Below are 144,179 nucleotides of genomic sequence, written 5' to 3'. Positions count from 1 at the left end.
CCTATTACTTGGGATACTCAGATGTGGTGGAAGGAAGACTCCTTGTCACTCCCACTGGGTAGACTTGGATCTGGATTTTGGTTGTCATCTCCTTTCAAAGTTTGGGGCTGTTTGGTTCCATGGCTTAAAATCTAGATCTAGGTTTAGACTGTTACCAGAACCAGGTGTGTTGAGGGCAGTAGAAATATATTTCTCTCTCAAGTGTACATGATCTGCAAAAGGAAATGGTGTTCCATAAAATGACCCTTAAAATAAAGCCATAGTCCCTTATTTTTCACGTGGCTTTCTCTTATTTCCATCCAACAAAGGTGGTCACCCTGCTGAGGTTGCTTAATATAGCAGTGGTGGACTGGGGTCTTCTGGGGTGGGGGCCAGGTAGCAGAATATGGGACAGATTTTTAATCCACAATAATCTCCTTCTCCCAGCCTCCTCCCTATGCAGATTTTAAGGACAGTCCAGAGTCATCAAAACAGCCTGCGACCCACAGCTCTGGCGTGGGAAATTCCTTAGCAAAGCTTATCCTTGTGAGCAGAGCAGAGTGAATATAATGGAGTTTTCCACGTGGGCACCCCCATTATTACAGAATCCGAGCCCTCACAAACATTTGAGAGTTTATCCTCTCAACAACCCTGTGAAGGCGAAAGGTGCTACAGATGGGCACAAGGAGACTAAATGACTTGCCCAAAGGAATTCCGTGGAATTGGTGGAAACTGAATGTAGGTCTCCTGAATCCTAGTCTAGCCTCTTCAACACAAGACCACTCTTTCTTTGAGATGAATCTTCTTGGCTTATCTCTAGGCAAACTTGCAACAACTCTACTGCAAAGGCCCATAAAAGAAGGAAAAGGTAACAGATTTTTGGGCAGACATTATTTTCCCACTAGCATGGCTCAATGTTAATCAAACTACCCATTTGCTCTTCAGACTGGAGCTAAAGCTCAGTGGTGCAGGAATGATCCTACAGCCTTGGTAGCCTGACATTTAGTTTGATCTAGTTTTATAAGGGAATTTGAAGCTGAGGAAAGGTCAACCCAAACTAAATACAATCTTCAATAAACATGAGTGTTTTATTTTGACTACAAAGGCAATGAGGTAGATAAAATACACCAGATTTGCTGTGTCTGTTGCTCTAGCGAATGCTAACCTACAGTAGTAGAGTAATTCTGTAATTCCTGTGATTAGAGTCCATCTACTCCAGCTCAGATCCCAAATTGGTGGTTTGGCATAGATGAAGCCTTTGTCCCAATACTGACAACAGAGTAACAATACTCTACTTAAAATCAGGGAGTCACAGTTTCTGATCTGCTCACTAGTTTGTAAAATACATGAACACTTTATTTTTCTACTTCAGCTGAATGCAACTGCTTTGTCTGGACCTACTCCTGCTCCACTGAGGTCATTGGCAAAACTCCCACTGGCTTTGGCCTGCTGAAAATAAATGTATTCTAGTTCGTGGGCAAAATTCTTCTCACAGAGCTGCCTGTTGGTGGTCTACAGTCAGGTGACCTTGTTCTGTGGTTCCCTTCAGTTCTCACAAACTAAGTGGGGTCAGGCCCATACAGACCTTTGAGGGGTAACATTGCAAAGAATAACTTGCGTGAGGAATGAAGTTGTGGTTGTGATTCAATAGGTTGTATTTCTCCGAGTCATGACCAAAATAACCCCAAGAATTATATTAGAGAGCTCTGTGCTGCCAGCAGGTGCAGTCTGTCAAATGAAACATAATGCCAAGATCTTGAACATTTCTGACCCCATAACAGTATTATAAGCAACATGAGGTCATTAGTATTATAAGCAACATTAAGCATGTGAAAGCTGAGGACAAAGCGGTCTTCCCTAAATTTCAGCCACACTACCCCAAAAAAGAGAAAACTAATAAAACCTAAACAATTAGTCCCTAGCCCAAGTAGTTTTTACCAAGAGGCAGAGACTCCATGAAGCCCCCTGGGGACTTCACTGTTGCTAATGACTTTACGTGGGAGGCACTCCAATACCACAGTCATGGGCAGCAATATAAAATCCTGAGATATAGATAAAAGGGATGTCAAGTAATTACATTCACCTACCTTGATTTCCCCAGTTTCATTTATATACAGTATTATTCAGCACATTCTTCCTTAAACAGTTGTGTATGGTGTTAGAGTGCATCCATCATAACGGGCAATAATTCAATTATATGCTTTCCACCCAAAGAGTGAACTAGAACATGACAATAATTTGGAATTAAAAGGGGAGCATTTTAACTAAATTGTGTACTCTCGTTTCTCTGGGCTTACTCTCTTCATCACTGAGTTCTTTCTCATAATATTTCATAGTGGATTAAGTCTTGCCAAAGTGATGTATTCTCAGAAATACCTGGATATTCAGATGAAGTGAGCTGTAGCTCATGAAAGCTCATGCTCAAATGAATTAGTTAGTCTCTAAGGTGCCACAAGTCCTCCTTTTCTTTTTGCGGATACAGACTAACATGGCTGCTACTCTGAAACCAGATTCTGAATGTTTCACTAGTTTAACGGGATGGTGTTGAAGTCTGGGGAGTAAGCTTTTCTGAACCTATGTAGCCTGAAGTTTTAACCTGTTGAGGTCTTCATGCCCTAATCAATTAAATGAGATGGGAAATGGGAGAAAAGCAAATTACATATTGTACAACCTGACCAAGAATTACTTTGCAAAATATTAACAATGAAAAGTGTGTAAAGAATTTCACCAAACCACGTTTACTTTCTTCCTGTGACACTTCACGTAAATCCCCAGGATTGCCAGAGTATTTACATCATTGTTTGCAGTGCAGTTGTAGCCATGTTGGTCCCAGGCTATCAGAGAGACAAGGTGGGTGAAGTAATATCTTTTGTGGGACCCACTTCTGTTGGTGGAAAAAAGCCTCAAAAGCTCATCTCTCTCACCAACAGAAGTTGGTTCAATATTACCTCACCCACCTTGTCTCTCTTGTAGAATTTACAGTAACATATTTTGTCCCCTTTCTTTCTGGGAGTACTGGCTTCTATTCCAAACTCTATCACTCATGTTGTGACATTGGAGGTGGGACAGTTGGCCTTTTGGAGGAGTAAAATGACTTTTACCTTCCTATCATGGTGGTTAGAGAGAACTGTTGTTTAAAAAACACCTTGAAAGCCTCCAATCCATGTTTTATCATCAAAGTACTGTGTATACCAGAAAACACAAATCTCTTAAAGCAAACCATCTGAACAATTTTTTTCCAGTGATTTTATACACACAGTGAGACTTTTCCCCTCATCTGTGGTCAGTTTGGTCCAACCAAGCTGTAGTGTTCTGTCACAGCTTCTGTATGATTGGATTAAGATTTTAGAGACATACCAGTCTATCTAGGCACCGACTCCATGGGTGCTCTGGGGCTGGAGCAAAAGATAGTGGGTGCTCAGCACGCACCAGCCACAGCTTTCAGCCGTGCTGCTGATCAGCAGTTTGGTGGCTCGGGGAGGGACCTGTGGGGAGGGAAGAAAGCAGTGAGCAGGGGGCTCGTGGGAGCCTCAGGGAGGAGGTGGAGTGAGGGCAGGGCCTTGGGAGAAGGGGCAGAGGGAGGGTGGGGCCTTTGGTGGAGTCGGTATGGAGCACCCCCAGAGAAAAATGATAGTGAGCACTTCTGCCAGCATAGATCAACTTTCTCAAACTTGAGTGCCTAAAGTGAGACATTTCAATCCGTAATTTAGGCACCTAAACAAGTGACCAACTTTCAAAGGTCCTGTGCACCCACAACACCCTGTACTGAGGTGCCCAGATATGGATTTATATGTCTCACTTCAGGCACCTGGGTTTGAAAACTTTGCCCAGGCTGCTCTCAAACGGAGTATTATATTTATTGTTTAATACTTCTATTAACATGGCTCCCAGAATCCTCAGTAGATTCTTGTGCCCTGTGCTGCACAGAGCCTCAAGGAATTTACACTCTAATACCGCATTAGTGACTGTTGGCCATCTCTCCAATGGAGGGTTGTGGCTCTTATGCATGAACGCTGGGCAGTGCTACTTTACCGCATATATTGTACACTTCAGCCAGAAGGTGTAAATCTATTAATTAGAACAGCAGAAAGATGAATGAATTAAAAAGGGCTCCCTGTGAACTCAAGCCTTGATTCACTTCCAGTCCCTGCCATCCAAACTCTGGCATTCACACAGCCCCAACCATAAAGGCAAGTTCTCTCCATTGGTGCCTTTAATTCCAAATTGTATGGATGAGGTTTTGGAAATTCATGAGGTTTGTCACATTATGTCTGTTCCATCACCATTAGTCACACACAGTTGGTTTTTCTCCCAGTATGTAAAAAAAACAGACTTTAACGCACGCACAAAACAACCCTGAGTTTCATTTGCTCCTAACAAAATGAGGTTGAAATAAACATAATCTGAAGAGTGGAATTCTTCCTGAGCACATTCTATGATGAATCAGGGCTTCCTACATTTACTCTGGAGTCATCTTGTCCCCCTCTTGCTTTCCAATCACCTCTTGCTAATAGTGTTTGTTGTCAGATGTCTTCTTGAATGTCCATATCTCTCTTTTTAAAATAAAAAAAAAAACCCAGTGAACACCCATTGATACAGACAGCATCTTTCCCTATGGCTAAATTACATAGGAAGCACTGGTGAAAGCTCCAGAGTGCAGTATGCTTGACAGGAATTCTTCACACAATATTGTAGCAGACAAACATGCAAGGAGAACAACAGACTGTTACTGCGTTCAGAGAAAGCTTGATTTAAAAAGCGTGGGTGGGGACTGACAAATTATACACCAGGGCTGGGAGTAACGATAAACTATCTTGATCAAATACACTCAGTGTTATCGGAATATGGAATGAGTCCTTTTGCGGAGGGTGTATATTTTTATTTTTAAAGCTCTGTTATTTTGCTGTTCTTTGCTTGCATCTGTTAAATGCTGGAATGTCTGCAGGGATGTTTTGAAAAGCTGCACAATGTCAATTAAATTTGCCGAGCAGTATATCTTTTTGGAGTACGTGTGACCTTTTCTGTTTGTCATTTCCTGGGCACCACACCAAGTGATCCTCTTAGGATGCTAGCTTTGTGGAGCAGGCCCTGAGCAGCAGGGCTGCAGGAACTGCAGGTTTCTGGGATCGCTGCCAACCTCCAGATAATTGCCATCAGCAGGAAAGAGCTAGAAAAGCTTGTCTGAGTCCATCTTTTACAGATTGACCCCTTTCTGCCACTGTGGAATCACAATCAGAGAGAAACACATCTCCAAAAAAAGAGACAGAGAGGGAGAGAGAAGGGAGAAAAACAATGATTATGGCAGGAAAGCTACATCTGATCCAAACAAGGGTGCCTGGGAGGTTATATGTTCTGCTTCAGCCTCACCAATAATTTTAGCATCACCTGTGTTAAGACAGACAAACCTGAGAATGAAGATTTAACGTTTGGCTCTAATAATGAATTTCTATAAAACCCGAGCCAAAGCTCTAAGAGAGGGGAGTTTTAAGTACCTGTTACTTCCCGACAGATGGATTAAATAAAATCTTAACATAGATGTCAGACGCTGGGTTGGGAGAATGGGGAGGGGTTACGTGGCAGGAGGTCTGGTGGGCAATAGAGGGAGAACTTCAGGGATCAGAGAGAGCCCCACTCCTGATTTTATAGGAGTGCTGAATGTGCAAGACTAAGGGATAGGGTGAGCACCCGTCCCTTATTTTAAGGGGCCATCCCTTATTTCATTGATTCCCCCCCCCTCTTTATTTAAAGATGTATTAAAACCAATGATAAGTACTATTTTTAAATTTAAACGGAAGCTTATGCACAAACCACTGGGATTGCCCATGTTTGCATTATTCTTGTCCAAGCTTTAATACAAGCTGTGTGGATTTTAATATCTCTACCATGATTTTAAATGACTGGGCCAGTTTTTCCACTGAAATCCATGGACATACATCGTGGATGGATTTGTGCATGAAATTTTAAAATAAGATGATCCAGGTTTTTAAATAATGGTTTATAAAATGTGCAACTGAAGCTGATTAATACAGCATCACATTGTTTAACAGAATCTTAAGATTTCTGCAGCCCACACTACATATGATGTAGAATCAAAATAGCCATGAGATTACTTGCATTCATAAAGCCCTACCATAAGTAACCACACACAATGCATTGAGTTTGTGATATAATTCACAAAAGTATCTCTCTTTCACTGCAATATCTAGGTATTAGCACAAGGGAATAGGATGTAATCCAAACCCTACTGATTTAAACAGGAGTTTGAAGTCAATAGAGAATGTGCTTTGGTTAAGGCCCATAGTTCCTTCTGCTGAGAAAATACTGCACTAAACAATAAATTTTTCAGACACTAAAGCATAATATTCCAATGTTCTACTTTTGGAGATCTTTTGGATGACACTCCACTGCACAATTTTCCTCCCCATGTGAGAGGATAAGAATAAAGACCATATGACAGATGTTAGTCTTATTGCTTAATGCACTTCTGGAAGATGCTCAGATACTGCAGTGATGAGCATGGTATAAAAACCTATCTAGAATAAAATGATGAAAAATATTGTAATGGGCTTCCCCTCCCCATTAGTCCAGAGAAGAGCAACACAAATTATTAGAGGTCTGGAAAACATGACCTATGAGGGAAGATTGAAAAAATTGGGTTTGTTTAGTCTTTAAAAGAGAAGACTGAGAGGGAACATGGTAACAGTTTTCAAATATGTACAAGGTTATCACAAGGAGGGAGAAGAATTGTTCTTCTTAACCGCTGAGGATAGGACAAGAAGCAATGGGCTTAAATTGCAGCAAGGGAGGTTTAAGATGGACATTATTATGGAAAATATTCTTAACTGTCAGAGTGGTTAACCACTGGAATAAACTGCCCAGGGAGGTTGTGGAGTCTCCATCATCGGAAATTTTTAAGAGCAGGTTAGACAAACACCCATCAGGGATGATCTAAATGAGGGGTGGCCAACCTGAGCCTGAGAAGGAGCCAGAATTTACCAATGTACATTGCCAATGGTTGGGCCCTTAATAAAGTGCATTAATTCTTTTGCTAATTTGCCTTCTACCACTGCAGTAAAAGGAGACAGAACTTGAAAGGGCCAGTCACTCAGAAGGATATGAAGGGAGTCCAGGATGTTTAGAAGAATATGAAAGGATTCAGGGGTTGGTTCTGACCAGCAACAGAAGTGGCTTCCTCTGGTTCTCACTCAACCGAGGACAGTCATTGTAACAATCAGTGAGACATACTGAGCACAGCAATGAAGTGCTATGGGTGTTGGCACCTGATGTTGAAGACCAATTAAGTCACCAAAAATGTATGCTGCAGATCCCCGCATTTTATGCCCCCAAACGGAGACTTCTCCCAAACCATCGGGCTGTGAACATGCATCTCTTGAATATTTTATATTTTGGTTCAGTATCTAAAGTGAAATATTATGAAACTAGCTACTCAGTCATACATTAAGAATAATTGTAAAACACTCATAAGGCACCAAAATAAAGCCAGATGGATTTAAAGATCATTCTGTCTGTCTCTCATCTAGTGAGGATTTTATACCAAGCTCATTGGCATGGTATCTGATCCCTTAATGTGCTGTTCCATATTTTCCATATTTGGTGTGATCTCAGTAGTAATCTGAAATATACATTCATATGGGACATACACACTACCATATACACATACATGGGGATAGCATGATCTAGTGGATCAGGCACTGGGTTAGGGGCCAGGATACCTGGGTTTAATTTCCAGTTCTGCTGTTGACCTACTCTGTGACCTTGGGCAAGTCAGTTCCCCTCTCTGCTTCTCCCAGCCCTTGTCTTGTCTATTTAGACTAATCTCTCTGGAGCAGAGACTGTTTTTACTACATGCATGTAGAGCATCCAGCTAGTGCCCCATACCAGCTGGGGTCTCAAGGCACTATTGTAATACAACTAATGGTTCCCACCCTAGTTCTCAGCACACAGTGATGTTTAAATGCTAGCTGTGAGGTTTCATTTGGGAGGTGGTCACCTTGAACAACTAAGGACATTTTACATGAATATCAAAGCTCTCATCCTGAAATATTCCAAAGCAATATACAGACTTTAGACCAGACTGTGCAACATGAGCACTGATGAACACTTCCTCCTGAACTTAATCTCGTGGACTCCAATGAGGTTACTTGCAGAGTAAACGCTCACCAACATGAATGAGGACTACAGAAATAAGGCTGTTTTTGAGTCATAGTGATCCCACTAGAAGAGGGCATGGGATAACTGGGTTACATGCATACAGTAAGGTTTGAGTGAGTGGAGGTTAAAGGTAGACTGCTATGCAGATAGGAGTTCCTGTCTCTCCTCCTGCTTTCATTCTAGGAGGTAGAGAATTGAACTACTGGAATCGAAGCAGCCTATTGGATCAATTAAGCTGCAAAATGGACAAACAAAAGAAATAAGTATCAGATCAGTTGAGTAACATGGTTATTGCAATTCAAGGTAGACAATAATATTTACAATAATTGACGCTACCCACATGGCCTCATGTATTCTGCAGGAAGCTGGATATAAATCCAAGGCCTACTGGAAAGAATGGTTGGAACATTTTTCCCCATCAGATCATGTTGGTTTGTTGAAAGCACAATGTTTTGAGAAGAGCTGTCATTTTCAGTGTATCTTCTGATGGAAGCCAAACAGGTTTCCTGTGAGTTCAACATTTGGAGGCAATTTATGAAGGAACAGTCCCTTTACAATCAAACTCTGAAATATACTCCAAATACCATTCCCACAGCATGTAGCTTTGGACAAGCATATTAGACAGTAAAAGGAAGCACGGCCCAAGGACGAATGTCCAGATCCTCAAAGGAATGTAGGCACTTAATTCCTATGGAAATCAAATTAGGCACTGTCAAGGTTTCTTCCCCACTCTGAATTCTAGGGTACAGATGTGGGGACCTTCATGAAAGACCCCCAAGATTATTCTTACCAGCTTAGGTTAAAAACTTCCCCAAGGTAAAACTTTGCCTTGTCCTTGCACAGTAGGCTGCCACCACCAAGCGTGTTAAATAAAGAACAGGGAAAGAGACCACTTGGAGACGTCTTCCCCCAAAATATCCCCACCAAGCCCTACACCCCCTTTCTTGGGGAAGGCTTGATAATAATCCTCACCAATTTGTACAGGTGAACACAGACCCAAACCCTTGGATCTTAAGAACAATGAAAAATCAGTCAGGTTCTTAAAAGAAGAATTTTAATTAAAGAAAAGGTAAAAGAATCACCTCTGTAAAATCAGGATGTTAAATACTTGACAGGGTAACCAGATTCAAAACATAGAGAATCCCTCTAGGCAAAACCTTAAGTTACAAAAAGACACAAAAACAGGAATACACATTCCCTCCAGCACAGCTTATTTTACAAGCCATTAAACAAAAGAAAAGCTAACGCATTTTCTAGCTAGATTACTTACTAACTTTACAGGAGTTGTAAGGCTTGCGTTCCTGATCTGTTCCCGTCCAAAGCATCACACAAACATCCCAAACCCTTTGTTCCCCCACTCCAGATTTGAAAGAATCTTGTCCCTCATTGGCCATTTTGGGTCAGGTGACAGTGGGGTTACCTTAGCTTCTTAACCCTTTACAGGTGAAAGGATTTTGCCTCTGGCCAGGAGGGATTTTATAGCACTGTATACAGAAAGGTGGTTACCCTTCCCTTTATATTTATGACAGCCACCTAAATACCTTTGAGGATTGGGGCCTAGGTCCTCACAAAGAGCTTGATTCTGCTCCCATTGACTTCTATAGTGCAGGATCAGGAATTGCATCTAGTACAAACTCACAGCACTTCTGGTTTTAGTTCTCTTCTACAATGCATTTCTAACTGCTCCTGGTCAAGCACACCTTTCAGAAGACTTGACCCTTAAGCCACAGCTTCCTCGAACACAAGGCCTGTTTTGCTAGCTATCCTGTATATACGCTTATGGGGATTTCAGGCAACGTACCTGAGGGCTGGATTGGGGCCTCCTTCTTTCAGTTGTATGTTATTGTGATATATTTGCTAATTTTGCTTCACTATTTTTACAGTCAGCACTTTACAGCTGCAGGAGGCAGGTTTCCATAAGGAAGAGAGCCCAACACAATGGCTCCTATCTTTTTGAAAAGTGGAACAAAATCCAGCATATTTCATTAAAAAGAAACCCTAGACTTTATGTATTCAGCACATTGCATGGAACAATTTCAGAGCTTTGGGTCACGAATGACTTATTTCCATTAAAAATAATGGTGTTATTCCTGGCAACGTGAGCTCGTGTGATTTCTCTTGCAAGCAAAGATCTGCCTATACATATAAAACAGCCTCCCCAATTTCAAGAGAACAGACAATGAAGAAGAGACACGGCTGATCTCTAACTTCTAAGCAATGCCGGCAATTTGCTTTTGCACTTTACACCACTGAGATTTCTATTGTTGTTTTAGTTCTATTGAGTTCAGGATTAAATTGAAGGAAGCAATTTTGAAACTTGGCCTTGGGGGCCTCCGAGGCGAGGTTGTGGGGAGAACAGCTCATGAATAGACTGCAGGCTGGGGTCTGCCGGGAAATGCACACCTGCCACAGAAAAGCATGATTAGCCTTACTTCAGCAAGGCTCATTTACAACAGGCCTATGAGCCCTTCCTCACCCACTTCTTATGAGGACTTAACTTGCCAGAAGGTGGAAGCTGCCACTGCTTGGTGCACTGTGTCTGGGTATTGACTATTTTTTTAAAATAAACCTGAGTTTTAAATCTTCCTGGAGCGTAAGACTGACAAAGTCAGTTATAACTGGAGTTATACCAGTGATGACTCTAACCCACTGTCTTTAGCAAGGTTCAAAACAGTCCACAACTGAGATGGGAGTGTAGCATTTGGCTTTTTGCCCAGTCAAGAAGACACACTAAAAGGTCACACTCCTCCCCCCCAGAATTCTTGCTCAGGGGAAAAGGAGAAAAAAAATTCCTTTCTGCAAGGTTAATTGATTACAAGGTGAAGTTTAGCAAAGGATTGTCCCTTTTCCCTAATTCTTCCCTGTCCTCAAACATTGGCTTGAGAACTCTAGGAATCGGAATCACAAATGAAATGCTGCTGTGGCTGTGTTGAATTGGAACACACTGGCTGTAGCATGCTATTCACAACCCTAGTATCGTCAACAAGCCTAGAATAAGGGTGTGACGGCTAGGAGTGCTGGTAGAAGACTGGTTTTTATTTCCTAGCTCCAACAATATGACAAGGATCTGTATCCTTAATAAGGGCCTTGGCATTCAGAAGTGCTGAGTGCTCACCCGCTCTCATGGATGTCAGAGAGCGATGCTGAGTGTTCAACACTTCTGAAAAATCAGGTCATGTACGTAGGTGCCTAAATATGGACTCAGGAGCCTAATTTCAGGGTCCCCTTTTCACCCCATTTTTACTTGGACAGAAAACCTGATCCGCTGTCTCAAACTGTTAAATCAGTCCTTGACCACATGTCAACAGTTGAGAATGTTTTATGAGGGCAGTTCACGTATAGCTTTAAATTTGAAATAAGCATGAGTTAAATCATCTGCAACTCATAAAAACTACCTTTCCTATTTAGCTTTAGAATGTAATGACCACTTATTATAAATAATACAGCAGCACTGAGAGACTTCGGTCAGGACCAGGGCCCCATTGTGCCAGGTGCTGTACGCACACAACTTCAACCACCATCAAAACCTCCACAAGAGTTATTTCCTTAAGGGCCCGACAACGCCTCATCCTGCAAGAAACCGCTCCCAGCCCCACTCTGATCAGCCGTACATAAATTTTCATAGACTTCAAGTATCATCCTGTCTGCAGAATGATTAACATGTGTCAAGGCCTAGTTCTATAACCTAGCAAAGCTTCCTGTCCTATGAAGGGAGAGAGGGAAAAAGAGAAATGGAAAGTACATCATATCAAGATACTCCCTCTCAGGATCATGTTAAAATTTATAGATAAAAACTCAGGATTAAATGAGGCCAAATCAGCAGTTTTGGACTCCTCTAAGTAGAAAGACTTTAGCTGTCTGACTTCTACTTGGCCGGCTTTCCAGGCCTGCAATTCACAGCTGCAGTGAAGCAAAGCAGGTCCAATAACACCATTTGTTTTCAACTAAAAAAAAAAAAAAGATATATAAATGGATTGTAGAAGAAGGGACCATTAGCAGACATTTAGTCTGACCATAGCGAGAAGTGCGGATGGTTCAGGGGAACAGAGCCAACTTGGCGTTTATATAAGCTATCTTGCATCTCCTTCCCCTCCCACCACCCCAGGCCGGCACTCAGATTGATTAAGAGGTCAAATAAAGGCTGCCTCAGTGCAAGTGTGTGCATGATATATAACAAAAACGTCCATCTCACAGTAAAGGCTTTCTAAACAGTATAAAAGACAAATCGATTTCTAAACTAATTCTGGGCCTGTTTAAGTCTTTTCTTCCTGGAAATTCTACATGACAAATATTTAGAGAAGTGATTGAAGAAATCCAGACTCAGTAGTGGAAGGCGTGTGGGAGAAAGGGAAGGGTGTTAGTTAAAGCAGGTGAAAAATATTATATACATATCTTAGTTATTTGATGGACAAAGCAAACATCCTTCTGCCAGCTAGTGGAAGAATGTCAAATTTTAGAGGTATGCTGTCATCCAGGGACTTGGTTTCATGTCTGTCACATCAAAACCATGACAAATGGCTTTTTTACAATATGAGAAAAAACGAAGGCCATTTTTAGAATGTCTTCCTACTCAATATCTGTCCATATGTCTGACTATTTCCCACTCTATCCCTTTATCTCGTGTGACTAGTACTGTGGGGTTAAATCCTGACTATACTGAAGTCAGCCCAGGGGTGAAAGTAAGGGGCTACGGGCCCTTTAACGTCGCTGCCCTTTTTGCGCCCCCGCCAGGTCCCTACCAGCAGGATTGCTAATGGGGGGGCCGAAAAGGGTGCAGTGATGACCCGGCTGGGGGGCACAAAAAGGGCAGTGATGTTAAAAAGCTGCCGCAGCAGCGTTTTAATATCGCTGCCTCTTTTGCCCACCCCCCCCTCTGCCCGCGGCCACTGATGGGGTGGGGGGAAAGAAGTAGCTGCCCCGGGGCCACAATTTAAAAGGGCCTGGGGCTCCAGCTGCCTCTGCCGCTACCACGGCTGCACCGGCTGGAGCCACGGGTGACCCCCAGCCCCACCCCTTCCGCCCAAGGCCTCGCCCCTTTCGGGGGGCCAGAGCGGCCCCGTACCGGTAAAATCTGCATTTTACTTTCACTCCTGAGTCAGTCGCAAAACTTTTGTGACCTTTGGTATATAAGCCTCATCATGACTGCAGTAATGCAGGCTGACTGAACTCCTCCCTATGATGCATGGCTGAGCTAGTTATAATTCTCAGTTATCCCAGGGACCGTAGGGATGAATGCATTTAAGACACATATTACTGGAGCATGTAAAGATGAATGGCTCATATAAGGTCTGCAGGGTCGGGCCTTATCACATGAGCAATCTTATCGTGACACTGGCAAACCAGGTGCTAGCTCGTGCCAAGGTCCCCATGTCTCAAATGACTAATGACAAAAACATAGCTGGAATCTGTCTCGGTCACCTGTGTGTTGGTATTGTTAAAATAAGTATTGGGAGGATAAGAATGTTTCGTGTTTACACTTTATTGAATGCCTGTGAGTTGCTGCCTGCATTAATCTCACTTATAATATCTGTACCCCGTATTGTAAGATCATTGAGAAGTTGTACTGTAAGCCTCTGTGACTGTGTAATTCACCACACAAGAGAGAGACATTAACTAATGTGAAGTGCTGTTCTCTAACAGAAGGTGCTTTGTCGTGCCCAACAGGGAAGGTCAGATGGACTGTTGTGGAACATTATAGAGGACAAAAGGTGTTTGTTGTTTTTCCCTCCCCTCCATGAAGATGAGTCATGCAAGTAGATTCCTCATGTGCTGTGGGCTGAGAACTCAGCTGACATGGGAGGAGGGGAAATAAAAACCTCTAACAAGAAGGAACTAGATCTCTATGCTGCTTGGACTCTGGTGGTCAAGATTTTCTAGGCCTAAGCCTGGGTTAGACCTAAAGGACAGTAAGAGCTTTCTTATTTTTGAAGCTTCTATTACCTTTTGAAACTTAAGATTGTAACTAATTTGTGTTTCTATGTTTACCTTGTAAACAACTCATTTCCTTTTCCTATTGAATAAATCTTTATATAGTTTATTATAGCATTGGCTATAAGTGTTGTCTGTGGTGTAAAATCTAAGGGACAACGGACTGGGAATAAGTGGCTGATCCTTTGGACAGGGCTGGCCCTAGGCACTAGCAAAACAAGCAGGTGCTTGGGGCCATGCCGCCCCTAGAAACATGCCCCCACTGCCTCAGCTTGCCTCCACTCTGCCTCCGTCTGCTCCCCTGAGCACGCTGCCGCCGCCACTCCACTTCTCTCCCCTCCCTCCCAGGCTTGCCGCACGCAAAACAGGTGTTTCGCGCAGCAAGCCTGGGAGGGAGGGAGGAGAAGCCGAGTGGCGGCGCACTCAGGGGAGGGAGCAGTGGTGGAGCGGAGGTGAGCTGGGGTGGGGAGTGGTTCCTCCACCCCCCCGTTATTTCCTGCACCCCCGCCACCCTTGCTCACCTCCGCTTCACCTGCCCCCCTGAACGCGCTGCCTCTCCCTCGCCTGAGAGGGAGGGGGGAGAAGCGGAGCAGCGGCATGTTCAGGGAAGCAGGCGGAGCGGAGGTGAGCTGGGAGAGTTGTGGGGGGGAAGCTGCAGGAAGCAATGGGGTGGGGAAATGTGGCATGCCTGGGGGAGGAGGCGGTGCCGGGGATTTGGGGAAGGGGTTTGGAAGGGGCAGAGCTGGGTGGGGAAGCATGAAAAAAAAGCAGGGGCGGCCAAAAACTTTTTTGCTTGGGGCGGCAAAAATCCTTGAGCCAACCCTGCCTTTGGGACTGGATGTAACCTGAATATTGCTGTGATTGTCGGTTTGAGGGACTGTCACAAAGGTATGCTTTCTTGGGTGGTGAGATAGTCCCCTTGGGTACTCCAATATGTTTGTGACTTCACATTAAGACTGGTATAGTTCCTGAGGAGTTCACACTTAATTACGGGTGCGTGAAATCGAAGTATAGAACGCACAACCAATTTGGGGTTTGTGCCCTGCTTTTTAACCGTCTGCCCTGAGGTTGATACTCACACTCTTGAGTCACTGCAGGTGCCTCAACGCTTATGATTTGCACTTTGAATAACACCAACAGCACGCAAGGTGTTTCAAGACAAATAGTATGACAAAGTGGGATTTGTAAGGGGATTGTGCTTTATGGGTGTATGGTGCTCGGGGGCGAGCCTACTATATGAATCAAGCTTATTTTTCTATGTTAACATTGGGTCGTCACTAATCCTCGGTTTACAGTATACTTGTGATTAAATTGCACTCAACTCGGTTACCATTTGACACTGCCTCCATGTTTTGATTTGTTCATGTGTTTAACAGAAAGGGATGCATTAAGGATGCAATATCACATTGATACAGATACACATGTGCTGCCAAAAGATAGACACACTTAATAAGGCCCATTGGTACAGAGAGAAAGTAAAAAGCTGAAGTTGACCAGCTGGTCAAATGAGCTGTGACTGAGTGAATGCAAACACCTGCTGACTGGTTTAACAGTATGAGCACCATACAAGAGGGGAGAAAAAATGAGAGATCTTCCTTGTAGGAAAAAATAAGGTGGTCATGTCTAGATTTCAAAATGCAAGAGTATTTTCAGTTTTGGAGATAAAGCCAAGGGTTTTGGCAGGTTCATCTTGCTACAGAAAGTTAAATGTTCTGCACCATCAGCTCCAAGGCAATTGTTTCTGGTAATGAGAGGTCTCACAGAACGTTTGTGGTGGAAAATTGGTCAAGGTAATAACAGACTATGAAACTGTGAAAGCCATATTAAACAAAACAACATGAAAAAGCAATAGCTGAACTTCAGCAAAGGACTGTGAAATTGTGAAAGAATCAATTAAATGTGAAAGGAGTTTCTTATACAGAAATATTTTTAAGAGTAGTTATAAAACGGTAAGAGTAAGGAGGTGCAGGAAGAGAAGTTTGAAGTAAATATGCTTTAAATACTACCTATTTCCAAACCCAAAATTTGACCAGTCAATTCAAACAAGAAATTCAAAATGATCCAACCTTACTAAATCTGGAGAGAGTAACCTCAGATGGGTGGCCAAAAGAACAAGACCAGATATCTAAGAATAAATATGCAGATGAAACTACTACATAATAATGGTACAATGTGTCAAAATATCACATAGTATGAGGTCAGAAATGCTCCAGAGTTCCCACCTGGTTATTGACAAATTTAAGAATACAGCCAGACATAGTCAATTCTGCCCAGGCTTCAATGAACACCAAGAAGAAAATAGTAATCTATTCTGGGAAACAGAATCCAAAAGAACCACTGAAACTTCCTTAGATTCCTGATAGCCCATGATCTAAGGCTAGCAAAGATCTATTTGAATTAAATGGGAAAGATTACTTCTTAGTAGTATGGTTACATTTTTTCAAAAATATTTAAATTATACCCAACATATTAAGCGACTATGGAATAAAACAATGCAAATTGCAGTTTGCTTGGCTTGGGATAATCCAATCAAATGGGTTAGCAGAATACTCAGTGCAAATAGCAAAGAACTTGATATTAAAAAGACCTGGTAAATTCAAGGGATTTACATTTAATATTGAGACTTTCTCAACAAAAAATAATGCTTTTCGCGGACCACCAGTTTAGAGACTTATAGACTGAAGGACAAACCTTAGTACCAACATCTAATAGCTTCTTGAGATGACAGTTAAAGAAACCTTAACCAGTTAAAGACAATTAATGCTGAAGTAGTTACATAGCTACAGAACTACACTTGAGAAAACTAGAACAGAAGAAATACTATGACGAGGATACCAAATAGCAAGTAGTTGGCAACCACCCAAGGCAACACCCTACATCATCCTGACTGAGCTCATGTGCTATAGCCATCACTGAGGGTTAATTATACTGGAGAAACAGAAGACATCTAAATAAAATCAAGGAGGATGGTGCTGTCACATTCTGGGGTGCAATCCAGATCACTGAGGGGTTGTGTCACCACGTGTCCTGTAACCTTGGATGCCTTAAATGCTCTGCTGCTGTGACTCTCAGCCTGTACACCCACAGCCAGCAGACAAGCGTGCATAAGTGTCTGTGTGTTTTAGCAGCTCTGGCTCAGCATTCTGATTCCAGCAATCTGCTTGTTACACCCCAGCCATATTCTGGTTATCCACCATCTTTGGTTACAGCTGACAAGATGACCCCAGCACCACACAGTCCTGAATTTTCCCCAAACCATGTGCTCTCCAAAGTTCAGCCCTTTCCTGGTTCATTTGGGGGAATAATAAGGTTCATTTGCTCCTCTGAAGAGACAGACTGCACAGTTTATCACTTTAACTGGAGTTAACAGTACCGTCCATTCAAACAGCACTGGGTTTATTTAGATTAAAAGTAAAACCAGATTATTAACAAAAGGAGATAGGATTTTAAATGAGGCCAAGTAAAAAAAAATAAATGAGAGATGATTACATGCAAATAAAAGTGAAAAACATACATCTGAAAGTCTAAAACTTAAGCTAGAAAGGTACGGCTTTGGTTTAAGAGGTTTTTATCCCCCTTTGTCCAGCATGGCTGACTGTCTCTCAGTCAGGACCTAGCACAGAAGTACAGGGTGCTGGTTCTCCTTGTTTTCCTAGGTGAAAGATAACATGGGGTTCTTTGCTTCTCTCTTTTCTAGTCCAATGAATCTTTTGAAGATGCACCCCCCCAGTAAAGTTCATTTAAGCTGTGAGGAAGAAGACATGGAGTCTGGTGGCAAAGGATGTTCCATGCTGATTTCTTCCCCTGCTGGAGTTTGCTATAATGCAAAAAATCAATTTCTTCCTGTCCTCTCCAACGTAAATGAATGGCCACTTGACATGTGGTTGCTAATAGACTCTGATGATGCCTGTGTGGAATCACTGGCTTGTCCTTTGTCTGTGAGAAAACTGTTTATTCACTTCCCAGACTTGTCTGGTAAACACATTTTAGTTCAACATTTCCTTCATATTTGCATGGTCCCATCCATACATCAGGCAAGAATATTCATGATCAGTATGGTGTTAGTTTTCCATTGATACAGTTTTTGACATTAATGAATTGGGGTACGCTGAACTGGTCAGGCCAGCTGAAACTCACAACCAGATACCAGTGAGCCCCTTGCTCAATTGCACAGAGGCAGTTTGGGTCACAGGCACCTGTCTGAGGCCATCAAGAATGCTACAGTCCCTTGCAGATCCTATTCCCTCTTTCCTCATCCTCCACATTTTCTATGCAGCTCAAACGCTTGTCTCTTTTACAACAGAAGTTGGTCCAATAAAAGATATTACCTCACCAACCTTGTCTCTCTATCCTGGGAGCAACATGGCTGCAACACCATTGAAAACCCCTTGACAGAGCAAGCTCTGTTCCTTAACCCAATATAATTTTTAAGGGCTGGTCAAAATTTTTCCATTGAAAACTGTTTTTTTCATGAAAATTTGAGTTTGACTACGGAAAAGTATCTGTTTTCCCATGAAAAGTTTTAATATTTTGTTGCAAAACTGAAATGTTTTGCTGAAATAAAAAACAACCCACAAGTTTTCCATGGAAAATGTTGACAAAAATGAAAAATATCCTTTTTGTTGAAATGTTCTGGTCAGCGTTAGTAATTTTCAGTCCCTGTTCATGCTTGATTCCAGGCTGTCATACACAGGGGTGTGTGGGGGGGAATTACATTTGTACAGTAGACTTTTTATTAGTGGGCTTACTTGAGAAGAAAAGTTCTACTCAACACACGTAAGGATAACAGTTTCATGCTCACATTAGTAAGTGGCCGAATCAGGAAAACAACCCAGAAATCCTGGCTCCCAGTTCCTTGACCTAACCATGAGCCTACTATCTTTAAACAGTTTAACCATCGATCTCATGACGGACTGTTCTAGGAATATAAAAAGGCAGGTAGCATTGCTGATTTGTGGCCGTCAGTGATTTCCCCCACATCTTCTTTTTCTCTAAAATCTAACCCTTTTGACAAGGCATTTTTAAGCTGCACCTTGAGAAACACTGGTTGGTTGTCCAAGGGAAACTGCTGCCACTGAGAGACAATGCCATTCTCATTGGACACACCCTAAGGTTTGATTTACATGCAGTCAGTACTCTGGGCATATGGGCAGGTTGAGGCTGTCAGTGGTGGATAGAGTCATGTGAAACCTTAATTCATGTTCCATCAGGAGAAGCAAATTATCACTGATAAATAGAAGCTCAGACCTCTGGCTTGATGAAGCCTCCAGTTATTGTACTCCCAATTCCTCCTCCCCCACTCAGTTAAAATCATGACACATGCAAGCAATTACGTCTGTCATCCCGCAGATAATGAATCTGTTATAACAAAAGAGGAGGGCTACTGTCCCTGCTTGTAAACATGGGCCAAGGTTATTGTATAAAACAGTAAAGCCACCCTGTTGCTGATGTCCATCATTTATTTCTTGCCTAATAAATACTTTAATTACATTTAATAAATAATGTATCCAGGCTCACTGAAGTGGTAATTTTTTAAATTAATAATTAACTTCATGCAAAAGGTTTTATTGCAAGTACTACTAAAGGAAATTTCTGCCTTTAATCTGAAGTGATTATTCATTATGTGCAGTAAAGGCTCCATTTGCATATTATTAGTGAAGTAACCTTTAGCCTTCCCGGCAACAATAAAGATACATCTTAATGTTGCCATGCATTAATACTCTTGGTTAGCCTTCCAAAACTAAAGTGATGATAAACAATATATAATAAAGTCTTTGTTTATGGCCTTCTACCAGCTGGTTTTTTTGATATCCCAAATATACAGCAATGACAAAATGTCCAGTAAATGGATTCCAGCAAGTTGTTAAAAAGGTGTTGCCTGCAGATGGTTAGTTGACGGGAAACAGTAAATGTGGAGCTGGTTAATTCCCTTGAGATCTGAGTAGTCAAATAATCTCCATAAGATTAAAAAAAAACAAACCCTCCACTTAACAGTTTGTGATGAACTGTACTGCTCTGAATATGGTTGTCATCCTCGTCAGTTGCACAAAACCACCATTGAGAGTTATCTACATTCCTGAACACAGAGTTCTTACTTCACATTGAAGCACTTATCTTCTTTGGGACCTTATAATCTTCAGTGTATTTACCTTGGGAGGTTGGGCAGTGCTATTTTCCCCATTTCACACATGGGTAACTGAGGCATAGAGAAAGTACAGGTAACATTTTCAAAAGCACCAAGTGACTTCCTAGCTTAATGTCAGCCTGCCCACTTCCTAGGTATTGTACTGATTTAACTATTTTGGTTAGGGGTGTGATTTCTTTTAATTAAAATAGGTAAAAAGGGGTGAAAGTAACTTAAAGGACTTACTGGTAAGCTGGAGTCTTGAGCAGGGGGCGTGGCCTCAACTGGAAGAGGCGGCCATTAAATACCCAGGTCCTTTAAATCAAGATTTAAAGGCCCAGGGGCTTGGGCTGCGGCTGGGAGCCCTGGGGCCTTTAAATCACCCCTGGAGCTACCAGCTGCAGAGGTGGCTGGGAGCCCTGGGGCTCAGGGGCGATTTAAAGAGTGGCAGGGCCCGGGCTCTGACTGCCACTACTGCTGTGGAGCTCTGGGCCCTTTAAATCGCCAATGGAGCCCTGCCACCGCTACTCTGGGGCTCCGGCAGCTGTGCTCGGGCGACGATTTAAAAGGCCCGGGGCTCCCCACAGTGGCTGGAGCCCCTGGCCCTTTAAATCACCACCGGAACCCTGCCACCATTACCCCGGGGCTCTGGCAGCGGGGCTCAGGAGGTGATTTAAAGGGCCCGGGGCTCCCCGCAGCAGCCGGAGCCCCGGGCCCTTTAAATCACCGCTGGAGTCCTGCTACCACTACCCCAGGGCTCCGACAGCGGGGCTCAGGAGGCGATTTAAAGGGCCCGGGGCTCCAGCCCCTGCAGGGAGCCCCGGACCCTTTAAATCGCCAGCCTGGGCAAGCCGGTCTGGTCCGGCACTGCGTACTGACTCTTGCTGGTATGCCGCACCGTACCATACTGGCTTACTTTCATCTCTGTCGGTAACTCAGTACAATTCCCAGTGGGGGTTCTCACTAAGAGAAGGGGAATAAACTATGTTGGTATAAGACGCTCTTATACGAGTATAATTGCATCCTGACCAAGGGATTTGTACTGGTTTAACTATACCAAGATAGTTAAAGTGGTACAATTTGGCATGTGTAGAGAAGCCCTCAGACTCCTAAGTGCCTAAATCACTTTTGAAAATGTTACATTAAGTGATTTGCTTGCTCTTCAGTTTACCTTGATCTACTGATGTGTATGAAAACAACAACTGCCTTATCCACTAACTTGTGTTAGTTAGCTTACACATGTAAGAAAGCACCTTGTTTCCTAATGGGGACACGGTCAGTGTCTCTTGTGCACTATGTTTTGTCCCAGATTTTGAGATTCCCAGAGAACAAACCAAATACCATTACTTTGTATTACTCGTATACGATGTGACACATGCACCCCTGCCCACCCCAATTTAGACCTATTCTCATTTATAGCAGTAACTCGCCACGTGCTGCAGTGATGTAACAAATATCAGACATATCAAATTCTCTCTCTGCCATGCTTTGTTACTAGAATGAACCCACGCTTTTATAGAACCAGTCTCCTTTCCCCATATGCCACCGTTCGACATGCATTCACATATCAGAGACCTTTGGTTCACCTTTGAATCACTCCTGTTCTTTTCACTGTCGCAATCAGTTCAATCCTACATAGAGTGTAGAGTGCTGACATTTTCAAGCAGCCCAGTGTTTCTTGCAGCCATTGAAGGATCCTTTCAAACACTTAGAATCCTAGATGCCCTTATTTTCCTTAATCAGCTAGCAGCAGTGAGAAAAAAATAACTGAATTAAAAAAATAATCTCACCACAAAATTTGCTGTTTCAAACTAATCCCCCCCACTCCCATTATACTGATGCGACAAGATCTCCAAATGCAAATAACATAAACCTGAACACAACTCCACTGACTCGCTCTAAGGCAAATAAATTTAATTCACTCAGCTTCTCATCATCATACAGGCCCTTTAGGGCTAATCATCTGTGTTAACTTTCTCTGGGGTCCTTCTAATGTCTAAGTGCTGCTGACTATTTTGTAGCCAATATACGTGTGGCGAGAGAACAAATTGCCCCACAGTGGGTTTCCTTTCTACAACAGTGGTTTCTCTATTAAAGTGAAAAGATTCCGGTTTATAGTGGCATTGGTTTAAGACTTGGATGGGAGGTTATGCAGCTGACTCTAATGGCTTCATTCAGCAGTTTGTAGACAGGTTTTTTCCCTTGGAAAAACTGTACAGTTTCTGTGCACCCAAATAAACTTTTATGCCCATTTAAAGGCCACAGTGAGCCCTATGGTTTTAAGTAGAGGACAATTTTTTCAAGTTACTAACTTTTAATAGGTAACCAGCTTGCTTTTGCAAGTGTCTTATAAATATAATTTTAATAGCAGGGCTTGGATACTGGTTATCTAAAAGGCACATTCCAGTTGGGTATTTTTAGTTCTATTTAAAGAGGATGGCTGTTCTTGTGGCTCAGAGTCTGAATGGACACTCAGGAGATCTGCATTCAAATCCTGGCTCTGCCTTAGATTTCCTGTGTAAAATGGTGATACTAATACTTTTCCTGTGCTGCCTACCAAGATTGTAATCTCTTTGAGGCATGGACTGTCTGACATGGTATATGTACAGCACCCAGCATCATCTGGCCCCTAGAAACTCTCAGCTTTCCACCTATGCTTTCCCACTGTGTCCCATCCCCACTGGATTTCATCTTCGGTTTTCTCTTCTACCCACATTATTCCTTCAGTGACCTTATCCTCTTTTATGGCTCAGCTACCATGTCAAGGCAGAGATTTCCAAAACCTACCCCTCTTCCTCTGGCCATTCCCACGTCATTCAATCCCACATTGACAATTGCCACTTGGACAGCTGTCCGTGGAAAAATCTGGCCACCCGTTTAACACAGTAGGGCAAAACCAGAACTTCCCACATTCCCACCGAACTCTCCCCTCACCTCTCCATCATGACAAATAACTCCACTACCCTCCCAGTCCCCAGGCCTGTAGTTGGGCCCGGCCCTTAGTTACCCCTCACCATGCATGCTGTGTTCTTACGTTGTCAAAACTGCCAATACTTTCTGTGAAGGCAGTGGATTCTATTACACACCATTAAGGGCCTCCTCACTCTATGTTCTTCCTTCCCTGGTGAATGAATGGCAAAAACAGACCAAGTGGTTTTTTGTTTTTTTGTTTTTCTGAAGACCACAAGCTTTGAAGAACTTGTGGCTACTGGCACCCATACGTGCCCCACTAATTATAGCCCAAACCACCTCCTTCCTAGAGTTACTGGTTATTTAAAAGGATTACAAAAAAAAAAAAAAGATGATGTATGCCGGGTGAAAGGGTGGGCGAACAAGATGGAGAGCAAGGGTTTGGCTCAAACCCAGATCAAGCACTGACCCCATGGTGAAGGACAATTGTTAGAACTAGCAAAATTCTCCCCCGTGCTGTCTCATCCATCTGCACGTCTTTTATCTCTTTTCCCCTTCCCCCATCCAGATGATGCAAGTGCTTCTGCAGATGCTACTCTAAGCTTTTTATAGCTTCAGGCACAGAGGGCCAGCTTTGGCATTAATTTATTGCAGAGCTTGTAAAATGGAAAAAAAAAGTTTAATAGTTGTATTTTCCACCCATTACATTCAGCTTATTTTAGTACAGAGCAATGGCAAAGATGACTGGAAAAGGGAATGGCAAGGAGGGCTGCATGGCACCATCCATAATGCTTAGGGCGGAGGAATATATTTTGCTAATCCTTCCAGGAAATTTAAACAGGAATACTTTGGAAATAAAGGCATCAGGCTCTTTTGAGAGCAAGTCACTGATATTTTGGCTCATTTTGGTTCCCTCAATGGCATTCGCCATCCTTGGATGGTTGCATCAGTTATGTCCTGTCTTGATCCTTTCTGGCTCCTTCCTGATTGATTTTATCTAAATTATTCACTTATTCATTAGTATTTTTTGTTTCCCTTTACTTTTTGTTTCTTTACTTAAAATTCTCTCTTGCTTTGATATGTGTTCCCCAAGGCTGTTGAAAAAGAAGAGAGGTGAAAATTGAAACGTTCAGATGATACTACACTGAGACACCCACTGAGGACAAAGAAAGGGACCTAGAGAGGTTAGAAGCACTATTTTGCAAATAGCCTAATTACATGCACAAATAGGTATTATGCATACTGTATTTTCTGCATTCAAACAACCACTGTATACTTTCAGCCAGAATGATCTTTACAGTAAAAGAAGAAACAAGCAAGTATGAACAAAAGCATGCCTCCATAAGAGAGTAAGGTATGTGCATCCTCCCTCTTTCACTCTGCACTCAAACAAATACAGAATGGCTCCTTTTGGTATATAGGTGGGATTTGAAGGTGCAGGACACAGAAAACAAGGCATAACAATCACATAGCTAAATACATGGCAACATGCAGATGTGGGGTTCCAGTGCACACCCCATTTGTTGTGAGTGCAGCTTAATCAGGTGTATATAAAAATTGAGCCCTTTGAGTCTCTGAAAAGTCCCATTTAGCATCATTAGCACGTGAACTCTTTGGGGTAAAACATGGCAAATCACTGCTCTGTACTGTTTTCTACCTGAAATCTGACTGGAAATACACATTGAGTCTACGTATTTGCTGTCAGACCAGAAGGAAATTTCCCTTAGGTAGCATTTTCTCCCCTTACTGTGTTCCTCCATATCTCTTGAGTAATTAACTTATCCCACTGCCGAGAGGGCAGACTTCTGCACCCATGGCCCATATACTGAAGTCACTTCTTTGATACATGGGTCAGGGTATGTTGGCGATTACAACATTAAACTATCACCTCTGGGACCTCAGGTCCTCATTGGTATGAATTATGTTCACTCCATAAGAGAAAAGAGTGTAAATCTTCCAATCACATGCAGCTATTTTGGTAGCCTGAAGGTGGAAGACCACAAAAAGGGAGAGTAAACCAGTTTGTGTCCCCTGTGGAAGGGGATCAAGGCTGAGAGAAGGGAAAGATGAGCTCGAGGGAATAGAATATTAATATATAATACAATAAATATTGACAGGAATCTTGTCTTTGACCCTGCTGCTGATTCATTTTACCCACTCAGGTCAACTCACTATGTCATGCTCTGGTGGCCCCCTGGCCCTTCCATCACCTGCTCTTGGATGCACTGATTCTCATGTTTCTTAGCAATTAAGCTGTCCAGCCAAATTATGAAGTCTATCCCCACTTCCAGGAGGTAAACAACATGTCCAACAAAACCCATACCCAGCAACCTCACACTGGATCCTCACACAATCTTTTCACCTTGTTAGGCTCTAGCTCTTCATTCAGCCCCCTTCTGGGCTCAGCAGCAGTCCATTTGCCTTGCTGTTGCCGTGCAATAGAAAGGGACTTCCTTCCCACTCTGGACCCCTAAGCAAGTGCAAGCATCAACTCCCTACCATGGTTTGCAATCCAATGCTACTTCCATCTACAAACGCCCTTCCTCATGGCTACTTAATACACCATTGTAGCAGGGCTGCAGGTCCTGTCTCTCTCTCTCACCTCTCCAGTTTCCTATGAACAGGAGAGCTCAGCCAGCCCTGCTCCAGAGCTTAGGACTCTCTGGAGAGACCTCCTTCAGGTTCTCTTTAGCCCAGCATCACCTGCAGTTCTGTTGACCTGTCTCACTGAGCAGGTTGTCTTTTATAGGAAGGGTCACCCCCCAAGTTACCCTCTTGTGTTGCCTGGGCCCCTGACCCAGTTCACCTGCTCAAGCCCAAACCTAGTATCTACTGATCTGGCTTGAGTTTGAACGGAGTGTTTAGAGATGAATGTGTCCATAGGGCGCCTCGATCAAATTACTCTTAGGCGCCTTTGAAAATCCTAGACTAAGTGAGTTAAGCACCCAAATCCCACTGAATATCAATGAGTGCTGAATGCCTACCTCACCTGGGCCTCTTTGAAAATCCCAGCTCCTGTATATTCAGATGCTTGAAATTTCTATCTGTAAAGGAATAGCTTGGTGTTACAAGATTCTAAGCTACCTCCATTTCCACTGATTTCACTGCTGGTATGGGTTATTGCATCAATTTATGGAAAAAGGTAGCAGTGAGAGGCGTCGGCATCACAGTGTACATTGAAGTCCACTCCTCTGTCTAGTGGCATAGAGTTGACATTGATAGCTAACATTGCTGCAAAACACAAGAGATCTTTCTTAACAATTGCAGCAAATAGCAGTTATATAATTACATTAGCATATTTCTGTATAGAAATTATTTTCCAAGTAACCATCCCATTTGGAGAGGCCAGCAATGACTAAATTCAGCCTGTTGCATAGAACATAACAGTTCCAAAGTAGTGGATTTTAAACTTTAGAAGAGTGATGTTATTTCAAACCATTGGCAATTTTTTCCTCTTCTCAACCCCCCCACATTTTTGTAGCTATTCACCTCTCTCAATTTTAATGTAGACCATTCTTTAGAAACCAATTGCAGCCTTTAAAACAGGGGTGGGCAAACTTTTTGGCCCAAGGGCCACATCTGGGTGGGGAAATTGTATGCAGGGTCATGAATGTTGGTCTGGAGCAGGGGGTTGGGGTGCAGGAATGGTTTGGGGTGCAGGCTCCGGCCCGGCACTGCTTACCTTGAGTGGCTCCAGGGTAGCAGCGGAGAGCAGCGGGGATGAGGCAGGCTCTTTGCGTGCCCTGTCCCCGGGCCACTCCCGGAAGTGGCCAGCATGTCCGGTAGTGGCTCTTGGGGGTGGGGTGGGGCAGGTGGCTCCACCGCACGCTGCCCTCACCTGTGGGTACCAACCCCGAAGCTCCCATTGCCTGCAGTTCCCCATTCCCAGCCAATGGGAGCTGTTGGGGGCGGTGCCTGCAGGCAAGGGCAGTGAACGGAGCCCTCTGCCACCCCTCTGCCCCCCAAGGGGCCACAGGGACGTGGTGCTGGCTGCTTCCGGGAGCGGTGCAGGGCAGAGCAGGCAGGGAGCCTGTCTTAGCCCCACTGTACCAGGGGCTGGCAATCCTGCAGGCTGGATTGAAAGCCCTGATGGGTCAGATCCAGCCCACGGGCCATAGTTTGCCCTCCCCTGCTTTAAAAGAGTCATCTGTTTCCAGTGGACTCTCAATCTCAGTCACTGGTCTGACTGTTTTCAGTCACTGCTCTTTCAACTGTTTTTCTATTCTCTTAATAAAATCGCCTTAGTTAGCAATGCCACTAACTAGAGGAAGGCCTTCATAAATCTCTCTGCCCCTCAATTCTCTTCTCACCCTTCCTTTTATCCATAATGACACACATTATTGCAGACTTCCAACACTCACTCATTCAAAATGAGCTGATATAATGCTCCCTTGATAGAATTTGGTAAAGTGGGGAGGAGGAGAGGCATGAAGGATGGTTCCATCAATGGCTATTAGCCAGGATGGGCAGGGATGGTGTCCCTAGTCTATGTTTGCCAGAAGCTGGGAATGGGTCAGAGGGGATGGATCACTTGATGATTACCTGTTCTGTTCATCCCCACTGGGGCACCTGGCATTGGCCACTGTCGGAAGACAGGATCCTGGGCTAGATGGACCTTTGGTCTGACCCAGTATGGCCATTCTTATGTTCTTATGCATGTACACAGGGGCAGAGGAAATAGAATTGACCTCAAAAGAGCAATACATACTTCGTACTTACAATGTGCTTTCCAGGCACAGATCTATTCATGGCAAGAAAGAATGCTGAAAAAGTGACTTTACATTAGTGAGTTTGTCACCTACTGCTGCCTTATACACTGTCACTAGAGCTAGCTGGGAAGTTTTTGATGAAAGGTTTTTCCATTGAAAAATGCAAATTCATCAAAACTGATACTTTTCGCAGGAAAGCATTGGTTTGGATGAATTTCCTATTTTGGAAAAAAAAAAAACCCTGAAAAAAATGTTTTGAAATTGTCAACATTTTCCCAAAAGTAATAGTCGTTTTTTGGCGGGGTATGAAATGACTTTTTTTTTTAAAATTTAAGTTAAATAATAGTAAAAAATTTTTAAAAAACTGAAAATGTTGACATAGAAATGAAACATTTAAAATTATCAAACTGAAAGGTTTTGAATAACCCAAACTAATTTTTGCTTTTTAAACAGAGTTTTGGTTTGTGAAAATTTGAGATTTCAAATTTGCATCCCAATTTGCAATAGAAAAAAAATTCCTGCCCAGCTGTATCTGTGTTAAGTCTGACAACGTAATATAAATTGAAATCATGTTCCAAGTATATCACCAGGATCTGATTTCCTGCATCCAGAGACAAGGGCTGGATGGAGACACAAACAAGCAGTGTTTTAGTGACCTACTAAAGCTACCTTTTTATAACAGCATAACATACAGACATGAGAACACAATTTAGAGCCAATAGCTCAAGCATTCTAATTCCAGTCATAATACTGACACTCTGAATGTCCCTGTGTAAATCACCGACAGTACTAACCCCAGGCATTCAAGAGTCCCATGCATGATAATCATGAAATTGGCTTAAAAATTATGAGAGCTTTTTTGGCTTCTTTTAATTTGCTTTCTGGTTTCTGAGCTAATAGGGTGTACTCAGGTCACATTTTCAAGCTTTTGTCCATAACTGTGAGGGTTAGAAACTTATTTTTACTTTGGATAATGAAAGCTGAGATTTTACATATTCACATGACTCTAGAAGCTGGAGCTTTACAAAAACCACCAAATAGCGTGAGACTTACAATAAAATCATGAGACTGGCAACGTGGAATCACTTCATTGTCTAAAGTTGAACACTCCAGAAACTGAATCATGCTATATTAGAAGGAAGTTCTGGAAAATCTGACCCTCCGTTTCCCCACTGGGTTCCTGAGGCTTGCTTGAGAACTATACACAATTTTAGTAAAGCACTATGAAGGAGATCTTGTGTAAGTGTAAAAGAATGGGGCTTACTTGCATGGACTGAAAGGCAGGGTTGTATTCTTAAGTCTGCCTAAGACACTGTGACCATGGCCCGGGGAATCTGCCAGGAAACTCATAGAACTGGATGAAACTTTTCAGCTGAAACTGTTTTTCAGAAAAAAAAAAATGCAGATTCTGTGACACTAAAAGAGATTTTAAATGTGTGTTGGTTTTGCTGTTTGTTTCAAAAACAAACAAAAAAACAAAAAATCCAAAATATAGACATGCTTCATTGCCACATTTTTGAATTGGAACATTTTGATCTTCCTGTTCAAAAGGTCTTTTCGTTTCAATTTTTTTTTTCCAGCTTCATTAAAAACCCCCCAAAACTAACACTCAAAATCAAAACAGAGCATTTTGTTTCAGGCCAAATAAATTTGTTTCAGTTTGACCCAAAACTATTTTTAGTTTTCAATTCACTAAAAATTCTGAAAAATTTCAGTTTCATTTTGACCCCAAACTATTATTTTTAATTTTTTGGAATTGCTAGAGAACCAAAAAATCCATTATTCGCCCAGCCCTGCTTGGGCCAGTGCAGGGCGTCATTGGCACTTGATAGAGGCTATGTCTGCACTACAAACTAGGGAGTGATAATCCTGCTCCTGTACACGTACCCATACAAGTATCAATAGCAGTGTAGCTGTGGTTGCATGCATAGCAGCAGCAGAGGTATGGCTTAGCCGTGCTGAGTATGTACCCACCAGTTTCAGGTGGTTTCAAGCTTGTAATGTACACATAGCCATCGATGTTCCATAATCCACAGAATGAGGACATGATTCCCTATGGATCCTCAGACTTCATGGGATTGCAAATTCATGATCCCAGCTGTGTGTATGCATGTGGTGGGTTTCCCCACGTGCAGAAGGGGAAGAGAACATGGAAATCCACTTCAAAAGATACCATTACCTTCTTTAGAGTTATTGACAATTCAGAAGAACGGAACCAGGAACACTTATGAATCAATGTTCTAACAGAAGTTGCAAGACAGGGTGGGGGAATCTGTTCTAAATATGAATCGGATGAGAGAAGAGAATAAGCAACTCATTCCACATTCTTTGTGTGCAAAGAAAAATTTTGTTCTCACAGTGGATTTCAAATGGGGGGAATCATTGTCCAACAGAGTGTTTCTAGTGGGGTCCCACAGAGATCTGTTCTTGGCCCAGTTCTATTCAAATATCTTTATATTTTCTTCTAGATCATTGGAAAATTTTACTAGCAGTGACTTTACCAATGACAAAAATTCATGGAGTGGGAAATAATGATGGGAACAAATCAATACAGAGCCATCTGGATCATTTGGTGAGGGGGGCTCATTTGAACAAACACACATGTTTTAAACCCAGCAAAATGCAAGGTCAGACATCTAGGAACAAAGAATGTATGCCATGCTTACAAGATGGTGTATTGTATTCTGGAATGTAATGAGACTGAAAAGGATGTAGGCGTTGTCAAGGTTCTTTCCCCACTCTGAACGCTAGGGTACAGATGTGGGGACCTGCATGAAAACCTCCTAAGCTTACTTTTACCAGCTTAGGTTAAAACTTCCCCAAGGTACAAACTATTTTACCTTTTGCCCTTGGACTTTTGCTGCCACCACCAAACATCTAACCGGTTTTATTTTATTAGGAAAGAGCCCATTTGGAAATGTCTTTCCCCCAAAAATCCTCACTAAAACCTTGCACTCCCCTTCCTGGGGAAGGTTTGATAAAAATCCTCACCAATTTGCGTAGTGACCACAGACGCAAACCCTTGGATCTTAAGAACAATGAAAAAGCAACCAGTTTCTTAAAAGAAGAATATTAATAGAAGTGAAAAGAATCACCTCTGTAAAATCAGGCTGGTAAATACCTTACAGGGTAATTAGATTCAAAACATAGAGAATCCCTCTAGGCAAAACCTTAAGTGACAAAAAGTCACAAACACAGGAATCTCCATTCCCTCCAGCACAGCGTATTTTACCAGCCATTAAACCAAACAGAAAATAATGCATCTCTAGCTAGATTACCTACTAAGTTTTAAGACTCCATTCCTGTTCTGTCTCCGGCAAAAGCATCACACAGACAGACCCAGACCCTTTGTTTCTCCCCACCTCCAGCTTTGAAAGTATCTTGTCTCCTCATTGGTCATTGTGGTCAGGTGCCAGCGAGGTTATCCTAGCTTCTTAACCCTTTACAGGTGAAAGGGTTTTTCCTCTGGCCAGGAGGGATTTTAAAGGTGTTTACCCTTCCCTTTCTATTTATGACAGGAGTAATGGTAGGTAACAATTGAACATGTGCTCTCAGGGCAATGCTGTATAAGCAGAGAAATATCAGGTAGGAGTAGAGAAGTGGTATTACCTCTGTACATGCCAGCAGCGAAACCATTACTGAACTACTATGTCCTATTCTGGTGCCAACAACTTCAAATACGATGTTGACAAATTGGAAAGGATTCAGAGAAGAGTGTTACAAGAATGATTTGAGCTCTGGAAAACATGCCTTCTAATGAGAGACTTAAGAATTTCAATCTATTTTGTTTATCCAAGAGAAGGTTAAGAGGTGACTTGATTATGGTCTACTAATGCCGTGGTTGGGAAATTATTTCTGATATTAGAGAAGGCATAACATTATCCAGTGATTGGAGGCTGAAGCTAAACAAATACAGAGTAGAAAAAAGGTGCAATGTTTTTGTTAACAGTGAGGAACAATTCACCATTGGAACATGATGGGTTCTCCATTTCTTGCAGTCTTTCAATCAAGACCAGACATCTTTGTAAAATATATGCTGTAGTTCAAACAGAATTTATGGGCTCAGTGCAGAAATTACTGGGTGAAGTTCTATGTCCTGTGTTTTACAGGAGGGCTGACTAGATAATCATAATGGTCTCTTCAGGCCTTAAAAATCTATGCTGAAATTTACAGAATTTCTTCATGAATTCTTTTGCCCTTAGTAGGGATCCTTCCCCAAATGCCAGGCTCCGAAAGTGCTATTTAAGAACACTACACTGTTAGATATTCTGCACGATCAGAACATATAATATCAGAGGCTTCAGTGTCTGGCATTGCTACTTCTGCTAGTCAACATGCACACATTTGTCCCATCAGTCTTTAGCCCTTCAACCTCACCAGACCTTTGTCTTTAGAAGCAATAATATGGAAGACACTCCTCCTCCTGCTCCACTGAGCTCTGTGATAAAAAACCCTATCTCCGCTCACCCGAGAGGACAGAATGAGCATTAGAAGTGAGGCAAGATAATTAGGACATGCTCTGGTGTTCAAGGCAGCCTGTAAAAAGACCCTCAATTCTGATACAGAGCAACAACAACACTGTGTTAATCCATGCTGACTCATCCCTAAGGAAGCTATTCACACTGCTTTATAAAATTGCATTGACAAAAGCCACACATGACCTTAAGCGAGATCATCATTGTATCCAGATCATTAGGGATATAAATGCCATGGTGAAACAAGTGATTGCTTGTGAGCATCAGGTTGCTGTAATTGTGTAAAGCTGGAAACAGATATAAAATGAATAGTAATAATAAAATAAAGGCCCCAATCTCACAGGTGGATTTGCCATTGTGTACTCCTGAGTCCCTGCAATGAACTGTGGGAAGTACATTGAAGTACCTGGAGTTTCACAGGTGTAAATCTGATGTAACTAAAAGCAGTATGTGACCCATAGACAGTTTGAGTTGTCGTCTATTTTCACATGAGTTAAATGAGCGTAAAACCCTAATATCAAAAAAGGGATGCCTTTGTACTGCTTCTTACCCAAGTCAATACACTATGCAATCTCACATGAATGCAGTATGTAAAATATATGCTACCTTTATAGAATTCACATATGCATTTTCTTTTTCCACATAGGATAATGGAACTGAAGGAAAATTGGCTTTTGGGGGTATTTATCTGATGGCAGAATTTGTATTTGGAGGAAAATTGGCTCTGTGGTTTCTGTGACAGAAAAGCAAAGCAGAGATAGGAAAGATAAAGAGTGCTGTATATAAATTATCCCCATTTTACAGACTAGGAAATGGAGACAGAGAGGGTTTGGGTCTAGCTTACCATAACACAGCAAATCCTTAGCAGAGCCAGGATAAGAACTCAGGACTCTGTGGCTCCTAATCCCAGACTCAGATCATGAGAGCTCACTGCCGCCCATTAGGCTGATCAGCCTGTTTCCCTGAGGTGCTGGTATCCACTTAAGAGCAATCACTCATGCTAGTTTAGGGTTTCCACAATCACTTAGGCCTGCTGCCTTCCTGGGAACTTCCATTCCAATCAGTGTGATGGGAATGAGGTCAGGTGACTTGCTAAGGAAGAATGCTTGGGGAACAAGGGAAGAATTTAGATAAGCCATAGCGCAGAGAGGGCTCTCTTTGGAGAACAGTTCTATGGTTCATTTAGGGGGGCAGGAGGAAAGGAAGGTGAAGCCTAAAAATTACCTTCCCCACACAAGAGAAAAAAATAGTCACTTCTCAAAGCAAACGAGACTAAGGTTGGGAAAGAGCTCCTTTCCTTAACTTCACATTAGCTACTATACCGGAGGAGTGGGAGTAGAAAATGTTATACCTATCTTTAGATAAGGGGCTAGGAATGATTCTGGGAGTCACAGACCAGGTAAGCCTTACTGCAGTACTGGAAAAACTGGTTGAAATAATCGTTAAAAACAGAACTGCGAAATACCCACATGACCACGATATGAGAGACACAAATCGCTTATAGCTTCTGCAAAGGATAATCCTGCCCCTCTAATCTGCTAGAAGTTTCTGAATGTGTCAATAAATAATGGATAAAGGAAACTGCATGTAAAATATTGATAGCACTTTGAAAGATTCTACTGATTTGAAAGAGATTCTCTGTACTTAAAAAGAAGAAAATCACTGGGAACAACAATATTTCTAGAAAAGGAATTCACTTTTTCACTGTGACCAGTGAAAGTAGTTATAGGGTGAGAACTAAAATAACATCATGGATTAGAAATTGGCGAAAACAAAAAGTAGAAAAGAATGGACAGTTGTCAAATATGACAAAAGATTAACAGCAGGATGACACAAATTTCCATGCAAGAGCCAGTGTTGTTTAATATGTTCATTATTTGGAAAAGTGAAGTGGTAATATTTGCAAATAAGAAAATTATTTAGGTTACTCAAGACTAGAATAGACTGTTAGGAGCTTCAGAAGGACTTACCATAGCTGGGCAAATGGATCACATGATGGAAAGATAAAATTCTGTGTTGACAAATGTAAAGTAATGCACAAGGGAAGCAAATCATTTGAACTACCTCCCTACTTTGCTGAGTTGCAAATTAGCTATCACCAGTCATGAAGGAGACCTGGGTATCACTGCATTAAAGCTCAGTGAAAACATCTGCTCAACATGCAGCAGCACTGGGGGGAAGGTGGAGGAAGCAATCAATATGTTAGGAGGTATAAAGAGAGGAATAGGAAAAAAAAACCCAAAAATATTATATTACCATTATGCACATTGATGGTACACTCTCATGTGGAACACTATGTTCAGTTTGGATCAATCTGTCTCAGAAAGCAGATACATGAGCTCTCTTTTCCCCAGGCAGCTCTACACCCCTCATTTTGAAACTCTTCCTATTTGTTGTGGTTTTGACTTCCTGTGGTGGGCTGAACTTTTGCATCGATAGAGAAGGTCAGCACCACAAAACTAGCATAGAGAGCCTTTGGGGGCTTGCGTGCCTTGGATGACTGTGTACCCAAAAGGCTGTTTATCATTGCACTTTAGACACAGTCAACTTCCCCCCCCCCACCAAGATTGTGCAAATAAATTATCTATCAGCACTTGCAGAAAACTGTGGTGCAAGACTGTTTCCTATTTTGCAGCAACTAGAAAATGATCTACGTAACAGAGTCAAGTAATTAGGATTATTTTAGGTCACTCATATCCATAAAACTACAGGTGACTGTCATCTGTGTTCAGCACTGCTAAATTCTAGAGTTATATTCCAATCCTGATACAAGGTGTTTCCCACACATAGCTCTTCACAAGGTTAATAGGAGAGATGAACATAAATCTAAATTCTGTTCAGATGAAAAAATACCTTTTCATCTGGGGACAAAATATACCACTGCCCTGATGCTTTATGATGATGTTAGTGCATTCTGTCCTCCTTAATTCCAATATTTTACCGTCTTTTGGTACAGTTCTTCACAGAGGAGCTTTCATTTAGAGTTACACGCTGTGGTCCCAGTTTTATAGCTTCTTAAACATGCATAATTTATATTCAACAGTCCAAAAAATGACACACTCCCTTATAAATAATTTGTTTTATTTTAGTTGGGTATTATCCTGGTAAAATATGTTATCTCCCTGGGGAGCACAATGTACTACAGTAGTGAACTTTGTCTATACAACAGTAGCTTTTTAAAGTCTGTTTTGCAGATGGTTATGTTCACAGCTAATATTGTGCAAGAATGTGTGTCATGGGGTGCTACATATTCATGTGTTACTTTATGAATTCAGAATTTGGGACTGGGGATCACTCAACCTGAAGGGACTTGCATTAAGTTGCAGAACTAGTGTCTAAAGCCAGGACTAGCTTTCATGGAGTCCTATATTAAGGATTGCCTGTGGCAACCCAGCTGACCCCTTACCTATAACCCCCAAACCCTGCCCCACTTGCCTTTTTTCACCGCCTGTGCTCCTACCTCAGCGTATGTCTTCACTGCAAAGTTAACCCAAATGATTGGCACCTGGGGCTGAGCACCAAGGTTGGCCTAACCCAGGTGTGAGTGGGTCAATCAAAATGTTCCATTTAGATTTCAAACCTTATTTTCATATTTTTTACATTTTATATTTTTACTGTACTTTAACTTACATTTTGAAGCAAAAACTCATTTCTACCTGAAAACCTTTACTTTTTCGTGTCAAAAAAGTTGAAACAGGAAGTTTTGACAATTTTTTTTTTTTGGTAAAAACAGGAAATTCACAGAAACGGACCCTTTCCCCAAAATGCTTTTGTGTTTGACAACTTAGCATTTTCTGACCAATAAAAAGTTTAATTGCAAAATTCCTGACCAGCTTTACTTAACTTAATTTCCTAATGGCAAAAATTGGAGGGGGCATCCAGTACAAAAATTACTCCCCTCCCTGCCCTTTAGGCACCTGTGAAGTCACATCAGATCCATGAGATTCCTCAGCCTACACCTAATTGTGCAGACTTGATTTTGCTCTGTACAAAGTCAGCTGCAAGGGAGATCATCAGGGTCCTACACTGCACTTATCTGGGGAGGCTGGGAAAGCTTTCTCATGGGCCTGTGAGAACATTTTGACAGGAGAGGAGCTTGAGATTTTCTGGCCAGCCCCTAGATTTTTCTCTTCACTCTGTGCTCTGTAGGCAGGATCCTGGGGCATAAAGTCCCCAAAGTGCACTTTTACATGTTGTAACCTACTACTAACAATGGGAACCAATCATCCGTTAAGCTGCAAACATGCGGCATCAGTAGCAGAACCCAGAACATTTGCTCCAAAAACACAGTCCCATACCTCTGGAACAAAAGGAAGATCTCATTTAGCTACCCTAGTATAAGGGCTGATAATGCACACTGAGCAGGTCTAGTTCTATGCAGCAGGGGGCAGTGGTGAGGGATAGGCTATGTATCATAAGGCACTTAGGTCCAGCCCTGAATATCAATAGATATCATGGAGCCCTGCTGGGGAATGGAGTCAGGCCACAGCAGTTTATGTAGCAGTTTTCCAAAGTGGATGTTTAATATGGTTAGTTTATAACCTTTGGGACAGAAAGCAGTGCAGGAATAGAAACACTCTACAATACTGCACTATGTAACCAAACGGCTGCTTCCTTAAGCCCCTATGAGACAGCTCCAGCTCCAGCAGATCTCATCCAGCATCTGTGAAATCACCACCTGCTGAGGCTGGAGCCCAGGAGTGGAGTGGGAAAAGGGCTTTGTGATTTAAGGGGAACTGAAATCAAGACCGGAAATGTTCATTTCAATGAGTTATGGGCCGGATGTCCTGCTGCTGTTTAGTGCATCTGGCATAGAAAAATATCCATTTTTTAAAAAAAATATTCATAAATGACTTGAAATGTATTCTACTCCATATGCCTTCACTAATCCTTCAAGCCAACCAGCCCTCCCTCGAGAAAGAGAGGACTTTGCTCATATGTTGGGTAGTGGATATTTTTAAGGCTGGTACTAAAATAAAAGCTAAATAACTAATGGTTGATTAAAAGTTTATCTGCACTGATTATATTGGAACATATTATGCCACCCTTGCTAAAATTATTTGTATTACAGGAGTGCCTAGAGGCCTCCAGTGAAATCAGAGCCCCATTGTGCTAGATGCTGTACATACACAGATGAGAAGACATTCCCTGCCCCAAAGACCTTATGGTCTAAATACATAAGGCAAATAAAGGAGTGCTATAAATGTTAAGTGAGATTTGCAAAGGAACAACAGCAGTTAGGCACCCAAATCCTATTGAAAAATCAATGGAAGTTTGGTACCTAACTCTTCTTTGTGCCTTTCAAAAGTTCACCTTTGTCTTTGAGCTGTATTGTATGGGTCTTATCCTGCTCTCCCTTACTCCGCTGGAAATCAGGAGTTGCTTCTGTGAAGTCAAGGAGGTGAAAATGGATTGAGTGCAGAATTTATATCTCATGTAAAATATAGATTGCAATGGATAGACGTGTACATATGCACTATATATTGTGATGGGGGAGTCACCGATTGAATATAGTCCTACAGGCAGGGTTGGCCTTACCATGGGGCGAACTGAGGCGTTGCCTCAGGTGCCAGACTGTGGGGAGCGCCACTAAGACCCAGTGTGTAGAAAATTGTGTCTGCTGCTGGTGCATCTGTATTCTCTCTGCTCTAGATGCACAGAGAGGGTGGAGTGCTGTGCTGGAGGAAGGAGGGCACAAGAGACATAACAGGCGGGCTGGAGAAAAGGTGAGAGGGAATAACAGAAAGCAGCAGGAGCTGCAGGGAGAGAGAGAGGAGGAGGAGCCTCTTATGTACCTCTCTAGCACCCCCAAGGCCTGGACTGATTAACCCCAGCTTCTCAGGGAGCTTCCTGTTTCCTGCTGCTTCCCTGAACCCACCTGAGGAGAACAGGCAGTCAACTGAAGTGGTAGGAGCCAGTTAGGCCCTTAAGACGCTGGTATCTTCCCTCACTCAGGCCCTGTTACCAGCCTGCTTATTTGTCCCCTTCAACTGAGTGTTGAGAGCCACTATAGCTGGCATAGAACAGCAGTCATGAGTGAAAGAAGAAAATGCCCCTCTGGGCCAGCATTCAGAAAAAGAAAGAAAGCAAAGGAAGCTTTGCTATTTAAACAGGAAGGAGCTCTCCTGAGATACAGAGACACAAATGTTCACGGTGAGCCTTCCGGTCCCAGTGAAGATGTGAGTGGTGAGGAGATGCCTGATCTTCCAGTTAGTCAGAGTGCAGGTGACCTGGCAGCTACTGCAGCATCCGTATCTCCATCTCAAATGGATGTAACCATGCACATTCCTGAAGAAAAGTGTAGATCTGAGAAGAGTGTGGTGGAGGTGCAAGAAACAGCTGCTGTGAGTTTAGTTCCTTAAGTCTAGATGATCCAGGACTGTGGACCCACTTGACCAGTAGCCTGAAGGACTTCCTTGGCCACATGGGCCACAGTAAGTGAAAAACTTCATGTTCCCCAAAGACAATGAAAATAGAAGTTTCTATCCAACACATTACTGGCATGAAATCCCGAATGGTGACAAAGTGGAGAGGCCATGGCTTATGTACTCAAAAACCCAGAATGCTGCATACGGTTTTTGTTGCAAACTCTTCCAGTCTAATGTTCCAGCCACACTGGGTTCTACAGGAACAAAGGTCTGGAAAATCTGGCTAGAAATCTGGCAGGCCATGAGAAGGCAGCAAATCACCAGAGAGCATTCCATAGACAGAAAGAGCTTGAGATGAGACTAAGGTTAAAGGCCACCATAGATGATCAGCATCAAGAGAAGATTGCATCAGGGTTTCTTTACTGGCAAAATGTTCTGAAAAGGCTCATTGCCATTGTGAGAATGCTGGCTACCCAAATCCTAGCACTGCGTGACACTTCAGATCAGCTGTATGTGCCAAACAATGGAAACTTCCTTAAAATTGTGGAGCTGATGGCCGAGTTTGATGCTGTACTCCAGGAGCATCTAAGAAGAGTCACCACCCAAGAAATGTACACACACCACTACCTTGGAAAAACAATTCAAAATGAGATCATACCATTACTGGCAACAAAAGTCAAACAGAAGATTGTGGCAGATCTGAAGTCAGCAAGATATTACTCTGTTATTCTGGACTGCACACCTGACATCAGCCATACGGAACAAATGACTTTAATGGTGCGTTTTGTTACAACAACAGAACCTAGTGAAAATGTCCCTGCGATGGTTACTGTCAGAGAGCATTTTCTAGAATTTATTGACATTGATGATACTACAGGAGCTGGTATGACAAATGTGCTCCTTAAAAAGCTGGAAGATACGTGAATTGCGAAAGCTGAAATGAGAGGTCAGGGCTACAATAATGGTGCCAACATGAGAGGAAAGAACAGAGGATTGCAGACACGGATCCGAGAGTTAGACCCGTGAGCGGTTTTTGTCCCATGCAGTTCTCATTCATTGAACTTGGTGGTCAGTGATGCAGCATCAGCTTCTGGTGAGGCTGCTGAATTTTTTTATATAATTCAAAGCATCTATGTATTTCTCTCTGCATCAACTCATCGATGGCAAATTTTGAAGCAACATCTGGGAACATCCTCTCTGACACTGAAACCACTGAGTGCCACACGATGGGAAAGTCGAGTGGAGGCAATAAAGCCTATCAAACACCAAATTGGGAAGATAGATGATGCCATAGTTGCCATTATGGAGGATAATGCTATGACAGGAACTGTTCATGGGAGAACAGTGGCAGAGGGAAATGGAATCACCAGAAACATACATAACTTAAAATTTCTGTGTGGGTTAGTGTTGTGGCATGACATACTGTTTGAAATAAATGTTACAAGCAAGGGAATCCAAGGTGTTGACCTTGATATATCTGGAGCAATGGAATAACTGGACAAAGCAAAGTCATACCTAAGGTCTTACCAATCAGACGAGGGATTTCAAAATGTTTTGAAGAGTGCACAGAAGTTGGCAGAGGAACTTCACCCTGAAGCTATTTTCCCACCCATTCAAGAATATTTTCCTACCCATTCAAGTCACTGAAGAAGACAACATTTTGATTACGAGGCATGGGATAATCCCATAAGAGACCCCAAACAACAATTCAAAGTTGAATTCTTTAACCGGGTGCCAGATTGTGCAATACAGTCAGTTGAAGAACATTTCATGCAGCTCAAGGAACACAGCAGTATATCTGGGATGTTGTATGATATTCCAAAACTCTTGACTATACCTGAAGAAGACCTACACCAGCAATTCAGGGCACGAGAGACAGTGTGGACACATGATGACATGTGCGATATTGATGCGAGTGATTTAGGTGATGAACTGAAAGCCCTGTCAAGATACATTTCAGCAGGATCAACTCCAAAGGCTATTCTGGAATATATGTGCACAAATAAGATGACCACCCTCTTTCCAAATGCTTTCATTGCTCTGCACATACTTCTAACACTTCCTGTAACAGTTGCCAGTGGAGAACGCAGCTTCTCCTCGCTGAAGTTAATAAAAACACATCTACGCTCCACAATGACATGGGAGAGGCTGGTCGGCCTTGCAACCATCTCAATAGATCATGAGCTGGCCTAGACTGTGGACCGTCAGGAAGCAGTTCAAATCTTTGCAACCAAGAAGGCACAGAAAGCACCACTTTGGTTATACAAACAGATAAAAATGCCATTGTTTACTATGCAGACAAAACAAGTTACATTTGCTGTTCAGGCGTTTAAAAGTTAAGTGTTACTTAAAAATTTTGAACAAGGCATTTTAAGTTGTTAGTTCTCCTGTATTTGGGTGGGTAGCAGAGCAGTACCATGAGAGGAGTAGAATAGGAAGAAGGCAGAATTGAGACCTTTCCAAGTTTTGGCCCAAGTGAGGGGGCATGGGGGCATCATTTGAGCTCCCCGCCTCAGGTGCCAAAATGTTGTGGGCCGGCCCTGCCTACAGGTTCTTTTTCTTAGCATGTGAGTGTTATTTAGCCTCAATAAATGTTGCACTGTTGTTAGTTTTATGATGTTCCTTCTGATTGGGGAAGCTGCGGCAAATAGCAAGGGAGTTTGTTCTTTGCTTTAATTTCTCTAACTAGAGTCAACTTTTGATGCAGATTTTTTCCATGGGAACCAAGCATTGGTGCTTGGGTTGAGGTTCCTGAATGAGGGGATTACATGTTTGCTATTTCTGTCCTGGTGTATAGAGTTAAAAAAAATTCTACCAAGTTGCACTAAGACTATACCTAAACTCTGCATTATTCCTGATTTCTGCTACCACTCATCAGACAATATATTAGCAATCCTCCCATCAGCACTGAGTTGACCTTGCTGGTAGCTTCCCAAAAGGATATTCTATCCGTGCGGTTTCTGGAAGTTAGCTTTGCCATAAGCTCCACCCCACCCCCATACCCTTGTTAGCAAATGCCATGTACTTTCACATAAGGAAAGTTCCAATATTTTACAGGGATTTTTGAGTGTTGGCATAAGAACTCTTGGCTCCTTTTTATGCTTAAATTGAGAATATGTACACTGTGACCACTAAAATCAGATTACCGTCAAGCAAGTGAAATACGAAGATGAAGCTACCAGGCTAGCATCCCTCTCCATTCTCTGTTCATTTCTCTTTAGTCCCATATGTTTTTCATCAGCCATTCCTACATACCCTTCTCAGGACACTCTGTCCTCCTGCAGTATCTCTCACCTTTCCCCAGACACAAAAGGGCCAAATTCTTCTCTAAGTTACACTCGTGCAACTGTACCAAAGTTAATGGAACTACTCCAGATTTACACCAATATTGCTGAAATCACAACTTGGCACCAATGCTCTTTCCCAAATCCTTAATGTGTTTGCTTTAGAACTTCTTGACAATCTCACGTGTTCTCCTAGAGTCTGGTTTCCTAACTAAAGCTCTTTTTAAAAATCCTAGCAGCCTATCAATAAACTAGAAAGCAGTTGTGTTTGCCAGGGATTTGGGAGCCTTTGGGGAAAACATTTGCAGTTTTGGGCAATTGTACAGGTCCAGCCACTGTCTCATGTTGCTAAGTAAAAGTAAAAAAACAAAACAAAAAAAAACCCTCTTTCCATCCTGTCTATAAATCTAACTCGAGATGATTAACACTAAAAAGGAAAGTCTAAAACGAAGCACTTGAGCACAAAGACAGGGAATTAGATAAATTCTCCCCACTCCTACTTTACTTATTTTCTCAATATAAAACATCTACTTAGAATTAGTTCATTGTCTGTGCATTTTAGTTCATGATAGTAGTTCTTCTGATGTATTCTGCATATTAACCTTTCATGTTTTCACTGTCTCCTGTACAATTTAAATATATGAATTTTTTAGTTTTCCTTCCAGACATGTCATCTATACATACCCACTGTTTTAAAGAGCTGCTCCCACTAACTGCAACAGAGCTATCTTTCAAATAGTTTCAATTGCCCGTGCAAACAACCAGCTTTCAGGAAGGACATGACAACACAACACAAGGACTGTAAAACTGCTCATAAAACATTAGGGTACTGAAAAGAATCTAGTCATTTTTAAATATGGTGCAGAATTCTAGCATAAGTCTGCTTGGTACGATACCAGCACAAGCCTTAATTATTCAGACTATTTACACCAGGGGTCTCAAAATCAATTTACCTTTGGGCCAGTACCAGTCCTCTAATCCTCCCAGCGGGCCAATAATGTCATTCATGCTGCCCAGAACCTACCCCGCACCTGCCTAAGGCTCTGGGAGGGAGTTTGGGTGGGGGAGGAGGTCTGGGGTAGGGAGTTGAGGTGCAGGCTCTGGGAGGGAGTTTGGGTGCAGAAGGGGTGAGAGGTTGGGCTCTGGGAGGGAGTTTGGGTGGGGGAGGAGGTCTGGGGTGCAGGGTCTGGGTAGAGTTTGAGTGCTGGGTGCAGGCTCTGGGCTGGGGCAGGAGGTGGCGGTGCAGGGGGTGGGGGTGCAGGCTCTGGGATGGAGTTTGGGGGCAGGAGAGGGTGTGTGGGAAGGGGGGGTGCAGGCTCTGGGAGAGGGTTGGGGGTGCGGTGCTTACCTGGGGCCCCCAGCCACCGCCCCCACAGCTTCCCATTGACTACTGGGGAGCTCGGGGCGGGGGCAGCATGCGGATGCACAGCCTCGCCCCGGGGCCGCAGTGAGGGGCTGGCAGACACGTGGAGCAAGCAGGCAGACTCCACTCAGCTCTGCTGAGCTGCCAGGGCCCTGGGCCATTGTAAATCGCCTGGGAGGGGGTGAGTGCCCAGGGGCAGCAGGTGGGGCCAAGGGAGAGACCTGGCCCCACAACTGCTGGAGCCCTGCGGGCCACACTGGGGAGGTTCACGGGCCGCAGATGGCCCATGAGTTTGAGACCCCTGATATACAGTGACATGAGAAAACAAACAGGTATATTGAAATCAATATATTGCCATTTATTTCCTTCAGACTAAAATTGTGAAACCCTTTCCAATTATGGTTGAAAGAGGTTTGAATAGCTCTGGGAATTGGAAATGTGATGGGGAACTTTTCATCTCCAGAATACTGTATGAATCTGTGACACCTGCCATCTGCTTATCCAACATACTAGGGCTTGACACAGGGACCTACAGTGCTAAAAGTCTGAGCAGCTTCAGCTTGAGCTAAAGAGTGAAGGGACTCTCTTGAAGGGACTATAACAAACTCATATCCTTTTCAGATCAGGCACAGGGTGGGACTTGTAACACACTCACCGGTGGGTCATAAATCCAATCTAGCTTGGTACCTAGTATAGGGGAGTTACCATCCAATCAACTCCTCGGTAATCTGTGTGAATTGACTTTGGTCATCTTAATCTAGGTCCCAGAAAATCTGTGTCATTTGAACTAGGATGGGAATGGCCGGTGTTTAGGCTAAGGTTTGGACTTGACCGATGAGATCACCTGACCTCATCAAATTTCTTCCATCTTGGGCTGAATGCAACATCCATACTGGAAATAGAAAATAGGCCTCTCTCCTTTCCGGATGCAGCCTGGAACCAGTCCGTCTCCCCCAGAAAGGACCACCATACTTGGCACTAATTGACACCTTTGCTGGTAGTCCCAGTGGAAAGGCCAGACTTGAATGAAGACTGGATTTGTCACTAACTCCTGGAGGTGGCTGCTCTTGGTCTAGGTTGCAGTTAATTTCGGGGAGAAAATTACACTCTTGTCTGTGCTTCTCTTACTTCAGGGAGAAATAGATGACTTTAGTTTCCAAACTCAGCAATACATTTATCTTAAATTTAAGAAATAATATAGCTTAAAAGAAAATTCATTATGAATGTAACTTACTGATGGTTTGCAGTAATTAGTGCACATGATGGACTGAGCAAATAGACAGAAAGAAGTGTTTTCTGCCACCACCACTGCAGAAGCTATCCTGGACTTTCATGTAATGTCAAGGTACATAACATTCAGTAGCTGAATGGGAACTGCATTCTGTTTTCTGCCTTTCAGGAAGTGGAATACATCTTGTAGTACAGTCCACTATCTTGGGGAACTTCAAATAGGATCCATTGTCTTTCACCTCGGAGACCCTGGTTAAAATCTAACTCAGACCTCTGATCCTGCAATTGGATCTTCACCTTCATCTGGCTGAAGCCCTGTCGACGTCAATGGGGCTATATTTGGTTCAGGGCTCTGTGCTAGAAACCCAGCACCTCTTTGGAGCTCTATTGAGTTTAATAGGGCTAGCAGCTCTGATTGTAGGACTGGTCAGTAAAGCTCTTGGGAAATGATCCTACAGAACCAAAATATTGGAGAATTACTGCAGATATTTTAAATTTGATTACCAAAAAAATAACCAGTCATTTCATTTATTAATTCTTTAATGAATCCTCTAGCAAACAGGAGCAGCAAATGGAGGAGTTTTTTGAGGGGCTTCTCCAGGTGAAGGAGGAGCGACTACATGACCGTTGGGGTGAATTTGTTGTCTGCTGGTTAGTTTGTTGTGTGTTTGCTTGTTTTAAGTTTATAGTGTGGTCTGTTTTGGGGCCTGTGTGCTAAGCCAAGAAGCCTGCTAGGCTAGACTGAGAGTTTACTAATGAGGCTCTAGCCTACTACCATCCTTTAATCCCTAATCCTTAAAGATCCCTTCGGGGTGGGACTAACTCAAGGAGAACTGGGGTTTAAAAAGTCAGCTCTTAAACAACCAGAGAAGTTAGAGAACCGAGGTGTTTTGCGAGGGAGTTTAGAGAGGAAGTGTGAGAGCCAGATACATCCAACAAACATACTGTAAACTAACGCCACACAAAACAAACAAACAGTAAGCCTCACTAAGAGAGTAAAAATAATGCAGGCAGTAGACCAGCAGCAGAGTGGGGCTATCCAGTTTATAGCATTAAATGCAGCATGTACAATAACCTGCCTTGTGTGCAGGTGGCGTATGTGTGCATTCAGTGCAAGCTACTCGTAGCCCTCAGAAACTGAGGTTTTTGAGACCAGACAGGCTAAACCAGAGGAGCTAAGGAAGGCAGAGTGGTACATAGATCAGACTTTCAGGGACACAGGACAGCCGTCCCAGGCTCAGTCTCACAACCTCTGTGCTGTTAAGGAGAATGAAAATCTTGAGTAAGGAGAACATCAAGTTAGAGCAGAGAGAAACAATCCCATGTTGGGACCCTCCTTCCAGATGATGTTATGGTATCTATCCTCTCATGCTGAGAATACCCCGCCTGGGGAGGGGACCCCAGTTATCAGGAAGAGACAGGTTATAGTAATGGGGAATTCAACTGTTAGAAATATAGATAGCTGGGTTTGTGATGACTAGAATAACCACATGGCAAATTGCCTACTGAGTGTGAAGGTTGCAGACCTCTTGAGACATCTAGATAGACTCATGGGCAATGCTGGGGAGAAGCTGATGGTCATGGTACATGTAGGTACCAAGTGACATAGGGAAAGGTAGGAGAGAAGTCTTGGAGGCCAAATTTAGGCTGTTAGGTAAGAGATTAAAGTCTGGAACCTCCATGGTAGCATTCTCTGAAATGCTTCCAGTTCCACGTGCAGAGCCAGTTTGGGAGAACTGCAGTGGATGGATGAGACAAAGGTGTAGGGAGGAAATGTTTAGATGTATTAGGAACTGGGGAACCTTCTGGAAAAGGAGCATGGAGGAAGGGTGGACTTCACCTAAACCGAAACAGAACCAGATTTCAGGCATGTAATATTAAAAAGGTCTTTAGAGAAGTTTTTAAACTAAGAACTGTGGGGGAAAGCTGGCAGGTGCAGAGAAGCATGCAGTTTGGACACAGTCATTCCTTAGGGGAGGATTTATTAAAGAGCATACTCTATACCCTAGTAAAGAGGAGAAGATAGAAGTTGAAAAAGTACAGGTGGGAGGAGAAGGGAAACAGTCAAATGAAAAAAGAAAAGGAGTACTTGTGGCACCTTAGAGACTAACCAATTTATTTGAGCATAAGCTTTCGTGAGCTACAGCTCACTTCATCGGATGCATACTGTGGAAAGTGTAGAAGATCTTATTATATACACACAAAAAAAGCATGAAAAAATACCTCCTCCCACCCCACTCTCCTGCTGGTAATAGCTTATCTAAAGTGATCACTTTCCTTACAATGTGTATGATAATCAAGTTGGGCCATTTCCAGCACAAATCCAGGTGAGAAAACCTGGATTTGTGCTGGAGATGGCCCACCTTGAGTATCATACACATTGTAAGGAGAGTGATCACTTTAGATAAGCTATTACCAGCAGCAGAGTGGGGTGGGAGGAGGTATTTTTTCATGCTTTTTTTGTATGTATATAATAAGATCTTCTACACTTTCCACAGTATGCATCCGATGAAGTGAGCTGTAGCTCACGAAAGCTTATGCTCAAATAAATTGGTTAGTCTCTAAGGTGCCACAAGTACTCCTTTTCTTTTTGTGAATACAGACTAACACAGCTGTTACTCTGAAACCAGTCAAATGAAAGAATCCCATTCAATTACATCACATGAAGGCCGACCTCTAAATATTGAGAAATTTATATACAAATGCTAGAAATTTAAATACTAAGATGGGTGAACTTGAATGCCTGGTATTAAATGAGGATATTGACAACAACTTCCATATGAGGAGAGATTAAAAAGACTGGTAATGTTCATCTTAGGAAAGAGATGACTAAGGGGAGGAGGATATGATAGAGGTCTATAAAATCATGAATGGTGTGGGGGAATTGAATAGGGAAGTGTTATTTATCCCTTCACATAACACCAGAACCAGGGGCACCCAATGAAATTAATTGGCAACAGGGTTTAAAACAAACAAAAGGAAGCATTTCTTTACACAACACAGTCAACCTGTGGAACTCATTGCCAGGGGTTGTTGTGAAGGCAAAAGTATAACTGTGTTCAAAAAAAGAATTATATGAGTTCACAGAGGATAGGGCCAGCAATGACTATTAGCCAAGGTGTCCTAAACATCCGACTCTCAGAAGCTGGGAGTGGACGACAGGGGATGGATCACTTGACAATTCCCCTGTTCTGTTCATTCCCTCTGAAGCATCTGGCACCAGCTACTGTTGGAAGACAGGCTACTGGGCTAGACGGGCCATTGGTCTCACCCAGTATGGCCGTTCTTATCTCCTTAATAATGAATGGATGGGGAGTCTTAGGCGACTTTAATAACCAGGGTTGTTACTAGCCCCCTATCATGTACGTATGTGCGGTAACGGAAGCACAGCTGGATTAGTCTTTCGCTACTGAGTGGCTGCAGTCTGTAATATTTTTCAAAGTTGCATCTGGCAGAACTCCTGGAGATTTGATTACGCATATAATTGTCTTAACTTGAAAATACAAAATCTGGATGTCTGTATTCTGGGAGACAGAATGTATTCATGGAATCATAGAGTTTAAGGCCAAAAGGGACGATTAGATCATCCAGCCTGATCTCTTGTATGACACAGACCAAAGTGTTTCACCCAGTTACTCCACTGTTAAGCCCAATAACTTGTGCTTGTCTAAAGCACATCTTGCAGAAAGACATCCACTGTTGATTTGAAAACTTCAACAGATGGAAAAATCTACCACTTACTTTGGTTAATCACCCTCACCCTTAAGAATTTGCACCTATTTTTAACTTGTAATTGTCCAGTTTTAACTTCCAGCCACAATTTCTTCTGTCTTTCTCTGCTAAATTAAAGAGTCCATTAGTATATGGGCTAAGTACCTTCCTGGGGAGAAAAAAACAACACAATCAAGTCACCTCTCAATCTTTTTTGTGATAAAAAGTTTCTCCTGGTAAGACATTTTTGCTAGCTTTCAAATAATTTTTTTTGGCTTTTCTCTGCATCCTCTCCTAATTTTCAATATCCAGTATGAATGGGCACTAATCCAAAGTCCTACCAACATGTCACTATGTCCCAGTGCATCCTAGCCATCATAAAGGTACTGTACCAAATGGGCCTCTTCCAAAGCCCACTGAAATCAATGGGAGTCTTTCCATTGACTTCAGTGAACTTTGAGGTAGGCCTTGTGTCTCTGGGACTCTTGTAGTTGTTGGACCACCATTTAAGGCATTCAGTTAATAACAATAGAGGAACAAAGATAAGTCCCAGGCCTTATTTATTTTCATTAATGCTACATTAAAGTTTTGCCACCATTTTGTTTACTCTGCTGTTGCTAGTCTGTAAACTCACCTGCAAACCTACTTTTTCTCTGATGGAGTTAGGCATTTAAATCAATGTGGCAAAAATACCCTACCACAGTATTTAAAAATATAAAGGATACATTAGAAAGAGGTTTCTGCAAACTCTCTTACAGCCACCGTGTTATGTTTGTTTGTTTTTGTTTGGGGTTTTTTGAGCAAAAGCTCCCAGCTTATGTCTGTGAACCTGGAGTTTGCTCATGATGTAATTGTTCTATAAAAATTACTGGCAGGACATACACAGATCCCTCACACATCACTGAGCATTCCCACTAAACTATAAACATATTTTAAGTCCGGGACTGGTTTTAAAGTGTGGGTATACAGGGAAGAGTTTAAACTAATAAAAAGCCATTCCATTGGTTCAGGTGAGGGCCAGGTGCATGAACTGCAAAGCTCTCCTTAAAAAAAATGCGGGTGTGTAGAATTAGTATGTTGGATCTGGGTTTAGGAGGTTCTTTTTAAATATTCTTTATTTCTCATAAAAGATTTGAAAGTAAAAAAAAAACACATTTCTTTCTCAGTGCAACAACATGTTACACACATGCAGGCATGGTCTGTCATTTTATACCCAAGCTTTCCAAGTTAAGGCTGGCAATTGGAAGAAAAAAGCCACAGTTTTGTTTTATAAAGCACAATGGTTACTGAAAAGTTTCCTCTAACAAAGCATCAAAATTCTGAATAGCTGCACTCAGATTAACCACAGATCTGACACAATTTCAGATCTAGAGGCTGATTAACTTTGGCTCAGACTATAAAAGGCCCATGACCAATTATTATTCAGAAAAATCCTGCTGTTTAGCCAAAGAGCGTACAGTGCAATCCGGTACTTGATGTGCTTGTGATAAACGTTCACATGACAAGGTTATTTGGTGTACAGCGGCTAGAGTGGTTGTCATAGCAACCTGTTCACAATGCCCATAAATCTGATGTGTAGTTATCCTTGCTGTGTATGCAAAAAACACAAAGCCAACTCAAGCAGTTTAATTTCCAGCATTGACTGTCACAAAAAGAATATTCTAAGGTAATAGACTTCCCCATATTATATTCTTTCACAAGAAAGGCACTCGAAAAGCTGAAACACTCTCTTGAAAGCCAAAGAGACTTTAAAGACAATCATTATGGGAGAGAGTGCAGGTCACCATTAATATCAAGCATGACAAAAAAGAGAAATCTGTTGAAAATCTAAGCCTCAGTTTATTGATTGTTTTCTGTTACCCAGGCAAACAGCTGAGTGTAAGTTAAAAATAACCTTCTTTCTTCCTTTGTGTGTTCCAGAAATGATTAGCTGAAACACTCTGGAGTCAGATGTCAAGTAGGCTGTGATAAAAGGCCCTTCCCCACAGCAAATTATAAACCTAGGCTATCTTATTGTCAAGCACATGATAAACTTCAAGAGAAAGGTAAAGAGATTGCTTACTTCTGAAGGGGAAGAGGGTGGTTTGGAGATAAAGGCATTGGACTGGGAGGAAGGAGACCTGTGATTCCATTCCAGTTACCATCAACCTCTCCTGTGTGACTAAGATACTTAAATTCTGTGCCTCACTTTTCCCGTCTGTAAAATGGAGAGGTTTTCCTACTTCACAGTGGTAAGATGACAGTGATAGCCCCTTGCCCCTGTCAGAAGAAATAGGAACTAGAAGTAAAAGCACCTACCTCCACCTTGAGTAAGGGGGAAGTGTGACAGATCTATGTTACCAATCTGCTTGAGGCATCAGATGATCAGGCTGAGGCCACAGGATTGTTAGGGGAGGAGATGAAGGAGCACACCAAGTGACTAAGTTTTAAAGCTTTATTAATAAAATAACAGTGGTGAGTGCTGGATACTCCCTATGTCTCTCAGGGGAAGAAATAAAGCGTTAGTGTCCGTGCCCTAACCCACTTTCATACTCACAACCCGAGGCTGGCCACGCCTGGGTGTAACACAAGAAGAACAGGGGGAAGGGTGGACAGGAGTTCTGTCCTGTGCACTGGTCGTCCAGGGTCCGCTGTTGATCTCCGACTTGCTTCAGCTCCCGGGAGGGTTTTAAGTCCTGGTGTCTTTTGGGGGCATTGCATTCAGGGACCTCTGTCCCCCGTGCTCTTTGTACCAGTCCAAACCGGCTTTCTGCAGCCTCCTCATCTTTCCCAAAACTCACTGGCTTCAGGGATGTGAGACTGTTGTTTTCCCACTGACTGGCCTTCGCTGTCTCACTGGTTTTCGCAGCCCCTGCAGGTCCATTCACCTGAATTCTCCTTTCACACGGCTGGACTGGGTTGGAATCCAGGCCCCCTGTCTTTCTTGTCAGGCAGCCAAGAGTTGGTTGTATGCTGTGGCCTTGGGCTGGAGTCAGCGTCTTATCTTCGGACCTAGCTGGAGCATCGAGTTAACCCATTCCCTTTTCCCTTCCTCCCTCTATGGCCTCTCGTACCCTTCAACGAAACGTTTCACTCCACACTCACCCCTTCACCCCTTCCCACAATACACTTCATTACACATACAAGCACTAGCAACATACAATGCTAAACTGCTTGCCCAGGGGTCCCCGTGTGTGTGCGGGGGGCAGTTATAGTCTAACAGAAGCATCGGACGACTCCCACAAGCACAATTCCTTCCTAAGCTCTTCTTGGGCTATTGCATCCCCACCCAATGCAGGGCTCTGTCTATATGGTACAGTTGGCCCTGAGGGCGCCCTACCAGTATGACTTTCTAAATTTTGTATTTGGCACCTACAATAGACTGTACAATGAGTGATGCACTAGAAATACATATATAGATATTTGTTATGAGGCTAAAATCATTAGTGTTTATAAAGCCATTTGAGATCCTCATATGGAAAATACAAAGTATTATTGTTAGGTGAAATTGCTTATATATAGATACCGCTCTAGGGTCTTGCATACAACCAACGTAGGAAATCTCCAGCCTCAAAACTCAAAGCTGTTTGTTCCACCAGAGGGCATCTTTTTCCATCCTCTGTGCTGAGTAGAATTTAGGCTTTCCCTAATGCTCCAAAGACCCGTTATTTTCACAAGAAGATACAAAAGACTATTTAAAATATTGAGAGAATGCCTGAAAAGTTACAGAACCTTCTGCTCTGTGAGGAGGATAGTAGAGGGTTGGTGATCAGTAAGGATACAATTTTGTTACGGAGGTCACGGATTTTCTGACTTTAAGAGACCGCCGTGACTTTTTGGCTTCAGCAGTGCACCGCGGCTGTGGCTGGGGCCCCGGAGCTGTCAGCCACCCAAGATGGGGCTCAGGCTTTAGTCATGCCCCAGTGGTCAGCCCCATCGCCCTGTTATTTAGTAAAAATGACAGACAGGTCATGGACGTCCACAAAATTTTGTTTATTGCCTGCAACAAAACCTTACCCTTACTGATCACCAATTGTGGAGACTAAAAAGTTCCAGGTATATCTCTAAACTCAAAAATACCGTATAACGATAAAGAATGAGAAACAGATGAATAAGACTATCATTTAGTGTATGTGGTGGGGGGAAAAGAGACCAAGAGCATTTTGTGAATTCCCATGATACCCAGGGCCAAACGTTTAGAGGCTTTTAAAATATGTACAACTTGTCAACACACACAATAGGAAGTAAATGATAAAGTAAAATTAATATGGGCAGAAAGAAGATTTTGGACAGCTCTGGCCAGGAAATTAGCTCTGTAACTCAGTAGACCAAATATTGACTATTGTCTAGAGGTCAGATCCAAGTAACAGTGCTTAACAGATGTGGGCAGAGAACTCCATTTGACTTCCTTTCAAACCTCCTGGCTGGAAACAAGTGAGATGTTCAGCAGACATCTATTGGATTGAATGGGCCAGGACATGGCCTTTAAATTGAGGTTTGCCACTGCATATCAATGAGAGATGCAATCCAAGAGCATTTTGTGAATTCCCATGATACCCAGGGCCAGATTAACTCTCCTGTGGGCCCGAGGCTATTAGATTTTGTGGGGCCCCTGTCTGAGGGGATGTGGGCTTGGGAGGGAACTTGGGTGTGGGAGGAGGTGCGGGCTGTAGGTTGGGGCAGGGGTGGAGGTACAGGAGGGGGTCAGGGTTCGGCCCTTACCTCAGGCAGCTCCCTAAAGCGACTGGCACACCCCTCTGGCAGGGGCTCCTAGGAGGAGCGGCCAGGGGGTCTCCGCAATGCACCGCTGCCCACAGGCACACACACACCCCCGCCCCACAACTCCCATTGGCCGCAGTTCCTGGCCAATGGAAGCTGCGGAGTCGGCGCTTGGGGCAAAGGCAGCATGTGGAGACATGCCTCCCCAGGGGCCGTAGGGCCATGCCGGCTGCTTCTGGGGGAGCAGCGCGGAGTGTGGGTGGGCAGGAAACCGCCACTTTAGCTCCACTGCACTGCCGGTGGCAGTTGGGGCCCCCTTAAATTGCCTGAGCCCCTGGGCAATTGTCCCCTTTGCCCACTCTGTCGGTGGGCCTGGTGTGGGGCCCCCTTAGCCTGACGCCCTGGGCTGCAGTCCCTGAAGGCCCTGCGTTAATCCAGCCCTGATGATACCGATGCTTATGTCCCTGACCCTCCTGGACCTCCCCTCAAAAAGCATGCTCAGAAATGTTGTTGCTATGAAGGATACATTTCTTTGTATCCATGTGAGTGTCCACAAGGTCCAGAGCACACAGCTGGGCATTTTCCTATGGTGATTTCCATAGACACCATTATGAATGTTTCTTTCTCCAGAAAGAAGTGAGGTCTCTGAGACTCAGAATGGGCCATTCTTTTGAGGTCTCAGGCTCTAACTAGAACAGCACACTTTTTCTCTCTCACCCAACACTCAAACCACACTCAACCTCAAGGACCTTTTTGCCACCCAACATGGAGATACAGCTGATACTTCTTGATACAGTTGAATTTGAGCACATTCTCAAGACAATAGAAAGGAAACTTTCTGAAGCAAATTCTGCAGCTGCAGTGAATATTCTTGATCACTGTTTCCTTGTGTCTCTTTGGTTCAAGAATCTAGCTAGGGCAGCTGGATGCCTATACCAGAAGTTGAAGTCAGCTGAGGTCTTGTTGACCATCTTTAATTAAGACTTGTAGGAAATGTCAGAGGAGGCCAGGAGAGCTCTCAGTTTCCCTGTGTAGCTTTGATTGCTGATAGTGACCTCTTGGAGCAAATCTCACAGCACTGCCCATCATAATCTACTGTAAGGCACAGGGGATTGCAGTTTGGCTTGTGTGAGATCAGAAGAATAGCACTAGGGAAATTTGGAAGGAGTGTATGAGAGGGGAAACTATGCCCTCGGACACCAGCTACCAGAGGACTGAAATGTGTCAGATCGAGGTGTATGGTGCTTGGCCCCAACAGTGCCAGTTCCAAAAACTTCTAGCAGAAAGCATCAAGCATCTGAAGCACCGGATGGATATGAAGGATGCACTGCGACAAACAGCTGACTGGAAACAAAATGAGTCAACATGGGCTCAGGGTCGCAATGCTGCCGAGAGTGAGACACACAGTGACCCAGGGTGAGTTTATTCACCAATTGAGGTCAGCAATATCACTAGTTAGTCCTACATTTCATTGCAGGGGCTGGTGGCAGATGCTCATAATCTGGATCCCATGGTCTAGAAATATTAGCGGAGGAGTTCTGAACTTACCTGTATGGAGTCTGAATCCATAAGCGGGGATCCCAACCCTATCTGATGGTCCAGTGATGATCAGAACTTGCCTTATGCTGGAAATATCTCCCAAATCCTCCTTTGACCACCCATACCCATCACAGTGTGTGAGCAACTGGGGTGTAATCTCGGTAGTCCTCAACACCCACTTTGTAACTCATTGTGTCCAAATCCCTTTGGCATTGAGGTTTACTATATGATGTAATGTACATGTTCCCATTGGTGCTAAAGACTGGCTCTCTGGACCTACCAGCTGTGCAGGGATTATAACATATTGTATACAGAATGTTCATTTTATACCATCAGCTCTTAAGATGCCAAGTTGCCACAGTGCCATGTTTTTAGTGAAATGGAGCATTCCCAAAGGGATTATTACCTTGCACTCAGAAAACATGTTACTTTATCACCACTGATAATTTTTGGACAGAGTCACAAAAACCTTGATATGTGTGGTCTATGGGATGCAGTCAAATGTGTCATATGGAAGCATTAGTTACAATGTGCACTGTGTCATAGCAGCGCACACAAAGAGGTCTCGTGGTGGAAGGCAAATGTTGCACTCACAGGCTTATCCCACAGCAGAAAAATAGGAAACTCCCAGTTTCTAAATTTAAACACCTCTAAAAGCCCACAGTACTAAAAGCAGGCGGGCGTGTTTCCCTAACAAGCTAAAAACACATTATACAAACCTGGGAAAAGAGCCTGTCCTTGCCACATGGAACCCTTCGGAGTTTCACAGCTGCATGTGCTAACCACATCCTGGGGAGGTCCAGAATGCTTCTATTGCTTTGTCCCCTTCCAGAGGAAACGCATGTGACTTTGCCACATGTGCTGTAGGGCCTTTGGGGAGTCACAGCATATGCTCAATGCCTCCTCGATGTACTTCTCCACAGCTGGGGAGAGAATTAAGACCCGAAGACACTCTCTTGGCACACACTGTTGATTGGGGAGCTAAAATGAAACTGCATCAGGACAAAGATCCCAGTCTGATGTCACTTGGGGTGGAAACAACAAACTCACTAGCAAATCTCCCTCTCCGCACAGGGTGAATACATATTTTGTTTTAAACCAAAAGAGATCCAGGGCTTTAGTGCGTCTCACTTTTTCCCCCCTCCTTGCTGGATCTCCATAGGTGTAAAGTGAACTCAAAGAGTAGCTCAGTGGGGGAAAACGCCAAAGAACTGAAACTGGGAAGGAAAAGTTAACAAGAAACTCCTATTTTCACCTCAGCTGCTTAAAGGTCAGCAGGGTGATGCTGATCTGCATTTCAGCACCAGAGGGCAGCTCACAAGAGGCTACCAGAGACCAAGAAGGGAGAGACCTGTTAAAACAATAAAATTCAGGACGCCTGAACCAACAGTGCATACCACTGGAATCCTCCAAGTTCCTGTTTAGTTTTCTGAAAAGAATGATGATTTATAAGGTTTTTTTTTAAAATGAGACTTTCAAGCACATTACCTCACTTTGCAATAATTCATAACTCTAGAATGAAGCAAACAGAACAAAATGGAGGTATTGCCCTCCAATAACATGGGGGGTGAACTAATAAAAAGATGGAGGCAACCAGCCTTTTGAACCATTCTATTAAAAAAAAATCTCTAAAAAAGTACTATTAGGTAGGTTTCAGAGTAGCAGCCATGTTAGTCTGTATCTGCAAAAAGAAAAGGAGTACTTGTGGCACCTTAGAGAATAACAAATTAAGGTGCCACAAGTACTCCTTTTCTTTTTACTATTAGGTGGTGGCCTATCCAGTTTTTTAATGAGCTGTTGAAAATATGGATGTGTGCAGCAGAGAATGAAAAGCCACCAGTCAGTCAATGGGACCGTAATGTAAACATGGGACTGATATAAAATTGAGAGTGACCTCGAATAGAAGCGCTGGAATAGATCCCTTTTTGGTTGCAAATTAACATTTCTCTGTGTTTAAAAAAAATGACATTTGTAATAATAAAATGAGAATCTCTTGTGTGAAATCCTGGCTCCACTGAAGTCAATGAGAGTCTTGTAACTGACCAAGGCTAGAATTGCACCCTTTATGTATATTTGCTTTAATCTCAAGCGAATCCCGTTTACAAATTATGCTCAGGGATCACTTTATCTGCCACTGAACTGCAAGTCATTGCTGGGTGAGGTGACGTAGCTGCGCAGACCCCCCCTCCCTCCCACAGTATATCATTGAAATGGAAGGTGGAATTTTTGGCCAGCAATTGATGGAGTTGTAATGGATTGGATCACCATGCAAAGTATCTGCTTCAGATACCTTTGCAAAAAAGGACCAGGGGATCTTTAATGACAAAAAGTAGAAAGGTCATCAGTGTTACTTTTCTTCTGAAAGATGGTGCTTCCAACAGCATACCATCTATTACCACCATAATGCAGCATTGGTGGATGGGGCAGAGGGTATTGAATCACCAAAAGAGTCCAGAGAAGCACCAACACCCCCAACCTTAGGAAATAAACAATCCCATAATTAACAGCACCCTAGAAATAAAACCAAAGAAACTTGTGCTGCAGGGTGATGTAGATTTGCTCTGAGGAATAGTTAGGGGAAGAGCGTTCTAGAGTCAAGGGCCATCAGTGAATTGGTCCTTGCCTTCCATCCTTTCTAGATTTGGCCTACAGAAGATCGACAGTTCCAGTCCTGCAGATCTCTATTCTTTACTGAAAAGAAAGTGCCCTGTCCCACTGGGCAAACCAATTCCCGTTGTGGCGTGAAAGGAGCAGAAATCAGTATGGCAGCTTCCAAAGGAGAAAAGTCATCTTTAGCATTTGGAGCACATTCCCATGAAAACCCAGAAGAGAGAGACCAAGATGGTCGTGGGGTTTTTTGTGGGCTCCACCACAATAGTAAACAACAATACTTTGCAATTCCTGACACTTTTCATCCAAGGCGTTCCAAGCACTTAACAAATAGTATTTAATGAAGCCCCGATACCTCTGTGAAGAGTGCAAGGCACTGTCCTTTTCACAGTTCATGTTTGAACAGAGTTTAGCACAAAGAGGCTCCAGTCCTGACTGAAACCTCTATTACAAACAACAACTATTCATAAAATTGTTGCCCTAGATAAGTACGTTCACATCCCATTGACCTCAGTGGGAGTTCAATGGGAGGGCACACAGAGATCATCAAGGTCACCCTGTAAGGACGTGGCAACAGTGGATATAATCCAGGTCTTCTGACTCCTTTAACCATGAGTACCTTTTGGTTTCCCATCATCAGGGGCAGAATCTGAGCCCATTTTAAAAGTTAGCTGATATTTAGTATCCAAAGGAATATCACCACCATAAATTACTTTTTTTTTTTTTGCAAGTCAAATTAGGGCTTTAAAACTCTTAAAAATAAAATCTTTTCAAAATGCACATTGAACCAAAGGGTCTTGTAAAGATTAAACAACACTCTACCTCCATTTTTGTATGTTAAAGAAATGGTCTATATGCCAAGAACTACATGCATGTCTGTACACAGTTCTTGCTTAGTTTCATTACCAGATAGAATAAAAGATGCTTTTATTCCACGGAAACATGAGCAGTCTAAAGAAAACTCTTTCCACTGAAGTATTAGAAGGCCTGGGATTATCATGAGACCTCTCACTTGGGCCTCTAAGTGGATTCTCCCTGGGAAACAGGAAGTTACAAAAGCAGATGTCTGCAGGACACAATTGCCCATTTCCCACCGAGTGGCAAGGTCGCCTCATGTTGCTGAGTGAAGAAACCACTGCAGCTCAATATAATATCTTGAGGCATTAGTTTCAGGACACAGCATTCTTTCATTTTCCAATCACAGCCTTCAGAATTTCTTCACACACACCTTATTAAACCACAACTAATGATCAAATATTCAACAAAGACTTTACAGTACCGCATAGACTGAGATGTACAGACTGAGCCCTCAGCACGTGGAGCATACTGTACACCCAACAGCAGGGATGTTCTGAAAATTGCAAAAACACAAGTCGAAGTTGAGCGGCGAAGTTAGCTAGTTTGACCCATGAAACTTGGGGCTTGATGTTTCAGTACTTACATTTCAGCTTTAAAGACCTGTGATCGAATCTTATTCCAGGTATGTCTATACTGCAGTCACAGAGCTGCCTGCAGTTCATGTAGACATACTGGAATTAGCTCAAATCTAGCTAGCTCAGGTGCTGGAGTAGTGACACCCTGGAAGCCCAAGTAATTACTTAGGCAGCCTAGCCTGTGTTGAAACTCAGACTGCGGCAGCTTCACAACTCTGGTGCAGAAGGTAGCTAGATTTAAGCCAGCTGTGGTGTGTCCACAATCTTGCCCTGTGATTGCAGTGCAGACATACCCTTAGTTAACAAGTAGAATAAATGTAGGGGCTTCAACTTAATCCCTTAAGAGATATATTTGTCCACATCGATTAATAACTTTTAAGGCCATCCATTGTGATCATCTATTCTGGCCTCCTGCATGACACAGGCCATAAAATTTCACACAGTGGTGCCTGCATTGAGCCCAGTAATTTGTGGCTGAACTGAAGCCACTCCAGGGTTTAGCGTGACTTTTAGCATCTGCTGAGGGCTGAAGGATCAGTATGAAAAATACAAGTGGGAAGAACTGAGATCCATTGACCGAGAGGGGTGTCTATTTATGGACACTGAGTAAGAGCCGAATCAAGATTAGATTATGCAAGGACTCCCAAAAATACGCCTAATGAAGAAATTCCTACATCTTCACCACATTCTCTCTGTGGTGTCCACTAATTTTCTATTCTGTATAATGACTTCTTTCTTATGGTTAGATGCCGAACACAGCTCTGGCTGCGAACACTAGTAGCACTGTTGAGCTACGCCGTAATCCTAGAGGTGCTGGCGGCAATTCAACTATTGCAGGCTGGTGGCGATGATACCGCTACATAAAATGGGCCAGACCCTCAATTGCTGTGAAAGGTCATAGTTCCATTGATTGCAATTGATTTACCCAATAACTACAGCTAGCATATCCCTGCCACTAGTGCTGGCTACTGCTCAGTGTTCCGATACCTCTGTCTGAGAGCCTGCAGGGGGAAATAATCATGGAATAATAGAAATGGAGGGCTGGAAGAGTATACAATGCTCACAACCTCTCTTTCTCAAAAGCCAAGCAAACCGTCTTTCTCCTCACGCCACCACATGTTGCAAGACATACAGATCTATTGCGAGACTTCAGCATCTGGAGAATGGGGAAGAAGCAGAGAGGAGAGGAGATAGTCATTCACTCTGAATGGACTGCTCTTCCCCCTCCCCACCCCACGCTATTTTCCTCCAGATTGGGATATAATTACCTGGGGATGTTTTTAATCCTTCTTTAAACATACAAATATTTAAACAGATGGTAATGATGGACACGTTACATTTTCAAAGCTGTTTAACTGACATTAACTAATTAACACAGACAACTTCACGACCATGAAGTACAGCAGGTGAAATATCATGAGCCACAGTCTGCGGATATGGAAGCTGAGGCAAAGATTAGTTGAAAGATTTGTTCAATAGCACCTTGCAAGTGAATAGCAGGGCTGGGATTAGAACTCTGGATTTCAGAGCCTCGAGTTTGGCATTCGGTACTGTAGCCCATTCAGCTTTCTCATCAAATATTCCAAATACTGGGCCTTTGGACTTCATCGGAGCTAAATTCTTCCCAGAGAAATTCAAGGGCAATGGGAGTTGTGCCCAAGTGTTGGGGGCCTGATTCAAAGCCCACTGAAGTCAATGAAACATCTCCCATTGATTTTAATAGGCCCTGGCTCAGACCCAGAAGGAAGACAGTGTTAGAATCTATGGTCCAAAACCTGGCCCCAGTGAAGTTAATGGGAACTTTGTCAGTGAATTCCATGCAGACAAGAACTCATGCTATAGGACGGCAAAGTCATCATATCAAATACCTTTCCTCCACATAAATGACCCAAAGAAGAGAAGGAATGACCTCATTGATTATTACAGGAAACACACATCCCTTTTGCCCATGCTTAGGTTGCCTGGGACAGACAGTGAGGAAGATAACAACTTTAAGGAGTACTTGTGGCACCTTAGAGACTAACCAATTTATTTGAGCATAACCTTTTGTGAGCTACAGCTCACTTCATCGGATGCATACTGTGGAAAGTGTAGATGATCTTATTATATACACACAAAAAAAGCATGAAAAAATACCTCCTCCCACCCCACTCTCCTGCTGGTAATAGCTTATCTAAAGTGATCACTCTCCTTACAATGTGTATGATAATCAAGTTGGGCCATTTCCAGCACAAATCCAGGTTTTCTCACCCCTCCCCCCCCCCCACACACAAACTCACTCTCCTGCTGGTAATAGCTTATCTAAAGTGACCACTCTCCTTACAATGTGTATGATAATCAAGTTGGGCCATTTCCAGCACAAATCCAGGTGAGAAAACCTGGATTTGTGCTGGAGATGGCCCACCTTGATTATCATACACATTGTAAGGAGAGTGATCACTTTAGATAAGCTATTACCAGCAGGAGAGTGGGGTGGGAGGAGGTATTTTTTCATGCTTTTTTTGTGTGTATATAATAAGATCATCTACACTTTCCACAGTATGCATCCGATGAAGTGAGCTGTAGCTCACGAAAGCTTATGCTCAAATAAATTGGTTAGTCTTTAAGGTGCCACAAGTCCTCCTTTTCTTTTTGTGAATACAGACTAACACGGCTGTTACTCTGAAACATAACTTTAGTTGCCCATAAAAAAGAGAAAGCAAGAGCAACATTTTCCAGCATGCATTTTTCCACTATGCTGCTTAGCGAGTATGAAGCAGGAAGAAAACAGAGACAGAGCCCAATAAAGACATACATAATTAGCGTGCTTTCAACCAAACCTGTGATATTGGCTTAGAATCATAGAATATCAGGGTTGGAAGGGACCTTAGGAGGTCATCTAGTCCAACCCCCTGCTCAAAGCAGGACCCATCCCCAACTAAATCATCCCAGCCAGGGCCTTGTCAAGCCTTGAAAACCTCTAAGGAAGGAGATTCCACCACCTCCCTAGGTAACCCATTGCGCAGGAAAAAATCCTCTTTCCTTTTGCTCTTTCCCTTTGGCTCATTTGCTCTGAAAGTAATTGGGAAGACAAAGTAATAAGCTTGAAGACTTTATTTTAGAAAAGGTAGAGTAATACTAAAAGACGACTGCCCGAATGAAAATTGCTGGGGCTATGTAAGTCACCACGCATGCTTCATTTACCCCAATGAAGCAGAGCCAAGAAAGAGGAAGGCTGCTTGACTCAAATCTTGTCTGAAATGATATTTTAGAAACAAATTTTTTAAACAAAGAATTCCCATTTTATCGTTGCTGGGCTGACTGCTGCAAGGAGTTGGAATAACTTCTGCAAACACTCGCCGCCTCGTTTGGTTTGGGCTAGTCACACCTATAACAAGTGTTCTGGGGCTTATATGTAACCTGCTGGCTCTTGTTAAACTCTGTTGCAGTCTTTGATGTACGCGAAACAATACTGCAAATCCCCTTACCACACAAATCATAAGACTGACGAATAAAAATACAACATTGTGTATAGAATAATGAGCTCCCAACGGGTAGAGAGAAGGTTCTTATACATGGAGGTGCACACAGGCCTGTATTAGTGCAGTTTGATTGGATAACTGGAAAATTATGTCCTGTAATTACTAAGCAAACATGAGATGGAATGACACGGAAATGCAACGAAATGAGGTTTTAGCGTGGAAGATGAATTTTCAGAGAGTGCAATTTGGAAGGAACACATATGAATTTCACACTTACAGCTTTGAAATACAAGCAATCCATTGATTTAAAATTGAATTTTGTGTACATTTAGTACTCTAAGACCTGCATGAGGCAGTGTAGACTAATGACTAAAATGGAAAAATTGGTGTTTGAACTGCTGGATTCTGTTCCCAAATCTGCTACTGTCTCACTCTGTGACTACATAGAAGACACTTAAGGCACACATTTATAAAAGCGTCCACTCATCTGGGTGCCCCAAGTTGGGCACCCAAAAATATACACCCCCAAATTACTGAACACTTTTCAAAATATGGGCCTTAGCCTATATATACATACCTCAGTTTCACTCACTTGTAAACTGAGTAATAATAATATCTACCAGTAACTACCCCACAAGATGTTGTGATAGTTTATTAGCTAATGTTGCAAAGTGCTTTGGGATCTTGGAAGCAAACGAGCTATTTATTACAGAGAACAAATATTATTGCTAGAGACTTACAGATGGCTGTTGCCTGGCATTGAAATGAAACATTCAGTGTAAAGCCTCCTTTTCCAGTTGATCATAACTTTAGCAAAGATATTATTTTGGGGTTAAAATCTGTCACGGTTGGTTTCAGCCCAGAGCCAATTTTATTAGGAAAGCATTAAAAATTCTGTTCCGACATTTGTTAAAAATAAAGCTTTCCCACATGGTTTTGTCCAAACTTGACTTTTTTTATAGTGCTCACTGCTACCTGAAAAATTTGAGCCAATCTCGAAGACTGTATGTAAGGTAAATTAGTGAATGGAAAGTTGTATAAGAAGGACTGATAGGTATTGTAGTATTTCTCTTACTCATTGACAAAAAGTAAGACCAAAGTCTAAGGCATAAGCACAGCATGGCAGGCTGGTAGTTAAGCTTTCAACTTAGTTTCATTTTCTGATTGTCATGCTTATGAATATAATAAAATAATAAATACATACATACCACCTAGCTCTTATAAAGTACATTTCATCCATAGATCTCAAAGCACTTTATAATAGAGGTCAGTCCATTTGACAGAGGGGAAAACTGAGGCAGCGATAGATTAAATGACTTGCCCAAGGTCACTCAGCAGGCCAGTGGCAGGAGCTGAGGCTAGAACTGGGGTCTCCTGAGGTACACTTCAGTTTCTCAGTATGGCAATAATAGCAGTTATTTACCAAAGGACAGTAGATTGGCGAAGTTCATATTGAAGTTCAGTGAGTTTAAAGGTTGTTCACCTTATCCATCTGCCTCCCACTCTAAAGGCCAAATCCCACACACCCAGAAACGCATGCTCATAGTTACAATTAATGGGGGTGGGGTGGGGGGCTGAACTGGGCAAAGTGATGCTAATTGAGTATTGTATTGAGTGAGCTTGTCCACACACAACGTCTTCTTTTAATTGGCAGTAATTGTTTGTGTTCAGAGTGTTAGATCAGTAACCTGGTAAACACCATGACTATCTCCAGAAGTGGCTGAATTGTGATACAACTTCTTGAGGAAAAAGAAGCAGACAATTAGTTTTAAGCAAAGAATAAAAATATGAGAACAAAAATAGAGATGGAGGGGCCTACTAATGATGTGGAGGAGGAGGTTTGGCTGGGCCTTTTATTTCTCTTTTGTGTTCAGGTCTGACACATCGGTCACCTCCGAACTAGATGATTATGCTTTAAAATGGCTTCATATGGAAAAATTAAATAAAATGAAGACAATGATCCTTTGTAGATGATGAGGAAGAGGAACAGTTTTCTGCAGGATTGGATGCCGATTCCTTCCCTGCAGGCAGGGCCGGCTCGACAGGTTTTGGCGCCCCAAGCAGTGAAAGGAAACTGCCGCCGTGAACGGCAAAAGGGAGAAGCAGCTGCCGAACTGCCGCTGCAGTCGGTGGGACAGAGGAGCTGCTGCAGGGCTGTCACCGCCGCCCCTGTCGAACTGCTGCCCCAAGCACCTGCTTGGAACGCTGGTGCCTGGAGCCGGCCCTGGCTGCGGGAATCGATTGCATTCAGGGCTACAAAGTACGAAAAAGCTTTTGAATAGCCTGAATTATTTATTTATTTTCTTTTCACCTTGGTGCCCTGTGCTTGAAGCTCAAGTCTCGTTCAGTGTGACATTTTATGCTGAGGCTACTTGTCCCGTCAGTTTCATGTGTGTTGCGGCATAGGCTAAAATACCACAAGTTACACTTATCTGTAAAGGGACAGATTGACTGGCTAGGATTTCTCCACCACAGAGATTCCCTTTTCTTGTGTGTGGTAGGCACCTAAGCTACCCCCTCCTCCTTTGTCCTTGCAAAGCCCGTCCCAAGGGGTCAGGGATTTGTGTATGGAGGGCTATAGGGAACAGAGGTGGAATGTGCTGAACACTGGGCCCAGCAGAGAGGTAATGAAGTGTAGGGCTTTTCCATGGCCCCTTCCATGCTGAATACATCTCCACTTTAACAGTAGCCAGAATGGGGAGTGGGGAATCCTGTGCCCGGGGGGGGGGCAGATAACTGAGGCTAGATATCCCAATAATTAGTTTTCATCTCATCCAAAAATCTAAGTCTGAGATACTAATATTTTGGGAAATCTACTTAAAAAAATAAAGACTCAGATGGGTGTGGAAACCAAAGTCCTCTCTACAGAACTATAGAGAGAGGCAGAATGAGCTTCTCATGCAGCACGCATCCAGTTCCTGATGGGATCACGTCAAGGAAAAAACCAAAGTTCAACCTCTATACTCCCAGCAAGGGTGAAATTTAACATCATCATTGGGACTGATTTTGATAAGTAGTCTGGCAAACTTGTCCACATGGAGTTTGATTAAGCCCATTAAGATCATTTTACGTACTGTAAGTCACCATACAGCCACCAAATGGTGACATTTGCTAACATCTCTAACATGAAAACAAGGGCTCTATATCCTAATGTAATTCCCTGGACCATTCTAGTTTCCCCAGTGGCTGTTTGTGCAGTAGACCCTTGTCCACTGAGAACTGGATTGAAACCACCTGCAGGGGTTGTTTATACAAACCCTTCTTTCCTGGCAAATTGGGGTCCGTGTGGATCCTGCTGCTGTGCACTAAAAATTTCCTAGTGCACTTTGAAACGAGAGTAGATTAAAGGATATTAGGGCTTTGGCCCTTAATAACCAAACTGACATAGTGGTCCAGATTGAGTTCCTGATCAACCATTATTAACGTTCTTTCATTTTACACTGCTTAGCTAGAGAGCATTGCGATGAATCTTTCTCTGAATGTTGTCCATGTGCTCAGCAGCAGTCAAACCCCACAAGGGGAAATCATGGCAAAAATGGACATGGAAAAAAAAGGAAAAGCAAAAAAAAAAAAGTGAAAAATATACAAAGTGCAGTATGGTTTGCTGTACACTTCAAAAATCAATTATAGAATAGATTTTTTGGAAATGAAAGATGCTTTTGTGGTTAAACCACTGGATTTGGACACATTCCTATGAAGCAGGTAACTATTAGAGCTAATAATAATGTATTTGTTAGAATTTTCTCCATCAATTATTTAGTTATTGAAAAAAATACTTCCCCCCCATTGTTAGACTAGTACATGTAAATGTACCCATGAGCTGTCTAATGCTTTAGCTCGAACTAAAAAACAACACACACACACACACAAACAAACCATTGATTTTGGGTGTCTAATTTGAGCTGCCTCATAATGGCCATCTGAGAAACAATGGCACTCAAAAATCAGTGGCCATTTTGGAAAAGATTAGCCCAGGCTCACACAGAAAATATACCCAGCTGTCCTCTTTCCCAGGCCTCTGATTTAACTCCAAGAAAACACTGTTTCTCTGTGGTCTGAGTCTTGAATGACTTGATCTAGTTGAATAGAAACCCAGCTAAGAAATGGTGCTTTTCAAAGGGCTTCCAACTTCATAACCTACTACAGGAAAACATCATCATTTTGACTATGCTTTATAGATGTCAAATCCTTCACAGGACTCAGTTTAAACTTTAGGCTCAATGTCAAAAATAATACAAAAAGCTGACTGTAATTACCTCTGCTATGTTAACTTGTAATAAATTTTAAAAAATACCCCACATTTTCAAGGAATCTTGACTTGCTGCCCAGATATATATTTTTTCACCCTCTGCTTGGAAACTTAAAGAAGGGAACAATTAATGAAAACCAATCGCTAGACAAGACGTGGTTTTCAGATCATGTTTGTTTTCATATCTTAAAGTAGCCCACCATTTCTTAACATATATTTTATTCATAACAAAACCATGAGACATATTAGAAACACAGATCAGATGCTGGAAAGATACAAGGCCGGTCTTATTTTGGTCTGGTCTTGATGAACGACCTCCCCCAGTCCCCATTTTTTCCCCTTGTTGACTGCCATAAGAGTTCAGCATTTTTACCATATGTGGCTTGTTCTAATTAGGGACAGGGGATGTTGAATTGATAAAGTGCTCTCCTTCACCACCACTACCAGAGAAGGAAAATTAAACCCAACTTTCTGGAAAGTAAAGAACATTTGGTTAATTTCCCTACTCTTAAAAAAACAAAAACAATCTTCCCCCCCACCAAAAGACCCCAAACACGACAAACTTTTCCCTGTTTTCAGCAGAGACTGGAAGCAGAACTGCTGAAATGCCATGAAAAACATTGTTCCTGTCAGATTTGTTGCCTGAACAGAAGCAGGAAGTACCAGCCATATAATGAGAACAGTCTTGTAAGCCTTCTAGTCTAGCTTTGCAGACTTGGGGGCTCTAGTTACATAGGAAAAGTACCAAGACTTTTAGGTGCTTATGCTTATCCAACACAAAACTGACCTGCCTTCTGTAAGCAGATACAGCCCTCACCCTGCTCCAAAACATTCACATACTGGACATGGTCCAAAGTTACCCCTTCCTGGGATTTGGCTTTATAGTTCACTTACCCAACAAGTAACAAGTTAAACTTTAGCCTAAGCTTTCTGCTGAGCTTGGCTGTTGGGAGGGCTTTTCCCTGCAGAGCCCCCTCTTTCTTTGTCCCTAGTTTACTGTTCATCAGGGACACCTATACCCTTTTATTGTCATGGATTGGAGCTGGTAGGACTCAGATTTTAAGGCCAGAAGGGACCATCATGATCATCTAGTCTGATGCAAGTGAGCAAAAATAACTCTTGCATCTTTGTGTAGGATTTTGACACTTGATGGGACTCCTATGGAAGCTCCCAGAAACTGCCACTCATGTGGAAGCTGCTGAGGTTTGCCCATTGCTAATAAGCATTCCAGGACAACCACATAAAAGAGGAGGCAGATTCGTCTCTCAGTTACACAGATGCAAGTCCAGAGTAATTACCAACATTGGTGAAGTTACTTTGGATTCAAAAGCCAAAACTTTTTCCATTACACCAGTGCAAGTCCACTGAAATCCTTTGCATGAATTCTCCTTCAAAGGCAATGGAGTTGCACCGGTAAAAATGAGAGCTCAACATTTAGCCCTTAAATCACTGAGAGTTGAGGACCCTGTCCCATAATTACCATTTGGAATTTAGACACACAGGTCTTCAGAGTAAATAGAAACTTGAGGATACCATCTATCTTTATTCCCAGAAGCAGCAGTTGTTAGACTCCTTAAGTGAGTTAAGGGACTTGGATTCAACGTTACTTGCTACTTGCGTTTGTAGAGATGGATAGTGAACATGGAACACAGTCCACAGAATAAATTCAGTTGTGCCAAATATTCTGACTTGTCAGTGTGAGAAAGTAAGTCTCTGTGTTAGACCTAATTGCTGCCAGAAACCAGCTTTATGGAAGTGATCAAAATGAGTAATTCTTTGAATCTCAGGGATTTGCTTCAAGAGGGAAACAAAAATGTCCCAACAAAGGAGCACACAAAGCTCTTTCCAAGGATTTAAAGACAAAGGTACCATCTTCCAAAAATCTAATAAATTACACAGAGAGGAGAACCTCTGGAGAGTGGAATAAATTCACACCTGTGCAGTACAACATTGGTGATTTAGAACACACAGCAGTTATGGATGACCAGTTTTCCCATTGCTTTTCAAAATGCACACAGCCTAAGCTCATTCTGTATAGCTAGGGACTAATATTCTGATAGAGAGATGTGAATTCAAAATTAGCACAATTATTTATTGTAAGAAACTATGTGATTGCACAGTAGTAACTTGGTGTCACACCTTTCTTCCAAATTGATCTAAGTTCTTTGTCAGCTAGGAGCCAAATGATTATCTGTTGTGAGAACCCATCTGGATGACTGATAGATTATTCATATACAAAATCCTGTAGGCAGGCTCCAGCCTCAGGTGTCAGTAGTTCTATTCCTTGTTCTGCCACAGACTTGCTGAGTGATCTTGGGCAAATTACTGCACTTCTGTTTCCCCTCAAACTCTTTGATCTGTCTTGTCTATTTAGATTATAAACTCTTTAGGGCAGGAACTGTCTCTGTGTTTGTACAGAGCCTTACACAATGTAGTCCCAATCTTGGGTAGGGCCTCTAGGCAGCAGATTAATAAACAATTATTTTGTATTTTTATGATAATGATAAACTGAGAATTATGACATGACATGAAATTTTAAAAAAAAACCAGGGGTTCCACATTTCTAGCAGTTGACATATTTTGATGTTGCCGGGAGACATTTTGGTAAGTTTCAGGCTGAGAGGAATGACCAATCGAATTAAAAAGAATGATCCTTTCTGTATAAACTACATACTGTTCCAAAGAGGAGGGAGTGTGGCAGGATGGATAAATGGATGGAGTAAGTGTTGTAAGGTCTCTAGGATCATAAGCATGGTTTCTTTGACAAGAGTACGAGTGGAAAGCAGTCATAGAAAATATGAGGTAAAAAACAACACAGAAGAAAAGACAAGTGGAAGCAAATCAGGCAGAGCTTTAGGAGAGTAGGTGCTTTAAATAATGCCCAGTTTTTACATTTTTTTAAGGTATGTTATATATTTTGTTTCCCATCTCCTCATACAAAACATGTAGGGCTTCATTTGCTTCTGGGTTATTCTTGTTTTATGCTTGTTTAGTCTCCTGGAGGACTAATGCTTTAGTCTAACCCAAATTATCGGGCTCTGCACAGGAATAAATGGGTGAAATCTGGTTGCCTGTAATGTACAGGAGGTCAGACTAGATGATCTACTACTCCCTTCTGGCCTTTATTTCTTTCATTGAGTTTAAGATAAATTTTCATGTTCACAAGTGGAAAAACCCTGCTGTTTCACCCCCAAAATGCTCTTTTAGTCTGTAAAATAATGACTGTTTTTGTGATTGGTAGTACTAATCAAACTTTTGTGGTGAACTGACTTGAATTAGAAAGTAGCTTAAATATAAATGTCTCCTTTGAGGATGCATCCCCATGATTAGAACAGTAAATTATCCCAACTCTCCCTGCATTCCACAAGTTTATCATGCTTGTTTAACATGTCTGAATAGATTTCACAGTGCACAGATTTTGCAGCTTCTTTCCTCACCTGAGAGGAAAACAATTACTATGTCCTGATGTTCCCTCCATCCAATTACTTCTATTTTGCCTCAGCACCGTGATTCACAGATAATATAGGCTGGAGAAACTTGGATAGCAAAACATAGTGCTGATTTTTCCTTTGTGTAGTTACCAGGCCATTTAAAATTTGGTAGCAATGATGAGAAGTTACTGCAAGCTAACAGGGAGCTCAATCATGAAGTTCACTATGGTGAGGAATGCAGGACATGAAACACCTGATTAGACCATTGGTCCATCTAGACTTGTACCCCATGCCAAGCAATGGCTGATATACCTGATGCAAACAAAGGAAATCAAAGCATCCCACGCTCACCTGTCCATTTGTGCCATGCTGAACAGGGGAGACAGTTCCTCCTTAAGTGCCTGTAGCCACTTTTGCCCGAAGAATGGTTGTGATTACTCTTGTGTTAGGGCAAAATGCTGCCCCGTATTAAACCAGGGCAATAGAGAAAAAATGGAATGTAGGGAGCCTTTTCTCTCATACTGCCATATCCCTTCAGAACAATTGGACAGGATTCCAAGCCAACCCTCCTCTGAACACCCAAGAGCAGTTTGGTTTGGAGGTATGGCTGGGAGCTGCTGCCATTGATAGTTGGTGGAAGGGAACATGCAGCTTCTTCACTGAACAGCAGGGGTGATGTGGAGCAGCATGTTGGCCCTCAAGTCCCATCCTCTTAAGCACTGGCAAAATGGCTGCCAGATCCTGTTTGACTCACATGGCTCAGGGCCTTCAGGGCAGCCTGCGTAACAGCAAACGTTAAAGTCTCCAGGCCATTTTTAAATCCAGCGACTCTCTGCCCCGCTGCAGCAGTGAATTCTGCAGGCAGCCTGCCTACTAGAAGATGGTAACTTTAAAACAAAGGAAAATACTCCTACCATTTATTTTAACACCTGACCCCTTGGTCTCATATTATGATACAGTGTCAGGAGGAAGGGTGATCTGCTTTTCTTCTACTAGTCATCATCTTAAATAGGTCAATTAAGCCTTCCCTAATTATCCTCCTTTCCAAGCTAAACAATCCTAGTCTTTGTATTTTCTCATCATACGTGAAGTCCATCATACTTAATTGCCCTGAATATAAACTAACCTGAACCCCATGGGTATGTTTGAGGGGTGGCTAGCCTGTGCCATCGCTTACTGCGGTCCATGCTATCGTGGCTACACTTCTATTTTCTATGCACTAGCTCGGTGAGAGCTAGCGTATGTCTGTGCGGGCTGGGAATCTCACCTCTCATTCCATGTGTCAGTGTAGCCAAAGAGTGGGAGGGAAAACAGAGGTCTCATGGCTGTCCTGTGGCAGAGCCAGGTATAGAACCCAGGTCTCCATTGCCTCAGAGTGCCTCTTTCTACACAAGGATCAAGTTGTGGGTGCCATTTTAAGCACCATGTCTCCTAACCCTGCTGAAAGCTGGTCTGCACGCCACAGTGGTTAAAATGCCAGTGACTACCTGGCACTTGGTGTACCCGACTGCTCCATCTATTGCTAACCCTGGTGAATCTGAAGAAAACCTAGTGTGGGCCAGGCCATGCATCCAGAACCTAGCCCTACGCAAATTCACAAGGCTTCACTTCTCCTCATTTCATTCTCAAAAAAAAGAGAGTCATGTTTGGTGAAAACTTCAGTACCCTTCTGAGCAAACCTGTGCCAAATGTCTCATATAGCATCAAAACTACATATGGGCTTAAACTAAAAGCCTAGGAAATTTAGATTTGGGGAACCAGATTTCAACCCTCCCCAATTCAGAAACATTCAGATTCTGTGTTTTGAATCAGGCCTAATGGGGGTCTCACAGCCCATATGAAATGTTGTATAATAGGTAAGTGAGTTCAGAACCTCAGGGAACTCTTCAGGTAGGAAGCTCTCACCTTCAAGGCCTTCCACAACTTGGCTCCCTCCTATCTATCTGACCCCGGTAGACTAGTCTCTCTATTAAGATCGGATGAAAAAAATCAGAGAACTTGTGCACTGACCCCATTTAGTATCCAGGTAACGCTCCATTTTCTTCAAGGTGAGGTGATTTGTTCCCAGGTAACTGGTTAACAGAAGTAGAATTTGTGACCACATTCCACCCTCCTCCTTTTCAGCACAGCTAAATCTCCCCACGATTCCCAGTTTATCAATGCATTGGTTGGGCATCGAACTACATAAAATTCCATGTACTTCCTTCCCCCACTCCCCCATCTGGCTCCCAAAAACAACTCAGAAGTCTAGCGTGTAAATGCACTACTGCCCTCTACTGGATGGAATCAGACCTGCCCACTGGTGTGCCAGAGGCTTTCTATTAGCTGCTAGCAGCGCAGATTCCCCTTAGCTCAAATGGTGTGCACTTTTGCTTTTGGAGCAGAAGGATCCAATCACTATCCCCGCTGACTGTGTGAGTTCCGAGTCACCATATTTTGCAGCATTGTAACCACCATGAAGTCCTTGTTACCCACAGATTTGTTACATTAGAAATAAATGGACCAATATGGCAGCCACTCCAGACACTTACTCCAAAGCAATAGCTGTTTCTTTGTGCCCCTATGAACTCCAACTCGAGCGCATGTGAATTGATCTTAGCAGTGCCCGGAGTTCTCCTGGGTGAATGTGGCCCTGCTGGGTCAATGCTAGTTCATGTAAGAACCAGGAGAAAGCACAGACATCAGCATTTGAATTTCTAGAGAGCAGCTTGCTTCAAGTCTATTCCTTGCCAGAACACTTCACAGAACAAGATACTTTCCTTGAGTTAATCATTTAAAGATCTAATTGACAGCTTATAAAAGTAGTTCACACCTTCACAGAATGTATTCTCAGGGTTTCCACTCTTCCTCTTTTTAAAGTGATTTTCAATTCATTGTTACTCATTGTCACTTCTGTTATTCATGGAGAACAGCCAAGTGAAACCAGGACCCAGTGCACTACTAATTTACACTATAGTACCATTATTAGCTATGTACTATATTGTCATTCCAGTCATTCCAGCATGTGGCTAGCCTCCTATATATTTATTTTAAATGCGGCTAGCTCTGGTGAAAGATGCCAGAGTGACAGTCCTGAAGAAGTCTCAATTTAGCCAGGGAATGGGAAAAAACCAGCCAACTCGCTGCCCCACCAACGCACCTCAATCCCAACCTGTAATGTTTCCGGCACAGCAGTCAGAGAGAGAAAAGGAAGTTAGATGGTTCTATATGTATTCTATCCTTGGCCTCTTGGATGAAACTGCCAACAATGGTGCCACTTAAGTGCTGATTGGGATGAGCTGTTTTAGCTGAAGAATAGTGAAGGACCACTGACAAAGACATACATGGCTTGATTGCATTCCATTTATCGGGTCAAGATTTCAAAGATGCCTTTGAATAGATCTACACTGCAGTGGGGATGTGATTGCAGCTCGGGCAGACATACCTGAGCTAGCTAGTGCAGCTAAAAATAACAATGAATACCCAGTGGCAGCGTGGGCTGTACCTGCTGCCCAGAACCCTGGGTATGTACTTGCATTCCTAGCCCATGCCGGGGTCCATGCTGCCCTGTCTTCACCTCTACCTTTAGCCATGCTAGCTAGATTAAAGCCTACCTCCAAGTGCAGTGTAGACATACCCACTGAGACATCGGAGCACACATTCCATTTTCAAGAGCGATTTAGGCTCTTAACTCACATAGGTGCTTCTGATATTTCGGCCAATGTCGATTTTGTACTACAGTGAGTGCCACTTAATATTAACAGCCTCCAGTTAATAGCACCATTTTTGCTAGGAACCAGTCCCATTGACTGTAATGTTAATAGGATTCAGATATTCGCAACAGGCATGCCGCTTATTGACAATTGGCAAAAGCCCCAAAAACCGGCCTGTAGTTGACAGGGCCGGCTCCAGGCACCAGCTTTCCAAGCAGGTGCTTGAGGCAGCATTCAGAATGGGGTGGCTGGCCGCGTCCCGCGGCAGCAATTCGGCAGCAGCTCCGGCGCTGTTGCGGTGGCAGCAATTCGGCGGCAACTGCTTGGGGTGGCAACATTGGTAGAGTCGCTTCTGGCAGCTGAGATGGAAGGCTTCAGGAAGGACAGCAGTGGGCAGGGCCTGCAGCCCAGATGCTGGGGCTTTCCACAGGAAGCAAGGATGCTGGAGGTCCATGGGGCTGTACGACACCTTTCTGTTCTCCTTCTCTGGCTGCAGCCCTGCCTGCAGCCTACCCCGACAACCACAGGCAGGTTTGTGGGCTGCAGGGAGAGGTTCTTTTCATGTCCCAGCAATTCCTGTCTTGGCTGCAGCCCCGCAGGCAGGTTTGTGGAGCTGCAGCCAGAGCAGGCATGTCCCCATGCTTCCTCCCCCAGCTGCAGTTCTGGAAACCTGCTTTCCGCTTATTGGCAACCTTCAGATAAAAAGAGCAACATTTGCAGGGATCTGAGAGGTTGCTAATAAATGGCATCAACTGTATTTGCTCTTTTTCTTGTAATCATTATTGTTAGTTATGTGTAACATGGAAGCATCCACAATGCGATGTTGCTATTAATATCTGCATGACGGTAGTGCCTAAGGACCCCACCATAAGTCTGTGCTCGGCCTTATACAAATCCATAAGGAAAAGACAGTCCCTGGACTAAGGAGCTTACAATCGACGTATCAAAGACAACAAGTAGAGGCAGACAAAGGGAGCACAAAGCAATGGGACGAAACACTGCTCAGTATGAAAAAGCAGCAGTCACAGCACACCAGCTGTCTAACCATCATAAATTCTTTTGTAGGTGCTGCCCAATTACACTCCTGCTCTGGACAATTTACAGCTAGAGCTAGTTGGAAATTATTGTGGAAATGGTGTTTCAATGAAAAATGCTACTTTCATTTAAATTGACATGTTTAGAAGAAGGTGTCAATGTTAAATAAGTTTTGTTTAGGGGGAAAAAAAGAAGTGTTTTGATCATGTCGACACACCCCATCTGCATATTTTTGGAATGGAATATTTCTGTTTTGGGTTTCAAAACAGCTTTTCAAAACAATTATGACTTTTTTTGTTTGTTAAAAATGTGAAAATTGGAATGAAGTGCTTGGATTTGATCAAAATTGAATGTTTTGATTGACCAAAACTTTTTTTTTTTTAATTTCTTTTCATGGGAAATTTCAATTTTTGTCATTTTGGCTTTCATTTAGTTATGGAGTGGGAAAAAATTCAAAACCACAGGATTGCCCATGAAGCAGGTAATCCGGCTCCTGTCCAGCTCTACTTATGCTTTACATAGACTGATGAACAGGCGAAAGGAGTTGCAGTAGCCATTTTTAAAAGTCATCTTTCATCCCCACAGCCATCACCTTCCTCTAGCCAGTGCCTCAGCTGATCTGCTTCACCACAGCTGCCCGTGTATGCCCCACCCCCCGGGTAAAGAAGCAAGGCTCCCTGTGCCCCTCCTTGCATGAACATGTGTGTGTGTGTGTGTGTGTGTGCGCGTACTTGTGTTTGTTGGGAAATATCTGCCACTGGAGATCCCTAGGTACGGAGTCGGAGATACGTCTCTTTGCTCTGCCATCCATCATGGCTGAAGCCTCTTTCTTAGGCTCATCCAATGGTAGCAAGCGTTGGGAGGTTCCACCAGCGGGATTCTCTGGCAGAGGGGCAGAAGGCAGTCAGCTGATACCTTGGAGTCAGAGATTAGCTCCTGAAGCCAGCTGAAAGTCCGGGGTGGGGATGGAGGATCAGCTTTGGCAGTTTCACTGGGGAAAAGGCAGGTCTCCGTTCAGGTGGGGCAGGGTCACTTGGCAGTAGCACTCGAAGGAGCACGGGTTCTTGGCTCTGCTGGAGGAGAGAGTGACACATGTGTCCCAGTTCTTGGTTGGGTACCCGGCTTCCTGCTGGGGTTTAGCTGCTCCTGCCGCTTCCTTCTCCCAATGGAAGCAGAGCTGGGAGGGGTGGGGGGGGGGTCCAAGGACTGGCCGAGGTGACATGGTTGATGGTTTCTAGGGTCAAACAATTTCTGAGAGAACTTCTGGCAGAAAAAAATAATCAGCGTTTTGACTGACTGTAATTTCGCTGGAAAAGTATCTGCCTGCTATGGATTTTTTTCTTCTTTCTGATGAGGGGGAGCAGGGGGGAGGATTTATTTATTTTTTTCAACAAAAAGTCAAAGAAATCCATTTTCAATCAGCTATATTCTTTACAATCTAAACAAAGGTCTGATAAGCCTCATACACAGCACTGGGTTCGTTTCCACACAGAGCATCTTTGTGCATCCAGTTTGACTGCAGAGCAGACAGCAAATCCAGCAGCTTTTCTAAGAGGAAGAATCAGGTAACCTTTATCCCACCCCTTGAGTGCATCTAATTGAGGGAAGCAGTGCCGATTGCCTCAAATGCTCCGCATAAGGCACGGGGAGTTAGGACTCGGGGGTCCTATTCCCAGCACTTTCCTGGATGACCCTGGGCAATTCACTTAACCGTGCCTCAGTTTACCCATCTATAACATAGGGATAATGGTCTCTGCCTATCTCCAGGGGTGATATGAGCCATAGTCAATTGAGCACTTAGAGATCCTCAGACTAAATGTGCTAGAAGAAGAGCGGAGTATTATGGTAAATTTCCTCCCTGCACCACCCCTCTCTCCCCTCATTCTCCCTAAGCTGTAGTGAATGAATACTATTGTGTCATAACCTTCTTCAGAGGCTCTCTTGCAGGCTATTTCTTCAGGGGGGCATTTGGGCTGAAAGTGTGAAGATACTTTCCCCACATAATTGAAAGGAATTTCTGATTATGCGCAAGGATGTCAGAGGTGCTGGAGACTTGGCCGCCTTCCAACCGCAGCCGGATCCAATGACAGTGCTGCGATTTCTCCTCTTTTGGCACTCTACTTGTGAGCCTTCTGCTCCCTTCTGGGAGTGATTTCTCCAGATAATATGCGGCTGCTACAGCTCTGATGGCCTAGATTTACAGCCTGAGAGAGAAACGAGGGTGTTGGGGGGGGGCGAGGGGAGTTGGTTGTGATTTTATTATTTTGGGTTCCACCCCACTCTCTCTCAGACCTGCACAAAATTATTTTATCATTTCCATCTCTGTAGCATTCTGCCTGACAGTAAAAGCTTGAGAGTACATGTATATTTTTGGTCTCTCTTCAGCGCCACCCTGGTGAATATGCAGTATAAAGTGAGTGCAGCATTTATCTCTGACCTTTCCAGACTCCTCTCCTGCATCTGTTAGCTGAAAAGAGCAGAACACATCCCCAGCCTCCACTCCCACAGAGCACACGATACTGTTGACTTGATTTACTTTCTCTTTATCAGTCCTGAGTCACCTCAAATCTTGCTAAATGTCTAATTTATCTAGGGCTTTCATTCTTACGTGGAATAGTAAAATAAATAATAATTAAAAAAACATTTTTCCGGGGGAAGATAACTGAAACTTCTGGATGCTGATCACAGAAATTTAGTTATGCAGTAATTAAGACAAAAATTCCGTTCTCTCCAGGTGCCTGATCCTGTGATATGCCTAACAGCTGAGCACTCTCTGACTCATTGACAACTATATGTGTAAGGTACTTCTATGGCTCCCAGTATTACAGTATTACCTCCATCTTTTAATGTATGTAGCCTCAGAACACCTCAGTAAGGTAGGGAAGTGCTATTATACCCATTTTACAGATGGGGAACTGAGGCAGAGAGAGACTAAGGCCCAGGTCCTCAGATATATTTAGATGCCCAACTCTCATTGGTTTCAATGGGAGTTAGGCACCTAAATACCTTTGAAGAGCTGGGCCTAAGTGACTTCCCAAGGTCACACAGGAAGTTTGTGGCAGAGAAGAGAATTCAGCCCAGGTCTCCAGTGCACCCTAATTACATGACTATTATTCATATGAATGTATGAACTCGGCTTCTCACAGTCAGTAGGTTTGTGCACCTCACAGGATCGGGTCACCTTGTGGGAGGTACTGGGAACTCACAGGTTTGGTCCCTGGCCTTCATGCTGTGCATGAACGTCCACTGAAACCGATTATTGTTTTGCCAATGGAAAAAGGGCACAATCTGCTGCACAGAACATATGGGAATGCTGGTCCAAAGGCTTTAACCACCCATACATTTTAATTCTGCAGCTCACTTCAAAAAAGAGCAAGATGCTCTGATAAATCACCGGCACCCCAGACTCCTACATCCGCCCATGGCTTCGCTCTCAAAAGCCCAATATTGTCAATCCAAAAGCCATGAGTCAGGACCTCAGATATCATGGGATTGGCTGAAAAATCATGGATTTAAAACAATTTTGTTTGCTTTTTATTTGCCTTCTTCTGAATGGCATATTTAAGGTGTGTGCTTTTAAGCCTCTCTCTGCAGCTACAAGAACTAGAAACTTCCCTTTTTGAATGAAAGCTGAGATCCTCAGGTAATAACCTGATTCTAGCAACTGGAGCTTTAAGAAAAAAAACCCAGCTAATATTGCGAGAGTTTCGATAAAATAGCAAGGAGTTGACAACGCTGTAATACTGCATTCTGAGGGCCACCCGTTGGCTACCATCTGAAAATCTCCAGTACAGTAATGCAAACAAACCTCTTTCCTGATTGTTCTCACATTTAAATACAAAGCCACGTGGCTATGTCACTTTTCATACACCTTAATTAAACAGAACCTAAAAGTAGGTCCTACTTGAGTTAACACTAAAAATGAATTTTGACCTTTCGGAGCTACAGATATTTGATGCAAATTAATAGGAAGCAGTTGAAATGACCTGACAACTGCTCTGCACAGGTGTTGAGATTGTTCTCAGGAAGGATTGATCTAAGATGATGGACAGATTCCTTTATTTCCTGGAAGATCAGAGATGGAAAGGTATGCAGGATGGAAAGGAAAACACATAATTCAATGGATCACCAAAATGATTTTCAAAAGGTACCAGGATGGGCTGCAGAACCAGTCACCAGGGAGCTGGTAGAAATCTCCTCCATAATAGTAGTTGACGAGAGGGAGGAAGGATGATCCAGTGATTAAGGGGCTATCTTGGTATTTAGGAGATCCGAGTTCATAGATTCATGGACTCCAAGGCCTGAAGGGTCCATTGTGGTCATCTAGTCTGACCTTCTGTATTACGCAGGCCAGAGAACTTCTGCTCTAGGAATTATTTTGGAGATCTTTTAGAAAAACATTCAATCTTGATTTAAAATTGGTCAGTATTAGGGAATCTACCATGCCTCTTGGAAAATTGTTCCAATGGTTCCAATGGTTAATAACCCTCAAAAATATCTGCCTTCATTCCAGTCTGACTTTGTCTAACTTCAACTTCTAGCCATTGGATAGTGTTAAACTTTTCTCTGATAGATTGAAAAGCCTATTATTAAATATTTGTTCTCCATGTAGATACTTATAGACTGTAACCAAGTCACCCCCTAATCTTTTTGTTAGGCTCAAAGAGCTCAATGCTAGAAGTCACATTATCACTAGAAGCCATGTTTTCTAATCCTTTAATCATTCTCGTGGCTCTTCTCTGAACCTTCTCTCACCTATCAGCATCCATCTTGAATTGTGGACACCAGAACTGGATACAGTATTCCAGCAATGGTCATATCAGTACAAAATATGGAAGACTGAATTCTTAGTTCCACCACAGACTTCTTATGCGACCTCAGACAAGCCACTTAATCTTTCTGGGCCTCACAGAGGCACTCTGAGAAATTTTTCACGTGGTATGCACAGTGCACAGCGCTTCCGTGGGTTCCAGCCCAAAGTTTCTTCTCCAACAAAACTCCTGCCTGGAACAAGGAGTCATCCACTGAGAGTGGAGTGGTGGCCATGAAGCGCCATACAGGAGGAACAGGGAAGATCCCAGGCACCACAGCCAATCCCTGCAGAACCATCCTACAGCTGCCTCGACTGCCAAATCCATGCCATGCTCAGCCTCTGCTTTCCAGTCTGGCCTGCCCAGGTGAAGTATCATGCTCCATTCCTGAGCTCTCCTGCAGCCACAGAGCTAGCCCAAGAGAAGTGGAAATGGCTGGCCTCTCTAGCTCTGACCCTGCCTACGGGACACACTGAGTGTGTAATGTGCATAAGGCTGAGGGTGCTTCAATTGCCCATCTGTAAAATCAGGATAATGGTACTTCCCTACCTCACAGGGAGGCTATGAGGAAAAATATATTGTGAAGAGCTCCGATACAATGGAGATGGGGGCCATGTTAGTACCCGAGGTAGACACGTTACCATCTGGTAGCAATTCGGTGACCTACAGACTGTGAAGGGAGTTGGTGGTCTCTGTCTAGGCTACACAATCTACCTAGAAGACAAAGATGCTAATGCAGTCAGGGTATGTCTACACTGCAACTGGGAGGTATGATTCCCACAGCAGGTAAACAGACTTGCACTAGCTCCCCTCAAGCTAGGGTGCTAAAAGTAGTGGCCTGGACATTGTGGCCATGCAGGGTAACCACCCAAACTCTGACCCAGGGGATCAGTTGGGCTTGGATTTGGGCAACATCCACACTACTACTTTTAGCTCCACTAAAAGTTTGAGCTAGAGTGTGTCTGAGCTGGGAATCACTCCCAGCTGCAGTGTAGATATTCCCCCAAAGGGGTAATACCCCTTCTTTCTGTGAATGTGTAAGAAGAGACCACACAGCTGAAGTGGTAAAAGAAAAAGCCAGGCTCAGCCTTAGTGTGGTCAGAGACAAAATATTTACTAGCTTGGTAGTAAACTTTGTACTGGCAAGTAGTACTAATAAAAAGTGTTTTTGATGTATGCAATACTTATTGGTATATGCATTAAAACATCTGTTGGCATTTGGGGGACATACTAAAACTGTAACTTTTTTTTAAACCCACAAGAACGTCTGGTGGTTATGTTTGGATGAGAGAGGAGAATGGAGCAAGGAGGCCAGTATTAACCTCATTGTTGCTGGGCTCAGCAGCAGATTTTGCTTGCAGTAGAATGAAAAAAGTTTGATTTTTTTTTTAAATGAAGTGCTACATTGCACTCGCATGTTGGCACTTACAAACACTGCTGCTTTCTGCTGCTGCCCTTTAGATTGGATACACGTTATGCACAGAGTGACATTTGCAGCCATATTTTACAATCAGATTTAATTTAGGAGGTTAACAAGCCTGGCACGGATATTTCAATTGTGTAGGGATTAGAAGGTATTAGTGAATACATGGAAAACACTCAGAAAATTAAATTAAATAGAATTACGCAAATTAGAAATGGAAAAAGACCTATGTTATGGTGTTTATCTCCCCACCACTGCTGTCAAATTGTTCCCTACAATGTTGATACAAAAAAAGTGTTTTATTCCAGTTTAACTATAAATCCCTCAGATAAAGCCAGATTCCAACACTTATCTTTGGAGCCTTTCCACAGTTTACTACACCTCACCATTAGCACATCTTCACTGACACTTAGGTTAAACTTTCCATTGCTCGCTTTCCTCCTGTTCTACCTCTTCCTCTTTGTCCTGGGTGTTCATGCACTTGAAATATTTGCAGAAATGTCTCTTCTGGAAAGTAAATTCATATCATATGTATGTATATTTTTTCAAGTGAAGGGTTCCCCTAATTATATCCATACTGGGCAAAGAATCAAACTGTGCTTAACAAGACTCCTTGTTTAGGTTTTCCTTACAGACCATTTAAAATGAATTTTTATGAAAAATGTACACCTGCTCCTCACAAAAATCCTCCAGGTGTCCAAACCATAATCCCACCTCCCAACGGACTGTAATAGAAATAACTATAGATTCCAAGGCCAGAAGGGACCATTGTGAACATTTAGTCTGACTTCATGTAAAACACGGGCCATGGAACTTTCAAAATAATCCGTATATATTTTAGAAAAACATCTATCAAGGTTCCTTCCCCACTCTGAACTCTAGGGTACAGATGTGGGGACCTGCACAAAAAACCCCCTAAGCTTATTCTTACCAGCTTAGGTTAAAAACTTCCCCAAGGTACAAACTTTGCCTTGTCCTTGAACCCTATGCTGCCACCACCAAGCGTGTTAAACAAAGAACAGGGAAAGAGCCCACTTGGAGATGTCTTCCCCCAAAGCCCTACACCCCCTTTCCTGGGGAAGACTTGATAAAAATCCTCAATAAAAAATTGGTGGAATCCTTCACCAATTTGTACAGGTGAACAAAGACCCAAACCCTTGGATCTTAAGAACAAGGAAAAATCAATCACGTTCTTAAAAGAAGAATTTTAATTAAAGAAAAGGTAAAAGAATCACCTCTGTAAAATCAGGATGGTAAATACCTTACAGGGTAATCAGATTCAAAACCTAGAGAATCCCTCTAGGCAAAACCTTAAGTTACAAAAACACACAAAAACAGGAATATACATTCCATTCAGCACAGCTTATTTTACCAGCCATTAAACAAAAGGAAATCCAACGCATTTCTAGCTAGATTACTTACTAACTTTTTACAGGAGTTCTGAGACTCCATTCCTGATCTGTTCCCGGCAAAAGCATCACACAGACAGATGAACCCTTTGTTCCCCCCCAACCAATTTGAAAGTATCTTGTCTCCTCATTGGTCATTTTGGTCAGGTGCCAGTGAGATTATCTTAGCTTCTTAACCCTTTACAGGTGAAAGGGTTTTGCCTCTGGCCAGGTGGGATTTTATAGTTCTGTGTACAGAAAGGTGGTTACCCTTCCCTTTATTTTTATGACAACATCCAATCTGGATTTTAAAATGTTCAGTGATGGAGACTCCACCACAACTCTTGGAAAATTGTTCCAATGGTTAATTACCCTCACTGTTAAAAAATATGCCTTAATTCCAATCTGTTTATCTAGTCTGACAAAGTTCCTCTCTGCCTTGGTGGTTCCTGCACTTATTGGTGGATTTGCTCGCCTCAGAGGTTCACGGCAGCCCTCAGTTTGGCCACTTTCGGGCTCAAATCTGCCGTTCACTCAGTTAGCCTCATCACTGGCCAGCATGGGGAAAAGGAAGAAGAACAATCCCCTCAGTCTCTGCTGATCCACTTAGTGGATCAGGGAACAGGCCAGAGACCTTCCCCTCTGGTGGAACCCACAGTCCAGGTCAACTCCTCCAGTATCAAGTAGGGAGTTGGGGAGATGGAGGGAACCCAGGCCTGCCCTCTACTCCGGGTTCCAGCCCAGGGCCCTGTGGATTACAGCTGTCTAGAGTGCCTCCTGGAACAGCTGTGCGACAGCTACAACTCCCTGGGCTACTTCCCCATGGCCTCCTCCCAACACCTTCTTTATCCTCACCATAGGACCTTCCTCCTGGTGTCTGATAATGCTTGTACTCCTCAGTTCTGCAGCAGTACGCCTTCTCACTCTCAGCTCCTTGTACTTCTTGCTCCCAGCTCCTCACATGCACCACAAACTGAAGTGAGCTCCTTTTTAAACCCAGGTGCCCTGATTAGCCTGCCTTAATTGATTCTAGCAGCTTCTTGATTGACTGCAGGTGTTCTAATCAGCCTGTCTGCCTTAATTGTTTCCAGAAAGTTCCTGATTGTTCTGGATCCTTCCCTGTTACCTTACCCAGGGAAAAAGGGACCTACTTAACCTGGGGCTAATATATCTGACTTCTATCACTGACTCCCTTGACTCCTTTGAGGAGCAGTGAGCACTGTCCGAGGTTCTCTGCTCAGTGTCCCCGTCCGGTTCCTTTTGGTTGACCCTTTGACCACGCTCCTGTCCCTGTTATTTCATTGTCCCCTGTATTTATTTGGTGTCCAGGTCCTGTGGATTCCCCTCTTAGGCTGGGGTGGGGGAATCCCTTAGCATTTCCTGGATCCCAATAGGATCACTCTCCTGTAGCCATCTGGCCCGACCCTGTCACACTAGCTTCAACTTCCAGCCATTCGATTGAATTATACTTATTCTCTAATAAGTTGAAGAGTTTCTCTCTGATTAGTTGTCATCACTGATTCTCCACTTGTAAGGTAAGTTCTCCCTTCTCTTCATGTGCCAATATATTTATGCTTGTATCTGTAATTTTCACTCCATGTAGCTGAAGAATGTTGGGTTTTTACTCAGGAAAGCTTATGCCCAAATAAATCTGTTAGTCTTTAAGGTGCCACCGGACTACTCGTTGTTTTTGTGGATACAGACTAACACGGCTATCCTTCTGATATTCAATATTTGTTCCCCAGGTAGATATTGATGGTCTATAATCAAGTCACCCTGTAACCTCTTTGTATGAGAAGAGGATTGAGCTCTTTGAGACTATCACTAGAAGCATATTTTCTAATCCTTTAATCATTCGTGTAGCTCTTTTCTGATTTATCAACATCCTTGAATTCCGGGCTACCAGAATTGGACACAGTTTTGCAGCAGTGGTCAAAACAATGCAAAATACAGAGGTAAAATAACCTATCTACTCCTGCTTGATTTTCCCGTTTATGCATCCCAGGATCACATTAGCTGCTTTGGTCACAGTGTCACATTGGGAGCTCATTTTCAGCTGATTATCCAACACAATCCCCAAATCTTTTTCAAAGTCACTGCTTCCCAGGACATAAGAACATAAGCATGGCCTTTCTAGGTCAGACCAGTGGTCCATCCAGCCCAGTAACCTGTCTTCTGACAGTGGCCAATGCCAGATGCTTCAGAGAGAATAAATAGAACAAGGCAAGTATCAAGTGACCCATCCCGTGTCATAGAATCATAGAAATGGAGGGCTGGAAGGGACCTTGAGAAGTCATCAAGTCCACCTGTTGTCCACTCCCAGCTTCTGGAAGTGAGAGGTTTACGGACAATCAAACATGGACTTCCATCCCTAACCTTCTTTGCTAATAGTCACTGATAGAATTAAGTTCATGGTGAATAGGTCCTTTTTGAACCCAGTTTAATTTGGACCTTCACAACATCCCCTGGCAATGAATGCCAAAGGTTGATGGTGTCTTGTGTGAAGAAGTACTTCTTTTTGTTTATTTTAAATCTGCTGACTACTAATTCCATTGGGTGACCCCTGGTTCTTGCATTATATGAAGGGGTAAATAACATTTTCTTATTCACTTTTGCTGCACCACTCGTGATTTTATAGACCTCTTTGGTATGCCTCCTTAGTCATCTCTTCTGTAAGATGAAGAGTCCCACACTTTTTAATCTCTCCTCATATGGAAGCTGTTCCTTACCCCTCATAATTTTTGTTGCCCTTCTCTGTACTTTGTCCAATCCAAATAGATCTTTTTTGAGATGTGGCAACCAGAACTGCACTCAGTATTCAAGGTGTGGGTGTGCCATGAATTTATATAGTGGCACTATGACATTTTCTGTCTTGTTATCTATCCCCTTCCTAATGAGAACATTCTGTTATCTTTTTGACTGCTCCTGCACTTCCAGCAGATGTTTTCTGAGAACTATCCACAATGACTTCAAGATGTCTTTCTTGAGTGGTAACAGCTAATTTAGACCCCAGCATTTTGTATGTATAGTTGGGATTACGGTTTCTAAGGTGCATTACGTGGCATTTATCAACGCTGAATTTCATCTGACGTTGTGTTGCACAGTCACCCAAGTTTGTGAGATCTTTTTGTAACTCTTTGCCATTACCTTAGACTTAACTATCCTGAGTAATTTTGTATCATCTGCTAACTTTGCCACCTTACTGTTTACCCTTTTTTCCATATAATTTATGAATGTTGAATTGCACTGGTCCCAGTACAGATCCTGGGGGAACCCCACTATTTACCTCTTTCCAATGTGAAAGCTGACCATTTATTCCTACCCTTTGTTTGCTGTCTTTTAACCAGTTGTTGATCCATCACATGCCCTTCCCTCTTATCCATGACTGCCTGTTTTGCTTAAGAGTCTTTGGCAAGGGACCATTGTCAGAGGCTTTCTAGAAGTCCAAGTACACTATAGTCACCTAAATTACCCTTATCCATGTTTGTTGGCCCTGTCAAATAATTATAGTAGATTGCTGAGCATGGGTGGTGGGTAAAAGGTATTCATCATTAGGCCTGGGGAGGCTAAGCCTCCCCAAACAGGGCAAGAAAAGCCGGAGGTGGCGCACCTCCCTTTGCAGGTGCACTGACCCTCCACCTTTGGAGCGCTGCTGCCAGAAGCTCCCGAGAAGTGTGTGTGTGTGGGGGGGTGGGCACCAGTGCTCTGATCATGGTCCCATTTCCTCCCCTGCAGCCCCCTTGCCCACCGGAATGGGGAGGGCCAGGGAGCCACATGGCCCCATCACTTTTAAAAGTAGTTCTGCTGTTCACTGACTGGCCCAGCTGTGGGACTCCTCCAGGGCTGGTGCTGGAGCAACTCAGCTCAGGGGCAAGCGACAGGCTGGGGGTCTTGGAGGAGGGGTGGGACGTGTGAGCAGCAGGCAGAGAGGAGGCAGAGCAGGGGTGGGGCTGAGTAGGACCATCAGTGCCCCACACCCTCACTTCTAGGGAGCTTCTAATGCTCACCCCCAGCCTCCCCAAATGCAAGAATCACACGCCGCCTATGGTACGAAGGCATGATTTTCCTTTACAAAAACCGTGTTGACTCTTCCCCGATATATCACATTCATCTAAGTGTCTGATCTGTGTGTCTGTTCTTTACTATAGTTTCAACCAATTTGCCTGGACCTGAAGTTAGGCTTACCCGTGTGTAATTCCCAGGATTGCCTCTAGAGCCTTTTTAATATCAGCGTTACATTATCTATCCTCCAGTCATCTGGTACAGAGGCTGAATTACGCAATAGGTTGCATTCCACAGTCCGTAGATCTGCAATTTCACATCTGAGTTCCTTCAGAATACCATCTGGTCCTGGCAGCCCCACCGATCAGCTCCACCCCCTCCCTCCCAGCACCTTCTGCCCACTTGGATCAGCTGTTCAGCAGACTGCAGGAGGCGCTGGGGGGAGGAGCAGGGATAGGAAGAAGCGGAGCAGGGGTGGGGGCTTGGAGAAAGGGGTGAGCAGGGGTCAAGCCCCCCCCCGGAAACACAGAAAGTTGGCGCCTCTGGCTAAGGTAGCATTTTTTCGTACTCCTATTGTTTTGTTTTATTTAGGGTGTATATATATTAGTTTGGGTCTGTTTTCGTGTTTTTAAAAAATTTCTATGCGGCTTGCAGACATTTCACCCTTGTGACTGTTCCTTTTAGTGTCTATTTAACCAAACATCCTCATTTTTGTGTCGTTCCCCTTTTTAAAGTTAAATGCCACTATGGTGGATTCCTTTGGTATTCCCCCCCACCTCCCAAAATGTTAAATTTAATTACATTATGGTTGCTATTACTGAGTAGTTCAGCTATACTCACTTCTTGGAACAGATCCTGTGTGACTAAATCAAAATTGCCCCTCGCCTCATGGATTCCAGGACTAGCTGCTCCAAGAAGCAATCATTTATGGTGTCTAGGAATTTTATCTCTACAGCCCATACTGAGGTAACATGTTCCCAGTCAGTCGATATAGGGATAGTGTAAAGCCTGCATTATTACTAAGTTGTCTCTTTTTGTAGCTTCTCTAATCTCCCCGAGTATTTCCACAGTCACCATCACCATCTGGGCTGGTGGTCAGTTGTATATTCCTACTGCTATCCTCTTATTAAAGCATGGAATTTCTATCCATAGAGATTCTGTGGTTCTGTTTCACGTGCTGTCAGTGGAACCAGATCCAACAACGTCTAGTGCTGCTCTTTAAACAAACGAGAGGCCTCCCTTCTGCCACACTGGCAACCCGAAACATTCCAAAAATCATGAGGCAGGCCACCCAAAATTATGAAACTGGATTTAAAAAAATAAATAAATCACAAGATTTTTTAAAAATTTGACTTTTTTTTATTTTTTAAGTGCGCCTTTCACGTTTTTGAGATTTTTTACCATAACCAAGAGGGCCCCAAACTTTTATTTATAAGATAGAAGAAAAATAAATTGAGCTTCTCATGAAAGAAAGCTTCAGATCCTGGAGTCATGTTAAGGAAAATACTACGTATCATGAGACACATGCTAAAATTGTAAGAGGGAGCAACATTGCTCCTGGGTTTAATTTGACGGGAAACGTTATTGTGAAGTGAACAAGTCAGAAGAAAAAATACTCCCACTTGTTTTCACCTATATGATAATCAAGATTGTTTCAGAAGTTTACAGAATCCATGAGGCTGATCAACATAGAGGAGGTAATGATCAATAGAATAGGGCATAGTGCATCACTCAGAGAAATCAGGCCTTTGGTCACTTAAGAGCCCTTTAAAATTCCTCATGTGCACAGTCACTCCAGATGAGTCTGAGTGTAGCCTACTGACTTTTGATAACATGAACCATAACCAACATTTGTATAATATGGTAGATGAAATAGCCTGAGGGTACTGTACATTTAACATCAAAGCAGAGCAAAGCAAATGCAATTACCCTACCATAATGAAATTTGTATCTGTTGTAAACTTACTTTTCTATGTAAAAGAGAATCCATGGATATAGAAGAGCTAAAAATGGCTCCAAAACGAATAGTGACGGAAAGTTGCAATTTCTTTTTAATTTATGGGAAAAGCAACAGCAGACAATGAAAGCAAACACTGAGGTTTTTTTGTTCTTAAGACACGAAATAAAAGTAGAATGCCTGTACACAATGAGGCCAACTTCAAAGCAGTTATCAGCCTAACACCATGGATTGTTTTCAGGTTTGGGAGAAGAAAGAAGGCCTATACCCCTGTGGGACCAGTTTACCCTGTATCACCTGAAATATTCAGTGCTGCCATTAGGACTAAATGGCAGATCAGCACACCGTAAACACCTGATGGAAGGCCATCACACTGAATCCATTATGCTCTTCTCTTAGACAATACTACTCAAATATAAACGCAGCGGCAGTGGGGACTTGGAACTTAGCTCTCTACCTTTTCACAAACCAGCACTTGTTTATCACTATTACCCATTGTTTGTGCAGGTGAAGGTTTAGATGAGAAAGAAAAGTTCTCTCACTTTGAAGAGATTACAAAAAGAAAAGCAACTAAAGGAAGACATACAGCATATTCCTAAAATGTACCAGAAAAGGTCTTCCAGTAGGATCGGACACTTATGGTACCATGATTAACCATAAAACATGATTAAGACACAGTACAGCTCATCCAAGGTCTTCATCACTCAACCATTTTTCAGAGAGTAAACAGAGGACCCGAGAGGTTAAAGGTCAGATTTATAATGAAATTTCTATGAGTTAGGAGTCTAAATACCGTTTAAATCTGGGCTTAAGTGACTTGCCCAAAGTCAAATGGTGAACAATGGCAAAGTGAGGAATAGAACCCCAGAAGCCAGGGCAGCAGCAGCGTGCCATTAAAAATCCTGCCCTGCCCTGCCCAGCCCGGTGCGGCGTGGCCTGCTCTTCTCCGCCCCGCGGGGGCAGGGGCAGGGGGCAGAAGCTTGGTCCTGCTGGCTCCCCTGCCTCTTCCCGAAGTGTGCTGGGTTCCTGCCCCTCTTCCTCCTCTCCGTCCCTCCCTGCCGGCCGATCAGCTGATGGCCCTTGAGAGGGGGTGGGGGGAGGAGTGGGGTGAATGTGCTCGCTGCTCCCGGTGGAGGCAGAGAAGAGGCGGGGGCAGGGCCTTGGAGAAGGGGGTGTGGAAGGGGGGCATATCCCCTCCAGCCCCCTGCCGTGAGCACCCCATGACCCCAGCCCACACCCCCAGCCCTCTGCTCTGACCCCCCCACACATACACCCAGCCCTCTGCTTGACTCCTTCACCCCCACCATGACCCCTGCCCTGACACCTGCACCCCCCTCACAGGCCCCCAGCCCTCTGCCCTGACTCTTGCACCCCCCCACATACCCAGCCCCCCCACACCCCATGCACCCCCCCACATCCTGACTCTTGCACCCCCCACATCCCCACCCCGAGCACCAAACAGGAGCTCCTGCACCCCCCCCCCCACATTCCCACCTGCACCCCTCCCATCAAATGGGAGCTGCCCAGGTAAGCACTCCACACCCAAACCTCCTGCCCCAACCCTGAGCCCCCTCCCTCATTCTAGCTCCTGGCCAGACCCTACACCCCAACTCCCAGCCTGCTCCTTCACCCCCAGCCCTGTGCTCAGTGCACTCCCACTCTCAGCTCAGTGCAGAGAGAGAGAGGAAGAGAACGGGCCAGAACCAGGGAGAAGGGAGGTACCCACTGTATGTGGGCAGGGCCGGGACCCTAGACTGGCAGCAGGCTGAGCGGGTCCAGCAGCCGGGATCCCGGCTGGCAGGAGCCGGCAGATGGAACCCCTGAGCGGCAGCGGGCCGAGCCGCTCAGCTCACTGTCAGTCTGGGGTTTTGGCTGCCGGCCCCTTGCAAGCCGGGGTCCCAGCCGCAGGCCTCGCTCAGCCTGCTGCCAGCCTAGGTGAACAGAACCCCAGACCAGCAGCGGGCTGAGCAGGCCAGCGGCATAAGATCAACATTTTAATTTCTTTTTAAATGAAGCTTCTTAAACATTTTGAAAACCTTGGTTATTTTACAATACAACAATAGTTTAGTTATATAATATATAGACTTATAGGGAGGGAGATCTTCTAAAAAACATTAAAATGTATTACCAACACGTGAAACCTTAAATTAAAGTGAATAAATGAAGACTCGGCACACCACTTCTGAAAGGTTGCCAACCCCTGATCTAGGCCATGCTCCACTCACCTTACAACATTGTTGTCCTGAACATTACAGCTATAATGCATGGCATCCTTTTCAACTACAACTTATGAGGAGGAGGCTTCCAGACCTTTGAGAAAACCTGGTGAATACTCTATTTCAGAGAGGGCATCAAGGTATTTTATGTTTTAATACAGAGAGGAGGCACAGTCCACAGGTAGTCAAACAATAGGTACAGTCCAAACCAAACTCAATCTCTAGCTATCCTTCTGGGATTTTCAATGACTCCTCTTCTCTAGGTCTGCCTTTGAGACTCAAAGCCAGGGACTATCTTCATTTGGTTCACCAAGTGTCTTGGTGCAAATTTCCTCTATTCATTTGAGGGCCTTCTATGGCACCCACTGCTGAAATGTAAGGGCCAGCCTCCACTACCTTTATTCACTTCAAATAGCACCTTATGCCATGAATAGCCCCACTGATTTCAAGAAGGCTATTTGCAGCATAAAGTGTTAGTGCAAATAAAAACTATCAGAAGCTGGACCCAAGGCTGGACAGCTGCTGTATTAAAACAGATTGATTTTACCTTCATTTGAGTTAAAGACTTTTAAACAAAAAGACTTCTTTTAAAGACTTCTGAACAAAATCCATCTCTGTTGCACCTCCATTCACTTCTGTGGAGTTACAGAGCAGAAGAATTCAGACCCTGAAGTGTAGCCAATTACTTTATTTTATCATTCATAAAAATTGTGCTATTGAATAGATTTAAATTGTAGGATTATAGAACTACAAGATTGACAAGTATTAGGAGTGATAAGTAGGCATTAGGTATCTAAGTAAGTAGGGCTGAAAAGCAAGGCCTACAGGCTGAGGCCTGTAAGATTTTAGCTTAGCCATACTAGGCCTCAGGCTTAAGAAATGCTTGACATAAGTAAGTTACCCAAGCCTGACCCTCTGCCACAAGATTATGGGAAAAGATGTACCAATGAGTGATATTGCAAAAAATTAACTGTAAGAGTAATTTTACCTACAAGATACCCACTAGTCACATACTTTTAACACGTGTCCTCACCGCAGGGTATATGTTGTGCGTAGATGCTAATGAGAATAAATGGAACTATAACTAAACTATGAAAAACCGTAGACCCTAATATTCTTGAGGGATACAATACAAATAAGGAAGAAAAAAAAAAGAGGGTGGATACCTTCATGCACATGTGTGGAGCATAGATGAAGTCAGAATCACAATATAAAAGAAGGCTCCCAGATTGGGTAAAATGGGGAAAACTCCAGCAAGAACCATCCCTCTACTGACCATCACTTGGCAAGGCATCCATCAGACGTGAGTATGACTATATTTGTAACATGTGCATAGGTCTTCATAGTATTTCTATATGTTTGGGTAATCATAACCTTAATTGTAACTTTAATAAAACGTGTAAGAGACTAGACCTTGTACTTGTGAATGTCTGTGTGGTCACTACCCTTGGTCTTTGTGTGTTCCTAGAGGCTCTAAATCTGAAGCAAGTAGTAGAGGTAACTTTCACTCTATAGAGCTTGAAAATGTAGCCACCAGAGCTGAACCCATAGTGGTGTAATGCCATGTTACTAAATTCACTTTAAATAAAATAAAAGGCTACATAAGTTTCCCTTGAATAGGACACAGTGTACAGTCCATCTCCTCCCACCCCACTAAGAAAAGGTTGAGGATACATACTTTAGCCTGCTGTCTTGGCAGTGCAGACTGCCTGTATGAAATACTCATAACATGAGGAGGTAGCAGGCTATATCATTGGCCCTGCCTAGAATTTGTTAAAGATTATTTTAAAATGCACTCTGCAGACCAGAAAGCATCTTCCATTTAGGTAGGTTACATCATCTTAGTTCCCTGAAGATGAAGGTTTACTGCTTGTTAGAGCCACTTGCCAAGGACACATTTTATTGCCTTTGTGGTACTGTACATCAGTCAGAAATAAATCTCTGTAGAGCGCCTATCTTGCTCTTCAACTACACGCAGCCTCATTTATATTCAACAAACTTTCCTTGCCTCCTCCCGCCCCCTCCCCCCCTTTCCCTGTGAGAAGGCATTTCATTGAGTCTGTGCTGGTACAATTTAGAACTGAAACTAAGATCTCTATTCAGCAGCTGAACCAATTCTCACCAGCTCTCTTAGACGCAAAGCTAAGCTTTTCAGCTCCCCCAGTCTCTTTGTCTGCAAGGTTGTAGGGGCCAGACTGCCAAGTTCAAGCAAGGTTCTGATCTCCCTGCTTTCACAGGCCTACTTATTAGTGGCTTTCTTCTGCCATGACTATAGATACAATTATTAGAAATTCCTTTTTTGTGAACACGTTGAATGAAGGTATGAATGGAGATGCTAAGACCAAGAAAGTGAGAAGCTTAATATAACTTCAGCTTCTGTAGTTAATTAGATTTGGATGGCTTCAGAGGAGCAGCTGTAGTTTTTTTTTAGAAAATTGAGACAACAAAAAGGGCTATTCAAGGTATTTTGGGTGCGGAGGGGAGACTGTATAAAACAAAGAAGCTGTGAAATGGGTTTTGGAAATACAGCCCCCACCCCTGTTTTTTCACCCCCCTCATTTTGAGGAATAGTTGCAGGAGGGGTGAAAAAAGTCACATCACCATAGGGGATAACTGAAGCTATGGTACTGGGGCCACTACACTGTGGCTGAGAAATAGCAAGCATCAGACAGATTTCTTTTTAGGACAAGATCATAATCCAAAATGCAGAAATCTGCAATGTAGTCCTTAGCACATTTAGGCTACTAGAGACCAGACTTGACTTTCAAAGGAAACTGCCAAGATAAAAATCATGTATAGTATTTAAAGCACATTAAAGCAAAAAACAAAAAACAAAACACCCTTCTCCTAGCTGTGTTAAGGCTTCGTGTCATTATACTAGAATGCAGATTTTAAAATTACTTTTCACCAGTTGTGCTCTTTGTTTACTCTTCACTCTGCTTGGTCAGTGAATCTAGGCTGGTCAATTTCTCCTTCTGTCTTTTGTTAGTGTCATTTTCCTGCTTCCTTGCACTAGTACAGGGGTTCTCAAACTGGGGGTCAGGACCCCTCAGGGGGTCACGAGGTTATTACATGGCAGGGGGGGTCACGAGCTGTCAACCTCCACCCCAAACCTCGCTTTGCATCCAGCATTTATAATGGTGTTAAATATATTAAAAAGTGTTTTTAATATATAAGGCACTCAGAGGCTTGCTTCCGTGAAAGGGGTCACCCGTATAAAAGTTTGAGAATCACTGCACAAGTAGACTGCAGCTGTATCTAGGCTTCTAGCACAGTGTGGAGTGTTCAAATGAAAAAATAAGTCAACTGAAATTTTTAATAAATGAAAAGAAGTCCATTAGGGGCCTGTCTAGACAAAAGGTTAGTGCTCGGCAAGCTGGGGTGTTACTACGCACTATTGTGCTGCACAGTAACCGTCTGTGGGAACCCTGCTACCACTCACTGAAAGCTCCCCAGTGCACTTTGAAAGAGGAGTAGACCAATGTGTACTCGGGAACTTCTGGTGCCCACTAGAAGGGTCCACTTGGACCGTTAGCACGCAGCATTCTGCGGATTTACGCCCCCAACCTGCTATGCACTAACTGTCTAGACAAGCCTTTGTTAGGTCCTCTAAACCTTTTATTTTACCTACATCTACATTTTAATCTTAAAGCACTTCACAAAAATAGCTCTCCCTGCCGAAGTGCATTACAGGCACCAATCCTCAGCTCATGTAAATTGGTACCGCTCCATTGACTTCAGCTGGTGTAAATCTGTACTGCTGCACTGAAGATCTAGCTCCAAGATTATAACACATGGGCCAGTCACAGTTCAATGTGCACCAGCACGAATCCCAGGCAACTCCATTGATTTCAGAGCAGTTACTATGCAGTCACATCAGCCCTATTGACTAAATCAACAGAAACTGGCCCTATTGACTTAATTATCAATACAGAAGAGTTCAGTGTATCTGCAAAGAGCTACAGGCTTACACACCAACAGACCCTGCAATAGATTGTGTATTGGGCTCACCTACTCTGAATGATTAACAGCTTAAAGGATTCAGGCTCTAGAGACCATCTATTGTTATGATTTTTTTATTCCTACTATTAAGAGCTATTGGTGATGGTATGTACATGGGGAAAGGCACATCAGTAGGCCCGGACAAATGGTGTTTTTCTAGTAGTCCCTCTCCAGGACTTGGCCTTCTGTTGTCAGAGAAAACAAAGGCTTCATAATAACAGGCACATGAGGGAACATTTGATGTTGCAAAAAAATAAAAATAAAAAGTTTGTTTGGCTGGGCATCATTAGAATACTACATATGATCTATGCAGTATGCTCCTATATGGAACTTAGTATCCTAAGTGTTCCTAAACAGTTCCCTGCAGTTATTCAATATTCCCTATTTAAGCTGCAGTGCTTAGTTGAGATTGGTCAGGAAAAAAAAAAAAAAGGTCACATAGCATCACATCTGTTCCCTGACTGTATGGGAGGACAGTAGCAGGTCTGTCCAAATCATTGGGCAGATAAACGTAAAATGGGGTTTATGCAAATTTGCACACCTGACTCTGAAACTCACTTTCAGTGAATGTTCACATCAGAACAAACTAGGTGTACAAAACTTGGCACACAAAAGGGTGTGATCACTGCTGAAGGAAAGCCATTAAAAAAAGTTACTGAATATTCCCCCAGCCTTATTGTGATAGCACCACATCACATTAATGCTCTGAAAAGGCTGTAGGGATCAAAGTAGTTGGGGCATTATTTACCCTTACAATAAAACAAAGTATGATTCTTTTCTCACATTAATCAGCAAACTTGTAAATCCATTAGAGAACACAGCCTATGTATAATAGGACAGAGAAAAATCAATATAGAATTGTAAACTAGTAACAATGACTGAAACTAAACGAGTTTCTGCAATTTCCTACCTTTCCAAATTGCATTACTTATTTGAATAAGGCCCTTCAGGGAACCTGCTATAGACTTGACTAAAATGCCGTACAACAAATTGGTAACTAAACAGAGAATCAAAACAACAGAGTAACTCAATAATATAATCCTTTATCCAAAAGTCCTAACTACTAATCTGACTCTATTGCCGGGCTGTCTGATTTAATATGTTTTTTCTAAGTATATTCAGATTCAATTAACTTGAATGGAGAATTACATGGCACTCAGCTGAATGCAGCTACGCTACAATCAGATCTACAGAGTCTTCCGGAGCAGCTGGTGTGCTCAAGGGTGTCAGCCATGCCAAATTCCTGTGGTCAGAAGGTGCCTCATGAGGAGCCTGACGGGCTTCAAAAATGTCATGTTGGTACCCAAGCTAATTGCCTCCACCACCTCCAGAAAGTGGTTTCAAGAATATAGGTCTTGTTTAAATGGAAGAACTAGAAGTAGTCTGCATAGAAGAGCGATGGCTAACTTGGGAGCTACAGAAAATGCTGCCTTAGTCAGACTTTGGAAGCTAGAGGACCGAGCATTTATTCTCAGTTTTAGTGTTATTCATAGTACAGTTGTACCTAGAAGCCACAACTGGGACTGGGGTGTCATTTTGCTAGGCATTGTACTTACACAGTAAGTACTTTTACACAGTAAAAGACACCAGGGAGTTTAATACCTAAATTGATTTGACAGACAAAGGTTGGAAAAGGAAAGACACTGAAGTGACTTGCCCAAAATCATAGCAGGGCATTGACAAAGCCAGGAAGAGAAGCCAGTTTTCCTGACTCCCAGTGTCTTATCCTTCAGGCAATGCTTTGTCACTAATTCATTCACAAGGGCCTCCGTAGATTTTTCTCTGGGACTCAGAGGAGGAAAATAATCTGTCTCACAGAGCTGGTTAGACGAACGGGAAACTTGGGCCGGGGGGGGGGGGGGGGGGGGAGAGGGCAAAAGTGTCTTGGAAAATGTCCCTTTTCTCCCATCAAAAAATTTCAAATGTTTTCAGTCAGTAGTGCTTTCTAGTCCTTGTCTAACAATAAATAATAATAATAATAAAACCCGAAAATGATTTTACAAGCACGTGGAAAACAAGCTGTGAATTTTTGCATCATATACTGAGCTCACTATACTTGAAAGTGAACATGTGAAAGGTGAGCTACTTTTGGGATTCAGCCTCTTATCAAGATGAGACACAAGACTGTTTTTACTTTTATCTGAGGGTGTACTGTAGCACATGAATCCTGGGAAATCAACATGACGCAGGTCAGTCAACGTTTTGGGGACTAATTCACCCAAGAGTTTTATCGGGAGTACAGCACACTAATGGCACGGCAGCAGAACTGGTTAACTGGGAATATTGAAGCTTGTGCAAACTTGAATAAATTATTTCTAAGGGTGACAGCCAGTTTAATTAGTCAGATTTATTTAGCTTTGGCAGCAAAGAACACAAGGATGCTGAAGTGTTTGCAGCTGGCCAGGCCAGAAAGCAAAGGCCCAGTCTGAATAACTAGATGTCTGGCACGTGCTCTTGAAAGGGAAATACGATAAAAGTAATATCACCTAAATGCACCGATGTATTGGTGACTGAAGGGGCTGTTAATAAGATATTTGCCTTTCCATTGCCAGTTGAAATCAGTCTATGTTCTGTTAATGACAAACATCTTTAACCATCTGCTCAGCAGCCAGTGCAAAAAAAGGACTTTTTGGTCTGAGTACCTAGAAGATGGGCATTCCTGTCACAAGAGCCACTGCCATAATTGTCATCCATGTTGGAAATCCCAGCAAAGAGGGTGAGTGCTCTCTTTCTCTAGAGGTGGGCTCTCCTGAGCAGGAGTGGGGTTAACAGGTATAGGGGGGAGGACAGTTACTCTGCTGCTGACCATGTAGTGCCTGTTGTGTGGATACTTAGAGGAGTTCAGTCTCCAGAGCTGCCAATTTAGAACCTTTCATATGCAATAAACTAATAAAAATGGTATTTCAAAAAACAAAACAAAATAAACCAGGAAAGAGAAGTGCTCAGATATCATGGTGGTAGGCGTAGTGTATGAACCAGGATAAAATAAAACAGCCTTCCTTCCTTTCTCCAGAGAAACAGGAGAGGGGAGGAAAGTCCTACTTCTAACAACCAACTGGATGGAGAACTCCAGAGACCTGTTTGGGCAGGAAAAGCAGAGAGGAGAGTCCTCTCCCATTCCCAGCAACTGAGAATGGGACAAGGGAGAGCTGTTCTATTGGGAGTGGCAGGCAGAGAACACAAGGAGCGGAGGTGATGCAAAAGACATTTCTTGGAGGAGAGCACCTTTGTTTGGAAGGCTCCTGCCTATGGGGATTTTAATCATTCAGAATAAATCTGATACTTGGAAAATTTAAATACATGGAATCCAGATGTGACCATGATGAACCCGGACTTCACAAAGAAGTGACATAGTTATGGCACGCTTCATGTGTTATTCACTGAAATCCCTACTGCAGCACCACCATACTGTAGTGATGGGTGCTTGGATAGATTCAACTAATGATGCAACAATTCCTGATGAGTCATCTGTCCCATCCCCCTTCCAGTGTAAGGATTATTCCCCATAGGGCATTAGACAATGCCCTCTTCAATCCAGTTTTAACAGTAGAACTTTAACTTTATACTTTTTAACAGTATAGCTTTTGAGCTTCCTCCACTCTGCACATCATTTTAAGAAGTGAAATGGTCTCCAAAGATATCAGGATTTTTCCCCCTAATATTGAACACACATTTTTCTATTTCTTAATTTCATCCCATTATATCTAATTACACCTTCCTTGAGCGACTTTCAAGTATTTCTGTCCCTCCCAATATTTTTAGACAATTATTCATTCCCCTCTAATCTTTATTTGCCAAGTTATAGCTATTTAGTTAATTTTTAACCTTCTGTTCCATTAATTAGATTCTCCGGTTACCTAAAGGCTATGCCGGGGTGGCCAAATTTACTGAGCCTCTGAACCGCTTATGATAATCTTCAGAAGTTCAAGAGCCACAAGACATGCACAACCTTTACACATGGATTTAAAATATTCACATCCCACTTACTGTATCATGGCTAATTACTGCTAGAGCTACAGGCCTTGTGGGTCTCCATCCTGGTCATAAGTCTTTGGAAATATGGTTGATATGTTATCGAGGCAGTATAGAGGGACTTGGCCAGATGTTGGTTTGTAAGGACTGCACAATGTTTTGATTTAATGAACTTCGTCATGGGGTACAGCAATTCACAGCAATATATTGTGCCGAAAATTGAAATGAGTCACACACTAGTTTCCTTGAGTTGAGGATACTTCGTTCCTGGTAGAACTCGACTGTAGGCTGATTTATGCTTCATCTTTACATTTGGTCCTCCTGGGGTTTCAATAGTTCCATTTCTACAGTAGATGTTTCTGCAACCACTGTTTCGGGAATCAGGCAACCATCACTGATCACACCAACCACAAATGGGCTTACAGGAAAGACGAAGCAGAATCTCAATTTCTGCAAGTCTTCAAACCTGGCCCAAAAGTCAAGCAGTCCTTGTAATTTACCTCTGTGTTCCTTGAGTTTGTGATCTTCTACTTCAATTTCAGGAAATGTTTACCCTACTTATGCGGTGGGGAAAGTGGTCAAAGTCTCTTGACACTTTGCAGAAGCTTTAACTTGTTATGGAAGCTGAAGACTGTTTGAGTAAGGTCAGAAATAATCTTGCCCTTGCATTGGAGTGCAAAGTGGAGAGTTTGTAGATGCTGTATAATATATCAGTGAAAAACATCAGCTCCTGCATCCATTTCTCATCTTTCAGTTGTGGATAGAACTTTTCCTTTTCTTCAAGGAAAGCACGGATAGGCTCCAACAGTTCCACAAACCTATTTAAGGAATTGCTGGTTGATAACCACATCATAATACAGTAGAAAGAGATATTGTTAGGTTTGTCTTCAAGATCCAGCTCTTTAATGAAATTTTTGAACAGTCGATGAGTCTTCCCATTTGAGTGGATGAAACTGACGATTTCTAGGACTGTTTTTGTAACATTTTCATACTTGGAATATCTGCCTGTGAGAGATTCACGATGCATGATGCAATGAACAGGGGGAAACTTTGGAAATTTGGGATCGCTTTTCAAGAGTCTGATCAGGCCTACTTTCACCCCCCTCCCCTCATCATTTCAGGTGCTCCATCTGTTGCAACACTGATAAGTCTATCCAGCAATACACTGGCATTTGTCAATGCTTTGTCAAGTGCGTTCTTTATGTCAACACTGCAGGTTGTTTCTTATAGCACCACTAAGCCCAACATTTCTTCCTTTACACTTATATCCACAGAAACATAGCGAACAAATACAGCTAATTGTGGTTTATCTTGTGTATATGTGGATTGGTCAACAGCTAGGCTGAACTCTGAACTAGAGAATTCTTTACGTTGCTTTGCATCTTGCTTGCAACATCAGCACTGATCTGGGAGATCCACCTCTCCGTAGTGTGGTGCAAAATTGAAATTTCCCTTATTAGTCGTTGAAGTTGTGTGTTACTTAGATCTAAAATTGCACCCATGTCTGCAATATTCTTCTTACCAAATTCTCCATCACAATATGGATTTTTAGCATGAGCATATTCCATGACATAACAAAACTAGCTTTGGTTGTTGTGTCAGCTTCCTTACCGAACGTAGTGTCCTTTGACTGTTTAGGTGTGATTTTAATGTGGTTAACTTGTTTTTCCTTAATTCTAGTTCAGAAGGGTATTTAGATGAAAAGTTATTGTGATTTGTTTCGTAGTGACATTTCAAGTTGCTCATGTTATGGCAAGTGAGCAATGCACTGCAGATAAGGCACAGGGGTTTGGCACCTTTAACAGTGAATGCAGAATCTTACTCCCATGCTGGCTTAAAACTTTGGTTTTATTCTTCATACTTGTGTTTCTTACGATTTGAAGATATCACTGTCATCCATGAAATTAATGTAGGGTTAACATTGCAATCTAAAACTATTGAAATCCAACGTATGAACAGTATACATGGCCTGTGTTGTGCAGAATGCAGGGAGATCCCAAGCACACAAAGTCCACACAGCACTAGGTGATGCAATTTCCTATTATAGTGGGCATATGCAGCTGCAGCCCCATGCACCAGCATGGGGGTGCAGACCTGCACGCCAGCACACCCCTCATGGGGCTGCAGCCCCACACTAACACTAAAAAAACTGCATGTGGCTCGCGAGCCGTGGTTTGGACATGCTGGGTCTACACAGTACCTTAGTTAACAGGAGTGATAAATTTGGGAATGACTAATAACCAAAAGATAAAGTATTTCCATCCTCACTGCAATGACTATCATAAGAACAATAGATCAGAACTGAAAACACCCGGTGTCGGGGGTCTGTGGACAGTCCTATGCTACACTGATTTGACCTTTTCATCATTCCATATTAGATGTGATAGGATATTGCTGAGGAGGGTCTATAGAATTCTGCGCCAAAAATAAAAATAAAAATTCTGTGCACAATACTTTTAAAATCCTTCAAATTTTCCTTGTCAATAAATAAATGTGGAGCTTCCAGCATGGCAGTGGGGAGCACAGGCCACTGTCTGCATGGAGGTGAGAGATCACCCCGCAGCCCCACCCCAGGACAGACTCAGCAGTGAGGTCGCATCTGACACTGACACAGTGAAATGGCCAGGCCTGCCCCAGAAACACCCCAGGGCCCTGCTTCTCTCCCCCAGGTGCACCAGGTATGGGGCAGGCAGGTCCAGCCCAGCAGGATCGAGGGGCTTTGTGTGGGGAGGATCCAGGCGTGGGGCAATCTGGCTGCAGGTGGCTCAGTGGGGGGTTCTGGGTGCAGGGGTAATGGGACTCTACAGAGGGGTGAAGGTGGTTGGGGCTCAATGGGGGGTGTCTAGGTATGAGGGGGATGGGACTCAGTGGCGAGGCAGTCAGGTGTGGAGGTCTCAGCAGCAGGGTCTGGGTGCTAGGGGAGTGGGGCTTGGTGGGATGGGAATTTAAGTGTGGAGGCTCAGCGAGAGGTGATCTGGATTCAGGGGGTGAGGATTAGCAAGGTGGGGGTTTGGGTGGGGGGAGGGGTACCGGGTGCAAGGGGTGAGGCTTGACAGTGGGGGTCTGGATATAGGGAGGACCAGATGCATGGTGGCAGGCAGGAGGAGCAACTTCCTGTACAATGACCCCTGTCCCTGCAGCTGAGGAGTGATGGGATAGGAAGTGGAGGGGAGGTGCGGAGCTTCCTGCAGCTGGGGAAGGTTTCTGGGGATGGCTCTGACCTGACCGTGGCTGCTCCTTGCAGGGGGAAGAGGAAATCCTGTCCTCCCCCATGCCCAGCCCAGCCAGGACTAGCAACTGGGCCCAGCACAGGGTAGGAGCCACCGGCCAGGACACCTCCAGCCCTGCCCTCTGCTGTGATTTACCTCTCTGCCAGCTGCTCTGGGTGCCTGAAATGATGCATCTGCTCTGCTGGAACGGGGCGCATGACCACTCTTGCAGCCTCCCTTTGCTTCCCCATCAGAAAGTCATTTTTCTGCAAGGAAGCAAAGAAATCTGAGGGGGAAATGAATTCTGCGTATGCACAGTGGCACAGAATTCCCCTAGGAGTATAGCATTCTTCCTCTACCCCCTCAGAGAAGGCAGCACAATAGCTGGAATCATTCCCTTAAGATTCTCGACCAGGACTTTGGAATACTGTAATAACCAAAGGAACTGTTTGATGTTAACTGTGACAAAATAAGATCAAACTAATTAGAAAAGAGAAAGAAGCATAAACTCTGGCAAATGAAGTGTAAAAATATAATTAGGAAGGCCAAAAAAGAATTTGAAGAACAGCTAGCCAAAGACTCAAATTTTTTTTGCTATTACTTTTCAAGTACATCCGAGGCAGGAAGCCTGCTAAACAACCAGTGGGGCCACTGGATGATCAAGATGCTAAAGGAGCACTCAATGATGATCAGGCCATTGCAGAGAAACTAAATAAATTCTTTGCATCAGTCTTCATGGTTGAGGATGTAAAGGAGATTCCCAAACTTGAGCCATTCTTTTTAGGTGACAAATCTGAAGAACTGTCCCAAATTGAGATGTCAGAGGAGGTTCTGGAACAAATTGATAAACTAAACAGTAATAAGTCACCAGGACCAGATGGTATTCACCCAAGAGTTCTGAAGGAACTCAAATGTGAAATTGCAGGACTACTAACTGTAGTCTGTAACCTATCATTTCAATCAGCTTCTGTACCAAATGACTGGAGGATAGCTAATGTGACGCCAATTTTTAAAAGGAGCTCCAGTGGTGACCCCGGCAATCGCAAGCTGGTAAGCCTGACTTCAGTACTGAGCAAACTGGTTGAAACTATAGTAAAGAACAAAATTGTCACACAAATAGATGAACATAATTTGTTGAGGAAGAGTCAACATGTTTTTTGTAAAGGGAAATCATGCTTCACCAATATACTAGAATTCTTTGAGGGGGACAACAAGCATGTGGACTGGGGGATCCAGTGGATATAATGTATTTAGATTTTCAGAAAGCCTTTGACAAGGTCCCTCACGAAAGACTCTTAAGCAAAGTAAGCAGTCGTGGGATAAGAGGGAAGGTTCTCTCATGGATTGTTAACTGGTTAAAAGATAGGAAACAAAGGGTTGGAATAAATGGTCAGTTTTCAGAATGGAGAGAAGTAAATAGTGGTGTCCCCCAGGGGTCTGTACTGGGACCAGTCCTATTCAACATATTCATAAATGATCTGGAAAATGGAGTAAACAGTGAGGTGGCAAAATTTGCAGATGATACAAAACAACTCAAGATAGTTAGTCTCAGGCAGACTGCAAAGAGCTACAAAAGGATCTCTCAAAACTGGGTGACTGGGCAACAAAATGGCAGATGAAATTCAATGTTGATAAATGCAAAGTAATGCACGTTGGAAAACATAATCCCAACTATGCATATAAAATGATGGGGTCTAAATTAGCTGTTACCACTCAAGAAAGATCTTGGAGTCATTGTGGATAGTTCTCTGAAAACATCCACACAATGTGCAGTGGCAGTCAAAAAAGCAAACAGAACACTGGGCATCATTAAGAAAGGGATAGATAAGACAGAAAATATTATATTGCCTCTATATAAATCCATAGTACACCCATATCTTGAATACCGCGTGCAGATGTGGTTGCTCTATCTCAAAAAAGATATTTTGGAACTGGAAAAGGTTCAGAAAAGGGCAACAAAAATTATTAGGGGTATGGAACGGCTTCTGTATGAGGGGAGATCAAGGCTAGGACCTTTCAGTTTGGAAAAGAGGTGACTAAGGGGAAATATGATTGAGGTCTATAAAATCATGACTGGTGTAGAGAAAGTAAATAAGGAAGTGTTATTTACTCCTCATAACACACAAGCCCTAGGGGTCACCAAATGAAATTAATAGGCAGCAGGTTTAAAACAAACAAAAGGAAGTATTTTTTCACACAATGCACAGTCAACCTGTGGAACTCCTTGCCAGAGGATGTTGTGAAGGCCAAGACTATAACAGGGTTCAAAAAAGAAAAGAACTAGATAAATTTATGGAGGATATGTCCACCAATGACTATTAGCCAGGATGGGTAGGGATCATGTCACTAGCCTCTGTTTGCCAGAAGCTGAGAATGGGCGACAGGATGGATCACTGGATGATTACCTGTTCTGTTCATTCCCTCTAGGGTACCTGGCATTGACCACTGTCAGAAGACAGGATACTGGGCTAGCTGGACCGTTGGTCTGACCCAGCATGGCTGTTCTTATTAGGTAACTTCTGTTACTCACTGAAACTGGAGCGCTTGTGGTTGCATTACCTGGGACTTCTGGATTTCAAAAGTTTGGGAAGTACTTGCTACAGAAGTTATATATATCTCCAGTAGGAGGACCCAGTTACTTGACTTTTTGGCTACAGTGGTGCACCATGGAAAAGGTTCAATATTTAGAATACCTGATAGTTTTTCTATTTATATTCAACAGTAAAAACCCCCATTTTTGCTGGATGTCTGGAGGTATGCAAGGTAGATGTCATTGCTTCAATTGTGGAGATTCATAAATCTTTTGGAGAGGCAAAGTGCTATTATTATTGGCCTCAATTCTGTACCTAAATCCATGAGCACTCTGATTATAATCAATAGAACCACTCCTTGAGTAAGGTACTACCTCATTGAGAATAAAGGGGTCAGAATCTACCTTTATTGTTGTGAAATTTGCCTGTCTTATCTTAAATTATTTCTCTGTGACACGGATCTTACCAAGACAAATATCTCCCTGTTGAGATAATGGGTGCTATACATAATCTGCAGGCTCAGGTTTCTGCCCTGGTGATAAATTCAAAAACCAAGGTTGGACTCATTCTGTTTGCCTGTCAGTGTGTAGGTGATATGCAGACAAGATGAGAGACTCTATGCCCAGAAGCTTTAGAAACTCCCACCAGAAATGGGAGGTGAACTGAGAACCCCAGTCTGACATGATGGGCATTTGTCAGGTCATGGTAACAAAAAGCTCTCTCGGAAAAGAAGAGCCATTTCCAAGGTAGTAGGGATGACATGGCAAGGGTGCCATCTTGGTGAGAGACTGACCACCACTACGACCATTTTGTGCTCCTGAGAGTGAGGTAGCTCTACAATGAAGTCCATGGACAGTGACCCATGGCTGAGGTGGGATAGATAGGGACTGGTGAAGACCAAGTTTCGAGTGAGGATCTTGATATGGACACAGATCACAGGAACTCATACTTTGATACAGGTGCACAGCTCTGGGCAGCAGATAGTCCTTGACTCCAAGTTACAGGTCTTAATGTGACCACAGAATGGTGTCTCATGGAATAAGACCCATGGAAGGACTTCTCCTACCAGAGTCAAGATACCCTATACCATAAGGATGAGTACTGGCCTTTTTCTTGTCCCCGGATGATAGGTGATTACAAAATCAAACTGGGCAAAGAAGAGGGACTAGCAGATCTGACATTGGTTAAAGTGCCTGGCTGTCCAGAGATATTCCAGGTTCTTTTGTAGTCTACAAGGGCCTGACTGGGAACCTGGTCCCTTCTAGCAGTCTAGCAATTGAGGTACAATTCCTCAAAGGCTGCCTTGACAGCTAACAGCTCCTTGTCACTTATAGTTCCTCTCCACTTGGGTTAGTATACAAAGGCACAGGGCTACAGTTGGTTGTCCCAGCCAGCAGACTTTTACAACACAATGCCCAGAGCAAAGTCTGACAAATTGGCTTCTGCTGTAAATGGTTTTGTGGGGTCCAGATGGGCATCCTGGTGAATCTCTTAGTTGTTCAAAGGCAGATTGGGCTTCTGAGGACCGGGTGAACCAGACTCCTGCACAAAGAAGGGAAATCACAAGGGCAACTGAGCTACAACACCTTGATAAGTAAAAATTGGCAGAGCACAGGGCTCACTATGCCCTGTGCATGTCCTTTGATGTGGCCCAATTAACTATGTCCCCGCCCCTCCCCACACGTGTCCATGATTAGCCCTTTAGGAGAGATGATATACCCAAGTAATTCAATTGTATTTCAGTCAAGCTTGCACTTCTCAGTCTTAGCATCCAGATGGTTCTGACAAAGTCTCTCCAGGACACTGCATACATGATGATTCTGTATGTTCTAGGGTGGGGGAAGAAGAGGATGTACTCAAGGTAGATATCTTCAGAGACACTTTGAAGTTATCACACTGATGAAGTGCTGGAAGGTTGCTGGAGCACTCCACAGGCCAAACAACATAACTAGATATTCAAAATGTTTGTACTGGGTATGGAAGGCAATTTTCCACTTGTTTCCCTTCCTAATGAGCACTAGGTTACTTGCTCCGGAGGTCTAACTTCAAGAAGATGTTATTCCACCAAAGTCATTCAAAAAGCTAATGGATAAGGAGCAGGTGGTACTGGTTCTGGATGGTAATCTTGTTTAGTCACCTGTAGCTCAGACAGGGTCACAGAGATCCATCCTTCTCTTTTATAAAGAAGATTGGCACCTCAGCCAGAGATGCAGATGAATGGAAACACTTTTGAAGGTTTTCTTGAAGGTAGCCCCAAAGAGCCTGTAGCTTGGAGAGACAGAGATGCCTCACTCTAGGTAACCTGGTTCTGACCTTTGGTGCCAATTCTTGACCCTCAACTCCCGTTCTGACCACTAGGCATGACTTCCCATGCCCAGGTCCCTAACAGCCACAGAATACTAAAGTATGCATTCATTCTGACTAAGTTAAGACTGCCCTGAACCACAGAAGTGGTGATCAGTTTATTCCCCACATCACAAGGTTTCATAGCATTTATAATTTTACCCTAAATAGTATAACAGACAGTTCTTGGGCATGTCCCAAGAAAGTGTTTTGACATCCAGAGGCCACACACTAACAATATTTTGGGTTGCCAAAGGTATCCCTGGAAACAGACAATATTACAGCATCCTACTGACTTTCGCAGGCATTAAGACTTTGCCATTACTGTACCAAGACTGGCAATAACATACTAGTTCTCATGGCCATGATTTAGGGGTCTTAATCTTTGCATTTTTAAGATCACCCGATGGATCCCACCATGTGCACTGTTCACATGGCTCAGGGAAGTTGTTTAAAAAAAATTAGAGAACAGTAAGAACTGACCCTTTCCTGTAGCCTTTGCACTGCCTTAAAGGCCAGACAGTTAGAGATTTAACAAAATGAAGTGCATTTGAGTCTGGGAGTCAATAGGTAGAGTAGTGAGCAATCTGTATTGCCTGTTATGATTGTGTTCATCTTCTATCCAAGTCCCAAGAACCCTGACTTCCTGACTCCATGACTTTCCTGCCTCCTCCCTCCACAATTACCTACAGAGCTCCTTCAGCTGCGTGGTTTGCACAGTCTCTAACCCCACTGAGAAAATGGTCACAAAAATAATAAGTAATGTAACAGAGCCTTGTTACAATTCCAGGACTTTAAACTTTATGATCCTCCTCAGGTTTTTTTTACAAGACAAAATCCTGGTGGCTTATTGTATATTTTCATGGTCTCCTGATACCTAAAGAATAGGAGATATTTTGATTAGATAAGAGCTACTGGATACATCTTACTAGGTCACCGACTCTGGAACATTTAAAAAAAAATGGGCTCAAAGAAAGAGAGCCCTTTAAGCAAAATTAAATTATAACATTTTATTTTTATCAGCTACTAGCTATCATTTTCCCCCTCACTGCCATGAAAATTGAGAAACTGGGAATCCAATTACAAAGGCTAGATAAAGGGAATAATAGTAAAAAAAATTAATTGGATGGAAAAGACATTGAATGTGTGTTCACTAGATCCATGCTTCAAAAGCTCTGTCATTACAACTGCATAGGCAGAGGTCATTGTAGAAGGTAATATAAGGTGACTAAGGGAAGAGAAACCATGGCTCTCATTTTCAATCAATAGGGCCAGCCATAGTTGCTGGGCCTCCAGTGCAATTGATTACTTTGAGACACAATAAACAGCGATGCTGACATTTAGAAAGTGGCCAAAACAAAACTGCTCATCTCTTTTGTCTGCTTTATTTAAAGTGCAAATACCCTCAACAGCAGGTGTCAAGGGGTTGGTAACCTTTTATTTTCAAGACTCTGAAGAAAAGGACATGTTTAAAGATCCCCTTTGAATGCCTCATTTATTTTTTCAGCTGCAGCAGCATAAAAGGAGAATCTGGTTTTCCATAAACAGCATGACAATGTGAAGTCCAGTTGATGCTCAAATTAGAGATGTCTGAATTGTTTGTTTGCAGTGTAGTTTGAACTCTGCAATGGGCAAGGTTCCCTATAAGTGTGGCAAACGGTGGCACGCAGCAATCATTAGGGTCCCAGAAGGGTAAGCAAACTGATTTGGGTGCAGTAGGAACTGGCTCAAAATTCAAAAACCAAGCCTGAACATTCTGAAAAAGCTTCAGAAAATTTCGGTAAACAGTATCTCCAAGCACTTGGGATGACAGCATTTGTTTTAGGGTGAAATCCTGGTCCTGTTAAAGTCAATGGCAAATCTTCCATTGACTTCAGCATGGTCAGGATTTCATCCATAGAAAAGTAAATACCAATTAGGTATCCTTGCCCATCTCCTGTGAATATATTGTCTCAGCTCATCCTCCAATCTAGTTTGAGCTACAGGGCTTCAATTTCTTCTTCTGGGAGACTACACCACCAGATATTTCCAGAATGGAAACGTATCATCTGTGAAATTCCTTTGCTACCTGGTTCTACTCCTGGGGCAGCCCTTTACCTTTGAGGTAACGTAACTTCTCAGACCAGTCATCTTTAAATAGGTTCACATCTGTTTTCTTATGGCTCTACACCTTCTGCTCATGGTTGTTTGATCACAACAGATTTCATTGGAAGGAGTCCAGGAGCATAGAAATTGCCATACCAGCACTGGAGTGGTTCATCCAGTCATGTATTCTGTCTCAGAATGGCCAGCATTAGGTTCCTCAGAGTAAGGTATAAAAGTCTCTGTAGTGGACAACTATGGGGGGAAAAAACCCTACCCCTGGGAAATTTTTCTTCGTAATCCCCATCTAGACTTGATTTGGTTGAAGTTTTTTTTACTTTTTTTGGTCACTGTAAAATGCTCTTTTTCATGAAAAACTGTTTGAATCAGGCAGAGCAAGGACTTGAACATTCATCTCCCACATCTCAGGTGAGTGCCATAAACACCAGATTAGTACCTATTCTGGACTTCCCTCCACCCCAGAAATTCCATCCTGTACCTAAAAAAAAAAATTCATCTAAGCCAATGCTTCTCCGTGAAAAGTATCAGTTTTGATAGATCATGGGTTTTTCCAATAAAACCTCTTTTGTTGGAAAATGCAAATCAGCTTTTAACTCACCCCCCAACACCAACCCCCCCCCCCAAAAGAAATGACACTACTAAGGTTTCCTAGTCTCTTCCTCTGCCACTGAAAGTTTGTTCACCATTGTAAACCTTATACATGTTTGTTAAAGGTTGTATTTGGGTACTTTAGTATAATTTTAATTTCTTGCAAGATTCTAACTAGCCTTACCATCAACTGATAATTTCAAGTAAATCCCAGTTAAAACACTCTTGCTGTGCTATTGACAACAAGTGCCATGCCTAATGCTAAGCTCCTATTGATTTCAATGCAACAATAATGGATAGTAGCATCTCAAACTGTGTTGCAGATAACCAATAGTCAAAGGGTTGAGTCATCACTTGGAGACACTGACTAATCTCTATAGTTTCTTATATTGCCACTATCACTGTAGTATACAAGTGCCTACATTTCTTGTTACCTGTTAGCCCTAATTGAGGATCAGGGTTTCATTGTGACAGACAAAAAGACTTGCCCAGAGAGGAATACTTGTAAGTAAGAACAAATAAAAACAAACAGATGGAGGAAAAACATTATGAGCTGCAGGATAAAGAGTGTAAACCAGCTGTGTAACCAATGTAGAGCTTTTTGCAGGCATAGTAACAGACAGTTTTAAGGAGGATTCTGAAGAAGGACAATGAGGTGACTTTGGGCTGTTTACAGGACACTCCTTCCATGCACATGGGGCACCATGGGAGAAAGCGTGCTTATCGCAAAATCAGACAAAAGGGTAATCAAAATTGGCACCATTGACAGAAGGGAGGTGGGAATCAATATTGATTGCATATAAAAAGATGTATAAGGTGGGGTACGCAGCATGAAGAGCTTTAAAAGTGAAGACAAGCAGCACGTGACTGATGCAGTTGAGAAAGGGGAGTCAGCAGAAGGATTGGGGGGGGGAAGGGGGTATGTGGTTGAAGCAACAAACAAGTAAAATGAACTTTGCAACTACAGTCTGAATAGATATAAATAGGGCAAGATGGAATTTGTCATGAGAGAAAGACATTGCAGCATTCAAGATACATGACTGTTTTGTTTACATCCCAGAAGCAATTTTTGCAAACATGCCACAGGTTTGGAGAACAGCTTTGTCTGAGGATTGGAGTTCTTGCTTTCTTGCATTTTAAACTTCCCAGATGAAAGGAAAGAATTCATGGGATTGAAAACATTTAGGCAGAAAACGCCCATTGCTCTAGAATTAGTCCGAGTAGCAGCTGGTGCAGTCTTCAGAACATCAAGAGGAAACAGGAACTCAGAGCTATGAAACAAAGCCCTGGCTGGGATGATTTAATTGGGGATCGGTCCTGCTTTGAGCAGGGGGTTGGACTAGATGACCTCCTGAGGTCCCTTCCAACCCTGATATTCTATGATTCTATGAAACCTTCCTATGCGGCATTAACATCTAGTCTTCATTTACCTCTCATTTATCAGAACCTCTCTAGAAACTCTAAGGCTAATCTTTTCAGGTAGGTAAGATACAATTCCTCATCCATTTATAACTGTCACAGCTGCTAGAGTGCTTTGATCCTGTTTGATTTAGCTGTAACCTAGGAAGCAGAGGGATCTACTGGAATGAGATAAAAAAAACCCTGAGAACTAGGCATGTCCAAATTCTAGTTTTGCTTTGCTATTGACTGCTTGTAAGGTCACACACCACTTAACTTACTGTGATGCTTTGGGGTCCACTCAGACTAGTAAGGAGTTCTGTCACTGCCTGCCCTGTACTTTAGAGGATGTCATGCTGGGCATCTATGGTTCAATTCCCTGACTCCAGTAGTCTGCCCACAAGTAAAGGTCTCACCCTGGCTCTCCAGTTATATATCAACAGCCCTTTCAGTCCTGGGTCTCCCCAAATGCATCCCCCCTTGAGTTCTTAATTATCAGACACTTGGACTGCTCCCCTCTGGTATGTACCCCCAAAGGTGTGAATCCAGCCCTCCAGTTATCAGCTCACTTTGGCATACACACTCCATACAGTTTGCACACCAGATCCCTGCTTGGGATGGAAATAAACAAGTTGAAAACAGAAAAATGACAGATTCCAAGATGAAGTAGTAAGGAAGAGCAAACATAAGTAAGTTACACAGGAAAACAAACAAAAATGCAACCTCAGGCTTTACATTTTTCATATTAGCTAAAATCCCTTTTTGAATAAGAGTTACTGATTGCCTTAAAACCGTTTCCCAGCATACCCCTAGCTAAAGGAAGGATCCAGTGTTTCTTGGCAGCCTCCCACCTCCTGACTGTGACGGTCTCTCAAGTTCCTTTCTCCATCTCCAATCCACAGAGACTCAGAGTTGGTCAGAGTGGGGAAACTCCCGCTGACTTGATGGTCAAGAGCTGAGGTATTCTTTTCACTTTTGAATTGTCTCAACATCTTTCCATTAACTCCACTGGCCACCATGGGCTTTTCCTGGTCTGGACAGTATATGGTTGTGTTAACAACTCGTTTGGAAGGCACTGGCTTCCCTGCTATTAGGTGAAGCTGAAATTGCAGCAGCTCGTGAGCACAGGTTTCCTTATATTCTCTCTTTAGATACACACATTCACAGTCATAGCCTGTATACGTATCTCATAAGTGATACTTTTAGAATATGGCAAGCTTTTATAAAGGACCATACTCGGTATATTTGTACAGTACAATAACATAGTATGCAATCAGTTGGTTTAACTGTTTATTCTGGGGGTTTACTCCTTCTGTGTGCCGCTTGGGGTGTCTGGACCCTGACTGTCACACCTACTTACTTCACTTTCTCCATCTATAACTGTGGATAAAAGTTACATGGCGACCTCAGAGTGAGGTCTGAGGATTAATTACTACACGTTTGCACAGCACGTTGTGTGCAGAGCTGTTAAGAGCTGAGTATTGTTAACTTGCCCGATTGATTTCTGATTCATTCGTTTGCTTCAGAATTTGTTCGTTGTACATGGAAGGTCCTCAGACTACTCACAATATACATTGCCTGAGCAATGGCATTGCAGTCTGTCCTGAAGCCATCCTGCAGCTACCTCACAATTCTCTCCTAGAACTTCCTCCGCTGGAGTGAGAGCATGTTTGGATCTCTCCAGCCTATTTAGTCATTGGCTTCAGAGATCAGACAGAGTATTAATTGTATCAAGCATAATATTGGTCCTGTAAATCTATTAAGAACTGGACTGAGACCACCGGTTCATTTCGGGTAGGCCACTGAACAGTCATTTGATGGAACTAGTTAGATAAGAAAAGATCAGGACTCTCAGCCATCCAGTTTCCTTGACATTTTTAATGGCAAGCCTACTAGGGGAGCATTTTGCTCCCTCTCCAAAAAGCCCTGTTTTGTTTGCAGAGATGGGTGGATTTAAGAGAGGCTATTTGTTTTTTTCATGCTAGAAAAGAATTTCACTCTTGATCTAAACCAAGTCATGCTGTTTTCCCAGAGTCTAGCTTAAAATAAAGGGGGTGTAGCTGTGTAGAAACAGAAGCAGCAAAGGTTGTAGTTTGCATTGAGGACATTATAAAAATAATTGCCCTTTTCCACCCACACAACTCCTACTGACACCACTGGGAATGGCCCCAAGTGGCTCTAGAGAATGTACAGACATTCACCACCTTTCATTAAATTAGGCCAGACACATTTTAAAAAAAAGTGGAAGATGTTGAATCTCTTATATAGATTGCCTTGCACTGCTTCACTGTATTTTAAACTCGTAAAACCCTTTACTCACATAAGGGTGAGATTTCTAAATAGCTCTTTACAATAGTGTTCACACCACATTTACATTAACGGGGTGAGGAAAAGACATGGCAGAGATCCAAGGGGGGAAAAATGGCTGGAACAAGAGTCTGGAGCTCATACAGGAAATACTGTGCATAAACTACTGAGCCAACCTGTCCAGGGCCTAAAACAAGTTATGGTATCATGTATTTGTATTGTGGTAGAACCCGGAGGCCCTCTCCCACCCCGTATTGTGCTAGGCACCATAAAAACTCAGACCTACAAAAACTCAAAAAAGACTCCGACATTAAGGTCAGAAGGGACTAGGGCCAACTCTAGGTTTTTTGCTGCCTGAAGCTCTGAGAGCGCAACTGCCCAAGCAAAAAAAAAAAAAAATAGAAAAAGGGTGGCCAGAATGCCGCCCCTGGAATTGTGCAGCCCCAAGCACGTGCTTGCTTTGCTGGTGCCCAGAGCCGGTCCTGGACGGGACCATCGTGATCATCTAGTCTGACCTCGTACATATTGCAGGCCACAGAACCTCACCCACCCACTCCAGTAATAGGCCCGTACTGAAGTCCTCAAATCAAGGCTTCAAGTTACAGAGAACCCACTATTTACCCTAGTTAAAACCAGCAAGTGATCTGGGCCCCATGCTGCAAAGGAACATAAAACCTCCCAGGGTCTCTGCCATCTGACCTGGGAGAAAATTCCTTCCAAAGACCAAATATGGTAATCAGACCCTTAGCATGTGGGTGAGACCTACCAGCCAGACACCTGGGAAAGAATTCTCGATAGTAACTCAGAGCCCTCCCCACCTAGTGTCCCATCTCTGTCTGCTGGAGATATTTACTAATAGCAGTTGCAGATGGGCCATATGCTATAGTTGGTAACTATGTCATACCACCCACTCCATAAACTTATTAAATTCCGTCTTGAAACAAATTAGGCTTAGTAAGAAACCGTCTCTGCCCCAAAGAGGGGATTGGAAAGACATGCACAGAAAGGAAGGATGGTGCAGCTGGCTAATAGTCTAGGACTTGAGAGCAGTGAGGTCAAGTCCCTGCTCCATGATAGGTTTCCTGTGTGACCTTGGGCAAGTCACTTGTCTGTGCTTCAGCTCCCATTCTGAAAAATAGGGATAACAGCATGGCCTCACCTCACAGATAAGACTAGCCCAAAGTAGGTCAATGTCGGGACTAGAACTCAGGTGTCCTGAATAACAGCCCAGAGTCCCATACACTAGCCCAGTCTGCCTCTCCAAACAGAATGGTAGGTAACAAAAAGGCCTGGGCACCATTAGAAGAGAAACCAAGAAGAGACTGACACCCCCCCCACACACACACACACTCCTGGAAGGGATTCTTAGCCATTACAACTTGCAATATAAATAGTAGTTATTACAGAGACACATCAATAAGGGTCAGTTCCCATTTCCTTCATAAAACCCAATTTCTCAGGTCGTTCATAAGTCAGCAGGGCCATAACTCAGCACCCAGGTTCCCAGCTCAGATACAGTATTTACATTGGCTGGCTTTTTGCTTTTGTTTTCATTAGTTATCTTGACAATATCAAAAAGGTATTCAGAAAGCATTTCAGGAAATACACCTGCTCCTTGTCTCCCTCCTCCCCCAATGTTTGTGGTTGTACAATCGCCCTCCTCCTGCCCCTTTTTTAAACAGAATATTCCCCTTTGCTGCGTAGAAGATCCATACACTAAGGGAAACTGACTGACAGCTCTGAAGTATTGTCAAACAAATTAAACAAACTGAAAAATAGATAAATATTTTCCCACAATTCTTTCCACTACAGCAATCTTAGGTCTTCTACTTAAAAGCAGAGGAAAAAAAGAAAATCATTTGGAAGTGTGATTTAAGTCAGTGATTCTCCTTTAACCACTTGTCCACAGCTTCCTTAATAAACCAATCGTATCTTCAATTGTTCTTATACTTTATTTGAATATTTGCCCTCTCTATGAAGCTCTGGGGGGCACAATTCATAAGTGCTCTCAGTGGAAACTAGGTTTTCAAAATAAGACCCCAAAACTGGAAAGGGGAAAAAAGCATAATGTGGGTTCTCCCTGAGCCCATGCAGAATGCCAGTGAAATAACTACAGTTTTGCATGGTTTTCTTTGCAGAATCAGGGCCTGAGAGCTCAATGTTTAAATATAGCAGAAGCCATCAACAATCCACCTTTTGCTACCTACTATGCAAAGCACAGGAAGGAACACAAGTGTTTAAGCCTGGATGTAAACTGAGCAGTTGAATTGAAAACATTTGTTAAGATAAAAACTGAACTGTATGAGTGGCCTTTTTAATTTGCTTTTCAAGAATATTCAGAATGAGTGATTGTTTGCAAAACCAGTTACAGAAAATGAGACTCATGTTTATATACAATGTCCTCCAAGGTGTCAATCCTGCATATGGATCCAGGATGGAAGGTAGAAAGGTCTGTTTTCATGGATCCAACTGCAGGATTAGGGGCTCACTGTCTATGGTCTACAGTTCACTTGGATTTCTCTTATTATCTGTGTTTCTTAGATACTTTTTTTTAAATAATGCTTTTGAAAGAAAGAAACCCCCCACACCTTACAAGGCTGTTTTATTTCAGCTTTCTTTGGTTTGGATCAGTTTTTAATCTGTCCAGACAGTAGCACTAACTCAGGCAAAACATACATTGAAGTCAATGGAGCAACTCATGTAAGTTCTACCCAACATGAGCAAGGGCTGCCCATCGGAACTCCGAATAGGTTTTTATAATTCTAAGGAACAGCCACAGAGCATCTGGGGAAGGGAAGTTGCCTACTGATATCACCCTCAAAATACAGCACTACGTCCTCCTAAGACAATCACGGAGATGACCTTATGATGTTTGCTTATGAAGCTCACAGCTAAAGGTTAATTAGATTGCACAAGAATCCACTTTTTAAATTTTTCCCTCTAAAGAAATCAAACTACCAAAATTCCTTTTTTATGGTAGACTTGGGTCATGACAAGGTCAGAGGGGGTAGGACTTTATGTTTAATCACATGGGATAAAGTGCCAATATATATAGGTATTCCTAATGGGTTATAGCTTGCCATTATGTATCTGCATGAATAAAAGAGCAAAGAGAGACCTCTAGCATCATCAGGTATGGCCATTCACAATTATTCAGGGGTACCCATTTTCCCCTCAGACCTAAGCTAAGTTAGTCATTCCTCGACGTCTGCAATGAGGGTGTTATCATGAATGTGGTAGTTGTGAAATATATAGATAGATACATATTCACACACACTTAACATATGTATAAGTACCATAAACCATACATAACCAACCACATACAACTTATTCCTGTAACCCTTGACCTCCAATCACCTGATCTTCTTCTGTCATAATTTGCCAGATTTTATTTATGGCTAGACCCAAATGCAATTATGGTGATGAATAAACAAATGATAATAAAATAATAATAATAATAATGGTGTTTCGACCACTTCCCTTGGGTACTTGTTCCACTGACCCATTGTTTTGTTAAGCACTTATTCCCCAATATCTAGCACAATAAATATTTCCCTCCTGAGCCTCATATCATAGATCCTGGCCCTACGCTCCTATCTTCTGAAACTGTGAACAACTAATTTTGTGACCCTGACAGCATTTATGTTTGAAATGCAATTGTACTAAGAAAACAGATACACCTGCAAATAAAAAGTGATGGATATGGTCACTGACTGGGATGTGGGCAGTCAAGCCCAGTGGCTGGGGTGGGCGGGCAGTAGCCAGGATCAGAGGCCAGATGCCAGACCCAAAGAGCAGTATATAAGACAGAGGTCAGGAATCAGAACCAAGGGCCAAGACTAGAATAAGGCAGGAAGACGACTGGGACAACGCTAGGAAGAAGCAGGTGCAAGAACTACCATAGCCATGGGTGAACGCTTTGAGTAGCTGCTGCTGCAGGGCTTAAGAGACAGTCTAGTGATTCTTCCAACCAATCTGACCATGTAGCCAATTAGGCATCCTGCTACAGGCCAGCTGCATTCGTTAGCTTCCCCAGAGTCTGGCTCTGCTGCAGGTTCTGATTTCTGACCCTTTCTGTTTTTCAAACAACCAATAATTTGTGGTGGAAGGGCTGACAGACCTTTAATTACAGTGGAGCTAGGTATTTATCGTATAATATTTACAGGAACTTAATGAAGTTAGGCACCTACTGTAAATACAGATGAAAATAGTAATTCATTTTAGGGCGGATGCAAGGCTATACCTGACCACACCTTGTTGCTCTTCTTTCATAGTGAGATGTTACTGGTAACCTTATGAAGCTCCAAATGCCAGGACATGTCTCAACATGTACAGCTCCATAGGTTTAATCTTTTTTGGAGGGAGGGGGGCAGCCATAGTGTTAGATGAATGGCATGGGGTTCAACACCGTGGCACCATTTCTCTACTCTGTTGCACCAGTTTTACAGAGTTAAAATGCCATTGACTAAAATGAAGTCATGCCAGTTTAACAGGAGTGAGAATCAGGGCCCATAAACCAAACACCAATATGGGGCAATAACATCTGTGGTGAAGTACCACACCACAAGACACGTTACAGAGGAATCACCAAAACTAGACCTCTGTGAGACATACGGCGTGGTTCAGTCTGCAATGAGATGATATGCATGGTTTTGAATTAGAAGCTTTGATTCCACCTCTCAAGCCAAGAATAGGCCATTCCCCACAATTTAACCCCTCAGACTACCAGAGAAGAAGCTAACAATGTTACAGCTAACTCTGTAGCCAGATTGTATAGAACAGCAACAACATCGGCTAATAGGGGGAGGGAGAGCATAATGAGATTAACCCTAATGAAATAGTAACCCACTCAAGATCCAGGAGCAAAACGTGGGGAACTTCATAATCTTGATGTGATTTATGGAAGCTCAGTTCTGCAACCTCATTTCTACTTTATCACTCCTTCCCCTTCCATTTTTAAGTATAGGTGATGCACAACTAACAATCCCTCAGAGGTCACTGATAATTGTACTTGCTGTACTGATCTATCTGAATCAAATTTTTACAAAAAAAGAGAAGTTAAGAAACAATTTTCAGCCACTGAAAACAGCTACCTTTAACGGAGTTTAGTCATTTAGATATCATTTATGTATGTATCCCTTGGCCTACATAAATCACTCAGATGTACAATTTTGCACATTCACTTGTAGACACAAACAATACACGTTCTCAATTCGCACAGACAATTTGAGTGTTTGAGCTGGTGAACTCCATTGTTCTTCTGTGCCAGTGAGAGTCCGGGGAGAAGGACTGCAGATGCAATGCCATGAGCACAAATGGAGATTTCATTTTGAAAATATGACCTTTAAATTGTCAAGATGGCAAGTTAAAGTTACAGCTGACTTGCTCTTCCACCCTAGGGTGAATAAACCCATTGGTGGGGACTCTGTATTTCATATCAGGAAGACTTAAGGCATGTTTTGCTTCTTTGACAAAAAAGTAAGAACACTGTTGTTATTACCTTTTAGCTCTAGATTTCTCCATAAATAGAACATTAAAGTGATTTTCTCTGTGCTAACTGAGTGACTGAGTGCATCCAAAGCATATACAGAGAACAACATACCAAAGCTTGATATTGTTTAGTAATATCCTAGTTTACCCATCAATTTGCTCTTATAGGTAAATACCTACCATCTTTCTAATTTGGCTTAAGTCCTCACCATGACCATCAATTCTCTAGCCCTATGTTTCTTGGTACAATTCCAGTAATGCAAAAAGTGAAGGTCTGTTGTGATACCTGGAAGGACAGCAGGTATCCAGGCTGAATTTATCGGTCACTCACATTTTTTTTAATGTAACATAAAAATAAGTTAACAACATTATCTCTTGGGCTGAAATCCAGCTAGTACCAGATGAACTTCAATTCCTCCTAGCAGCAAACTTTTAATAAAAGACGTGGCAAATGCTCACATTCTTTGTATCACCACAAGAGTTCACAGTGCCACCACGCTCCAAATCCAGTGGATAGCACTGGAGGATAGCATTAAAATGAAAGTGAAACCAAAAGCTCACATCTGTAACTCATTGTTTAGGCCATTCTCACATTGCAGATTGTTAGACACTTCCCTTTATCGAATACAAGCCTTCTATTATAACTGTCCTATTGTTGTTGTTATTAACCAGCTTCAGAACAAGGACTTTTTTGAAACAAGAAAATCCATAACAATGTATGAACATGTATATTTCCACCACTTTTGGCCTTCCATTGCATTTCCACTTAGTCACGGTGTCCCGCATTTTGGTCATTTGTCACATATTTTACAGGTCAGCGTGTTTTCCGGCATTAAAAGAATTATAAATAGGGACGGCTGAACCATCCAAAAGAACCACCCTGAACTGGTTTGCCCCATTTCACACCAACCCTAAACAGGCCTCTTCTTGACGTTCAAAAAAAGATTGAGAAAAAAATTAGCCACTCCTTTTCCTATTTCCATACACTTCTCTAGTTCTGATTGGGACTGGAAATTAAGTACTGAAATACCTACATCAGAACTATATCACTTGTGATATTAGACAGCTATTAACCAAAAGAAAGCTGTTCTTGAGATTTTCATATCCTGGCCATAGGTGGGAAGTGTGAGAAGCCTCTTAAACGGTTCTCAAAGTAGCTGGACTTCCACTCTGTCAAACTAATGCATACCAAGGAAAAACTCCACTTATTTCAATAGAACTATGCCAGAGGCAAACAGGGCAGAATCAGGTCTCTAAGACTTCAAATGTGTTCTTTAGATGCTTAGAAAAAGCTGGATAGAGCTCATACTTTAGTATACACACTTATATGTTGTCTTTAATCTGATCTTCAGATTTCTTGGGGTCCTTTTCATTCTGTAGCCCAGTGAGGCCAGAGAAAGACCCAGACATAAAAAAAAAAAAGTTTACAGTGTAGTAACTTCAATTACACTGTAATTACACCACAATACCGGCAGAAATACAAAGTACTTATGTTTTTGGATCCCTGTAATTACTACAAAATCATATTAAAAGGAAGCTTATCTACAGTATGAAGTACCACTTTCAGGTTCAGATTTATTACATCATCCTGATATTACTCTGAAATTATACTTTTTGACATATGTACTTGCTTCATTTTTAGAATCTGAGTGCATGCATTACATTGGAATTTCATTGTAATTATTTCAGTTTTATTTTCTATTACTAGATATTTATGTAACTACCACAAAAAACATCAAATAGAATAACTCCAGAGTAATTATAATTCTGTTTGTGTACCTAGTCAATAAAGTCAGTCAGTCATATAGTTAAAGTTATCATTTTATAGAGATAAAGTGTTAAGCCTAACCACAGTGTAATTACACGAGAATTGCAGTGAAACTGCAGTGTAATTAAATGCACCATATTATTAAATGTACCCAAAGCCCTCATGATGTTGAGTAGTCTCAGAAAAAGAAGACACTCATTCTTATATCCAGAGCCTTAGGAAGTTTTTCCTAAGAGAACTTCATTTAACAGAAAGCAGCAAAACTAAAACATAAATACAAGGAAATTCGCTTATAAAGAACTATGTTAAAATAAAGTTAAGGCTGAGAATATGTATCAGTAATTTAGGGTAAAATATATTACAGGGATTTTATACTTCTCCAAAAACAAGTGTTATAGAATCAGAAAATTCAGCATCAAGGTAAAACTTAGAAGACATCTAAACACAATAAGGTGTTGAAATGCAGAATTAGGTTACCCAAACAAACTTCACCCTGCCCTGTAGGGACATCACACAATTATCATATGATGGAGGCATTTTAATATTTTTGGTCCCTGATGAAATTAAACTTTTTTTAAAAAAAGAAAAGGAGTACTTGTGGCACCTTAGAGACTAACCAATTTATTAGAGCATAAGCTTTCGTGAGCTACAGCTCACTTCATCAGATGCATATTGTGGAAACTGCAGCAGACTTTATATATACACAGAGAATATGAACCAATACCTCCTCCCACCCCACTGTCCTGCTGGTAATAGCTTATCTAAAGTGATCATCAGGTGGGCCATTTCCAGCACAAATCCAGGTTTTCTCACCCTCCACCCCCCCACACAAATTCACATTAGAGTCCCTCCCCTGCCCCGCCACCTTCCAGGTTGTCACTATTTTTCATACATTAAAAATAGAGAGTTTGAATCCCTGCTGTGGCAACCATAGCAACCATGGTTGTGTGGCATTGTACCAGGCATCAGAGTGAAGTTCCCACATCTGACTCAATCCTACAAACTCACAAATATCTGGGGTGGCCTGTCATGGGGTGCCTGACTCACCGCTGGAGAGTCTCCTTCTGGCCAAATCTGTAGATTAGCTCTGCCAGGCCGATTCATCTACCAGCAGTTGCACTCCATCACTCTCTCTTTGTCTCTCTCACTCGCTCGGGAGTCAGCTGCTTTCTCTTCATGACTTGGCCATTGATCTTGGTCACAGTAGTTTTCCTCTTTCAAGGGAGGTGCATGTATCAAAGTATCTTGGGACCCATTATCTTAGGAAGTCTTCCCCTTCACTGCCCCTTAATGGTACTACTTCCCCAGTAGCTCGTAGGAGAACCCAGGCCCACCCTGTACACTGGGTTCCAGCCTTGGGATCCTACAACAAGCAACCAAGATCTTCACAGTCCTGAACCTTACTGCTGTATCCCTACACTATTTCCTGCCCTGTCTTCTCTCACCCTGAGAGTGACTACAGCCTCACTCTCTGCAGACCCCAACCTTTCTCAGCTACTGGTCTTATACAGGCTCCTCTTGTTCCATCCCAGCCAGGCCTCATCTCTAATTAATCCTCATGTTCCCTGGCTCCTCCTCCAGGTGCAGCCTAGGCAGTTAAGTGGCCCACAGGATTATCTGCTATAAATGTAAATAAAATTGGCTGAACAAGAAGTAGGACTGAATGGACTTGTAGGCTCTAAAGTTTTACATTGTTTTGTTTTTGAGTGAAGTTATGTTAAAAAATTCTACATTTGTAAATTGTACTTTCACAATAAAGATATTGCACTTTAGTAGTTGTATGAGCGGTGGCGAACCACCTGAGCAGCGGGGGACAGCAGAGCAGCTCACAGCAAGAGTTTGCCTGGGACTGGTAAGTATCCGAGTGTATGTGTGTTTGCTTGCTGAGGAAGTATCCGAGCGTGTGTTTGCTGGGAGGGCAGTGTGAGAGCCTGAGTGAGTGTCTGATTGGCTGCTAGCCTGCAGGGGGCGGGCATTAGGGTGTCCGTTTGTTTGTGTCAGGGAAGCCTGGCTGTTTAAAAATAGCCAGAGCTTCGCGAACCAGCTGAGCGGCGGGGGACAGCAGAGCAGCTCACAGCAGGAGTTTGCCTGGGAGTTCGCCTGGAGTGAGCCCAGTGAGGCTTACGTCTTGCAAACTGCTCTGAGGAAGCTCATAGTAGGAAGGTGATATGGAAGGGGGGGGTTCAGCTGTTGTGACCTGCACTGGATGTGCCATGTTTGTCTTTCTTCCACAGGACAGAAGTGACTTTGTCTGTACAAAGTGCAAGCTGGTCTCCATATTGGAAGAGAAGATTGAAGGTCTGGAGCAACAGATAACGACCCTGCGTTGCATACGAGAAACTGAGGATTTTCTGGACAAAACTCAGGATATGCTTCTAGGGGCACAAAGCTCTAAAGATATAGAGCAGGTTGCACAGAGGAGCCAAGAGGCCAGTGAAGAAGCTTGGCAACATGTGACCTCCAGAAGAGGTAAGCGGAATGTCCGGGTTCCAGCAACGCGGACACAGGTAACTAACCGCTTTCATGTTCTCTCCACAGGTACCGTTGCGGACAGTGGACCAGATGATATGTCTGGGGCGAGAAAGCAGAAGGAGACTCCGCTGGTTGGAAGGCATGAGATGAGATGTCCTGAGGTTGGTGGTTCCACGACCACCACTCCCAAGAGGAGAAGGCGGGTGGTGGTGGTCGGGGACTCTCTCCTCCGGGGGACTGAGTCATCTATCTGCCGCCCTGACCGGGAAAACCGAGAAGTCTGCTGCTTGCCAGGGGCTAAGATTCGTGATGTGACGGAGAGAATGCCGAGACTCATCAAGCCCTCGGATCGCTACCCCTTCCTGCTTCTCCACGTGGGCACCAATGATGCTGCCAAGAATGACCTTGAGCGGATCACTGCGGACTACGTGGCTCTGGGAAGAAGGATAAAGGAGTTGGAGGCGCAAGTGGTCTTCTCGTCCATCCTCCCCATGGAAGGAAAAGGCCTGGGTAGGGACCGTCGAATCGTGGAAGTCAACGAATGGCTACGCAGGTGGTGTCGGAGAGAAGGCTTTGGATTCTTTGACCATGGGATGGTGTTCCATGAAGGAGGAGTGCTGGTCAGAGACGGGCTCCATCTTACGAAGAGAGGGAAGAGCATCTTTGCGAGCAGGCTGGCTAACCTAGTGAGGAGGGCTTTAAACTAGGTTCACCGGGGGAAGGAGACCAAAGCCCTGAGGTAAGTGGGAAAGCGGGATACCGGGAGGAAGCACAGGCAGGAATGTCTGTGAGGGGAGGGCTCCTGCCTCATACTGGGAATGAGGGGCGATCAATAGGTTATCTCAAGTGCTTATATACGAATGCACAAAGCCTTGGAAACAAGCAGGGAGAACTGGAGGTCCTGGTGATGTCAAGGAACTCTGACGTGATTGGAATAACAGAGACTTGGTGGGATAACTCACATGACTGGAGTACTGTCATGGATGGTTATAAACTGTTCAGGAAGGACAGAAAAGGTGGGGGAGTAGCACTGTATGTAAGGGAGCAGTATGACTGCTCAGAGCTCTGGTACGAAACTGTAGAAAAACCTGAGTGTCTCTGGATTAAGTTTAGAAGTGTGTGCAACAAGAGTGATGTAGTGATGGGAGTCTGCTATAGACCACCGGACCAGGGGGATGAGGTAGATGAGGCTTTCTTCTGGCAACTCACGGAAGCTACTAGATCGCATGCCCTGATTCTCATGGGTGACTTTAATTTTCCTGATATCTGCTGGGAGAGCAATACAGCAGTGCATAGACAATCCAGGAAGTTTTTGGAAAGCGTAGGGGACAATTTCCTGGTGCAAGTGCTAGAGGAGTCAACTAGGGGGGCGCTTTTCTTGACCTGCTGCTCACAAACCGGGTAGAATTAGTGGGGGAAGCAAAAGTGGATGGGAATCTGGGAGGCAGTGACCATGAGTTGGTTGAGTTCAGGATCCTGACGCAGGGAAGAAAGGTAAGCAGCAGGATACGGACCCTGGACTTCAGGAAAGCAGACTTCGACTCCTTCAGGGAACGGATGGCCAGGATCCCCTGGGGGACTATCTTGAAGGGGAAAGGAGTCCAGGAGAGCTGGCTGTATTTCAAGGAATCCCTGTTGAGATTACAGGGACAAACCATCCCGATGAGTCGAAAGAATAGTAAATATGGCAGGCGACCAGCTTGGCTTAATGGTGAAATCCTAGCGGATCTTAAACATAAAAAAGAAGCTTACAAGAAGTGTAAGGTTGGACATATGACCAGGGAAGAGTATAAAAATATTGCTCGGGCATGTAGGAATGATATCAGGAGGGCCAAATCGCACCTGGAGCTGCAGCTAGCAAGAGATGTCAAGAGTAACAAGAAGGGTTTCTTCAGGTATGTTGGCAACAAGAAGAAAGCCAAGGAAAGTGTGGGCCCCTTACTGAATGAGGGAGGCAACCTAGTGACAGAGGATGTGGAAAAAGCTAATGTACTCAATGCTTTTTTTGCCTCCGTCTTCACGAACAAGGTCAGCTCCCAGACTGCTGCGCTGGGCATCACAAAATGGGGAAGAGATGGCCAGCCCTCTGTGGAGATAGAGGTGGTTAGGGACTATTTAGAAAAGCTGGACATGCACAAGTCCATGGGACCGGACGAGTTGCATCCGAGAGTGCTGAAGGAATTGGCGGCTGTGATTGCAGAGCCATTGGCCATTATCTTTGAAAACTCGTGGCGAACGGGGGAAGTCCCGGATGACTGGAAAAAGGCTAATGTAGTGCCAATCTTTAAAAAAGGGAAGGAGGAGGATCCTGGGAACTACAGGCCAGTCAGCCTCACCTCAGTCCCTGGAAAAATCATGGAGCAGGTCCTCAAAGAATCAATCCTGAAGCACTTGCATGAGAGGAAAGTGATCAGGAACAGCCAGCATGGATTCACCAAGGGAAGGTCATGCCTGACTAATCTAATCGCCTTTTCTGTGAGATTACTGGTTCTGTGGATGAAGGGAAAGCAGTGGATGTATTGTTTCTTGACTTTAGCAAAGCTTTTGACACGGTCTCCCACAGTATTCTTGTCAGCAAGTTAAGGAAGTATGGGCTGGATGAATGCACTATAAGGTGGGTAGAAAGCTGGCTAGATTGTTGGGCTTAACGGGTAGTGATCAATGGCTCCATGTCTAGTTGGCAGCCGGTGTCAAGTGGAGTGCCCCAGGGGTCGGTCCTGGGGCCGGTTTTGTTCAATATCTTCATAAATGATCTGGAGGATGGTGTAGATTGCACTCTCAGCAAATTTGCGGATGATACTAAACTGGGAGGAGTGGTAGATACGCTGGAGGGGAGGGATAGGATACAGAAGGACCTAGACAAATTGGAGGATTGGGCCAAAAGAAATCTGATGAGGTTCAATAAGGATAAGTGCAGGGTCCTGCACTTAGGACGGAAGAACCCAATGCACAGCTACAGACTAGGGCCCGAATGGCTAGGCAGCAGTTCTGCGGAAAAGGACCTAGGGGTGACAGTGGACGAGAAGCTGGATATGAGTCAGCAGTGTGCCCTTGTTGCCAAGAAGGCCAATGGCATTTTGGGATGTATAAGTAGGGGCATAGCGAGCAGATCGAGGGACGTGATCGTTCCCCTCTATTCGACATTGGTGAGGCCTCATCTGGAGTACTGTGTCCAGTTTTGGGCCCCACACTACAAGAAGGATGTGGATAAATTGGAGAGAGTCCAGCGAAGGGCAACAAAAATGATTAGGGGTCTAGAACACATGACTTATGAGGAGAGGCTGAGGGAGCTGGGATTGTTTAGTCTGCAGAAGAGAAGAATGAGGGGGGATTTGATAGCTGCTTTCAAGTACCTGAAAGGGGGTTCCAAAGAGGATGGCTCTAGACTGTTCTCAATGGTAGCAGATGACAGAACGAGGAGTAATGGTCTCAAGTTGCAGTGGGGGAGGTTTAGATTGGATATTAGGAAAAACTTTTTCACTATGAGGGTGGTGAAACACTGGAATGCGTTACCTAGGGAGGTGGTAGAATCTTCTTCCTTAGAGGTTTTTAAGGTCAGGCTTGACAAAGCCCTGGCTGGGATGATTTAACTGGGAATTGGTCCTGCTTCGAGCAGGGGGTTGGACTAGATGACCTTCTGGGGTCCCTTCCAATCCTGATATTCTATGATTCTATGAGGTGAACTGAAAAAAACCTCTTTTGTTTATCTTTTTCAAGGTGAAAATATTTGTAATAAAAATAATATAAAGTGAGCACTGTACACTTTGTGTTCTATGTTGTAATTGAAATCAATATATTTGAAAATGTAGAAAAAGATCCACAAATATTTATAATAAATTTAAATTGGTAAATTATTGTTTAACAGTGCAATTAAAACTGTGATTAATCATGACTTTTTAAAATCTAGTTAATTTGTTTTGCATTAACTGCTTGAGTTAACTACAATTAATTGACATATTTTTTTGTTCTGACTTTTCAAGTGTAACAATCCAAGAGGTAGTTAGCTGGTGAATTTGTTTTTAGGTTTTTTTGCAGTCTTTTCTAATTTTATTAAATCAAAAGGAGGGGGCCCAGCCACATCATGTGACCAAGCAATCTGAGGGGCATGTGACCCCACATGTCCCCCCATGCATCACCTCTGCCTAGTGGTCAGAGCAGGAGGTGAGGATCAGATCAGATACCAGGAGATTAGAGTCCAAGACAGCCCAGAGGGCAAACCGAGAATCAGGAGGCAAATCAGGTTACCAGGAGGTCAGTAGCAAAGGCAAGTGTCACCATCCACAGCAGGGAGAACTCAGTTGCATAGACAACTTCCTGTTCTTGTACTGGGTTTATACAGAAGCTGTGAACTAATCAGGACACCCAGCATTCTGCCAATCAGATTCCGGTACTGGAGTCCTCTGTGGGGGATGAGCTTCTATTCTAACAACTATCAGCAGATCCCGGGATTTCAAATTGCAATTTATTAGCTTGTGTGAGCCCTGTGGACCAGGGTTCAAGACCTGTAGTCCCTGGCACTTACTGACCTTCACCACCTTACTGACTCACCCTCCTCTTGGGGTACTGCAAAAAAAGTAATTTGCTACTAGTGAAGCTCCACAGGGGGTGCCGACTAGATCTGAGACATTGAAAAGAGTTCCAGTTCTGAACTGAGATGAAAACTTGAAGTCCTGAAAATTTTCACAAGCCAAAAATCTCAATCCATAAATCAGAATAGTTCATTTTGATCATTTCATCATGTTTTGTTTTGATTTTGACCATTCTTAAATTTTTTAAATAAAAAGTTACTTCAAACTAGAAAGCCAAGTTGTTTAGAAAACATCAATACACTTTTTTTGGTGACAATTTCAAAACCTTGTTTCTTCAAAAGATGTTCCAATCAAAAAAATCGGTTGACACCATCAATCCTTTCTGACAAAATTTTTTTATTGGTTTAGATGAATCAGCATTTTGCAACTGAAAAGCATTTAGATAAAAATATTCCCTACCAGCCCTAGTGGTGCAGGGTGCTCAAGAGTTTTGTCCATTCTGGGTTAGACTACCTGGTTGTCAAGGTCTGAGCCCTCTGTACGCTACATCATCCACTGTTGCTACCACCAGTGGTGAATTAAATTATCTGATTGTTACCAATGTAGAGGCATGTTGCAAATGAAAAGGTTGCTTAATTTCAGTATCCATTCGGTCTTTAGTACTCTTCCCCAAGACTGTAATAAGGATAAAGGAAATTTCTGAGGTGATTTGGATGACACTCGATAGTCATTGACCTGAACTGTGGTCACAATTTAAAACATCAAGATTTTATACTTTATTAGGGCTTTTTTCTAAACCTTTTAAATTGGCTAAGTAGGTTTTGATTAAATGTAATTTTTTGTGGAAAACTTAAGTTTCTGGAAATTTTTCAACTTTTGGTCAATAAACCAAATATCTGAAAAAACAGAAAATGCTCGGCCAAAAGTCAAAATTTTGGTTTTTGGCCAAAGATTTTTCAGTTTTTAGTTACTGAAATCCTAAAATAAAGTTAAATTTGGGTTTATTTGGGGGTTTTATTTGACTAAAAAAAAATCCAGGGGGAAAAACCCCCCAGTTTCCAAACAGCTCTATAAATGTATTCCTCACTTCAATTTCAAAACTTCTCTAAACGCTTAGGCACTATGGTAATGGGTGCTACAGAAATCCCATAAACCTTATCTACACTAGAGGAATTTACCATTCAAAGACTCAGGCTCACCCTCTCTAGGGCATTTGTGAAACACTCTGCCTCCACAGCAACAGTGATCCAACCACAAGTTGCATTCCAACAACCAAACCATGTGGCACAAACAACACTTCCAGCATGCCTAAGAGCAAATTCAGTCTCAAACAATCCACTCCAAAGTGTTTTAGTCCCAGTGTGGTTGCAGACTTGCTGAAAGAAATTAACAAGCATCCCTTTGCTGCCCCACAATGCACCAGTGTTCTTTTGAAATCTCCCAGAATGCACTGGGATAAGTTGAAAGTGTAGAATAGCAGTAGCATGGACATGGAGCAAAAGCATGTGGGCTTTTAAACGAATTCAGCATGGCTAGCAAAAAAAACCCTTAAACTGTTCTGTCCAAACAGTTGAACAGCCAAAGCTGTATCTACGCAGCTCTTTGATAGATACTTAGATTTGCTTAGGAGGTCAGTGTTATCTCCTAGACTAGGGGGAACTTGGAAATAATAGACAAAGACACACTATGTTGTAAACAACTATTAGGCTTGTTGAATACATCCACCCTAATTGGACAACAATAGATCACTAGTTAAGACTCCCAGGGCCCTAATTCTGAATTCTACAGGAGCCATCTCCATGGTTGTTCAAAAGTCCTGGCCTCTAGTAAGGAACGGAGCTTTCGAAGATATTGTGGGGAAGATGATTATTTACCAACATTCCAAATAGTTTCTTTTCTTTTCTTTACTGAAATAGTTAAGCAAAGGATTCCCCAGCTTTCTAAAAAAATGTTTAAAAACAAATGGTCAACTCTCTTAATTTGGGATTTAGAATGAGAGCCAGGCTTAATTAGAGCTTTCAAAAGCAGAAGAACTAATACATGCCCATTAAACTCTAAATACCAACCATCTACTGTCCATCCACTTGTAAAAGAAGCTGTGTAAGCCACTCCAACTATGAGTGATCCTCTCACCTGGCTGAAATCAGCTCTGCTTCTCTTCCCTTTTCCACTTATATAAGGCCTTGCTGTGTACTGGGACTGGCAGCCTTTCCCAAGGAAACTTGATCAGCAGAGTCAATGCTGCTTAGCATTTTATGAGCCGGGTCTTCAGCTGATACAAATCAGTGTACCTCTATTTAAGTCAGCAGAGATTTGCTGATTTATACCTGATGAGTATCTAGACCTGCACCTTTGGAACACTGTGCAGACAAATAGCTGATTAATCCATACAACACCCCTCGAAAGGAGACACTGTACAAATGACTGTCCCCCAATTTACAAAAGGCAAAGTCAATGATTAAATTACTTTTCCAAACCAGTGGTAAATCTGGGAGTAGGATTCAGGAGCTCCTAGCTCTCAGCTGAGTCTGGCAGACCATGCTGCTTCTCAAAGGCAGTCATTCAGCAACCGTGTGGTTTGTGTATGTATTTAAACAGAACACAAATTGGAGCATATTCTTCTTAATTTGCACAGGTAACATCTGTCCAGCTTTTAAGGCTACATGTCTGTCAGCAGCAGGCAGGTAGTTTGCTCAAGTTCTGCAGCAGGCAAAACAGACATGCCATACAAAGGGAGTTATAGTTAGCCTTGCTGAAAAAAAAAATCTCACTGACAGTCTTGCAATAAATATATAATTTTACGGCCTATTTCTCAATCATAATCTGCTGCATAATATCATGCTAAGAACTGCCGGCTACCTTGCCAATGGAAATATGTTGTTGGCAAATGATCAGTCTCTTCAGACCTGCTCAAGGGGTCATAACTGTAACAATAAAAGCAAATAGATCATCAAAATATTTCTTTCTTTCTTCATTTTCTTCTCTCTGACTTTCCTTCCCTTCCTCTCCTCCGCCCCCTCTTCCCCCAGTGCTCCATTAGCATTTAGAAGATTTCACAGTTTTTTCCAAACTCTGGAAAGAATGTAAGTTGATGCTTCTGGTCAGCTTTGAAAACATTTGGAACAAATTATCTCTACATTTGGAATCTGAATAAAGGAATGTGAGCCTCACTGGAGAAATATGAAATACAGGGTGGGATTCACAGAAGGTCTCTAGATTTTCATTTTTTTCTTTGTTTCTTTTTTCTAATATGAAAAAAAAATACCCTTTTTTGGTTCTTTCAGGTTGGAAAATATTTCCTTCAGGGAAAATGAAAAGTAAGCCCAGGGAAGTGCTCTTTGTGAAGTGACACCTTCATCAGCTCCTCTTAAAATCTCACAAAGACTCACGGTGCCAAATTCATTCAAGCCCAGTGAAGTCAATGAGTTTAAAGCAGAGCTGAATTAGGCCCCTGGATTCTCGCCATCTCTGCACTCTGTGGAGCATGAGCCAGAGCTACTCCCAGTTCTGTCTTTGACTACAGTTTTAGGTAACTCCCTAACCTTATTGTGCCTCGATTTCCCTGCCTGAAAAAAATGAAGCATGGTCCAATGGTTAGGGCTTTAGCCTAAGATCTGGGTGACCCAGATTCAATTCCCTATTCCACCACAGATTTCCTGGGTAGACTTGGACAAGTCAGTTAGCCTCTCTGTGCCTCAGTTGCCATTGGCATCAAATATTTTCACAGGCACGTTGCCAGGCTAAAGACATTGAAGAGCTCCGATATTACCACACTGGAGGACACATAAGGTACTTTAGATAGCTAGACTGGGTAATAATACTTACCTACCACACAGTCGTGCTCTGACTTTAAATAAAATTGTGTAAAGCAACAAAGATCTTTGGACAAAAAGGTGCTACGTGAATTCAGAACAAGCCTCTAATTTTCAAATTCAAACTTTCCGGTATGTAGAAGAGTTTGTAGTCAGGGCTATGGAGTCTGGGTCCAAATCCAGATATAATCTTCCCCAACTCAGGGGGGGAGAGGGGAATTAGATCTAGGGCTTTGGTTTTGACCTCACATAAATGCAGAAGAATTCTGATAACTGGGTAGAAGATAACACATCATGCCTTCAAGCTGGAAACCAGATCAAAATCAGAAAGGCTTGAATTTTGTTGTTTGTAGCATAATATTTTCTTGCTGCAAAAGAAGGAGATTGGTGTATAAGCGTGGCAGTGGGACAGAAAGTTGCCACTGAGTGAGAAGGCGCAGGCCAAGCAACACAAGGTTAAAAACTATTTAGTCCGCAGATACCTTCCTTGTTTGGTTTTCAGAAATATTTAATCCGCTATTATCTGAAGCCTCCCCAGCATAAATCAGTGCAAACTTGTCACTACTCAGCATTGGCTGTCAGATGCATTGAACCGTGTCCTGCCTTCTGGGTGCTGATCAGTTCCTGCTGGGATCAGTGGAAATGCTCCTGTTCACTGCAATAGAAATTGGACCAGGACCTAAACTCTGTTTCATGGTACTTTGCTAGACTATGACACAAAGCTACTTTCCCTAAGAAATTGATGAACCTGACATGAGTGGCTCACAAGGACTTTAAATAAATAACTTCATAAAGTCAAATAAGCTTTTGTGCAGTTAAAGAAGGTGTAATGTATTCATCTCTGAGGCCTGTTTTCCCACTTAAATCTGCTTCTTGAAGGCTCTGCAAGCTATCAGATGCCTGCCTGCATTGAAAGTTGGTGTGGCCATTGAACACAACCTGGCAAACAAATTGACTATTAAAGCATCAAAAGAGTGCTACTGTGAAGCAGATAAACCTCTAAAGAGCAGATGAAACCTGTTTTCTAGCCTGGTTTTATGACCCATTTAAAATATTGGTGAATCCTGCCCTTATGAGGAGTGGCTGTGCTAGGTGCCTGGCAGGTTTCAATCTGTTCGCATAAACCCTGTGGACATGAACTTGATTCTTTCCAATGATTATTTTGGAATCATTTAGTCACATTGTTTTGACCTAGTTTTCTTTGGTTGCAGTCATTTTCCAAGTCTGTTATTCTTTGAACCATTAGGGCAATTGAGGTTAGTTTATGCATTGATGTAATTTGCATGATGAGTTTAATGGATAGGCTGACACAAAATGCTCTGGGCTTATGACTGCAATCTATTTTGGAACACAATTTGCTGTCCTTACTCAGGCAAAACTCCCAGTGAAGCAAAGGGGAGCGCTGGGTGAATAAGCGCTGTAGACGCGGCCCTTTGCTTTTAATAAACAAACAATCTCATAAAATGCTATCAAGAGAAAATTAATTGTAAGCCAAAGATGAGAGGATGGTTTCAAGACCAAGTCTGAAGAGAAGTGAGTCATGAGCTTGAAAGGAGTGCTACACAAAGCATCAAATAGATGGGGGAATGCACCATAAAATGTGACCCACAAAGTGCAAGGCTCTATGACAAAGAGAAAACAATATAGGCCTATCCTGGAGGGAGGAGTGAGTAGAGCAGACAACAGAGAAGTAGGCTAATGCTAGTGTACAGTGAGCTTGGAAAAACAACATGACAATTTTGAATTGGGTGGCTGGGAAGCCACTGATCACAAATGGTCTTTGGGTGGTACGTTCCTAGTACTGTCTTTGTGTTCTGTGTTTGTAAGCGTCTAGCACAATGGGGTCTTAGGCACTATCACAATACAAATAATACATGTTGTTATTAATTCCTGCTTCCTGGAGCGTGACTGCACCCTACAAAACTTTAGAGAAAGGAATTAGGAAGCTCAAAAAAGATGGAAATGTAACAGTTGAGGAAGGAGGTCATTGTGGCATAAAATTAGGGTTTCATCTTGGGTGGAGTTAAATGTCAATTGTGGTTAGGCTAAGAAAAGGAAAGAAATATGAAACAAAGGTAACGTAAAGGTGAAATTCAGGCCTTTAGGATGGGATCATTAAATGGGCCTCAGAGAATTAGGGTTGAAAAGGACTTGGGCACCTAAGTGGTCTTTCTACCTTTGGAAATCTTCCCCTTAATCTTTGAGAACCAGTCCAAAGGCAACTGATCAGCTTCTAACACTTGTTAATGCTGTGAATGGTCACATCTAACATATGAAGAAAAGGGCTCTTAACCAATTTGTTCGTCTGTCCCCAGAGAAATCATTTACGTGAATTCAACTCCAAAAATGTGACTCCAGAAAATCCAAATGGGGCCCAGCTCCATTCAGATTAAATAAATAAAAAACTTACCTAAACCACAAATAAAATATTTTGCCATTGAACAGTAACTGGAAGGCAAGATGTATTTGCAATTTACACTCACATTGCTACCAGAACACAGACAACTCTGTTAATAGCAGGTGTGTCCTTTTCTATTTTCTGCTGTTTTCATTCTGTGTAAGACAAAGAAAATGTTTGTGGGGAATTTATCAACTTGGTGCCAAAGGTGAGTTATTCACCTGCTGTACTCTGTATGTATGTGTGTGAGTATATATCTCCCCCCTGCCCCCCCACACACATCTATTCTGCTAGAAAGCCGTCCATCCATAAATTGATTGCCTGCAAGAACTATAATTCACAGATGCAAGGTGTCTATAGTTTAGAAAGAACTATTTGTTCCTTTTCTACATTTTTGTTTGGTTGGTTGGTTTTTGCATTTCAAGGATACAGTTTGCTGCTAAGTTTGTGTGCGTGTGTGCCACAAAAGAGGGAGGTCTTTACCTAGAAATCTTCATCTCCACCGAACACTACCCTTCAGCTAATGAGATTGCTGTCACCTAAATTTTCATTGTTTTAAGAGCAAGTGGCTGCCGACAGTTTCCTTTCAAGCTTGAATGATGAAAGGAAAACACCACACTGCCTCATCTGGCTAGCTTGCTGAGAGCTAATGAGCCTGAGGCTGCACCCATCTTTTCTATACTAGTATGACCTTATGTCTGCTAATGCGCAAGGAAGGAGTGAAAAATGTACTGCTAGTTCCCTCCAACAATGCCCTGGGGACATGATGAATGTGCAGAACAATTTGGTAAATATATATCAAGTTACGGTGTTGCAACATAGCCCAGTGTATTGCAACACAAAAATATCTCAGTCCAAAGATCCGACTTCATTTTTGTTTATATTCCCCTCATCCCCATGTTCCACATTTGAAAATACTTTAAAGAAAATGCAGTAGCCTTTGCTGGCTAATATTTAGTATTGTACAGGAATGTTCATTTAGTGGTTTATTGTTCTCATGGTTTGCTTGAGGTTTGTTCCAGGTAAATATAGTGTGAAAAAAGATGTGTTATCGTGAGTTTCAGTGCAGATCTGATTTGGTAGTGATCAAAAGCAGTTATTAATACTGGGCATAGACCTCAGAAACATTTTCTGTGCATAGTTGATAGGAAGATTTAATGAATTCCCTTCTACTGAATCTGTGCCTCCTTTGTGTTTGCTTGCCATAAATATTGCAGGAAATCAGCTTTACTGGATTTTCAGATCCAACTTTCATTTGCAAACTTTACAGCCAATGGTGCGATTTGAAATTCACCCTGTATATTGGATACCTACACTAACTGGGAACAGAAACAATACTACATGATATAGGTAACTAACAGTATGAATTTTGAATATGCACAAGTTGTTTCTTTTTAATGATCTAGGAGACCAAGAATTTTTTTTGGGGGGGGGATAAACGTATTAAATAATTTCAAATAAATATGCAGATTTTGCAGTCTGCTAGCCGACAATTCCAAATAGGAAAAAAATTGCACTAAATAAGTTATTGGTTAGTAATTATTTGCCACCTCCAGTACTTAACATCTGACATAATAAGGTTTGTGATCCTTGGCCACATGGAAGGACACTGGTCATTACATTTCAGTTCTTAATATATATTACAGTAGCACTAAGAGACCCCCACCGAGATCAGTAGCCCCCTTGAGCTCGTTGCTGTACAGAGTAAGAGTTGCTAATAGACAAATGCTGATCCCACCCCCAGTAACTCCACCACTAGTGGCTCATTGTTGGCAGTCTAAGCAAAAAGCTGATGGATTGACTGAACCAAGACAACAAAACTGCATCTTATTCTCCCTGGAGATGATCCTTTCAGGTCAGGCTTGTGGATCTTAGAGTGAACCATGACTATGATAAACAAAGGACTTTGGGCTTTATGGCTGTCAGTTTGGTCTATTTATTTCACAAGTTCTGAATTCACACATTGGTTACCTTATGAACTAGAAACAGTATTCATCCCAAAACCATTGTATCCAGCTGGCTACAATATGCAATGAAGTGCTTACTTAGTCCCATGACTTCACTAGCCACAATTCATTTCTCACAGTGTCGGCAGGAGGTATTTAACAACAGTGACAGAATCAGAATCTTGCCCCAGGCACCCTCCAGGAGAGAAATAATCTTCACCTTTTGTAAGATGGATGCTTTAGAAAATGTTCTCAAATGGACCCTGCCAATTTCTAGCAATCCCAGAGGGCAAAAAGAATGCATGTTTTAAAGCTATTATATAGTCCAGAAGAGTTACTGGCTAATTGGCAACTGGATATGTCAGTCTATGGTGTTTACGGTGTCCTTCTACTTCACTCCCACAGCGCCCAACAATATATTCTTCAGTTTAGTTTAAAATGCCTCAAAAACAACAGGAATGTACTATTTCCCTTGCCAAGCTTCTGGGCAAATTAACAGACCAATTTTTATTATTTGCATTATGCTATTGCTTAAAGGACCCAGCCAAGATCAGGGACCTGTTGTAAGAGACAATCCTGGCTCTGATGAGCTTACAGTCTAAATAAGCAAGATGTGTGAGAAAAAGGAAACATTATTATGCCCATTTTACAGATGGGGAATGAGGCACATGGAGATGAAGTGACCTACCCAAGGTCATACAAGAAGGCTTTGACACAACTGGGAACTGTATCCAGATTTCATGAGCCCAAGCCCAATGCCAGGTACCTTCTTCTTCTGCTAGGGAGGTTTCACAGAATTCCTTTCCATTTTGGTACAGGTGCTATTTTCTCTTGGCATTATGCCTGCCTGACTTATTATTGCATTGCAGTCACTCATCCCCTTTACTTCCTGCTGCATCAGCATTTCCCTGTAATAGCTCCTGTAGGGCAGTATAATTTGGTGAACATTGTTTATAAGCATTCTCTCATAGTGGAAGCAAGGCTTTCCTCTTTTCATTTTTAACTGCCTCCATTGCAGATGGGCATGAGATACAGAATTTAACACTGATTTAATTTAGTTTATATCGATAAGCACATTCTCATATTGCCATGACAAATCTTCTGTATTAATTATTATTACGAAACATTTATATAGTAGCACAACTTTAGACGATGCTTTACGAACACAGATAAGACATGTCTCCTGCTCCAAAGAGCTTACGCGCTAACACTGACGAGAGAAACAAATACAAAATAAAACATGCCCACAATCTGATCAAGCCAAGAGATGAAATCCCGGCTCCAGTAAAGTCAGTGGGAGTTTTACCATGGACTTCAAGAGGCTAGAATTTCACACAAGAGGAGCAAATGCAAGACAAAATTCAACAGTTTGGGGGAGCAAAGGTGTGGGGGTTACTGATGAGAGAAAAAGGGAAGAGAGTTTGATTGAAGAGGGGAAAAGGAGAACTGAAATGAAGATGGGGGCAAAATTAGGTAGGGCCCTGCACAAGGAGAAGGAGCGTTCATTTGATTCAGTAAAAAGAAGAGATCCAATGAAGAAAAATGAGGTGTGAAACTTATAGTGGAGTAAAAGTCATAGAATCATAGAATATCAGGGTTGGAAGGGACCCCAGAAGGTCATCTAGTCCAACCACCTGCTCGAAGCAGGACCAATTCCCAGTTAAATCATCCCAGCCAGGGCTTTGTCAAGCCTGACCTTAAAAACCTCTAAGGAAGGAGATTCTACCACCTCCCTAGGTAACGCATTCCAGTGTTTCACCACCCTCTTAGTGAAAAAGTTTTTTCCTAATATCCAATCTAAACCTCCCCCACTGCAACTTGAGACCATTACTCCTCGTTCTGTCATCTGCTACCATTGAGAACAGTCTAGAGCCATCCTCTTTGGAACCCCCTTTCAGGTAGTTGAAAGCAGCTATCAAATCCCCCCTCATTCTTCTCTTCTGCAGGCTAAACAATCCCAGCTCCCTCAGCCTCTCCTCATAAGTCATGTGTTCCAGACCCCTAATCATTTTTGTTGCCCTTCGCTGGACTCTCTCCAATTTATCCACATCCTTCTTGTAGTGTGGGGCCCAAAACTGGACACAGTACTCCAGATGAGGCCTCACCAATGTCGAATAGAGGGGAACGATCACGTCCCTCGATCTGCTCGCTATGCCCCTACTTATACATCCCAAAATGCCATTGGCCTTCTTGGCAACAAGGGCACACTGCTGACTCATATCCAGCTTCTCGTCCACTGTCACCCCTAGGTCCTTTTCTGCAGAATTGCTGCCTAGCCATTCGGTCCCTAGTCTGTAGCTGTGCATTGGGTTCTTCCGTCCTAAGTGCAGGACCCTGCACTTATCCTTATTGAACCTCATCAGATTTCTTTTGGCCCAATCCTCCAATTTGTCTAGCTCCTTCTGTATCCTATCCCTCCCCTCCAGCGTATCTACCACTCCTCCCAGTTTAGTATCATCCGCAAATTTGCTGAGAGTGCAATCCACACCATCCTCCAGATCATTTATGAAGATATTGAACAAAACCGGCCCCAGGACCGACCCTTGGGGCACTCCACTTGATACCGGCTGCCAACTAGACATGGAGCCATTGATCACTACTCCTTGAGCCCGACAATCTAGCCAGCTTTCTACCCACCTTATAGTGCATTCATCCAGCCCATACTTCCTTAACTTGGTGACAAGAATACTGTGGGAGACCGTGTCAAAAGCTTTGCTAAAGTCAAGAAACAATACATCCACTGCTTTCCCTTCATCCACAGAACCAGTAATCTCATCATAAAAGGCGATTAGATTAGTCAGGCATGACCTTCCCTTGGTGAATCCATGCCAAGTCTCACGTTGTTGCAGTACAATTCAGTGGACATTCATCTTACATATAGAGAAGCTTCTTCTATTGGCTCTGAGACTGGCTCGGAGTTCTAGCACGGTTCTAAGAAGTTGCTCTCACCTTTCCTTTCTCCTCTGCTCTCACAACAAAAAGTTTGTAGTAGAGATTAAATGGATTTTGTTCCCACAATAAAATGGATGGAAACAAAGAAAAAAGTGTCTTGTCATTGATACCTTTCTTCCAGAGCTTTTGTGTTCCCATAAAATAAGCCTGATTTTATTTTTTTGGTTTTGACAATCAAAAAAATGGTGACTGAAAATGAAATTTACTGTTTTGTTTTTGTGAAAACCTGGAGAGGCGGGGGGGAATGTTTTGGACAAAAACCTGAAAATTGTTGTTGAATGTCCATTTGGACCAAAACAACTATTTTTTTTAATATTTAGAAACAAAAATGTAAATAAAATTTTTCACTCAGATCTTGTTTTTAGTGATACAACTTCACTATCCACATACATTTCTCATATCATTTAATATGGTCAAGCAATTATAGAGTTAGAATCTTTCTCCAAACAAAGCAAGAGAAGAGAAGTTGCTACTGTGTACTGAAGAGAAGAGAATTCTTGTTTCCCAATCTTGCTGCAGCTGCTCTCAGTGGACAGTGAAGACAAGCTGGGCTGGACCTATTGTAGATGTTTCCCTTCATCCCAGATGTGTCTGCATTCTGCAATTGCAAGGGGTGAGGGATAAGCCTTGCCCAGTGCTTAATTTGTAATGACCGAGGTGGCGGGGCTCAAGCAATTTATTTACTTTCATAACTGATGTGACAAGTCCAGAAGTGCCGGGGCTATGAACTGCCAGGCCTAGAGATGCTAGGGCTCAGCTCTGGCACAAATTAAGCACTGGTGTTGCCTCAATTCCTGGGGTGAAGATGTAGGCAGGTTTTTCCAGGTAGGGTCTCTTCTGTCATAGTGACATTTTACAACCACCTTCACTAGAATTAGTGTTTCACTCAGGCCTTGTGTACACAGGGACACTCTGGAAAGTTATTTCAAATTAACTAAATATGTGAATTTAAACAGAATTAGTTAAACTGCATTAAACCCCTGTGTGGACACTCTTATTCAGAATTTAAAAGTCCTTCATTTGATTTAGCTTAATTCACTTCTGAAATAAGCTAAATAGAATGCAGGCCACTTTAATTCTGAATAAAAACATCTGTAACCCACATACCTTCTGGGTGTGGTGTTCGGTCCCATCTAGTAGCACCAAGACCACTTAGAGAGAAAAAAAATGAGTCTGCCCTACAGCCTTAGCTAACAGCCAATTGGCTTTTAGCTCATGCTGTAGAAACTCATGCACTAAACTCCAGAGGTCCCAAGTTTGATCCCGCCAACCGGGGTCTGTCGGTGTTACACATCCACACAGGCGTTTGAGGTGGTTTAACTAATTTACTTTCAAAGTTAATTTGAATGAACTTTCATGAGTGTTCCAGTGTAGACTGGAAGTCCTGTGAATATCCCACTGCATGCGTCTATATCTTGGTATCTGCGTGTTTAAGCATATTATATGCAGCACAACAAAGAGCTTAGTTACTCTTACAGTTCTACATGCAAAGAATTGCCATGGCCCCCATTTCCGTTGAGAATGCCAGGTTCTGCTCTAATTCATGTCTGATCTCCATTGTTCTCAGACAGGTAAGTCAGAGCTCATTGTGACACAGCTCTGGAAGTGGCTTCGCTTAAAGCTCAGTGAAATACTAGCTGAAAGAGTAACTAAGCTCTTTGTTGTGGTGCAGTTGGTTCTGGTAACTGAGTTTACATTAAAGTTTGAATAAACAATTGAGCTCCTCGTAATCCTCTTGATTCCTAACTTCCTGCAGGCTGACTTTACATTCACAAGCTTCAAATCATATGTACAAACAAGAATATGACTGAGTGGTGTGGATCAGACTCTGAGCACAACCCTGCTTCTACTGGGGCTTTGAGGGGTCAATAGGTTTTTTTTCCCATATACTCTAATGGGAACAAAGCTGAACCCTATGACCTGTACACTGCTGACGTACTTAGACTCAGTCTTTCCTGTGCCCGACACACAAGACAACCCGTTTTTTCCACTCTTGTCTATCCAGCAGGACTGTTGAGGGACCTAATGAAATCCAATTCTATCTCCCATTAAAAAGGTCTTCATTTGCCAAGCCGATACAACACCCTCGGGACATTCATTTCCTATTCTCACTATAGAGGGAACCTGTGGTGTCTCATTTGCCAGTGAGTGGTAACTTACCAAACACGGTCCAACTGCAACAGATGGAGGATTTCAGCAGAAGAACCCAAAGAAGAACCCAAAGCCTAGGAGCTGTTTCCACCAGGACTGTTCCGAGAGTGGATCCAGGCTGCGTAGCCTTTCTCCTTTGTATCATATATTTTTTTCTCACGATGTTTGCTAAGCAGCATTCTGCTCATTCCCAGCCCATCTTCTCCTGCTGGACCCAGCTCAGGCTGCTTTGTGCTGCTCTAGTGGTGCCAAGCAGCTCTGAGGGAAGCTTAATTGACTCCCTAACAAATCCTTTTTCTGGAGGGAGGAATCCTTAGCTTACAGGAAAACTCAGCACAATGAGCCTATGCACTGGGGGTGCTCTTGGAGCATCCCTACACCTCGGCAATCCCCAGCTACTGGAACAATTCACTGGGGCTGTGGGCATAACTAAGAACCGCCTTGAAGCGGTCATATTTATGGCTGGCCCCAGGATTGGGGTGCGTGAACAGAGCCAAATCTGAAAGGGTAAAGACAGGCTGGATTGTCTTTGCTGCTTACAGCAGGAAACAGGGAGGGAGTTCCAGGGTTCTGTATGTGACAATACCCCCACCATTTTGCTGTGACACCTTGCACAATTTAAAGTAGACTATGGTTTTCCAACTTTTGTGCCTGAAGCTTCTTAGCCATGTAAATAAGTGGCTGGATTTTTCATCACCTGTAGCTCCCATTGATTTCTTTGGGACCAGGATTTGGCCCTGTAATCTTTTAAATATGCTTTCAAAGACTCAGTTGAGAGTGCAAAATAAGCAATAAATGCAAAGTATTATTATGACAGAAAGCACACTAAATGACTAGTCAATGAAATTACTTTCTATAGAGATACTTTCTTTCACATTCATGCTAGTATTGAAATCCCTTTTACGGATTTGCAATATGCACACCAACTGCTGTAAAGCAAAAGTGACGGCAATTTGCTGTTGGATCTTGACATTCAATTTCTTGGTTCACAAAGTTCCCAAATAGTTATTGCTTTCAAGACAACATCTCCTCCACCCAACATCACATTCCGGACCTTTATTGCTACAACTCCAAACCTGCTTCTGGTCATCTGTTAATGCAACTACAGTACTGATGTTGAAAACCAACCCCATCCTAACCTTGGAAGTCAGCCAGCATATCCAAATCTTTTACAACTGGCATTTCAATCAAGTTATTTATTCACCTAAGCAAAAAGTAAATAATGTATACAGTTTCAGGACTTCAAAGACTCTGCTTTCCCATGGTGGGGTACAAACGAAACCACAGTTTTCATAATGCTGGTGATAGTTGACAGTGTGCTATTTAGTAAAATAATCTCTGAGTGAGTCATGCAGCACACATTTTCTGGAAGAACTATTTAAAAAGGCTAAATGACATGAATGCAGCAAGACACATAGCTCAAATAATAAGGGTACTGTAGAAGTAGTTGTTAATGTCATAAAAAATAAACAAGGATTTTAACTCGGAAGGGTATCCATCTGTTGCCCTGAAAAGTATTAACTAAGTTTGGGCCCAAAATATCTGTGAGCAAATGCAAAGGAAACTGATGAAAGGGCATTCTTTGACCTAAAGTATCACATATTTCATTTCCAGTGCCAGGACAATCTTGGATCATACTTAAGAGTCATTGCTGTGATCTGGGAAAGAACACTGAGTGTTTCTAAATTCCTCTGGATGTGTTTCACGAGTGTATTATTAATTATTGTTCTATGTATTGGAAGGCATGGTATCTAAATGAGAAATGAGCTAAATTGGCAATACTTCTAGTTATCAGAGAGAGTGAATGCCAATAGTGGGAAACCTGAACCTAATATTCATGGAAAGCTCCCTTAGAAATACAATGCAACACAACTATTTTATGTAGCATCTTTCAAGTTGTACCCTGAGATAAATAATAGAGAGTGAAATAACAGTGCAAAGGGAGAGAGAGAGAGAGAGATTAAAAGGTATAGACAGAGAGAATACCTACACTTTCAGCTGAAAACTAAGACACTGAAGTAGAGAGAAAGCTTGAGCTGAAGAGAAAATTGTTACATCCACAGCAGGTGATATTGTGATGGTGCAAAGTGACAAAGGCAGAGGCCATCTAGACAAATCAAGACATGAGCAAGGGTGGGAGGTGGGAGGAAAGAAACAAAACAAAACTGAAATGAAAGTTTGACAACCATCTGCAAACACAAAGTGTTATGCTCTGCTTAATTTCGTGTTCCTATTTTCACTTAAAAAGTCTTTTTAACATATGGCAGATGTTGACCTGCTTACTGTCCATAGAGGAGCAGGTTCACCATTGAGTAGCATTGCGAGGAGTAATTTACACCTGTGCAAGGGAATTGTAAAATGCTAACAAATTAGAATGGCACCATCCAACACCCTCTTCACACAGGTGGTAAATAGCTACTCCATGTGCCAGGCAATTGAGAATCTAGGCCACAGTTTTCAGAGTGTTACTCCAACTGGATGAATGACCAAAGAAAAAGTTAAACCTAATTTCTTTGTGGCTAAATGAAAAAGGGGCTGAACCCACTTGACCTACTTGTACATAAAATAAGCAAATAAAATAACTAATAAATATTTTGAATGTATATTAAACCTTTTATCAGAAGATTTCAAAGTCCTTTACAGACCGAGCTCCACCACTGTGTGGTACCATAAGTGAGTCTCAGAACTAAACAAAAGGTGACTGAAGTCAACAATGACTGTCTAGTTCTAACCTGCTCAGCTTCAGAAGTCCGGTTCTGCCGTGCTTCTCCAGATTTTTCTGCAGTGGATGTTTTTCCTTTCACAGTAATTTTGGAAAACAGGTGTGACCTGCAAATTTCACTTTTTTACTGTAGCAACTTCGCCAACCCTGGAATTCCAATTTTTTTTTTTTTTTGCTGTGCTGGCTACCTTCAGTAAATTATTCTGCATCTGGATGATCTCACAGACTACAGCATGAGTATGATAGTAGGCAATGAGGGAGGTGGGGTTTTATCACCTGTTACTCCCTTCACAGTATTGAAGACTAGCTCAAGATCAACCAAGATAAGATCCACAAGATGAATCAAACATTCAGCACTGAATTATCTCATAGCTTCAGACTATCTTTTCAGGAGCAAGATTTCTTAAGTTGTGAATTCTCTCCTTTTCCCCCCCAGATCATCAACTTTAAATTGCAAACTTTATACCATTATAGACCACCGTGAGCACTGAAACTTACCCAGTACAGGAGCTCTCTGCTACACTGCAACTGGGAGGTGTGATTTCCAGTTCAGGTAGACAGACTTATGCTAGCTTGAGATAGCACTAAAAATAGCAGTGTGGATGTTGTGGCCCAGGCGCTGGCTTGGACTATCCTGCTATTTTTAGCGCACTAGCTTGAGCCAAGCTATCGTGAGTCTGTCTACCCATGCTGGGAATCACACCTTCCAGCTACAGCGATACATACCTTCAATCCAATGCACAAACTAGCTTGCCAGAAATTCTCTTTAACTTTCTGTCCACCTCAACAACTGAGCCCTGAAATAACATTTAGCACCCTTTGCAAAGTGCTTTGAAATCTGTGGATACAAAGCAATGCATTATTATTTCCACTGAATGTATCAAATCAGCAAAGCTCAGCATAGAGCTCAGCTGAAATGCATCTGCACACCACATTCTATTTCCCTTCAGGGAAAAGCTGCACCCTGAGAAATAGGATAGTTTCGTCATGGAGTTGGAAAACGAAAGCATTGTTGGCAGACCTGCAACTTCAAGTTGAACTTGATATTATTAACAAAGAAGAGGAGAGAAATGTAGACGTGTCATTTGAAACTGTGAATATAGAAGACAGGATATTAGTTCGTAAGACCAGTGACAGCACAACCAGATTATAAAAGATTCTAAACTCATTCAGTTTTTCCTCCAGGGAACACTACTCTGCACAAGGGCCATCAGAATAAATTTTCTGGAATAAACCAAAGACACTCAGAAGGGGTGAATGGCAAAGAAGTGCTGGAAGAATTTTCTTC

Source organism: Lepidochelys kempii, chromosome 5 (genome assembly GCF_965140285.1).
Source record: "Lepidochelys kempii isolate rLepKem1 chromosome 5, rLepKem1.hap1, whole genome shotgun sequence".
NCBI lineage: Eukaryota > Metazoa > Chordata > Testudines > Cheloniidae > Lepidochelys > Lepidochelys kempii.
The sequence above is the reverse complement of the archived record's forward strand: the minus strand, read 5'-3'. Positions refer to the sequence as shown.